This window comes from Clytia hemisphaerica, unplaced genomic scaffold (assembly GCF_902728285.1).
Source record: "Clytia hemisphaerica strain Z4C2 unplaced genomic scaffold, Clytia hemisphaerica genome assembly, whole genome shotgun sequence".
In the NCBI taxonomy this organism is placed as follows: Eukaryota; Metazoa; Cnidaria; class Hydrozoa; order Leptothecata; family Clytiidae; genus Clytia; species Clytia hemisphaerica.
Window position 1 is genome coordinate 1477670 of NW_027104433.1, and position 112788 is coordinate 1590457.

The following is a 112788-nucleotide window of genomic DNA, read 5'->3' on the forward strand; positions in this document are numbered from 1 at the left end:
ATTTAAGATGCAAACACTTGGTTTATAGTATAAAAATATCTGTCTGTTGACTGACTGAAAGAAAAACAACGATACATTAAAATCTAAAGCTGCTTTTATAGTATCTTTGATAATAACTCCTTCTCGCAGACCCGGTAAGGTTTTTTCAGCAAGTGGGGTAAAAATAACGGTAAAATGCGGGGGTTTATATTCTCATGTTTTTGATGACTGGTGATTTAAATACCAGTTTTTTCAAGTCAGAAAATTCAGCTAGGATGTAAAAAACACATATTCCACAGAGAAAATTTGTTTTTGATTATTTTCAGCGGGGAAAAAATTGAAGTATAATTTTCCACTAGAGACAATATTTTGGCAATTCTTCCAGTGAGAGGGGTCCCACCGGGTCTACGAGGCGGGAAGGTACCCCAGTCTCACAGCCCCGGTGGAACTTTTTTCCTTAGTGAAGATAAAAATTCCTATTGAAATCCAAATTGGGTTAGAGATTCTATTGTTCTAAGGTTAAAAAATCCAGCGGGAATGGTTTTGCAGTGCGATTTTTAAACATCGATTTTTCCATTGGGGCTGAAATTTCAGGATCTTCCCACCGGGTACGAAATTTTTGTCAAATTTTCCAGTGCAGGGCTGGGGTCCCAGCGGGTCTTGTGACACAGGGGTGTTTTTCCATTAATCCAATGTAATTTCCATTTTGTTTCCTTTGACGTTCTGACTCCTCTTTTTACTATAATTAAGTTTCATTTCAATCCTTGGCACGATTCCATGCATTTTCTGGTGATCAGAGAGACAGCAAAAGAGAGAGAGGAGGAACAATGAGGTCCTTAATGCGACCAAGCAATAAATATTTTTGTTTTTGCGTCATCAAGATGAATCGAGGAAAAACGAAATTTCACAAAAAGTATCCGAGTAGGAGTGTAAATCTACCTAAGTTAAGAGATCCAAATCTACTGATTTGTGCCCTCCTTCTTGGAGATTAATTTGGTCAATGTGGCTTTTGAATGATGGTAGCATGCCAGGTTATGTTGCAATCTTTTATTACTTTTGGAAGTTCTTTTTATGAAATGAATGACTTGATTTCTTCGGATAAGCAATAATTCATACCAGATTTGTTTTATTGTTTCTTAAACCACAAATAAAATTACCCAGTCCTTCAATTGATGTCTTAGTTTGAGCCTTTTCCTCAAATTTAATAAACTTGGGCTCAATCATGTTCAATCACCATGATATTGTAAACTAAAAAAGTTCCTTTCAATTCCACTTTTAAAGACTTTTATTTCTTCGGATAAGCATTAATTCATACCAGAGTTTTTCTTATTGTTTCTTAAACCACGAATAACCTTGTCTTTTCCTCTTCTATGTCTGTTCATCTACCTGTCTGTTTATCTGCCTGTCTTTCAATTAATGTCTTAATTTGAGCCTATACCTCAAGTTTAATAAATTTGTTAGGAATTATCTTCAATCACCATGATATTGTATTTTAAACACAAGTTCCTGATAATCCCAAGACTCCGTGCATAATTTGACCTGAAATAAAAATACAGTCAATTCTCTCTAATTCGAATCTCTATTATTCGAATATTTCTATAATTCGAAATTAAATATTGGTCCCCTCAGTTGAAAAGTGGTCTAATAACTCTCTGTAATTCGAATCTTTCTCTAATTCGAAGAATGGCCTCTAGAAGATCGAATTAGAGAGAGTCAACTGTACTATGAAATAATGTGCTTTTTATCCTGTACCAGGTAGCACATTCTTTTCGTTGCGCACCTTTTTTCGTTCACGTAAAGTGTAACTTTCTATGTTTCTGTCACGACACTGGCTAAACAGAACCACAAGATTGGTTTCGTTGATTTTCTTAACATGGGCGTTGTGGGCGTAAAATTGAAATTCGAAAAAACATGAGGTCAATATTTGCAATTTTTGGTTACCATGCTTATTCAATATCGTTTTCTGTACTTAATGACCCCGCAATGATATTGTTGAGTTGAGTCACTGATTAAGAAGCTATTAATTTCTTTGATTTTCAAGTTATAGAAATTTTCTCTACAATTTTCTCCGTGTACTTAGCACTTCATTTATGGAAAGTGTTTTATTGTATATTTTAAAAGTTAGTATCCTTCCCTTCAAACCAGGAAGAATTCAGCTGAAAATTTAACATTGAACAAACTGTACAAAAATCTAATGAAAGTAATACTTGTGTTTTAAAGCGAAGGAACAGACATTCATAAGTATTGAATCGAATAAATGTAACATCTCATAATCATTTTTTAAAAATTGTTCCTCTTTCTTTTATTTGGATGGGTATTTCGTTTTCCATAATATTATGGTCGAATTACAGATATTCTGATTTCAGGCCCTTACGAAAATAAATCAGAGGTAGTCAAAATTTCCAGCCTCGGATTAACTTTCGAATTTCTGTCAGCTATTTCGTTCGAATTTTCCCATCCTCTCTAAATTTGTCAACAAGGATCAGTTAGTGGACACTGTGACAGGGGTTTATTATAACCAATTATCGCGAGTCCTATAATCCCACCAAATAAATAGTCCACCAAATCTGGTATCAAAAACAACTGTTCGTTATTGGAATCAGTTCATCAGCAATGACTCGATTAATCACTGAATATTGGGCAGCTTTATTTTCATCCACTTTTATTCCGCTTTTTCTTTTATCTACACAATTATTTACAAAAGTGAATGGCATTGCATCGACACAAATAGATGGTTTTATATAAGAAACCATTCGCCGGAAATGAGATGACATTATGAAAATAGTTGTAAAGCAGTTTCATTTTCTCAAAACATCCCTGGAATAATCAGTACATAAAAGCTTTATAGGATATTACGTAAATTTAAAATAGAATCTCATTACAAAAATTACCCCATAATTACTTTGACCCCAATACATTAAAGGTTTTGTTTTTACATAAGTGTTCCCGTTTTATATCAGACACATATTTCATATTGGGACAGTGTCTTGCTTTGACCCCAACACATTAATGTTTTGTAAGTGAAACTAAATCTTTCATGTCTTCGTTTTAGCCTAAAACAGTCTATTTCACTTTGTCCAAGAAAAACAATTGAATAATAAACAATCCATGTGTCAGCTTCATATAATATTTTTATCCCTGATCTGATATAAGCATACACGCTTCTTTTTATGAGAATGGTTTCTTTTCAATTCATCATGAATATTCTTTACTTTTTGGGGAAAATCATTCTGAAATATTCCTATGGTATTCTTAGGTTTGGATCCAAACCTAGCCAAAATCTAGCATGTAATACATACCCTCAAGCAAATTTTTTTTAGCATTGCTGGGTAATAATTGGCAATTTACATGATGATAAGATGCTCTAAAAATGGTATTCTTAGGTTCAGTTCCAAATTCCCTGATGGTGGTATTCTTACCATATTCTTAATTTTTTGGCACATTTCATAATAAATATTCTTATAAAGTAAATTCTTATGAAAAAAGCGTGTTGTGGAAAAATCAAGCATTCAAAAATATGGTTTTCCTTTATTTTAGCTCTCGAAAAACTGTTTTCTTGTATAAAATTAGAATCGATATGTCATCATAAAGGTATACGTTGTATACAATATTCCCTGCTATGCGATATTTTACATGTCAATGAATGATTCCATTTATTTTGATATTGAATTCTATTCGCCTCTGACTTAATGTTTTAAGTCAGCCAGCACCTAACTTTAGGAAAGATTTCATACATATACTAGACGGAGAATTGTCGATCTTTTAGCTGCAATGTCTATCTTGCTTGATTTAAACTCTTTTTTAGCTTCAAAGCTTATCTTTATTTCAACTGAGAGCCGTTTATATCACAAGTTAAGACTATACTATCTTCATACCAAAGTACCCACATCATCCACTGGACACTGTTAAGTTGAAAGTAAACAGAATAGTCTGGCACCAGCTGTGTTGTATGAAATGGCGAATCAACTCAACACAAACAAATTTAGATTTAAAGTTAGGACGATACTTTTGGCACAAGGTGATCAAAGCGACAATGTAATTTGCCTAGATTGCCAACTGTTACTAGTCTGAAACCGGCTGTTATATAAATTTAAGAGTCAAAGCTATGCATAAACAAATTGCGAAATGTCCGGAAGTGATTAAACAACAAAAGAGAAAACACTTTACAATCACTCCTTTCTCTCCTCAATATGGTTTTTTAGTATCTACGCTCTATCTGAGCTATTGTTGATGTCATGATCTTTTTTTTGATTTCTTTAGTTTCTTAGCTCCACTTTCTCTTCATCTATGGCACTGGCGAGATTTTTCTGGCTTTTTTCAATGGTTTGACTGGCTGGAAAAGGTTTCTGATGAATTTGCAAGTGAATTTTTCATTTGTTATTCTCCTGTATCAAGTCACTTATCCGCGAAGCAAAATCATAAAATGGCGGGAAATACTTAAGTTTTGCGGATACGACGGAGGTTTAAAATCTATGGTGGTGATTTCAATTTATTGTTTTCCACAACAGCATTTGTATGTCATTAGTTTTGAATTCGGCTGCATTTTTTTCAGAATATTGAGGAGCTGAAGTTCTCGAATTTGATATCAACCGCTCCTTGAGTTCTTTAAGCGGAAAATTCCACTTCATTTTTGTTTTAGTTGGAACAAATTTATTCGACTTTTTTCACCTCAATTCAATTGTCATTTACTTAAAATTTTTGTTTTCTGCCTTGCTTTAAACTGTCTGGAGCTTCAAGTATAAATTCTACAAAGTATTCCCTCCTAATAAAAATTTAGATCAAATCACAGATGCCTATGTAAAGATGCCTGAATAATACTTTGATTAATAATTAGAAATTATTTTTCAATGTGATTATGATATGGATTATGACCCATTTCAATACTAAATATGAAAATTTCAAAAATTACTCTAAAATTTTTATTGTCAAGTGTTTGGTTGCTGTCAGAGCTAATTGATTTTATTGACATAAAGTCTTGGACATGTGTCCAAATCTATGCTAAACTCTCCACTAGATGTATATTCGAGCTTCAAATAAAAACAGGTCTTTAAACATCCAAAGTGTTCGTCTGTAAGTCACCCACTATTTCTATCGATTGATTACTCGTTTGTTTCAATATAAGCCATGTACAGTATCTTGAAAGTGAAATTTTTGATTATTATACAAGGAAATGTTTTTCTGTATTTTTGGGTCATGACAATGGTATTTTACATTATAACACCTCTGTCTCAGTGCCCCGGTGGAACCTTTTCCCTCAGTGGCGATGAACATTTCTATCGAAATCCCAATGGGGATAGAAAATATGTTGTTTCCAGCTCAAAAATTCCAGTGGGAATGGTTTTGGAGTCCAATTTTTTCCATTCAATTTTCAATGAGAATAGAATCATAGGGCAATTTCCCAATGGGGTTGAAAATATAGTGGGCGATTTTTTGGCCTATTTTTCCACCGGGGCGGGGGTCTGTGACACAGGGGTGTATTATACTTAATGACAGAGGAAATATTTCTAGAAAATGGCACGGTCAAAATTATCAATTACAAATGGAAAATATTAGAGCAATTCTGACAAATCTCTTGGTTGACTTTGGAAGAATAAAAGGAAACCTTCTAAAGGGCAGTTATTATCATTGAAGGAATTATATGGAAAAAAAAGAAGGCTTCGAAGTGCCTCTGTACTCATTTTCAAAAATTATTGGAATTATTTTTCCCTCTCAATTATTATTTCAACGGAATATAATGTCTTTATAAAAAATCATTTCAAACATTTCAAGCAAGAAAAACAAAAATTAGTTCTCATTTATTCAAAATCAAGCTCTGATAAGTCAAATACCAGAAAGGAACAAATACGTGTTTTTTAACATATTTATTATGAAACTGGCCAAAAACTAAAAATACGTTAAGGATATCAACATGATAAAATTTGGCAAATCAACCTAAAAATTGCCGTTTGCGGGGTTTTTATATCAGTAAAATACCAATTATCTCCAAGAAATGCTCAATTCTTCCATAATGCCATAGTTTTGGTCCAAGTATGTCGAATTTAGGTTGGATTTGGATCCCAGCCTAGGAATGCCTTAAGAATATTTCAGAGTGAAATTTCTCGAAAATACAAGAATATCCATGATGAAATGTAATCATACGATATATAAAGCTTTTCCACCATACTTATTCTCGTTTATTAGGTATTTAAGGTATGTTTGATGTAAGATTTCATTATCTACGTACAGAAATTGTTATATTTTGTTAATTTTGCCATGTCAAAAAAATGTTTCCTCTTTCGCAAAAAGAGAACTTTTTTACGATTTCTGTTAATTTATCACCTCCTCATATTTTGTCAATTTTAGGAATTAGAGCGGCGCTAAAAGTATTAACTGAATTTTTTTGTTTTGAAAGTACGTTGTTTAGGATGTTGTTTCGTAGAAAACAGTTTTCAATTTTTCACGAGGAAGTGAAAAATTGCCTTGTTAGCTATTTACGCCTTAAAACCTACGAAATGGTTTTTCTCAAATAACTTTTTATAGTTCTTTTGGTCTCAAATTTTGATCAGTGATTCACTGCAAAGTTAATAATGTTACCATTAGATCATTTGTACCTAAATATTTTGAAAACTGTACGTTAAAATCAAAATACATCTTACTTAAAACCTACATCATTACACCTTAAAATCTACAAACATTGACCCCTTACTCACAACTTACTGAATCTGTTAAATTGCAGTTAAGGTGCTGAAACGTTTTCAATTGATGAAAGCTGCTTGCTAGAAATCTATTTCCAAAACAATATTTGTATTTTTCAGGATTTCATGCCCATAATGCAATTGTTTGTTATCAAAAAGGGTCAACATTTTATTAACTTCATTTTTGACGTTAGGGTACCAATATTTTTCTAAATCTCCATCAAATTTGTGACATTTTGATCTTCAATATGACCATGTTTTGAGAAAGTCGATTTTCAGATTTTATTTGCCACTACCGTAAACGAGCTTTAAAATAGAAGTTTGAGGGTCTTACGATTTCTTTGGGGTATCACGGTATAATCATGGGGAAGAAAATGATTTTTTCATACCTACCATAAGTATAGGTAACTAAAAAATTGTTCAATCGATTGATCTTCCGTTTTCGGAGAAAAGCCACTTTGAAATTGCCTCAAGAATCTGCAATTTAGTAAATTCGACATTTTTTATTAAGCTCTTACATCCCTACAATTCAGGACCATGTATGTTCCTTAAAAGCCTTAAAGGTTTCCGAAAAAATGAAACTAGAAATTTTTATCAATGAGAAAATATCTTCAGGATATTTTTCATCCATTAATTTATATACACGTTTTTTCATAAGAACATCTAAAATTTTTGAAGCATTCGGATGTCTTAACTTTTTTAGTTTTAAGTCTAAAAATGTTCTTAACGTGTTCTTATTTTGACCATTTTGTGAATATTTTTGACCATTTTCCTAAGAAATAGGGCGTTTTTGAGTCCACAAAGCCTTAGCCTGGAGATCCATGCTATGATTTCTTATTCTATATACTGATGGCGAAATATATAGCATGGTATGGGCTGAGAGTTTAAATTTCCCGGCTCCTAATAACGGTTGAAAACATAGCCAATCAAATTTTGTTATTCTTTTACTGGTCACACTTTCTTAAAGAAAGCGCAATATCCGAAATTTGGTTTTTATTTTAGTAAGTGAGGACATCGCTAAATTCGAATTTCCCACTGTAAATTTTTTGAGGCAGAAATCTGCCTCACAGGTCATACCCGTCCTGTATACATCATATTATGAAAATACAGGACGGTTCTCCTGTCTAACAAAACCTTAAAATGTTCTTAACTTTTTCTTAACATTTTGACTTGCGAAGCCTTATGTTCTTATATAGTTTGTTCTTATAAAAAACGTGAATTCGGTTCAAGACAAAACAATTAAATTAGAGTGGAGACACTTCCAAAGACCGCTTGAGATAATTTATATCCGACAGATTCTCAACTATCGACTTCAATGATACTTCCTCGGTACCGCTTAAACCTTACATCCACAAGAACATAACCAACCAGATATTTACAAAATACTTGTCATCTTTACAGATTTTTATACTAAATTTGTTACTTTTTAAGTAAGGGTTCTATATGACCAAAAAAGGTTTACTGTAGTCTAAATTAGCAAAAAAAGTGAACGTCATAGCAGAATTGCGTCAAACCGCAAAAAGTGGAAACAGTTTTCGCGGTTCGTGTTGTCAGGTCAGTTTTGTAATTTCTTATTTTCATCACCGGTAGCTAATACTATCATACACGTTTTTTTATTTATTAGAACATCTAAAAATTTTGAAGCCTTCGGATGTTCTTAACTTTTTGACTTTTCCCATTTTTTATGTATTTTTGTCCATTTTCCTAAGAGATTTGCTGTTTTTAGAGTCCGCAAAGCCTTAACTTGTTCTGAATATTTTTGCTATCGAAGCCTTATGTTCTTATATAGTTTGTTCTTATAAAAAAGCGTGTATGTGACGTATCTTTGTCACTCAGGGCTACAAAAATTCGTTTTTTTTTGAAAGTTAGAAATTAGTGACAGTCCAAAAGATTATGTCTAATGGAAAAATAAAGAAAATACAGTTGACGCTCTCTAATTTGATCTTCAAGGGGAATTGGATTTTCATCGAATAAGGGAGCTTATCGAATAAGGGAGCGTCGTTTATGAGAGTTTCTTGTTGACGGGGACTTTAAATTTCATCGAATATGGGAGCCTATCGAATAGTAGAACGTCGAATTAGAGAGCATCAACTGTATTTTCAAATTACTAGTACATATTTTCGAACGCAGGTTTTACAACTCAAACGTTCACGGACATCACGTCTTAGACAACTTATGTTAGATAACCGCTGATATTGTTAAATTGTTAATAATATGTGATAGAACCACTTCAGATAGATTTTAACCTGGTCATTGATCTAAAATAAATGCGCCTACTGCTTAAAAAAAGATAATTCGAAATCATTGAAAATAAAGACAAACAAGCCCTCCTATGACGTAAAAGCCATTGACAGCTCTTGGCTTTTTTGTTTACGCAAATTAAGATGACTTCGTTTATGCTACACGAAATAATGTTTTGGAAAAAACGCCCTTTGCACTATGCAAATTTTTCCCAAAAAAGGAGGGGGCTGGAAGTACACCACTTTTTTTGGGGGACCTATGTACTTGGGGGGGGGGAGCTAAAATCTCATGACTTAACGTGGGGCTAAAATAATTCAGCTTAATAGTTGGCTTCAATTACTCAAATGGCTTCACCTGCGGCGCAATGTTTTTATAGAAAGTGTGCAAAATATTTTAGCTTAAACTTAGAACTGAACGCAATTTACATTGGAAAACCCTTTTTTACTGGATCAATCTTTTAAAAGTGTCTAGGGTCAAAAGTCTAACAGGCTAACAAAAAAATCATAAATCTTTGGGGGGACTTAAAACTCAGGGGGGATCTAATTTTTGCCTGGGAGCTAAATCCAGGCTGACGCTATGACGTATTTTCATAAATTATATAAGAACATAACATGGCATCGATGGCAAAAACGTTACGAAAAAGCTAATAACATTTTAAGGCTTAGACTTCGTGGACACCCAACTTCTTAGGAAATTGCGAAAAATGTCTCACAAAAATTGTGAAAATTAGAACATTTTAAAAATACTTTTAGAACATTTTAAATCTCAAAAGCTTAGAACATCCAAAGGCTTGGGTGCTCTTATAAAAAAGTGTATTGGACTTTGTGCACGCCCTAAGTTCATGCTACATTTAAAATAAGGACCGAATATGATGTTGGTCTAGTTAAAACCACCTAATACAATCAAATAAACATTAACCTAATGTTTATTTCGAGACATTCGGACAAGTATGTTCTCGGGCTGTCCAATGCACCAGTTTTCACGCAAAATGTGTTTATTTATTCATCAAATTAATGGGTGATTTTGAAATTAGATCCTTATGTTCTTAGATATTTTGGCACAGTTTTAAAGAAATGTTCTAGAATTTTTCTTTTGTACTTCGTCTCAAAACTTTTGACGACATTAAGACGCGCTTCCAAACCTAATGACACGGGCTGTCAATATCAAGAATTTTCATACGTAACTGTCACTATGTTCCCCTTTTACTGTATTGACTTGATATTTGTATTTATTTTTTTGTGCTAATTTACTTGGCATGCATGATGAAATTGTGTTTGCGTAAACGGGGTGAAAGAGTAAATAATTCTTACCCAACTAATTTTGGTACTAACTTTTTTCTTAGAATGTACTTTTTCACTGTATGAAAATTTTCAAAACAGGGGTTATATTTTTTTGGATCATCTTGAGGGATATTTACATCTTCATTTGTTGAATTTTCGAGTTTGCAAAAGTTTTTTTTCGAGTGTGAAATCTTAGTTTTTTGTTGTTCTTTATATTCTATTTTATCACGTTCAAATAAACATCTTCCGAATCTTAATTGGGAATCCATTTTGATCATGTTTCTTATAAAGAACCGGTTTAGGGATTTCTTGTAAGGAGTAAACAAAGTATAAGTTTTTTTATAAGAATATCCAAGATTTTTGAAGCCTTCAGATGTTCCTAACTTTTTGAGTTTTAAGCTTAAAAATATTCTTAACATGTTCTTTTTTTCGCCATTTCTTGAGCATGGTGTTTTAGAGTTAACAAATCCTTTAAATGTTCTTAACTTGCTATTAACATTTTGGCCAGTGAAGGCTTATGTTCTTATATAGTTTATTCTTATAAAAAAAACAACGTGTATCGAAAATAAAGTCTCAAAGATTTGTTTCGAACTTTCAAGGTAAACAAACAAACAACGAGGAGTAAGGTAAATATAAATACAAACTCACAGTATTTTTTGCATTTATTTTTGGTTGATTACACTGTATACAAAATTCTCCTAAAATGAAATTTAGTTTGGATCTTCATATGGTGTTAAAGCAAATAGCCTAGATGTGATGAATATGTGGTAGGCACTCACTGACCTTTCTATACTCTGGACCAATTTTCTCAATCCTGGCCAAGCAAAATCTTTGATCGGATTTTTTTTAAAGTGATACCCTAATGGCGGCACTACTCAATAGCGGTGTAAATGCATCGAGAGCGCTAGATCTACTTTCCCTCGAAAACTTTTGAAGATGTAGCGCCGGTAGACGTTGATTTTGAGCACTGCAATGGCTATTTTACGGGTACCAATTCAAATAAAACTTCGATCAAAGATGGGGGATATAGCTTGGTCCAGGGATATATAAAGGTCAGTGTGTCGGCACTAGGTAAAACTTGGTGAAAGGTGGTCTGCGATGTGAATACTAGGGTGCTTCCTTTGGTCAACTTCGGTAATCGGGAAGTACGTCTTTGAGTAGGATATCTACACTTTTAACGAATTAACACGAATTTGAAAAACAAAAACTGTATTGATAAAGTCCATGAAGTAAGGATGCTTTTTGGAAAACCTGAACTTTAAACACACCTTGTTTTAGAATGATGTTGGCTTTAGACTGTGATTTACATATTTCGCAAAACTACGAAATAGGCTTTTGGAGGATTCTTGGTGTCTATTTTTTCAAATTTCTATATTTCTATATTTCTATATTTCTATATGTCTGAACAATGTATCAATAGTCTTATTTAATAGATGTTGATAAAATGAGTGTTATTCTTAATGGATTGGGGATTTCAATTAGGTTGCAGTAAATCAAAATTATAGCCAAATTAGATTTTTCTAGAACAGAAAAAAACTCGCCGTTGAAAAACTTCGTTGGTAATTTTTGCGGAATTTAATTTCGCAAAACACGAAATATTCTTAGGATTCAAAAAGTTATCTCAAAAATCGGGCATTTTAGGGCAAAATTGACCATATTGTAAACAAAAAATCGGTCAACCACGAAATTGAATTCCGCAAAAATTTCTTCCCGCGAACGCTATTTTCCTTAGGTAATAATTTTGTAATTTTTTTCCGACTGCGAATATTTTTTGTAGACGTATTTTTTGCCGAGTAACTTTTAGGAGGAATATTAAGGTTGAGATGTGGAAATAAATTTTTTGATTGTTGCATTTATTTTCATTTTTGGACAACGTGAGTAGCGTTTAAAACTAAAATTTAAAGTATAAAGTATAAAAGTATTGAATTTTTAACAACAAAAAGTTTAAAATTTACTAAATTAAAAATCACTGGCTATAAAAATTCGTTGGTAAAAAAAAAATGCCACCAAACGATTGAAAAAATTCGTGCAAATGGCCTGAGTACGAAATTGAAATTCTGCCCTCACAGTGCAAAAAACTTTGATATTTTGTTGTTTTTGCGGCCCTTAATCATCATTATTCTTCGATCTGGGTTCGAGTGGACCTAGTGACCTTTAGACATCAGGGAAACTTGGAATGGTCGGAACGTGTCGAACGACGTGTGTACCATCAGGAAAAATGGAAGAAAGACAAGGCTGACGCTCTCTTATTCGACGTTTTACTATTATATGCTCTCCATTATTCGATAATATTGAAAGTCACCGTCAACAAGAAACTCCTATTAAAGACGCTATACTGTACTATTCGATACGCTCCCTTATTCGATGAAAATCCAATTCCCCTTGAAAATCAAATTAAAGAGTGGCACCTGGCGCAAGAATTCTATTAACGGTAGCATTCTTATGTCACGGTCTCTCTATTGTTTTATCATCATCAAAAAGACTTTACCGGAGTCTTTTTGATCTGATTACTCATTTTGAAATCTCAGTTTGTCTTTTATTTATCCCTGGAGAGTTAATAAATCTAAGGAAATTCCCTTTTCTGGGAAATTCCCTTTTTATACCACAAGTAGTTATTAAGCGCTCTTCATTACTCTACTCAAAGTATTCCAACAGTTATGTTGCTAAACGTGTACATTAGTAAAATAACATATGAAGAGCAGTATCTTCAGATATACGCTTTTTATAGGAAAAAACCAGTAAGTCATATGATTCTGGCTGGGCTTCCCTTAAATTTATATGAGTTTTTCAGCCTTAAATGTCAATATTAATCAAAATGGAAACATGTACTTCTCAGTAATGTCTGAAATCTGAGGTTCAGATTCTTCTTAATTTGTTCTTAGGTTTTGGCCAAATTTCAGCCTCGTATTCTTATGAAATTGTTCTTATAAAAAACGTGTAAGACAAGGCACGGATGTCACTCTAAGTAGACTGTAAATCACTCCCTTGACACATTTGTTAGCATTTGAAAGAATTTTGTCTCAGATGAGAGGTCACTCTTAACAAAAATTACTGTAGGGCTAAGATCATTCCTTTTGAACGCAAATTCAAATCTATGTGTTCGTTTTGCTGCGGTGGCACCTTAATGAAAGTTATGGCTAGTTTTATTTATTTATTTATAGAAGTGTATTTCTCAGGTAGAAGTGTATTTCTCAGGTCTATTGACCTCTATGAAATATAAACAATCTTACATCTTTACAATTTATAGATCTTATCATTCCATTCGTTTGTCAATTCTGTTATAGAGTCTTACAGTTAGGCACATGGGCCTCTAACCCACTCTTCTCACAATCATGTTGTTTCCGTCGTAAATTTCTTTAAATAGAGTTTAGTCCTAGGACTACCTCTCACTTTCCATATATGACTTTTGTCTTTTTCTTTCGATGTTTTTTTTTTGCTTTATAATGCCATTGTTTTATCATCTCACGTACTTTCCTTGAAAAATCGTCTGATACTCTGAAATTATCTTTATCTAGTTTGTGGGTTGATGCAAGTATTCTAATCCTATCTTCTTCACTCTCGAAAGTAACTTTTAATAGTCTCCATATGATTTCATCTTTACGAGCACCTATGCGTTCTACCTTGTTTATCGTCACATCGAAACCCATTTTTTGTTTCAGTATTCTTTCTATAAAATCTTTGTCACCAACTCGTTGCTCCTCTTCGTTTTCGTGCTTGTTTTCACCTAAATCATGCACAATGATGTTGCACTTGGTTGATTTGAGCCAACGCTCCTCTTCATTCACTGATTTGATGAAACTTTTTATGGTCATCTCTTGTTTTTGTTCTTTGGTGACTTCTGCATTTGATTGTTTTTTTGTTTCTGTGTTGTTGAGCTGTGTTTCAGATCGTTTGTTGTTCCGTTCTTTGTTGACGTCTTTTTTATTCATTGGCTTCTCGACTTTCCTTTCTACTAGAGAGGTTATTCTCTCGTTGAAACCTAATTTCAATCCATGATGTTCATCTTTATCTGCTTATTTCGTTGTGATGTTACTGCGAGCTTTTTGTCTGCTTGTTTTAATCCTCTTAAGTAAGAGTTGTTATTGTAACACAATTTCCACATTCGAAGCGCCGGCTTTTATATTGCAGACAAAGCTGAATCTGATAGGCCGTGAGCTCAGAGCAAGCAAAATGGACAAGTCTATCACATCTCTTACATTGTAAGGTGTCGTTATCTGCTATGATGGTGTTTGTTAAACAGTTATTGGGTGTGCAATATCCATAATTTTATTGAATTTCCTTGTTAGAATTTTCGTTGATTTCCGCCATATTGTTGCATTTTCAGGATCGTGGCTGCACAGAAAAAATTTGACTTATTTCTTTCATTGAATTTAAAAATAGAAAAACGATTTTTAATTGATAAAAAGAGAAAAACAAGCAAGAACACCTATCAACATTTATAAAAAAGGCATTTACGCTTGTCGCTCTCATGAAATGCGAGGCCAGGTACATTACGGCGTCGTAGCGCCGTGGCCCTTAGGGGAACGCGCGCGAGGATTAAAAGTAAAATGGTAGCTTACCTTGCACGATTTTTTCGACCAAATTGTGGAGCTATAGTTTGAACGAGTTGAGATATTTTACACAGAATCACTGATTTTCTTTAAAATGAAGACCCAGGTAATAAATATCCTTGATCTTTTAAAGCCATCTTCCTAATTATTTGAAATTAATTAATCAATTAATATTTATGGTGATTTTATGATAGCTGTAATAATTTTGAACCACAAATACCAGACTCTCCCACTTGATGATTACCGTGAGTATCACACATTCGAGCTGCGGTTAGTGTAAAACGCAGGTCACAGGTCACAGGTCACGGGTCACAGGTCAGTGTTGACAGGTCAGCTTTGATTACTGTAAAACACAAAGAAAATGTTTGAAAAACAGTTGTTAATGTCAATGATATAATTCCAAAGGTATTTTATTGATCTAGAACTATTTTAAAGCTAAAAATCTACCCACGTGTTTACCACGTGATTTTGCGTTTTATGCCGTGTATAACACGGACCTGTAATACTTGTATTATATATTACATCTATATCACACATGCAAAAAAGTTATCTTTTCAATGTTATATGCATGTTACGAATGTTATATAAAAGAATAAAGAAATATTCGAATATCGATCTCACCTTTGCCTTAAACAGCCCCTAACAGGAAAATAGCTATTTCACAATCACTAATGTCATATCTCATTTTATCTCCTGCATCACCTTGGGTATGATAACAAGAATTGATGAAAATAGCGTCAATGGGATTATATTTATAAAATGTTTTAATATTTTATCCCCTGCTTCGTATTTTTGATAAAATGACGTCACTATTTTCATCTCTCTAAAACAGCTCTCTTGGAGTATTTATTGTTTTCAAAACCTGTCAATCTATATCCACTTGCAGCGTCGGCATCCTATTACGCATGATAAATATTTTATTGTTAATTGGTGTACAAAACCTCATACTTTGAGATAACATCATTATTTACATAATTTAAGTGTCATTTGTTGTCAATTTTTGGGGTTGATGATTTGTCGTTTAAGTCTTCTAAATACCATATTTTGATATTACATTTCCATTACATATAATATTTTTAGGAACTTTTGTTATGAGTTGTATGTTATGGGTTGTATGTTACGAGTGCGTTACAGTTTTCCGGTCTGTAATTTGTATGACCTGTGACCTGTGACCCGTGACCCGTGACCTGTGACCTGTGACCTGTGTTTTACACTAACCGTTCGAGCTGTGAAGACAAAGTGTGTTTTTTAAACAATATCTCTTGTATTAAAACGCTCGCAAATTAGATATATTTCACGGTTTGGCTTAGATGAGGTTGCGGATCATGTTTGATTTGCTTTTTCAGACAAGTTCGTGGGGAAATGAATAGTGGAACGATTACCGTGAGATCGGGTAACTTGCATCAGTCAGTGAAAGCTAACATGCATAGCCCTCAAATGAAAGACTTGGCTGGTCATTAAAATACAAAGTTAAATAAAAACGAAAATGGTAGAGTAGAGCTGTGAGCGGAGCTGTGTAGTTGTATTTTAATGACCAGATAGGTCATTCATCTCACTGACATACCCTGAGATCGGGTGTAACTTGCATCAGTGGAGGCAAACATGGCATAGCCCTCAAATGACTGACCAATCGTATCTAAGCAGCAAAATTTCAAAACAAATTAACTACGCAGCTCCGCTTGCAGCTCTACTCTACCATTCTTGTTTTGATTTAATTTTGTATTTTAATGACCAGCTAGGTGATTCATTTGAGGGCTATGTATGTTAGCCTCTACTGATGGATGTTAGCCTCTACTGATCCAGACGATCTCAATCGAACGGAATCGACGATCGAACCAGTCGAACCAAATCGGAACGCAATCGACTGATTGAAATTCGATTGTCGAACGCAATCGAATCTCAATTGAATATTACCGCAATTTTCAGATTCAATTGATATTCGATTGATATTCGATTGCGTTCGATTACATTCGATTGCGTTCGATCGTTGATTCATTGACCCCCGGATTGTTCATCGCATAATTTCTACGGGAAATCGAAAGCAATTTCATTCGGCTTGTCTTGTGATGTTTGAGACCTTGGATGTTGTGTTGGGAAGCTGCAAGAATAAAGCCAGACGATCTCAATCGAACGGAGTTGACAATCGAACCAGTCGAACAACAATCGAACCAATCGAATATTACCCAGAATTTTGACGTTCAATTGAGATTCGATTGCGTTCGACAATCGAATTTCAATCAGTCGATTGCGTTCGATTTGGTTCGACTGGTTCGACTGGTTCGATTCCGTTCGATTGAGATCGTCTGGACTGATGCAAGTTACCCGATCTCACTGTATGGAACTTTGCGATAGCTTGCTAACTCAACTAGATTTTCCTTGCAATTGTACCTAACTGGCGTATGGGTCAAATCAGTGAGGGCAATTTTTCAGTCCCTTTTGATAACATTTTCATACTTTATGATGAAGACAAAAGACCCCCAGATACCAGGCTCTTTTAAACCACAAATTAGAAAACTTTATTCATCATTTTACACTCCTTCTCTTCGTAAAATCCGTAAAATTCGTAAATTCTCTTCTCCAGATTATCTTTTAAAGAAACAATTTTATTATGAAGCAAGATGGAACACACTCATTGGATTTTGAATTAAGCATAAGTTGTTGCGATAAACAGACTGTACCTTTAAAAGGTTGTTGAGTTCAGTCAAAACACAGATTTGATCTACAGCCTCACGCTTAACCTTGTCTTAATAGAATGAATACATATTATGACACACAAATTGAGTGTTTTATTCCCTAGGAATAGGGCTCATAGAAAATCTTCAAACATAGAAAAAGTTCATTCCATTTGGGATAAAAAAAGCTGGGCGACTTTATTCATTCATGCCAGCTGTTATCTAAAATATTAAAAGACTTACCATTTTTTGCAAGACTCAATCGTTCCTAAAAAACGCAGCAAAAAAGCCAAGAATGGATCACTATCACTGGAAGTAAATATTGTAACTTCTTCATCGCAAACTGTACTGTAGTGTGATAAGTTAGGAATCGAATCTAAAACATTTCCTCTCCAACTCCTCCAGGTCCAAAGCAAATTTTGAGTACTTGGATCGAGTGAAACATTTGCATCAGGGCTATGGGTGTCATTGGAAGTATTCACCCTCATCAAAGACTTAGACTTTCTCAAAGTCTTTGCCTTTATTTATTCTCCAAACCACAACAAAATATCCAGCCAAATATTTTTGTCTAGTACTAGCAGCACAGCAGAACTTCTGAATTTCAGCAACTGCACTCGAAAAAAAAACAGCTTTGCGGTAGCTATTCTTCTATTGATAGATCCTATATTTCAGATCAGACAGGATAGATATATAACAAAAAAACTTTAATCAATTTGATCATCACGTCTCTCTCACTTCATTTTTTCACTCGAAATTCTTTTCTTCTGCAATGCTTTGATTCGATTTCTGTGTTCTGGGTTTTAAAAATAAAGTTTGATTGACAATTTTCGAACGTTTTGCAATGCACCGCCTTCCGATTGGAAAACCTTACCTTGTCCTCAAAGGTTAATATTTTCTCTTTGAAAACTTGGCCTAGCTAATACTCAGGGTACCACTTGATAGGATACCGTCGTTTTGCGCACTAAGTTAAGACATGGCGCTAAAAGGGTTTTACTTACTTCTTTTTTTAGGTCCAGAAGTCTCTTTTGTTAGCTACATCATGACATCTTGAAAATGCAAATTATGTCCAACTCGATTTTTCATTTTCATAAAAGGATTTTCGAGTTAAAACCAACTATCTCGAAATTTCTACTCATGAAAAGTCGAGTTATAGTTAGCTATCGTTTTCTGCCAATCTTTTTCCAACATTGAATAGCAATTTAATACCGTGAGTACAAAGCTCTCGAGAGTAAATATTTTCTCTGAAGACGCTCTGGTATCCTAGCTCTGATAGCAATGTGATTGAGCGATACATGTGCGATAGCATATTCATTCATTGTGCGATAGCATATTCATTGTCCTTCTCAGGTTTAATTTCAGAGAGAAAGCTAAACTGTGGTGTTAACGGTACTACAATAATGGTTTTCAGATTTTGATAGAGTGAGCGAGATCAATCTGGCAAATCCCTCAAATTAAATCCCATATGGTTCTTTTTTTTTTGAACTTTCATGACGTCATAATTTACCTAACTCCAAAATTGCAATCTCAGAAAATGCTAACTCGAAGTTTTCTAACTCAACAATCCTAGGCCTGTTAAAAAAAATTGGTATCAAAAAAGTTGGTATCGATAAAAAAAGTTGATAATTGGAAAAAAAGAGTTGGTATTGAAAAAAAATTGGTATTTAAAACCCTTTTGGCGCGCCATCCACTGCCACTTTTCTACCAGAAAAAGATAACAATTCCAGATTGTTAAAAAATAAGCTTCAGAAAGTTAGGCTGTTTTGTAAGAAAGCGCAAGATTTTCTGTACCTTTAGAAGGGTTTTCCAAATTGAATGCAATTTTTTATGCCAGTTATCCTGAAAAATTTTTTTCGCATAGTCCTCATCTTTGAGTTTTTTATTTTATTTTCAACTACATTGAGTATAAAATGTTGAGTTAAAAAGATTATTTAGTAATCACCTGAAGTCAAAAATGAAATTTTCATACCTTCTTACACTTTATTTTCACTACCAACCAATCAAAAAAGCCAATAGGAAAAGCTTTTTGAGTACTTTTCATATCATGTAGGGTAAGGCTCTGCAGAGAGCCAGATTTCCATTTCCACCTAATGAAAAATAACTTTGGCTCAACGAGAAGGACCAACGTTTAGAATCACACTCAGAGATTAAAATCAACCAATCAAGTAAAGAAAATATCTTAAGGCTCAAAGTAGTAATGAAAAACTTTACGTCAAAGGAACTTCTTGTTTCAGGGGCAAAGCAACGTTCCCATAGTGTAGCTTATGTACATGTTTTTTTGTTTTTTGATCACCCTATAGGTCCTATAAATTGAAATTAAATTCTGTGGTTGACTTATCAGCTTTTCCGCCAATTAGGAATAGAGCCTGAATTTCAAAGGAAAATATGAGCTATTTTTGTCAAAACCATCCAAAGATGTCTATTTTTTTACTTCAATTGATGTCATACAATTGTTTTACTACCAAATGAAAAATATTTTTTGTTTGATTCAAAGGTTTTTGGACCATTTCTTCTCGGAATAGGAAGTAGCTTTTGTTTATTGATAAAAAACGTATACCAGTCATTCATTTGAAAGGAAGGAAATTTTAACTTCCATTCGTGGGAAATTATTTCATTGGTCGTATTTTCTCTGATTTATCTATTTTAATGACTGTCAGTTTTTGGTTTATTCATAGACTAATTTGATTTTGAAACAAATTAATGGATTTCTCTTAAGTTGATTGAGGCGTGATTTCTACCTTGTTTAAAGATCATTCTATTAGGCTTTTTTTGTTACTTAAAAGTTATTTTTGGATTGCTATCATTGTTTTATTTATCGATTGACAAGATATAAAAGCCTGTCTCTTTGAAATAATTTTAAGTAAATTCACTTACAATGATTATTTTCTAAGATCAATCAACTTCAAGAGCAAAATCCTACAGGAAGTTGAATTTTTTGTCATCAATTTTTTCTCCATTTGCCAAATTCTTTTAAATTTTTCACTATTTGATGATATCCCAAGCTTGAATATCTCGTAAATGAGCACAAAACAGCTTTTCTAAATCGAATTCGTTTAAAATTACAGCCTTTTCTGTTTACGCTAGATCAGGGGGGGGGGGGGGGTCAGTACTAAAATGTAAGACATACATGAGTACTAAAAGGATTTTCGCTAATTTTTGACATACCCCCACCTATTTTTCGAAAATGTTATTTTAGTACACATGTACTAAAATTATTTTGAGCAATTTAACATAGATACCACCCATTTTTTGCCCTTTTACGGCTTTAAATTTACCAAAATGGGGTCATTGTTACAAACCTAGTCGAATTTAGTGCATCAATCTGCAAAATAATATAATTTTTATTACTAAAACTGTGCTGCTGAACTGTACATAAAAATATTTTTAAAAAATATTTAAAAAATTGGAAAAATTCTGAAAGATTTCTGAAGATTTTTTCGAAAATTGTTAAAAAAATGCTCCATTTTGGCTGATTTTAGAACAAAATACTAAGATTTTTCAAAAATTTCTTTAAGGGACCACCCTTTTTGGTATTTTAGTACACATGGTACTAAAGTTATTTTTGAGCTTTTTTGCAGTACCACGTCACTAAATGTCATGATGTCTGAGATTTTAGTACCGACCCCCCCCCTGGCTAGATTATAATATTGGGAGAGAGGTTAGTTTATGTAATGTGGGCCTGGATTTTTTTTACATCTTAACCCTATTATTAACAAGCTTTTTGGGGGATTTATATCAAAGGGTGGGGTGTTTTCATCACCCTCCATAATTTTTGGTCTAGAGGTGCTATGGACTTGACTTATACGCTCTCTAGCATGATGATTGGAGCTCATAGTAAAAAATGATTTTCTTTGATGACATCATCATAATCACGTGATAGAGTCTGTCATAAAAAGTTTTGCCTAACCATATTTTTGTTGGTTTTAAATAACCAAAAAAGTTAACTTGTTACTGAAGAATCTTTCAAAAATGATGATGTCATTATTGACGACGTCATCATTTGAAAAAAGAATCAATGCCTAAAACCTGCCAAAATTTGAAATTAGCTATTTTTTTTTGCTAAGCTTTTCATATTTACAGAGTTTTACTTAATATCTACCTGTATACTGGATCTACTATAGTCGCAAAATCTGCTCTACATGCCATGTTTAATGAGATTAAATTAAAGTTCAAAAAGGTTTCAGAATACTTTAAAAAAAAAATTCAGTGAACCTTATGCAAAAGAATTCTAGGTTGGTGAAAAATAATCTGTTTTGTGTTCTTTAGAATAATTGTTACCGCCGATTATTTTTCAATAGAAACAAAACGACTTGGAATCTCCAGTGGTGTTGGTTACCAATAATGCAACCACTCGCCACACAACCAACCTTCGAACAGCGACAACAACAACAACGACAACTGTATTACAATGACCACAATGTGGAAAATAACATCCCAGCCAAACCACCACCCGATAAACTCTCATCAAACATCACCAGTCCTTCATCCACGTGTGCTTCTATTCAGCTAGATTATCCTTTTAGTTATAATATCAATAATAATAACAATAACGCTACAAATAATACACTACCAGTCTCATCAGTAGATCACAGACAGTACTTATACGATTTAGCTATCAACGTTGATAATTATAAACCCTCATCTGTGCAAGCAACTTCATTATTTAATACTTTATCGAATGCCAAGAGGAGCATCAATTTGAACGAAACAACGCAAAATGGTTTACATAATAAACAAAGAACGACATGTAACATTGAGAGATCGATAAATTATAATGGTGATACTTTTAATGATAAAATTTTACCAAGGAATCATAATATTCGGAATAATAAAAGCCCATCTGATAGTGACATTACCAAAAATGGGGTTCCGAACGGCCATCATGGACCTTTAAGACCTCTATCCTTAGATCTAACAGAAACGACACGTCAGATACTGCCGAGGCTATCACCGATTAGAGACTCAGACAATTTGAAGTCAGTTTTCAGTACGAAGCCCATGATATCGTCAAGTTTAAGTATGAATGGAAAGCAGCTTTCTTCTCTGCAAATGAGGCACCATAAAATGATCTTGAACAATGACACGACTAATGAAATCCGACAAGAGAGAGTAAGTGATTTTATTTTATGTTTCCATGTGCTCCGATTATGTCAATGCTTAGCCTTACCAAGCTCTTTTTCTCAGAAAAGAACGGGAATTATGGTTTGTTCCAGTTAGGTATCACTCTATGTCTGAGACATGTACATTTGTCTTTTATTTCCTCTATGGTAGTATTCTATTTTTAGTATGGAATACACCTTTTCGAACGTAGTCGCGCGGGCATTTTTTTGTCCGAAAAGGTGTATCTCCTTAAACTAAAGTAGCGTTTCTTTCGATTTCCAAAAGAGTACTCCTACGCACCTGTTTTTGGATGATTTATATCTAGCTTAGACGGCCGATATTCTGTTCGGCCTATTCTAATCGTAGGAAGTCATTACATCGACGTAGAAAAGAGACAACAGGCAGAACAAGTACTTGAGAAAATAAGGCTTCGAGCCATTGCGTTCTAATTAAATTGAGAGCGTCACGAGGTGAACACAAACACGCAAACTAATTTTTTTTAAAGATTGGAGAAATTTTCGAAAAATCCGAGAAAGCGTGGTAAACTTAAGATCAAAACGAAAATTCACTTACTCACATCGAGAATTTGTGAGATTTACGCATTTACTCAATCAAAAGTTGTTTTTTTACGTTCGCACTTAATTATTCTGATTTACGCATTTACTCAACTTTTATTCACACGTGCCGATCTTTAAAGTGTTGGCCACCCATCCCGTTGTTAATTATAAATTTTATCTTTTTTATTAAAAAATTGTTGTTATTCGTTTGAATTATTAATTAAAGTGAACACATTTTACAGATGAAATTTAACGTGATAGACCTTTTGCTACATTTTCTGTTGTTTCCGCTGTACTTGATATTATTACTTACTTTTGGTCAAAAAGGTCTTTTTTTAATAGCTTTTGGAGACTCTACGTGTCAAATTAGCAACAATTTTTTTCTAGGAATCGAGTTGTTTTTATTGAAGTGGCTTATTTTTTTGTTTTGTTTATTCTTCTTGATAATTTTTTTTTATTTTTGTTTTCATCCATCATTTGGACTAGCTGAGTGAGACAAATCATATAAGAAATTTTGGCTGAGTAAAAATAATCTAAGCCTTTGAATTTAGAAATTATGCTGGGTTTTAGTTATTTGTAATAATTTAAAAAACCTTTTTAAAGAAATTTTTAAGTACATTACAAAAAAACATTAAGCCTGAACATTTCGAAAGAATAACAATAGCCGAAACTTTGCCGAAATTTGCTGGTTCTTAGAAAAAGTGAGAAGTTCTTGTCTAAATACACTCTATTTTTTTATTATTTTTCAACTGGCCTTTTATAGTTGTAAATTTTTCATTTTGAAATTGTTTTCTATATTGAACCAATGAAATAAAACTCCCTGATAAAAACTTTAAATGACACTTCAAATGAATGCTTACACGGTTTCAGCGTCGATTTTTGAGTGGTTTGTTCAACGAATGATCAATTCTAATATACCTATCAACCCTTAGTGGCGCCGTCAACATGAGGTGCACAGAGAGAAAAACCTTCCTTACAAATTCATTTCCAGTTCCCTCAAATACAGACCGCGCCGCTAGGGGTGATACTGTAGGTGTATCGAACTGGCAGATGATTGTTTAGATATTGGTCAATCCAATATCAGTATTCTTTCTGTATCTTTTACGCAAAGTTTGACAGGTGTATAGAAGTTTTTTCATTTTGTAAAGTTATGTCACACAGTCTTCAAATTGGAATGTTTTCTTCCATAATAGCGGAGGTTGCATAACTTTGCCATAATCTGAAACCCCTTTATTCAAATAAATGCAACTGACGAAAAGGGGTACAAAAAACTGCAACTGATGGAAAGGGGTACAAAAAACATGAAAAAACATGCTTCTATAAGGACTCCCAAATTGCAAAAATCGAAAACTTACTTCCTCAAATGGTTTTAAATTCTTGAGATTTCGACCAAAATTTAATAATTTTTACTGAACACTAAGGGTCATAAACACGTAAACAATTGGACAAAATTTGAAATTCAGTTTCTCAAAGGATCGATTTATGAACTTGGACTGATCTGGGCATACCCATTTGGCAAATGATATGCGCGCTGAATCCACTCTCTTGAGTGCTTTTTGATGATGTAGCCACTGACCTTTATATACCCTTGACCTACCCTACCTAACTTTATATACCCTTGAAGTTTCTCAATCCAGGCCAAGAAAAATCTTTGATTGGAGTTTTTTGAAAAGTGGTACCTAATGTCAGCACTACTCAGGGATATATAAAGGTCAGTGGACATACCTGTCATCTCACCAAGCTTGTACTCCCCCTGTAATTTGGGCATATCCGGCCGTTCAATTGAAAATACAGTATCACTCTAAAGAACTGAAAAATTCAGGGTTACAGGAAGCTTGGGCATTAAATTCTTTTTAACGGTTTCTTTAAGTGGGAAACTTCTATGTTCAATGTCAATGATTTAACTATAACTAGGTATTAGAAGTAGAATTTGGATCGAGGTATTTAGTTAAAATTGTAATGGCTCGTATGCTCGTATTGACGATTTTTATTGATAATTTTTGGAAATAAACGTGGTTTCATTTTATATGAAGTATCGAGTATTGGGTTATGTAGAAAAAATTGTTTGTACCCACTATTTTAAGGAGATTTTTTTGGAAAGATTATTTTTGCAATTTTTCAGGGACCCAATCGGATTTTTTTTGCTTATTTTTTGGACCACCCTGGATTTTCGACCTCGCTTTACTGACCACCCTGGACTTTCAACCTCATTTTACTGATCACCCTGGATTTTTACACCCGAAAAACCAGACTGCCCTGGATTTTTTATTTTCTAGACCACCTGGACGTCACACCACCTCAACCAAAGGGGCTCAGACTATTGAAGTCCATTCGCTTTAAAGTGTACACCCTTTCTTACTACGATGTGGAAACCACTTCCAAGGAATAAGTCCGATCCCGCTGACATGGTTTCTACACGGTAGTAGTAAACAAGCAAATAGATTTTAATAGATTGTCGACCTTACTGGTACATGGACTATTTGGTCCAGTTTCTGTTCACATCTTACAAGCACGTCAGTCTTGTATTATCCTTTCTAGAGATCTGAAAACAATTCTGTTTTTTTTTAATCCTTTGCATCCTTTGCGGCATCTCTGGAAAGACTCGAGGGTCGGCTGACTAACATATTTTCATAATAAACTTTCGAAATATTTTGGATGAGCTGGAATAATAATTTTCATTTCTTTACATAAATATTTGCATGATCTATTCCGCTTATCTCTGTGCAAGATAGTTGAAGAACAATGATAGGCCATTGCTTGTTTTTCGTTTGGAATTTAAGCGCCACTAATCCTTCCTAGCTTTGCAATGTTTTCATTTTTGTTACTCCAATATATTTAAGGCTCTGAACACACATTGTAGCAGAAAAAGGCAGAAAACATATCTCCTCGGCACCCCCTCGTCCATTTCGTGGTGTAAACCATCCTTTAAAAATTAGTCCATATTGCTCTAAAGTTTGTAAAATAGAGATTTAGCGCTATATGGCTTTTAGTTATGATTTAAAGGGAGATTTAAGTCTCCGATAAGATTTTCTTTTCAAGTAACATCAGACCTTTTCCTTGAATACATAAATCTCTGATTATGTTTTCAATGGTCTTTCTCAAAGATTAAACTTTTTTACTAGTAATGTTAGACCATTTAAGGCAATCCTGCATAAATTTGCACAAACTCCTTACGAACAAAACCAACCAAAAGAAACCAATAATGATTTCGAATGAAACACTTGAATCCTGTGGAATGAGTTTCCAATGAGTTGCCCTAATGCAAATAGTGTGAAGTCTTTCGTCCATCTTGTAACGCCCCTTTCACAGTGACCTTGTTAAAAATAGTTTGGCTTTAGAGATAACTTGGAGTAGCTAATTGCTAAATGGGGTTCTTGCTTTTAATGAGCGGGACGGTATATATCCGGAATTATGGGTTGCTCCACTTAGTAAGTAAGTTTGCGACCGCAGTTAACCGAAGGCTCCCTTTTCGTATAGCTGTCTACCCGAAGGTAGGGGAGGGCGCCACTCCTTTCCCTGGATTTCTCCACTTACCCTTGATCCGTCTCTTTAGTTGCTGAGCATCAAGGTGAGAGGCATAAAGTACCATTTTTGTTCTAAGTACGGTCATGAAAAAATGAAATGAAAAAGATACTGAAATGATTGCCATTTTCGTTGGATAGGCTTAATGTTAGTTGGTTAGCCAAAAAGAGGTTTTCCAGTTTGACTAAAGTTGTGTAACTACTTCTACCATTATATAGTTTGATTTACGTAAGCGATCACACGTTTTCTACTTAAATTATGTGAAAAAAACTGAAGAAAAACCTCTGCAGCTCACTCTCAGTTTTAAAGGTTTTTACTGAGACCTTTTGGAGTCTCAATTAGCGATCCGTTATCGCAGCCCCTAAAAGGTTTCGTTGCAAATCAGACTCTAGGGTCTTGATTCAAATAAGACCCTTAAGTGGTGCCCATCAAGACCACGTTTGTGTTCTGAAAAAGACTTTTAAGGGTCTGGGTTTAGACACCCATGGGTCTTGTTTGAAACGAGACCTCCGTAATCACAACACCTAAAGGTCTCATTTGATATTTAAGACCAGTTAAGGTCTGCTTCTATTCCAGACCCAATGGTCTCATTTGAAATAAGACCCTTCAAAAAGTCCGTTATCGCAGCCCCTAAAGGTCTCCTTTGATATTTAAGACCAGTTAAGGTCTGCTTCTATTCCAGACCCAATGAGAGTGCTTGCATTGGTCCATTTTAAGAATAGCCTTTCTCGTAAGACGTTATAAATTGGGTGCTAAATCCTTTTTCCTGAATTGCCGTTTTTCGTCATATTTGAATTTACACTCTCGGCTGTAAAAATATCAAATGAGAAAAGACAATGACAATAAACCCTCTACGGTAATGAATTTTGAAATTAGCCGTAGATACTGGGTCTGTGTACAGACAACATGGAGACCTTTCCCCATTTTTCAATCTATGACGTCAGATTAATTGTCGCTTTGTCCAGAGAGAACAAGGCCTAATAAAGATTTTGAAATTCTTTTGTTTCTTTTCATCATTTATTTATAAAATTATTTCATTCGAATGCTATAAAAAGGGGTATCGTTACACATTTTAGCACTGTATATTTTGAGGGTATATCTGCAACTGTCCTTGGGTACTTATTGTTCGAGTGTGTCAAACTACGTGGGTGTTGTAGACTTTCAAAAATATTGAAATTCTTTTGTTTCTTTTCATCATTTATTTATTAAATTATTTCATTCGAATGCTATAAAAGGGGTATCGTTACACATGTTTTAGCATTGTATATTTTGAGGGTATATCTGCAACTGTATCCTTGCGTACTTATTGTTTTGAGTGTGTCAAACTACGTGGGTGTTGTAAATTCTAACTTTCGATGGTTGAACGAACTCTCAGACGTGTAGGGGATGTACGAGATTTCGGAATTGCTGTCCCACATTGTTTCGACGTTTATCTTACGTTATATGGACGTTGTGAACGTTAGATAAACGTCGAAAAAACGTTGTGTGGAAACTGGGTTATTCTTGCAAAAAAAACTATTCTGTATTTCAGAATCCTTTTTTTTGGTTCGGTATCGGAAAATGACAACCTCGTTCCCGTGTATACCAGGCTTTATTTACGTCACTGATGGGCGCCAGAGAATACACAGTTTGAATTGCGTAATTTTAAGGGTTCGGAAAAACAGACAATGCCGGTGTATTATCTAGCGCTATCAGTAAGTATCAAAAAACGAATAATATTGATTTTGGTTGTCAATTCATCATTGAAATTGGGTGCTTTTTTGCGAAGTTTGTAGTCCTTTTCTGTTCAGAAAGATTCGTTCTCGAGTTATTTATTTTTCTTCAACATTTTCGAATAACAAAGCTCGTTTTACCAGATTTGGTCAACTGAATGACTTTCCAGAGTTTACTGGTACGCTCACCGCACCTTTATGCCGAGTTTCTGTTATGTTAGAGTAAGGTGGGCTGGTTGGTGGACAGGGTTAGTTGCAAGACGAGCGAGTTTGAACCAAGAGAAAAACAAAAATACAAACTTTAAAGAAAAATCCATCAAAAGAGATTTTTTGAAAAAAATGTCCGGAATTGCTGGTAAGAAGCCTTTCAGCTCCTTTCCCAGCTGGCACACAACGTTGTTTCAACGTTTATTTAACGTTCACAACGTCCATATAACGTTAGATGAACGTTGAAACAACGTTGTGTGCCAGCTGGGGTTTGAAAGTGAGGTATTGGGTTATAATTGTCCATCAGCATTTTCAAATGAAAGTTTACACACCCATATATTAATGAATTCATAAATCCTCAGTTTTAGTCACATGACCATCGTACAACATAACATGAATAATAACCCAATTTGACTGGTTATGAAATAAAGTTTTATGGGTTTGTCACATCTGAATATGAGCAACAGGACGATCAGGAACATAGAAAGAAAAATGGTATCCTTCAATAATGACGTCAATAATTGCTTCATTGGAATGGTTTGTAATTATTGTTGCTTCACTTTTAAATTCCAATCACACTATTTTAAGCTTTTATTCATGATATGCACCACTGCAATGCCTTCACGAAATTATGCAACTTTTCGGAGTTTTTTTTCACCCAATACGTCACTTTTCCAACTGTTTAAGTGACGTATTGGGTGGAAAATTTTAAAAGTTCTCAGAAGACTCTCCAGTGGTGCATATCATGAATTTGGAAAGATTTTTACCACTTGTGTTGGGTAGGTCATATTTCCGTCCAGGAGGGATGCGTCCAAAAAGACCCTGAGAAATCATTTATTAGTCGCTCCGCTTTTTAACATTGTCCAGTAAAAACTTTAATTACGGGTTTATGCTGTTATATGGGTGTTTAAACATATTATTTGGAGAAAAGGGCGACCGTGGTGCAGTGGTAGAGCATTCGGCTACGGTTCGCAAGGTTGTGGGTTCAACCCCCAGCCCGGTCATACCAAAGATTCTCAAAATTGTACTTGATGCCTCTCTGCTTGATGCACAGCAATTAAGATAAGTATCAAGGGTAAGTCGAGCAATCCAGGGAGAAAGAGTGGCGCCCTCCCGTACCTTCACGTAGAAAGCTATCGAATGAGGAACCTTCGGGTTGCCTCCGACTGGGGTCGCAGACTTACTTATTTGGAGACAGAATAAGGGTTTTTGGAGTTTTTTACTTTCCGCGATCGATGTAATAAAAATCCGTCGATCTTACAGTGTTAGCAACTAAGTATTAATAGCGAGTTTATGTATTTGTACTTTCGAGGACGGTAAAGTGACTGAAGCAATTTGGAATAAACTGCAGTGCTGACCTGCAAAATAGAGGATGGCGGTAAAAGCACTGACAAATTAGAACCTTACCGTCTCCGTCGCAGAAGAACACACATACATAAACTCGGTAATATCGCCGGAAATGAAACAAAACTATCGAATTCGCCTTATAGGGAATTCAAAGTATCTTAAAAAAAAAACCAGTAAATTTTTGCTAAGGCTCAGCTTTCTTCTCATAAACTTACTCATTTTCTTCTTAAGAACAAGTAAAATTTTGCTGAGGCTTGTCTATTCTTATTTTCTAAACAATTTGAGCCTCAGAAGGGAAAAAGTGATACATAGACTTACTATTATATTACACTATCTTTAGATATTCGAACTTTCTTATTTTTTTTAATTATTACAGTCTTAGAATTGTTCTTAAACCATTCCTATTTTTTGACTCATCTTGAGCCTCATTATTCTTACGTACATTATACTGTGTATAACACAGAATTTACTTACACACTTATCCTTAACCTGATAACAGATGCGGAGTTTTCTTATCGCGACACGCTGAGTGAAATAAAATAATTTTTTGTATGCTTCCTTTCCCTAAAATGTATTGTATTTGAATTTGCTTTTGGGAGAACTTGACATTTCTCCCAACCTTCTCCCGACCCAATAGTTGTCGGCCATGACACCCTTCACGTTCGAGTTTGCACTCGGGCCCGTTCTTCTTAAATGAAATTCTACGCGGTCCACGACAGATGCGCGACTATATTCTTCAGATTGTATATTTTCGCCCACGTCTTTAGCTTTAGATAACCTGTTATCAGGTTATTTATCCCTCCCCAAATGATTTCTTTTTTTGGTGCAAGATGCAAGAAAGACGTGTTTCGTGATTTTGCCTGAGAACATTTTGGAGACGAAAAAGATTACTCGCCGCTTTAAGGGGATAATTTGTTTTTGCTGAAAAAAAGGGAAAACTAATCCCTTTCTAATAGGGATTGTTTCTAAACACGCGTTTTAGTCTTTCATATAAATTGTTATTGTTTTTATTGTTATTTTTTCTCGACTGAGGGAAAAAGTATTACTTTGTATAAGTTTTCCTTTTTGAAATTTCTTTCTATATTTTATGGCTTTTTCCCCCGTTGAATTGACATGCGTGCGCTGTTTTCTATATAAGTAAAAGGAAGAATTAAAAACAAAACAAAATGAAAAAACAAAAATGCATGACTGAAATAAATATTGTGCAAACGAAAAAGGAACCCCCAGGAAAGTGAGGTGATTGAATTTCAAGAGAGAACAATAACACAATAAAAAATAGAAAGGTTTATTTAACATCATGCACTGCGATATTTTCATTACTCTGTACCAGAGTGTAACTCACGTTTATCGCTTCGTATTACACTCGGTACGCACTGTCTGTTTGATAAGAAAATTCCTGTACGGGGGGGGGGGGGTTTGAAGGGGTTCGAAATACCGTTTTCCCGGCAAAATTTTTGCTGAATCCCGTAATCCCGAAAATTGAAAAAATAGTAACACCGTCACACCGGCTTGTACAGGGCAAAAATGTACCTGAATACCGTCACCGTCTGATTTTAAAATACCGTTTTCCCGTCTCTTTTTTCGTCAAATCCCGTAATACCGTACTAAAAAAGGGCCAATCCCGTCACACCGTAAAAGTACAACCCCCCCCCTGTACGGAGACCTCTGCCATCGCAAGTATGAATTATAAATAGCGACACTTCTCTCGTCGTCTCCACTCTCTCACCGAGGGGGGGGGGGGGTGCCGCCCGACTTTCAAACTTTGGACCCTTACCGGGACTAAAAAGGAGAAAAGAAAGGACAATTTTGAGAATTTTACGACCCTTAGCGGGACAAATTTGACCAATTTTGACCAAATTTCGATTTTTCAGGGGGTAAAAAGTTAAAATTTTCCTATTTTTCCAACCCTTAGTGGGACTGAAATTTGATTTTCTGATTTTTCCGACCCTTAGCGGGACTTTGGAAATCCAAAAAAGTTACCCTTAACGGCGGCACATACTGTACCCTCCATTTCATACACGTTTGGACTATACCATTTAATTACCCGCTCTTGTATTATAAGAACCAGTTTTTGGCAAAGCCTCAGATGGTCAGTTGTTCTTTTTTTCTTTCAAGGTTTTTAGATTGAATGTTCTTGATGCACTTTTCTTTTCGTTTTCTAATTGAGTATTCTTTACATGTTTTTTCATAATAACAAGTAAATTTTGGATCAGGCTGGGCTGTTTTTAATTTTTTTAAATTTTCAGGCTCATATGTTCTTATGATGTTCTTAATTAAATCTGTTAAATCTGTACTTTCTTAATAATTTCTGAAATCTGAGGCTGAAATTGTTCTTAATTTGATCTTAGGTTTTGACCAATTTTCAGCCTCGTGTTCTTATAAAGTTGTTCTTATAAAAAAAGTGTGTTGTAATTTTTCTTAAATCTAAGCCTCGCAGCTTTCTGGTCTTATAAAATTGCTCCTATTATAGAATTGTTCTTATAAGATTGCATTAAAGCAATATTTACTAAATGGAACTATGAAACTTAATACAGGTACTCATTTGTTTTTTATAAGAACATACTTTATAAGAGCATAAGGCTTCGATAGCCAAAATGTTAAGAATAAGTTAAGAACCTTTTAAGGCTTTGCGGACCCTAAAACACCCAATATCTTAGGAAAATGAGCAAATATACTCAAAAATGGTTCAAAAATTTTGGATGTTCTTAAAAAAAAAAATGTACCCGTTTGTTTTCTTCGCTCATTTTTCCTATTCATTGTTGACACTTCTCATTGAAAAACTCACATTACGTACTATATTTTCAAATTGTAATAATAAATCATTGAAAATTCTTCTCTGTGTACTGTATAGGTGTATATGGTTGTAGTTTTGTGTCTTGTGTTGGTTGTTCTTGGTGTGATATGTGTTTGGAAAAGAGTCTGGAAGATGTTTTGTTTTGGTGACCAAGAAAGGTTCTGGTGGACATGAAGATCAGAGACATTCAGCATGTACACCAGGACCTCTCTTGGACACTTGTCACCAGCGATGAGTTGGTTGTCTTATATTGCTAACAACAGTGTAATCGAACGTTTTTTTATAAGAAACTTTAACTTGGCTCTGAGCCTGGAGTTCCATATCGAGATCCTTATTTACTGCCAGAAGCAGCCGGCGGAGAGATTTTTTAGAAATTCGTGTTCTTATCTTCTAGGAGACCACATATATTGTGACTTTCAATTTTCTTATACAAATGATGTGTACTGATTTCTAGGAAACCTTTATTTCACTATTTGTCTCCCTAAACTTATGGCTACTTTATGGTCGGATGTGTTCTAAAATCTAGGAAAAACATTTTGGCAAGATATACTTGTAAGATATTTGTTTTTCCACGAAAGATGAGTTCTGAAACTTTCTACCGGCTACTTCCGTACTGCTAAGTTTGAATTTGCTAAGAACTAATTAGTATCAAAATTGACTACAGTAAAGAGAAGACGTTTACTGAATGATGTTTCGTCAACATTTTATCGTCTTTTGTTTAGGCTTTTGTAAGTGTGACTAAGTTCAAGTTTAACTCTTTACTTCTTAAGTTTTTTTCTTATTTGGCCCAGCGCGCAGCGGTATGTGCCTTTACTATATATATGGGTCTTTAAAACGCAACTGGTCGAAAAGATTTGACTTTGTCGGGGCCTATGCGCGTAATTATCAATTGACGCGTCCAGGCTAAAATCGAAATATCTGACTTTATATTGTGCGCATGCGCAAGAAAAAACCACATATAATTAATACCGGTAATGGTTAAATCTTTCTTTCTAAATTAGAATAAGGTACTTATCTCAAAAAAATTTACTCCTGTAAAATTTGTATTGCGACTCTGCAACGAAAAAATATGTTGACACTGCCAACACTGCTGGGCCTTTACGCCGCTTAGGCTTTCTTGTCTTAACTTGAGCAGCTCCTTAACAATCCTTATTTTTTGGACCATTTTCAGCCTCAAGTTCCTTATGAACGTGTTCCTTATAAAAAACGTTTACTTTCTGGCAAGCTTTCTCAGAGCAAGAACAAATTAAAAACGTATTTGTTACATTTAACAACATAGGTTCAGCCCTTATTTTTTTTTGGGGGGGGGGGTTAAGAAATATTTTGGCCTTTAAAGAGCCTGGGGGCTAAATTAACCAAAATATTTGGGGGGACCTAGATTGTTGGGGGGAGCCTAGATGATCTGACTGAGACTCTGGGGGCTGTTCAGCTAATTTCAAAAGATCTCTTATCTTACTCTAGCCTGGGAATCCAAGCGTTAAACTTTATTCACAGTCTAAGTTTATGATATTTTTGCTGCTTGTTTAACGCTTGGTGCAGGTAACTCGCCTGCAGGGAGATTTTTCCCTGCAATGCAGGTTGGCCAGCTCTCGGCGTATTACTTAGCAGTACTTTCGTGCGCATTTTGATATTTTCGATGCGCACGCATAATTTATGGAAAAAGCTGACTCTGCAGAAAAAAGGAAAACAAATGAAAATGAAAACTATGAGCTTGGATTCCCAGGCCAATCTTACTATTAAATCAAATCAAAAGATTTGTAAACATAAATACTAAAACAAGTAAAACTTAGTTTTCATTTATCAGTACTGTACTCGCATATATTTTTTTATTGACTTCTCTCTACGGGGGCGGGAGAACAATGTTTTTGTTTTAGATCTTGGGACCTGAAGTGTTAGCACAAGGCAATTTTTTGGGGGGAGCTAAATTGTTGGGGGGAGCTAGAAACCTGGCTGAAGCTATGAACAATAATGTATCTTTTCATTCTCACAAAAAACAGTATAATAGCATTTGATAAGGTCTAAAATATTGAGTTTAAAGTAGAATCTCTAACCTTTCCCAGGCAAGAAAAAATGAAGCCACTTATTTCCCATCCAGAACGCACCTAAAATGCGCCACAATCATGACGAGGGATTGTAACTAGTGGTTCCTTTGTTTTTGAGGACTGCATTTTTTTTAAACTAGCGATAGATTTTACTTTCAATCCGGCGTGTTTGTGTAAAAACCACGCGCGGGCGATCTAGATATATGAAATAAGTTGCTTCATTTTCCCACTCCCAGCCAGAAGTCTCGAGTCTAGCTGGAAGTCAATAGTCTAAAACTCATAAGATAAGGAACGGACTTAGAGCTCTCGAAAACTTTTTGAAAACCTTTGAAATTCTACTGTAGGTTTGGCATCTTAATACGACAGAAATAAATTCACAAAGACATACATTAACATGTATTAGGTGAGCAGTTAAAGTCATCAATATTGTTTTTTTTTTCTAAATATAAATGGCATACTGTAATACAGTCCAGGCAGTAGCGAGAATAATGATTCCAATGTTAAACTGTGGGACCCATTTAACCAACCAATAAATATATACAGTGATGACCTATTGTTATACTAACTATGTACATCCTAATTAAATATTGTTGTCGTATTTGAGCTGGACCCCGGGAAAAGAAAGCCTTTATAATATATGTTAACATACTTAAAAACACTCCTCTCTCACAGCCCCGTTGGAACTTTTTTCTTCAGTGGGGATAAAAATCCCTATCGAAATCCCAATGGGGATATAAATTTTATTTTTCCAAGGTTAAAAAATCCAGTGGGAATGGTTTTGGAGTGCGATTTTCAGACATTGATTTTTGCCAAATTTCCCAGTGGGGATGGAGTGGGTCTGTGACACAGGGGTGTTTGGTAACAGTTAGAATAAATGTTTAAAACGAATGCTGTCAAAAGTCTCGTTCCATAAGTCAAAAATAGATTTAATATGATAGAAATTTGGTCGAGAATAACCTTCTGGAAAAATCATTAATGTTGACCTTAGGAACGTCAACATTCACTCCTACAATACTGAACTGAGATCAGATTGATTATTGATTGATTATTGCTTTCGAGGGATTGGTGAAAAAAAAAACAATCTGACGAGTATGCAATCTCGATTTCTCGAGGTCCGTGCATCGCTAACAGTGGGCTGGGAACGACAACAAAGTAGCGAGACAAAGTTGAAATAGGGTGCCGTATCAGGAAAATTTAGTTTTTGACTACCCGGCGCACAACAAGATTCTTGTTGTAGAATTTTCCGTGAGACGACTATTTTCCTCAGATTGTTAATTTTCAAGGACCTTTCAGAGGTTGTTTCGTGCCCGTAAAAAAATCATTGCCAGCTGTTATCAGGTTATACAATATCTGCTTCCTATCAAATTTAGCAAAAGGAAACATTTTATGCTGAAATTTTGAATTTTATCTACTGTAGACTTTTTAATGAATACATCTGTGAGGCCTGAAAAATGTTCAGTTGAAGGGTGGACAAATTCTATCATATTTTTTATATTGTAGGTTAATTTAAAGTTCCTATTTGAGCAACATAAGATACCATCTTTAACAAAAATAAATAGAGAGGAAATATTGATACTATTTTTTTGTTAAAATCGACATTTTTCTAGCTGCATTTCTAAGACATGTAATAAATAGTATTACTAATAAAACCAAAACCCACAAGCAAAACAATAAGAAAAAGTTGACAAAAAACAGTACAAAAATGCCAGAATTAAAAAGGATTAAAATTGATATAAATCTATAAATTTTTCAACAAAACAGCAGAATAAAAAGTTTATAATAAACAATTACAAGTCGCGCATTCCTGACCTTTTTTTTTTACTGCAATGGAAATGAACTTGATTCTCCCTTTGTATTTTTACAATTGTGTTGCATTCTTTTTATTTACATGCTTTTGATTGCATTTGCATTTTTTATTGTCTTAACATTGATTTAATACCCCCGCTCATTTTTACACAATTTCTAACATTTTGATGCTATTTTATTTGTTATATGATTTCATTTGATGCAGTATTGAAACTCAAGAGCTTGGTTTTGTTTCTCGGCAAATTGTGTTTTTGGGTCAACGCCTTTTAAGTACTTGCATATACAGGGGGTCCCGAAAAAAAGTATCGAGTTCGATCATGATTCTGAGTAGAAGGTTGTAGAAAGTGTGTTTAACAAAATGTAAGAAAATACATACCAACAATATAATTGTTTTTACAACAGTCATTAAGATTAAAAATAATTAACTTTCTTTACAATTTTCACGACGTTAAAGTTATTGAGAATTGTTTTTTGTTAAAGCTATTCATAAAAAAATGTCTCATGACAATTAATATGACACAGAGAGAAACTTTGATAAACATTGCAAATTTAGTGAAACACACGCAAGAACTTTCTTTCTATAGAAGTGGTACGACTCGATACTTTTTTCGGGACACCCTGTACATACACACAGAGTGATTTAATACACCTATCAACCCTGACGTCACAAGAGGACTGGATTCGAGTTTGTATTGCCTGAAGGCCGGTCTCCACTTTCGCGCGACATGAGCGAAAACTTTTTGACGTTTTAGTAAGGTCATTGGTCGTTTGAAAAATGATTCAATTCCATTGGTCGAAAATGACGTAACGGATGGGAAAAGTAGAACTTCCTTCAACTTTTTTTTGTTCGCGCGAAACTTTTTTATAACGTAATCTTTTCTTCAGGCAAAAAAAGGCTAAGAAAAAACTGTTGTCCATGTCGCGTGAAAGTGGAGACCGGCCTTGAATGACATCAAAATGCAAGTGGTCAATGCAACGACTTCAAAGTTCTGACGTCGTTCAACCCTTGTAGACTTGAAACCAATCCTTTTTTCTACTGAAGGAGCAGTATTGGGGTAGATATTCAATGGAAGTATTAAAAATTCTAGTACTCGCGTATACACACAGAGTGTGATTCAACGTCGAACTCTAATCATACTTTTTTCCACTGACGGTCGTTTGAGGTTGATTTTTAATTGAGCCTAATTTTCTTATGATTTTTTTGTTATAAAAAAGAGTGTAGTTCAAAAATGAACTCCAGAAAATTAGCGAATCTCTTAATTCAAAACAAGTTATTTCCATATATTGTGAAGCAACCTTTATTATCGTTATCGTTTGGTTATCCTGGGAATAACAGTGAAAGGAAATACCCCTGGAAAAATTAGTGGAATCTTATTCTGGGAAGATGAATAATACCCGGACAGACAGAAGAATCCTAGTCTGGGAAGAGGAATCTTATCCAAATTGACGGTAGTCCGTGTATAGATTTCAATCATACCACAGCGTGAACGAGAAAGTTATTTTCTCTGTTTACTATCTTTCCTATATGTTTACAATATTAATATTAAAAAAAAAACATGGCAGGATTGTCGTACTTTAAATCAAAATGGGTATTTTTGTTTTATGGAGGAGTAAATGATTTGATTTGTTGCCTTGTCACACCCCTGTGTCACAGACCCACTAGGACCCAAGCCCCACTGGAAAATTTGGCAAATATTTCGTCCCCGGTGAGCAAATAACCTTTCAGCCCCATTGGGAAATTGACTTTGATTTCATCCCCGTTCGACATTCAATGCTTAAAAATTGCACTCCAAACCATCCCCACTGAATTTTTTAACCTTTGAACAATAGAATTTCTATCCCCATCGGGACTTCAAAAGGAATTTCTATCCCCGCTGAGGAAAAAAAATTCTCCGGGGCTGTGAGACAGGGGCGTCTTGTCCAACGCCATCATTTTTTAGGGATAACTATGTAATATTTACGGTGCTACATGATTATGTTCATTGAATTCGTCATGCTAAACTGACTTATTCTTAAACTATTTACTTAAGTTGGGTGTTCTCTAATGAGTTTAAATTGTATGTTATTTCAAAGCTTTTTCATATTCTTTTAGTTTTTTGTTGATTTTTTGTTGATTTTAACGTTAATCACCATAGCTGAATATCTATAATATTCTTTGTTTCAGTCACTCTTTGATAGCATGATGATGACTAGATCTGACAAAAATCTTATGGTACATAGTTGTTTTTATAAGAACAAAAAATATAAGAACATAAGGCTTCGATGGCCAAAATGTTTAGAACAAGTTCAGAACATTTTAAGGCTTTATGGACAAAAACAACCTATTTCTTAGGAAAATGGTCAAAATAAGAACATGCTAAGAACATTTTTAGGCTTAAAATCCAAAAAGTTAAGAACATCCGAAGGCTTCAAAAATGTTGGATGTTCTTATAAAAAAAACGTGTATTATACATAGTTGTTATTGTTTATCTCGGCTGTATGTTTCTGATCTCAAGCAAGCCGTTATCTTTTTTATAAAACAAAAATTGGTTATAAAGCTTTATATGAAATAAAAATTACAATATTATTATACAGTTTTAGTTTGTTTCTATTATGTCAAGGATGTTGTCCTTACAATAGAGGCGTAACGTAATCAAAAAAATGTAATATTAAAAAAAACCTCACATTTTTTGTTCACATATAGACAGTTACAGTAAATAATAACAAAAGGCCCCCTTTCCACACAATTTTTCTCCTTTTTTTTATACTTATATATTTTTTTATAATCAAATGTTTTGAGACAAGTTTTAATGGGATTTATCTACTGTTCAATGTAATAATAAATATGAAAATTGTTTTTTTTTCTTCATAAAGAAATTCGTCACTTACTCATAAATAGATGGCTATAGAAGGTTTTGGTTTGGGATCGGCTTTGACATGGCTACACCCACATCATAACGTCAAAACAACATTTCTATGTCACATCCCTGACAGGGACGTTCAATGGATTTCCAATCAGCTGTGATGGCTAAACGGCATTGTTTCACACTTTCTTACACCCCTATCTCACAGCCCTGGTGGAGCTTTTTTCCTCAGTGGGGATAATAATTTTTATTGAAGTCCCGATAGGGATAGCGATTCTATTGTTCCAAGGTTAAAAAATCCAGTGGGGATGGTTTTGGAGTGCAATTTTTGCAAAATGGATGAAATCAAAGTCAATTTCTCAGTGAGGCTGAAATTCAAGGATATTTTCCCACCGGGAAAGAAATCTTTGCTAAGTGTTCCAGTGGGGCTGGGGTCCCAGCGGGTCTGTGACACAGGGTGTTTTCTTTCTGTTTACTTAAAATGTGAGATTTGTTTTTTTTATGTTGTGTATGTATCCAAAGTATTTGTAACCAAAAACTGAGTCCCCAACCCTACCAAGAAGCACTATATTTTTTGCCAATTTAGATAAAAGGTTGAAATGACGAACATTACGAGCTGACCGACCTGAAATTCTCTTTCCTTTATGATTTTTACTTACTGTCAGGGAATTTCAATTCCATTGTTTTCAGTTTTGCCATCTGAGTGCAACGACTTTTGGACCCATTGAGTGACCTCGGATAGTAAGAGTGTTTGATGATCAACCAAAACCATTAAAAGACTAGGTCTTAACTGTAAAAAAGTTTCCCTATGTAAAACTGCTAGTGCCAGACTTATCGTTTGAAGAATCTCGCATAGGTGCATGATGCAAGTCATCGTTGGAGCATTGATTTCCAGGACTCAGTTACAATACAACTTTCAACCTTAAAAGCTACTACTATGGATTGCTACCAAGATTATGTGTTTAAAATCAATGCAACGACTTCAGATTGACGTCAATCCTACCCGACAAAATCTAACCCAGTTTTCTCACACTGTAAGGGTTGATAAGTGTATCGAAAGGATAACTCACTTTTAATCCATCGTGCCTCACAGTTTACTCTTTTTTTCTTATAAGAAAAAATTTATAAGTACAATGAGGCTCAAATTCGCCAATAAAAATGAACATTATAAGAACAACGCTGATCCTGGAATGGCTGAATCTGAAGTAAAATTATAAGGCTCAAAACCTAAATACTTCAATTCTGCCCTTCTTCTGAGCAAATTAGTAACAATTTAAGGCTCAAAGTGCTGAAAGTGAGAAAAAGTGAACCTCAATTATAAAGAAAAGTGTATCAACTGAACTTCAAGTAATCTTCAATCGATTGAAAAGGGTTTTCCCGCGCATAAAAAGGGACCAATCATTTTGCATTTAGTGTTGTCTCTTTTCATTGTGCCCTAATCCCTTAAAAGGATCAAAAAACAATAGAGCAAGAGGGTAAAAATATAAAAAGAAACAAGGGGTGTCGACTTGATATGTTTGATAGAATTAAATTTTATTAGCATGTAAACAAAAGTAAACCTCCGTTTCACAATAAAAGAAGGCTGCTGGGTACTTACTGCCAGCGGTGTTGTTACACAAAATGTATGAGAGAGAAAACAATTTAATTCCGATGAGTTATTTTTATTATTGTTGTTATATAGAACATTTTTTATAAAACCATGAACAAGTAAAACAAAAAACACTTCCCCCATTGAATTTATATGATATACAGATTAAATTCTTGTTTTAAGCTCAATTTTATAAACTTTTTTTTTTATAACATTTTGTTTCTCTAACAAAAACAACATTTTGTATAGAAAAATAACTGTATATATAATAAAAAAGATGGAAAACGCGTGTTGTGTATGCAGTTTTTTTTTAATATTAAAAAGCAGATGAATTTCATGCGAAACAAACACACGCGAAACAAAACAAAAAAAGGCGACGCGCGCAGGCTGATGTGTTACTACTTCTTCTTATTCTTTTTGAAGAAATGATTTCTGTTTCAATTTCTTCTCTATCACAAATATTTGGTGTGAAGAATTATTATTATGATATTAAACGTGTTTGTGGCCTTCACTTGTTTGATTGTTTATGATTGTTTTTGAATTTGTTTTCTTCGATTTATGTATATTACCCAGGGTACTGAATTTGTTTTTTTTAAATGACTTTTGCACCTTTTGAGGTGCTAAAAAGGGACCCGTTATGGCTCGCACATACCTGGCATCCATTTAGCTGCGCCTCCGGGGTTTATGGTAAATGTGCAAATATTTCTCGCAAATTCCCCTCGTCGCTCGATTCGGGTGTTTTTTTATTTAATGATTATACATAGAAATATTTTTCCCGAGGTTTATAGAGTTTTGCATTTTTTGTAAGGTTTACGCAGCTCTGTGAGAATTTATTAGCCAGGGAATATCAATTTAACTATTACCTTTATTTATAGGGAAAAAATTCATATTTACATATCTATTGCCCAATATATCAGTTTCTCCACTGTGATAAATTTTTAAATATTTTTCTTAGCAGGGATTGATTTTTTAGCTGATTTTTTTGGTTCGTGGTAAGGGCTCCTACTAGGCTGCCCTAGAGGTTTGAGATTCAGACTAGGGTCTCATCGGTTCTGGTTCACAAGGATTTTGTATTGGCGAATTAAATTTTTAACGAATACTGTATAATGCCAGTGCTGTAAACACAAATGATATTTTAGGGGGGGCCTAATATGTTTAGTATCTAAGGAGGGCCTACCATGGTTGGGGCCGGCGGGCCAGGAAAATTTTGGACTTTATACCCATCAAATTGGTTAAAACTGCCTCTCCGAAAGTCAATTTTCAGCAAAAGGCAAGTAGAAATCGCGTGCATATTAATATATTTTCAAATCATAAGACTATCTTACGAAATTTACACCTTTTTCAAAAAAAAAACACCATACTGAAAATCTGTTGGGAGGCCCAGGCCCCCCGTTGGCTGCGGCAATGAATGCGCTTATTAAAAACCAATCGAGCACTTAAAAAATGATACTGTACAGTTTCTCGAAAGCCCCATTTTTTAAAAGAAGTAAGACCTTAGGACTTTCTTAACATTTTGAGTTTTGAGCGTAATAATGTTCTTAACATTTTACCTTTTTGTGAGCATTCTTGTCTATTTTCTTAAGAAACTGGCCGTTTTAGAGTCCACAAATCCTTAAAATATTCTTAACTTGTTCTTAACATTTTGGCCATTGAAGTCTTATTTTCTTATTAAAAAACGTGTTTATTGCTTGACCCCTTGAATGTAATTTTTACTGAAATATTCTTCTAGGTCATAAGATGTTTTCACAATCGCATTTCGTATGATTGCTTTGGACAAAGAATGCATTTTTTTAAGTATCTCATAATGCAATATTCTTCTAGCTGTATTGTTTTAAAGTAATTCGACCGCACACCATTTGCATCTTTTTCTCCTTTTTTTGCTTCCTTTTGTTTATTTTCTATTTCATTATCTTCAAATAATCTCCATGGTCAGCTTTACCTAACTTAAAATCGCGATAAAATCGGAGAATTTGTTAGTGTAGAATTCATATTACTTTTTAGACATTTTCTCATTTTCAGACTTTTCTGACAATCGCCATAAGATTTTCTAAACTTGAAAACGTAAAAACCTTCGACATTTTGTCATTTTTAAAAATAGGGTAGAGGATCAGATTTTCTTCCACATTTTCCGCATCAAAAGTTTAAAAACGTTCGGAGGAAAAGGAATTACTAGTGGCTTTAAAGGTTTTATTTTCACATACCTTATCGGGGAAGAAAATGTCGGGGGAAAGTGACGAAAGTGATGAAATCTTTTCCCCGACGAAAAAAAACCCCGACTAAATAAAACTCCGACATTTTTTCTCCGATAAGGTAAATGTTCCCGTTTCATATCATACACATATTTCATATCAGGACAGTGTCTGCCTATTGTTATATTATGCTGATATAAGCAAAAAAATGTGTTTCTTTTCCCCTTTCTGGCCAATCTTGCTCCACATCCGTGTCAATCCAATGTGAAAAAGCTTGTGAATTAAAATTGATGAGTAAGCAAACGATATCACTCTTATTTGAAAACGAAACCTTTAAGAGTAATAGATGTTTTACACACCAAATTATGAATAGATAACACCTGGCATATTTATAGAAGAGTTTTACCGTTGTCATGTCCCATATGACCGTCAAAATGACCCTACATAAAGTTTACTGATGTATCACGGTGAGTTAGTCCATTGCTGAATACAGTTTGTTTGCTTTCGAACATGTTGTGTTACTTTCGTGTTCATTTGTCACGAGACTATCCTCGGCATTGTTTACTTTCTTTAACCGTTAGCCAATATTTTCTGTTTTTTCTTGTATTGTTGTATTGTTTACAATAGCTTCTTGCCGCGGAGTCATATTTCCCTCTTCCCCTTAATATTTGTACAATATTCTTCAATTTTGTTCAGTTTCTATTATATACAACAATTTTTTTTTGAAATTTTTGATGAGATGTTTACAGTAACGAAATGTTTTATTTTCTTTCTCCGTCTTTTTCTTCTTTCTTCTGTTTTGTTTTGTTTTATTTTCTTTTTCACAAATGATGATGATGGTGATGATGTGTTGTGCAGGTGTTTATATTAAATGTTTTTTTTTCACAATGTGAAACAGTTTTATTTTTGAGTTCTATCTTCACAATCTTTATTCTTTTTTATTTTTCTTAAATTTATTTTTTTGTTTTTATTATCTTTTTGTTATGTTTATCAAATAACGAAGTGTTTTCTTTCTTTCCCCTCTTTTTTCATCATCTCTTCCTATTTATATTTTTTCTTCTTTCTTTTTTTTTTGTTTTCTTTATTTTCTTTATTTTTTTATTTCTTCCTTATTTTCTTTTAAAGAAATATAACTGTATAACATGTATAACATTTTTTTTGTTTTCCTTCTCCTTTTTTCAATTTCATTTTAGCTGCTCAAGTGGTACTTATGTATGTCTCTGAAAAACTAATTTTTTATTCATTTTTTTCAGTTTTCCTTTAATTTTTATATTACTTCATAATACCGGAAGACAAATTTTATGTAACAGGTTGAACAGGTTTCTGCATGATTTCAATCATTTATTATTTATGTCTGTCTGAGATTCATCTGATGAGTTTTGGTGTCAATTATTCGATATAAAGGGCGATGAGGGTGTTAAATTAAAAGAGGAAGGGTGGTTTTAGAAGATTTTAAGGATTTCGTAATATCTTTATTATGGGTTTTTTTTGAAATTTTGCCATTCCAAAAGTTAAATTTAAAGGAAAACAACAAAGTCTTATTTTAAAATTGAACAAAAAGCTTTTCGATTAAAAATCATCTTCAGTGCTACAAGCGATGTTTAAATTTATTATGGGAATTTCTATGCAATTGGGAAACGGCTCAGAATACGTGCTAATCATTAGTTCTTGTCCATGTCATAGGCTTAGTAGATTCGAGTTATTGACCTGTGAAATCATAAAGGGGGTTCCCGGCTTTACGGTTGGCGGAGGAGCGAAATTTTTTTCGTATGTTCAATTCGGATCCTCATTTAGACGGTCTGACGGAAATTTTGGAATAAATTGACACAATTGCAAAGTCGGGTGAAACTCAAATCTGCCAAATTTCTGCTTCTTTCTTTCCGATGTCGGCCAAAAATTAGATTTTTTTTTCGTTAGAGGATGAGCAGAAGCCTGAAAACTAGTGCCCAACCCTCCGAGATTGAGTCATACTGTTCGCGTGCCTTATCGTGAAATTTTGTCAGCCTTGTCCTAACATGTAATACCTTTATGGTCCTTTGATCCATCTATAATTTAATTTACTGCATACAGTATGTGATTTTTGAGCATGTTTACATGAAATAAGTAACAACACGAAAAATGCAATCAAAAAAGCATGAATAAGTCGACAAAACGCCAGCCCTTGCTATGTGCTTAATCCAATTTTGATATTGTAATTTTATTTATAATTCTTTGTACTGTTTTTATTCATTGTTTACTATTACATCTTTCTCAACAAGAAAATTTACTTTTTATACAGTTTTGTATACGTGTGTATATGTGTATGTGTGTTTTCTGTTGAGATGAAAACAAAAAATTTCTGATTGATTGATGATTGTTGGTTAGTGTCGTCGTGGTGCTCTGATACTGTTCAAAATTCAATGGTCAAGTCCTTAAATTATTCTTATTTTGTTCTTATTTTTAGACAGAATATGAAGCCAGTTTGTTGTTGAGAGAGGGAAAGAGGGGAGAGAGTTATTCATCTTAATCAGAGGAGGTGGCCTTAAAATATACAAAAACATGATGTTAGAAAATCACCTCGGAAGATGACAAATAAAGTCTCTAACTTATATACAGTACAGGGTGATTCAAAATTTCACTTCTTTTCTTTTTCTTCATACATTAATAATCTTTTCAAAATTTTAAGTTATAAAATTCAAAATTCCATATTTAAAATGAATGTAAAAAAATTACGGCAGAAAGTCTAGGGTGCGGTTTTTTTTTGAATCACACTGTAGATGTAAAATAGAAAAATCTAGTATTCTAGACACATAAAACATTTATAGATTTTCTTAATTCACCACCAAGATCGAACCATTTTATGTTGATTCAAGTTTGATTTCATGCGTTCCAAGGTTCATTGCGTGATACAATAAAATTGCATCTTTTCTGCTAAGAGCCAAGTTAAGCTAAGCTTGTATCAAACTTAAACATCTTGGTCAAGGTTAAGCAAGACTATGATTCGTATATAATAGAAATAAAATTTGCCGGAAGATCACGCCAGCATGAGACACCGTGTAGCAATTGTAAGTTAGCTCTTCATTTTTTTTGGGGGGGGGGCGTACGGGGTGCGATGTCCGAAATACCAAATAATATTGCTAAAATTTCCGAGATTCTATAAAAAAATACTTGCAATTTCCATACCGATTTTTTGGGTATTTTTCCTCGTTTTGACTAATTTTTCATCAAATTTGATTTTTCATGTATAAATTCCGAAAAAGGGGGATAAAAACTTTAAAATACCGAAATTCCGAGGCAAAAAGTCATGGATTTCCGATACCGAAACAATTTCAGCATTCCAAAATATATACCAAAGGAATTTTGCCCAATTTATGAAATTCCGAAGAAAAAAGGGTCGATTTCCGCAATTCCGAAATATCGTACGCCCCCCCCCCCTTTTTGATGCTTCGCTCGAATTTATTTGACGATAGAGTCCGAAGGGCTAGATTAGAATCCCCTGTCACAAAATGCTCACCGCTATACTGACATTACTGGATTGACGGAAGGTGCCGGATATTGAACTTCAAATTAATTCACAAGAGAGCTAAATTTGACTCGCTAGCGAAATTTATGTCGAAAATCTCCAAAAAATCTATTTGTATTAGATTTTGGTGTTTTTTCACTCTCCAAAATCTCGCCTAAAAGAGGAAAATTGAAACTCTGTTAAACCAAAAGTTTAAACCGGGCGTCGCACTAGGCATACGCACCACATTGTATGTATCCGCAATTTGTCTTGAAATGGGTAATCTAAATAAATATTCTACTCTTAGGTGCCAAATAAACGGGGGGGTTCGAATAAATGGGGGGGTTGGAAAAAATTTTGAAATTAAATAAACGGGGGGGGACCTAATTACCGGGGGGGTTGGAAAATGGACCTCTAAAAACCCTAAAAAGGGTCAAAATATACCAAATTTAGGCTTTTTAGAGTAAAACAAGGAATTTTCCTTTTTGAAGCTAGGAATTTTTTCAATAATTAATAAACGGGGGGGTCCTAATAAGGTCCGGGGGGGTTGGAAAAAAATCGAAAAATTAACAAGCGGGGGGGCCCGTTTATTTGGCACCTAAGAGTACCCTTGCTTATTGTGCTCATTTAAAGCGACTTCTATACCATTGAACACCTCCTTCTCACAGACCCACTGGGACCCCTTCTGACTGGAAAAATTAGCCAAAATATCATCCCCGGTGGAAAATCCTCGCTACAAAATATTTACTATATTTTCCAACCGCACTGAATTTTCTGACTTGAAAACAAAAGAATTGAAATCTCCAGCCATAAAAAGCATGTGAATATCAATCCCCATCGACTTTCAGTCCGTTGTTTTTACTCCCACTGGCTGATAAAATCCTACCGGTCTGTGAGAAGGGTTGTCATTGAGTTTAAAGCTGTAGACTAGAGAAGAACAACCTTCAATCTTCTAATTTCTCAAGCAAGAAAAAATTGTGCTCTTATTTTTCAGTATTTAGAGTCTCATTCTCGGCCTCATTGTTCTTATCCTGTTCTTATATTATGATCTTAAAAATTGAGGTTTTTTAGGCTTGATATATTTTCTGCTTAATATTTTGAGCGTTTTAATGAAAAAGAGATTTGTTGCAGGAGCGGCGGGAGCGGGGAGAATGGGAGACTTCAGCCTCCCCACTTTAGAGCAAATGATTTTTTTCTCAAATTCCTGGCGAGTTTTATCTCATTTTGAGTATTTCAGCCTCCCCACTTTTACGGTTGTTCGGCTGGGTCTGTGTTGTCTATACACCTCTACGACATTTCCTGGGTCTCTGTATAACTTTTTTTGTTGTTTTTATGAAAAAAAATTTTTTATCGACTTAGCGCTCTTAATACAGACACACATAACAATTTTTGTGACCTTTTTGCTTGATAAAAAATTTGTTTTTACTCTCTTTTTAATCTTAAAGGTTTTGTTTTTAAATAAGAGTGGTATCGTATGGTTACTCATCAATTTAAATTTACAAGCTTTTTCACATTGGATTGACACGGATGTGGAGCAAGATTGGTCAGAAAGAGGAAAAGAAAAATATTTTTTTGTTTATATCAGCACAATATAACCGTAGCAACTGAGGGACAAGGGGAGGCTATGCCCCCCCCCCCCCCCCCAATAATTTTTCCAAAAATGGTTATTTTGCAAAATGCAAAGTTTTGTTTTGAGTGCATTTTCAAGCAATCTAGAGCTTAAATTTTCAAAATCCCCCCTCGGGCCAAACCATGGTTCGCCCTCGCGGTGTCACTAAACTTCAGTCCCCCCCCCCCAATAAGAAAATGCTTCATAACAATACCCTGTCCTGATATGAAATATAATATGAAACGGGAACACTTATATGTAAAAATGAAAGCTTTGATAAATGATTATATACACACAAATGCTCTAAACATTGCCACTACTTTGCTTATCTTTTATCATTATAGTGATGTATACCTAATCTCGGATATTTTTATGTTTATACTCGCCTTGTAGTAAAGAAGCTAAATTTTATTCAAAATAGGCTTCAGCTATTGTTTGTAGTGTATCTATCTTTTATAAGCACTTCGCTTTGATTGCATTCTTAAAAAATTGGAAGATTCAAATTCTTTATAAGCATATTGCTTGATTTCTTACAAACCTCATTTTCAAGATCGATAGTTTTTCCTATAAGTTATAACAATTATACCTGCCTACAAAATGATGTGACTTTTCTGTAAGAACTTGACGAACCTCTAGCTGTTCTTATGATTACTAGACTAAAAATTCAGACAGGGACAAAAGGGCTAAGGCCTAAGCTTTAGTTATTTTGTTTTGCATTGTGCTAATGATATACACGTTTTTTTATAAGAACATCCAAAATTTTTGAAGCCTTTGGATGTTCTTAACTTTTTGGGTTTTAAGCCTAAAAATGTTCTTAACACGCTCTTATTTTGACCATTTTGTGAATATTTTTTAGCATTCTCCTAAGAAATAGAGTGTTTTTGAGTCCACAAAGCCTTTGAGTGTTCTTAACTTGTTCTTAACATTTTGGCCAGGGAAGCCTTATGTTTTGATATAGTGTGTTCTTATAAAAAAAACGTGTAGTTCTAATAAAGATGGCAGGTTTTATCCAATTTAATCTTGTATATTTTGGTACAATTATTACACTTTTATAATGCGATGGTAATAATAAAAGGTTGACCTCTTTAGATAAGATGGGAAAGGTTTACTTATTTATTTTGAGTCAAAAGAAGATTGAGTTTGATTTAAAACAAATTTTCTTATCATTGAAACAAATCGCATTAGCTAAACGCTTTTTTTTGCTTTTTAGGGGGTGTATTTTTCAAATTGAGAGCATAGAGCTTGTTTAGAATAAATTGTTTAGTGTAAAGAATTTTTAAAGCTTGCTACACCATGATCACTAATTGGAGATTTTTTGGCAAAAAAAAAAGATTAGACAACGTTTCCTGGCCCATTGTCGTATGATGCACCCCTGTGTTACAGACCCGCTGGGACCCCAACCCCACTGGAAAATTTAGCAAAAAATTTGTCTGGCCGTCGGAGAAATACCCTTGAATTTCAGCCCCACTGGGAAATTTATTTTGATTTCATCCCCACTCGAAATTTGTTTAAAAACTGCGCTCCAAAACCATCCCCACTGGATATTTTATCCTTGGAACAATAGAATTTCTATCCCCATTGGGATTTCGATGGAAATTTTTATCCCAACTGAGGAAAAAAGTTTTATCGGGGCTGTAAGACAGGGGTGTTATGATGGAACGCCCTGACATATTTAAAGGTTTTATTTTTCCATAAGTGTTTCCGTTTCATATCAGACACATATTTCATATTAGGACAGTGTCTGCCTATTGTATTAATACTGCCTACATTTTTTCTTTTCCTCTTTCTGACCAATCTTGCTCCACACACGTGTCAATCCAATATGAAAAAGCTTCTGAATTAAAATTGATGAGTAAGCAAATGATATCACTCTTATTTAAAAACAAAACCTTTAATTTTATGGAAAAATTGAGATTTCTTTGTATTTTCGAGTATCTCATTTTTCTTGTAAAATTGTTCCTATAAAAAAGAGAGTAGATGAGAAGTGTTCTGTTTATACACCCCTGTGTCACAGACCCTTTCGGTGGGAAAATACACTGGAATTTCAGCCTCATTTGGAAATTGACTTTGATTTCATTCCTATTCGAAATTCAATTTTTAAAAATTGCACTCCAAAACCACTGAATTTTTCAACCTTGGAACAATAGAATTTCTATCCCCATTTTATCACCGGGCCTGTGAGACGGGTGTGTTGTTTATGGTCAATGACCTCAAAATTTACGTACCACTGGAAGCAACACCCAAAATTTTAGTGCTTATACACTTTTTTTATAAGAACGAAGTTTTTTTTATAAAAACATCCAAAATTTTTGAAGTTTTTAACTTTTTTAGGTTCTTAACCTTTTGAGTTTTAAGCATAAAATTGTTCTTAACATGTTCTTATTTGCATCCTTTTTTGAGCATTTTTGCCCATTTTCCTAAGAACTAGGGTGTTTCGGAGTCTGCAAAGCCTTAAAATGTTCTTAACTTACTCTTAATATTTTGGCCATCGGAGTCTTATGTTCTTGTATAGTTTGTTCTTTTATAAAAAAACGTGTATGGCTTTGAAGAACATTCCAAGAAAAAGATTAGGGCTTTGCAAACTATAAAACTATAAAACGACAAAATTAGCCACAAAGTGGTGAAAATAAGAATATTCTAAGAAAAATTTTAGGCTTTAAATTCAAAAGTTCAGAACATCAAGAAGACTTAGGAATATATAGAATCGTATCGTAGATTATTGGTCAAACTTTTGAATGACCAATTTTTTGAGCAAGGTCATCATTTTACTCAGTTGTTGTCTTTTTTTGCTTCCTATAAGAACAAAAGATTATTCACTCTATTCTTACATAGGCCATTTCACAGTCGCAAAGCGTAATGGGTAATCAGGACCACTGCGCGCTAATAACGACTTACTATTGGTCCAAAGTTTTGAAAAAAATTGAAGATTTTTGCTTCTAGCCAACGGGAAGCCGTAATGGAGGCGCAATCAGTCCTGATTACCCATGATCCATTTCGACCGTGAAATGGCCTATTAAACCTTTCTGTACACCATTTTTTGTAAGAAACAATATCCACTTCAACTTCACAAAAAGATCTATCACTGATTTCTAATATTTTTGCTCCTGCTTTCTCTTGGCTCCTCAAGCTCTTAACTTATTGTTGTCATACATTTGTTTAGATCTGATGCCTTCTCTTTTCTATTCTACTAAATTCTTATTTTTTAGATATATCCAGCAGTTTGCAGGAAAGAAAAGCTAAACTAATGTTCTTATAAATTGATCTATTTCAAAAAGAAGAATTATAATTTTCCCAGCATGTATTCCTCTTCATGTAAAAAACATTGCAACTCATATTTGTATACAAAAACTTTCACATATCAAATAAAACAAATCTCGCATTCAATCTACAATAGAACATCTTATGGACGTTGAAAAAACATCTTGGATCTCTCCTGGACGTCTTTTGGACGTACAAGATGATCGATTTCTGTTTACCAATGTCTTGTTTTCTTGTTTATGCATCTTTTCGGTTTTCTTTCTTTACAACGCTTGTATTTTATTTTTACTCATTTTGAGCATTTTTACAGGGCGCATTTGCTATTAGACGTGTTTTTTCTTCATTTGGCTTCATTTTAGAAAGCTGCTTTGTTTTTGTTGGTTTGTATAGTTTCATCTTTTTTGATCAGTTTATTTTTTGATGGAGATAGTTTGGTTCAATCTTTGATTTTTTTCAGCCGAAATATTTCTTCTCTAGCTCTTGTCCTAGCTATATAATTTTAAAGTTTCGGATGCTCTGGAAAATATTAATAGGGGTGTGTATTGGGTTGGTTTTTTTGACCTTTTTTGGCATTAAACTGGTCTGTGGAGGACTGGTTCGGAGTTTTGCATTTCCATTTGTCATTTTGGGGTTATTTTTTCTTTTCATGCATGATAAAGATGTAATTTTCTTCAAAATTAGAAATTTATGAGCTACATACGAGATTTAGTTAGAAGTTCAGTGAACCTGGCTGTTTTTAACTATTGAGTTTCATATTTAACAGGGTTTTTTTCCAGTATCAGGAGACCTTGATTTCATATTTTGACTTTTTGGCGTGTTATAATATACCTTTAGAATTTAGCTCGATTTCGTGATGACTTGACATGAAAACTTTATGTTTTTGTTTTTTCCTCATTGATGATGAAGAGAGCATTCAATATTTTTCGCAGCATTTCTCATTCAGAGAAGAGCTTGTTTGTTATTATTTTTCAAATCAAAAAAGCATACACTTTTTATTTATATTCATAAACCGAGCGATGAGACGGATTGAATTAAACTCAAAAGAAGATTTTTCACAACATCAAAACAACAACATTGATATCTAAATTCTTCTTTTTTTCGGCAAGAGTGAGATCAGAAGAAATTCGAAGGTAAATTTTTAGGAGTTTTTCCGCCGCGAATGTTCATTTTGCTTTTTAAAAGGTAAAACTCGAATCTTTGAGATAAACGATTTTTTCTTATAAGAACATTCAAAAATCTTGAAGCCTTCGGATGTTCTTAACTTTTTCAGTTTTAAGCCTGAAAATGTTTTTAAACATGCTCTTATTTCGACCATTTTGTGAATATTTTTTACCATTTTCCTAAGAAATAGCCTCGGCCAGCGAAGCCTTATGTTCTGATATAGTTTGTTCTCGTAAAAAATGTGTATGTATCCTCTTTCTTAATGCCAAGATAAAAAGTTATTATAATCTTTTTTGTACATAAAACGCATTTGTTTGTTCTTCTTCATTTTCGAGAAAAGGCCGAAAAAATGTACATTGTTTAAAAATGTGTGCAGGTCGGTTGACCTTTTCATAAATAATTCGTGTTTTTCGTACCAACCTTGTTTACCATTTTGTTTTTTGTTTGCACTGCTGTTTGAAAGAATGCAAGTGTTCTTTGTAATGCGTGAGTTTTGTTTTCAAAATAATTCTGTATTCTTGTAAACAAACACCCAAAACAATGCACCCAGAGCATTTTGATGCAACCGGCGGAAATCGCCCCGATAAGGGTCCGAGGATTACCAAACTTTTGGCTTTCCAATCGATTTATAACAAAAAATTTCCTATTTTCAAAAGTTGGGCGGCTACCACCCGTCAACCGGCAAACATTGTACCCCCAGCCTAAGGTTTTTTCAAGACTACATGTCATTATCCCTGAGTGTTTTTTCACCGGGGCTTTCTCGACCAGACACTGTGTGAGGAACAGAGATCTATAGTAAGTTTGATTAAGACACTTCTGTCTCACAGCCCCGGTGGAACTTTTTTCCTCAGTTGGGATAAAAATTCCAATTGAAATCCCAATGGGAATAGAAATGCTATTGTTCAAAAATTAAAATATCCAGTGGGGATAGTCTTGGAGTAAATTTTTAAACATTTAATTTCGAGTGGGGATGAAATATAAGTCAATTCCCCAGTGGGGCTAAAATTCCAGAGTATTTTCCTACCGGAGACGAAATGTCTGCCATATTTTCCAGTGGGGTTGGAGTCCCAGCGGGTCTGTGACACACAGGGGTGTATTAAGGGGAATGGAGGGGGGGGAGGTCAAGGGCATAGAATGTTCTACTGGCTACTTTCTCATTACACTCTTTTTTATAGGAACAAGTAAAACACTTTTTTGTTACTTTGAGCCAAAATTATGCCATTCCAGACTGAGGAGTCTGTTAAATGACGCGCCTTACGCGCCTACGCGCCTGAATTTCGACGCGCCTTTAAGTTTTGACGCGCCTTCTTACGCGCCTTATTATCGATGTGCCCTAAATTTTTGACGCGCCTTACTTACTTGCCTTATTACCGATTATTTTGGCCCAGTGTAAGCAACCTTTCTTCCTCGTGCTCGTATGTCCCCTGCTTTGTTATAAGAATTTTTCAAATTTAATTATAAGAATATAGTTGTCTCAATTCATTTAATAAAACTTTCTAAAAACTTTTTAAGATTCCTATAGAAAAAAAGAGAAATGTAACTATTTACAGTGAACTTTTCTTTTTTTACCAAAAAATAAGGTAGTGTGCATCCAGGGTGTAATTTTTGGACCTACCCCGGTGGGGTGGAGGTCCTATAAATTAACCCGTGTTCGTTAGTTAGTTAGTTCGTTCGTTCGTTAGTTACCAACTTTTCTCGAGATTGGCTCATTCAATTTTTCTGATTTTTTGCACAAAGGTGCATTACTATAAACCCTCGAATGTGACGGAGCCCGATTTTCGAAAAAAAAATTTTTCCGGCCGGTAGAACCGGAAATGTCCCGAAAAAAGCGGTTTTTTGAGATTTTCTCGAGATTTTATCATTAGTTTTTTGCGATTTTTTGCACATAGATGCACATTAGTACTGCCGAAAGGTGTCAAAACCGTTTTGTAAAAAAAATATTTTTCGGTCTGTTGAACCGGAAATGTGCCGGAAATCGCGTTTTTCACATTTCCGTCACATTTTTTCAATTATTAATTGTTTCTTTACAGAAAAATGTTCTTTATGATCCGCCCAAAATTACTCGTTCATTTCCAAAAATCATCCTTTGAATCCGGACCTCCTTAAAAATCGCCGGCACAGCCTAAACGGCGTAAAACGGTTTTCCTTCATTTTTCAACTTCTACTCGACAGATTTCATGATTTTTTGCACAATGATGTAAAATGGCAATGCCCAAAATGTGACAGAGCCCAATTTTCGAAAAGAAATTTTTCCGGCCGCTAAACCGGAAATGTCCCGAAAAAGCGTTTTTTTTGAGATTTTCTCGAGATTTTCTCATTAGTTCTTTGCGATTTTTTGCACATAGATGCACATTAGTACTGCCGGAAAAGGGTGTCGAAAACCGTTTGTCGAAAAAAAATTTTTTCCGGTCTGTAGAACCGGAAATGTGCCGGAATCGTTTTTTTCACATTTCGTCACATTTTTCAACTTACTTAATGTCTTTTTTGACTACCCCCTCCCCATCCTCCACCCCGACACTCCTAAATCTGTGATGAAATAATGAAAACTGAAAACTAAAGTTTTTTTTATTCAGTTTTAATTTCTCTGAATATTGATTAAAGTGTCGATATTATTTTCTTTCCCCGTTAACATCGAGCGTTTTAATTGCTTTCTCCGTTCAATAGAATTAAAACGAAATTTAACATTATCATTACTTCAGTAAATTCTAATTATTCGTTTTATAAATAGGTAGGTCAAAATTACTGTTTAATTTAATTTTTGGTTTCACCTGGCTTTCGATTTTCATACCGAATTAGGATGCAGACAGTGCGTACCACGCGATTTTTAAATTTTACAATTTCATATTACATCCTAAGCAAAAATAGCAAGGATAATATTTTCCTTTTCCTTTTTCCGGAAATAATATTTTCTATCTAACTAGTCATTTTAGATATTTTCTGATCGATCACCTTTTTAATAGGGCACCTGAGAGTAAATTCACGTGAAAAAAGCTGAAATTGCCGTGAATTAATCAATGGCGATACTATAATCCCAAGTACACCACAATCGATTCATTTTAAACTTTAACTATTATAAATGCCCCATAGCCCTGATTTATGATTTTAAGGAATGTACTTTTAGCCTGGTAATCGCCCTACCGTTACACCCTTTTTTTTATAAGATAACGTTATAAGCACAATAGCTAAAATTTGAAAAATACAGGATAATCAATTAGTATGAACTCGCAAGAAAATAACACACTGAGAATTCAAAGAAATGAAATATTATAAACATGTGTCATTGAGCTATTAATAATTTTTACGAAGTGCTTTGAAAATTGAAACGATAAAGACAATAAAATCATTCTGTTCAGAAATGCTAAAAAATTTGGATTAGAAATCAGAAAAATGAAATGAACCACGTTGTTTGTCGTCTTTTTTTCTGATAATTTTTGCAGAACATTCGCCTTTCATGTGGGGGGGGGGGGGCAATAAAAATCACGTCAAAATTTACAAAAATTTAAGGTAGTAATACTGTAAGGCACGTCAAAAATTTAGGGCGCGTTGATAATAAGGCGCGTAAGAGGGCGCGTGGGCGCGTAAGGTGCGTGGGCGCGTCAACAAATGGAAGGCGCGTGGGCGCGTAAGGCGCGTCATTTAACAGACTCCAGAATGAGGGTTGTTCCATAAATTGTTCTTATTTTCAGCATTTTTAAGCCTCATTGTTCTTATAGAAATAACAAAGTCAATGAAGTAGCATAGTCGGGTTTTCTTATTCTCTCATTCTTAATGAAGTTAATTTTTTATCTGTCTGTTCTTATAAAAATGTTCTAACAAAAAAAGAGAGTGTATGATATATTTCCATTCCATTCTTAATTTTTCGAACCAGCTCGAACGCATTTTTTGGGGGATTTTGATCTAAATTCTTAGGTTTGTCAATTTTTCAGAGCCTATACATATTTACACGTATTGTTCACTTACCCAAGGTTGTTTCTCGATTCACCTTCCCTGTTCACCCTGGGAATCAAATGGCCCTCCCCCTCTAAATTTATCAAAGTAAATGTCTAGACATACCCCTTCTTATTTCGTTTGTGTCAAAAAACGTATGATTTGTTTGACGTGCCAAACGATTTGAATTTTGTTTATATATTTCAATTTTCAATTTAGGTTCGTATTGTGTTTGTGAAAATACACTGTAGGTCTGTTTTGGTAATCATAAATATTTACTCTTAATCGATGGTGTCTGACTTTGTAACTTTTTTGTATATTTGTAATCAAAAAACTAGTAATAATATTAGGAAATCAATCACAATCATTTGAAGAACTGAGAGTTGTTTTATTTTTTTCCATGTTACATTATTTGTTCAAGTAGAACACAGTTATTGCAAAGCGTCCATTTAAGATCCTTTCCTTTCGATCTTATAACCGCATTTTATTGTGAAATTGAAGAAGATTTTTATTCTTCATTACTGAAATTGAAGGAAGAAAAGAAGAGAAGAGTATTTTTGTTGCTGTTGATGCCGTTTTTGGTGACATCCGAATGACCAACTTTTGCTCTTCGAGATTACTAAATCATCTGATTTCACCAGTACGTTTTTTAAACTTTTTTTACGTTTTCGTGTTTTGTGTTACATCCCTGTGTCAGAGACGGGCTGTGGGAAATTTGGCCAAAATTTCGTCCACGGTGGGAAAAATACCCTACAATTTCAACACCACCGGAAAATTGACTTTGATTTCATCCGCATTCGAGATTCAATCCAAAACCATCGCCATTAGATATTTCAATCTTGGAGCAATATTCACATTGGGATTTCGATATAAACCGGGGCTGTGAGACAGACGTGTTGTGTTATACAGTGTTTTTTATGTAACAGCAAACTTCAGGCACTGCGGAAGTGGGAGGCTAAGGAGACTTCAGCCTCGCCACTTTTGAGCAAATGAGATTTTTTTCTCGAATTTGTAGCGAATTTTATCTCATTTTGTGCCTTCAGCCTCCCCATTTTTACGGTTTTTCCGCCTGACCTGAACTTTAAGTACATTTAGTCTCTAGGCAAACAAAATATTAGTAAAGTACGAACATTATAGTTTGTTTTTTAAAAAACATGTATGCTTGAAATCTTTGTCACCCCAATGCTTAGCAAGATTGTATTGTGATAAAATGAAGTTTACAGTCACCAAATGGGACATATTTTTTTACATATGGCCTCATTTTGACCAAAAAATTGAGACATGTCAGTCAACTTATTTCGCAATGGCTACCAAATACAGCTTGTATGTTCTGACATCACACAGTACCCAACGACACTGAATCGCATCCTATCATAATTTATTCATTGAAATTTTGCAACTGTTTTCTTCATTCCTGTTTTTTCGCAAATATGTTTTCAAAGTCTTTCAATTCAAAGCATTTTGTTTTTTTGATGAGATGTCGCTGTGATAGTTTTTAATTTTCAATATTTTGTTTTTGAAATTTGACCTGCACGTAGTGTTTCTTCATCTTTTTTTTTTTGTTTACGTTTTTCAATACTTTTTTAAACAGTTTCATTTTTAGACAATGCGTATTCTGATTTCTAATACTACTAGACACCCCTTAGTAACAAAAAAATGAAAGTGAAAAAAGATCTTCAAGTAGTCCGATTCACTCGATACACTCATGTTCTTATGAATAAATTTTCGATAACTTTTTGTTTATAAGAACTAGAAAAGGACGTTAAGAGTGTTCTTATATTTTGATTGGTTTTTTACAATTTAGCTGTAGTTTTCTTCTTCTTTTCAAATTCTTGCGCTTTTATTGACAAGGCCATTTCGAGCTTGGTAGTAAAAAAAGTAGAGAGAATTTCAAGACTTACCGTGAATTTTTTGTGCAATGCATCATGGGTAATCATTCGGGGAGAATTCGGAAAGTCGATATCGTCTATTGCTAAACTGGTCTTGTTTTGAAAATAAATTTCATTTAATTAATATTTTTTGATATTTTCGTAATTTTGGGTCCCTTTCAGAGAGTCAATTCCAATTTATTGTTTAACCCCGGGGTTAAACTCCCTCCCACAGGGTTTAAAAGTGCCTGCCGAGAATGTCAAAAAAATCGTACTAGTTCTTATGAAAAATTTAATATTTGTTTGTTTTTACTTTTCCAGTTAAAATCTTTCTTTTCATTTTCATTTTTCACACCAAAGTGTTAAAATAAATAATAAACATTCACCATGTAAATAAAATAACCATCATAAACAAACAACTTTCACAATACTGTCAAAAAAAAACCTTTTTTCGCGGGCATTCTTACTTATTTAACAAAATATTTATCCCTTTGTGTTCTTACTTTATTCTTCATTTTCTTTCTTTTTGACTGAAAGATAGAAGAAAAAGACTTTTAGGAAAACACAAACAACAAACATTGACTGATAAGTTGTATAAGATGCCGCAGACATTGTTTTTTCTTTTGAGCCACTCTATCTTCTTTCAACTTTATTTTTTGTTGTTTTCCTTCATTTATTTATCGTTTTTTTTCGAAAAAATAGATCGAAAACAAACAACTTCTTTGTTAGAAGAAAGTTACTTTTCTAGATTTGTTCTTTTATTTTCATGATTTTTTGTTGTTTTTCGTATGATATTTCTTCAGAAATCTTTTGAAGGTGGTGTAACATTTGTTAGATTTTATGCGAGAGAGGGGACGCAGAAAATTTTAGGCGGTTGCGCCATTGAACGAAGAGTTTAACATTTAACACAGTTAAAATATGTAAGAATTTATTCTGTTGTTCTTTCTATGTTTTTCTCACTGCTTTATTTAACTCTTTTTTTTATCAGAAACAGTAATTTTAGTTATGGGCCTATTTGTGGTCAAAAAGGTGTTTAATTTTGCATAAATTGATGCAGATTGTGGGGAAATTCTCTCTTTTCCATCAGTTTTTCACCACAAATAGGCCAATAAATTTTGATCTAGAGAAGTTGGGACTTTGGTGTAATACTCTTTTTTGCTCAGTTTGAAGAGCTTTATCATGTGATATAGGTTTTTTTTTAATTTGAAGACCCCCCAAAAATTATGAAATTCCAGGCCTTGCAATTTTGCCTGGAAACGCAAAAAATCGCCAATTAGTCGTTACTTGCACGATAATATCGTGGAAACTTTTTTGATTTGTAATCTACACATACTAATTCGCGAGTTTCCGTTGTTTTTTTTTTTGGAATCTAAAAGATGTATCACGAAATGAAACGTTTTTCGACCTCAGCCGCGCGACTATTTCGAGGGTAACTAAGAGTATACTTGGTTTTATTTGATGATTTCATCAAAAACTTATAACCTGAGAACCACTTAATCAAATTTAAAAAGTTATGCACCAAATTTTAACGTTGCCTTTTCTCTTTTCGAATACATTTATTCGTCGAACCCTTATGTTTTTTTCTGGGTCACTCGGTATATCACAAATTGGGCTAAAACAGTGATCATTTGCTTGTATTTTGTACATAATCGAAAAAATCATAATCATAATCTTTTATTGTGGACTTTTTGGTTCTCGAAATTGTTTACAAAACTTTTTTAAACCGTACATCATGTGCCCAAGTTCAGGAGTTGCCATAAAGCTATTATGGTAATAACCGGGAGGGCACATTGCTATACATTGTAAAATTTATTTAAATGAAGCTATTGAAAAGCTTTTGCCATACACGTTTTTTTTTTTATAAGAACGTCAACAATTTTCGAAGCCTTCGGATTTTCTTAGTTTTTTGGATTTGAAGCCTAAAAATGTTCTTAAAATGTTCTTATTTTCAGCATTTTTTGAGCATTTTGATGTAATTTCTTCATAAAATGCATGTTTTTAAGTCTCCAAAGCCTTAGAATGTTCTTAGAATGTTCTTAAATTTTTGGGCCTCGAAGCCTTATGTTCTTATATAGTTTGTTCTTATAAAAAAAAACGTGTATATAGTTTTCGTACCTGTTCGTACGTCATAAAGCATACAGGGGGTCATGCAGTTGGTTTTGAGAAAAGATTTTTGGGAATTTTCATTATGCAGGAAATCGGCTAGGTGTATCGCGTGTTTATTTGATTCATTGGGTTCTAATCACGTTGCGAAGAATTGAAAAGAATATACTGCTTTGAGATGTTTTTTGGTCTTAATTATCGAAAAGTAAGTAAAGGATATTTATGAAGAATTCCGTAAAATTTGTAATACAGTACTCTCTTTACTTGAGTTTTCTTAACTCAAACCTCTTTAACTCAAATCTCTCCTTACAAGCTTTTCTCGATTTTCTCATTTTTTCAGTTAACAATGCCTTATAAACGTTACTCTATATATTCCAAATTTTCTTAACTCGAACAGATTTGTGTTTCCCGTGCAGATTCGAGTTACATATATAGAGACTCAAGTGTAGTATAATGTAAAAACTTTTTCGCAGGAAGAAACTTAAAATGAGCTCAAATTAGCAAATTCGTTTCGCGAGAACTGACTTTCGCTGATAAAGATTTTCAAGAAATCGCAATTCGTCGACTTTTGATTGTCTTTAAAGATTGAAAATCGAATTTTTTCATATCCATCGAGCTGAATACAGTCAAAAAATTATTTCTTTATTTACTTTGGCTTTGGGGGAATCTTCAATATCAAGAGAGTTTTCGTTGTGGCCTGCTGACGGCTGACGTCACATGGAGAAGGAGTGTGTTTTTGTGTCCCTCCTCTATGGAGAAACTTTTAAAATTCGTGTGTTGCCCTCACACCGGTGTTTTGTTTGTGTTTAGATGTTTATTGTTTACCTCGTGTCTTAAAATCAACAAAAGAAAACCTTCTTTTTATTTATTTCTTAATCAACAAACAACGTTAACATCAACAAATAATCAAAGCGCGTTTTTATGCTTTTGATCATTTCTTTGTATGGCTTGATATATATGATGGTACGTAGTTGTTTTTGTTTTTCTTTGAAGAGGTTTTTCCGAAATACTTATATCTTCTTCATCTTCTTCTTAGTCTCTGTTTAAACTGTTACAACTAGTCATAGCTTTCACTAAATGCCCCCACATAAAGATTATGTCATGCACTTATAAAGCTTTAATGCTTTAAAGATTAAAACATTAAAAAATAATCAGGAATAATTGATTGATTGATTTAATTATTGATTGATTGATTGATTGATTGATTGATTGATTGATTGATTGATTGATTGATTGATTGATTGATTGATTGATTGATTGATTGATTGAGGCATTTGCTTGAAAAAAAATTATATTCCATTAACAAAAATATTTGAAGAATTCGCAGCTTGATAATTTAATAAAATTTAAGGAAAAGGTGGAAAAGCTTCTCAAAAATATACTTCAAAAATTATGGTATCATTAGCTTACAGGTTTTCACATCTCCTGTTTGTTTTTTTCTCCTTAGTTTCTTTCTTACAACAATATATATCGTGATTATTATTCACTAAATAGACCTTTTCTGATAATGCCGCAGACATTTGCCTACATAGATTGTAGGCAAATATATAGTGGTGAATAAATCAACAAGGTAACCAATCAGAAATAGCTTTTTTTTTCATTGGCTGCTATATTTCAACAATTCTCTATTGCAACTTTGCCTAATAAACAATAGTCAAGAGGATACTGCGTATGAAATTTATAAAAAAGTTCTGCGCCATCTTAAATAGGGTGAAGTAGAAACCAATCCTATTTAAGGCGTACGCTGTGATTGCACTTTTCAAACAAAATCTTCTATTTTATTGGTCAAAAGAAAAAAAAAAAGGAATGCCATTGTGGTCCATTCAGACGTACAGTCGAGAAAAGTTGAAATGCGCCTAAATTTTTTTTCGATCTTTTCTCCAAGCAGCGCAGACAATGAAGAGACGTGCCTTCAGGAAGCTAGACTTTTTGAGTTTATAGCTATATATATTTTCGCTTTATGGTGTTTCTGTATGACTGTCTGTGTACCTAGTCTAACCACCGTTAAATGCCTTCGGGAAGGTCCATCCTAACTTGGAAAGCCAGAATTGGCGCTATTTGACCAAACCACTGGAGCGTAAGTTATTTAGGCTATCACAACTGCATGAAAAAGTTGAATGTGCGCATGTAAAGTTAAACGAATGTAAACAAACTTTTTGCAGGTTTTTGAAATAGATTTACCACACTGAAAAAACAGTGAAAAAACTCTAAGTGAGGTAAATCTATTTTGAAGACCAAAAGAAAAAGTTTGTTTACATTGATTGACATTCAACATTCATTCAACCACTTTTGGATTCAACTTTACATATGCATACATTCAACTTTTTTGTACTTTGCCGGTATCTTGTTTTACTAAAGTTAAGAAGGACTTTCTCGAGTTACGACCATATGATGGTATTTAAAGCTCGAGAAGCTCTATAAACAATAAAGGTAGTTATTAATAAAATAAAAGACAAAGATAAATTAGAGTTTGAACAAAAATATCAAAATGTACATTTGAAAACTTGAGCAAATTTCTTTAAAGATTCCGGAAAAAGAATTGAAATCATTGATGAAGTGAACTTCTGACTAAATTACAGTAGTTAGTATTCAGTTTCAAAGACAAGAAATAAAATTTGACATACAAAACACTTTTTCCAGTCAATGAATCAGCTCATCATCATAACCAGTCTGCCATTTTGTTTGTTTTGATTTGCACAAGCAATATTGTAATTCGTGTTATATCATACAATGTTATGATTTGCATTTATAACACTCGCTTCAGCTTTTCAAAGCTAAATCAAAACTAAAATTGTAATATGTAATAATGGTAATAGCATATAACGTAATATGAAAATATGTATACTACTGTCCCGGAAAAAAACCGAACATTTACGGAAGAGACTAACTACGGGGATGCTTGGGCGACAAAACAAACAAACACGCGCAACAAAATTTCGAGATTCCAGTCCAATATCTATGCGTGAAACTATGAGTGCCTCCTCGTCGCTACGCTCCTGCGGGGGCAATGATCCATTTTGTACACACCCCTGTTTCATTAACTCGGTGACCTGACGAAAAAAACCTCTTCTGTTGTTTTTAATAGCAAGTTTATGTATTTGAGATAAATCGAAGGAGACTGTATAAAGTTAGCAAATGTAAAATACCGTCATCTGTTTTAAAGTGAACAAAGGCGATATAGAGCCGTACACTAGTTAAATCTACTTTGTTTTCCGTCGACTTTACTTACCGCTGTCCTCGATATCCTCGCCAATCACAGGAATTTTGCAGTTCGATTGTGTTCAGGTGTTTTAGGATGATTTTTATTTTCGTGGACAAGTAAAAACCTTAACAAGATAATTGTACTGGGCTTTTGTTTACTTTCAATTCAAGACGAAATTCTCTTTGAGCGAGGCTTATGACCAATTTTCTTATAAATAATTATCTGACGGGTGTTTTATTTTTGTTATTATTTTTATTTTTATTTTCTTAATTGTTCCCAATTTACTCGACTTAATATTGGCTTTTATAAGAACTGAGTTTTTATTGTTTCATCATATATTTTTTTTACAAAACAGTCACTGCAATAGTTTGATAGAATATTCGAAAGATAGAGAATTTGATATTGGAAAAGTCCTATTTTTTTATAAGTACGTTACTAAAAAGATGCATCTTTCTATGATAAAATGTCCTTACAAAGAATTGTTATTTTCTTATAAAAAAATTCACCATTAAAACAAGAACAAGTTAAAAACATTTTAAGGCTTGGGGAACACCCAAATTCATAGAAAAATTAAAAAATATACCAGAAAATGGTGAAAATAAGAACATGTTAAGAACATTTTTAGGCTTAAAACTCAAAAAGTTAAGAACATCCCAAGGCTTCAAAAATGTTGAGTGTTCTTATAAAAAAGCGTGTAGCAACACACGTTTTTCAAGGCGATAAATATCGCAATTCCCAAAAGGCTGAATAATTTAATTACAACCCATCATTCTATTGTGCATCGAGTTTTCCTATTCGAAAATTTTGTTTACTTCTTTTGAATTTTGTTGTCATTAAAAGTAAGCTTTAATATTTGTGTTGAAAGACACAGTATAGATTATATCTTGGCGAAAAGAGAAACTGGGTTGTTTTTTTGCATAATCGAAGAAAAAAAACGATTTTTGTTGTTTATTTAGCAATAAAAAGAAGGTATGTAAAACACCAGTAACTATTTTCTTTCCTATACGTTTTTATTTATGAAGCACCTATTGCAGGTTGCTCTGTTGTTGAAAACTTCCTGAAGGCTAACCTTTGTGATTTCAAGCAGCACGATAGTAGAAAAACAAAAGGAAAACCTGCAAGAAGTTTACGCCTTCAGATGACCCTTCAATTATTGTTACATTAAAATAAACATCTGGCAAACAGTATGTGTTGGTGAAACACAAAAAAACATTTTTTTTATGATTTGTAAAAAAAAAACTCTGTTTCTCAAAGTAAATATGTGTGTTGAAGTCAGTTGGGCGCTTTATGTTCGCTTTTCCTCTTTCAATCTCTTTCATTCATTGTGTTAGGATTTTTCAAAGAAACAGTAGTAGTAACCCTTGTTGCAGTATCCGTGTGGCAGGGTTGGTGTGAGTTTTGTTATCAGGTTTTCGTGGAAGCAACGTTTATGATGACCAAACTATAAGGATAGGTAATTTGTCTCAAGATTTTTAAATTTTTTATTTCTATACCTTCAACTAATCGGCGGCGTTGACAGAGGTTCGCCACTAAAATGCGACAAATCCTCCATGAGACTCCTAGACTGGAGTCGTTTATAATTTGTGTAATACAGTAGTATAAGCATTATATGATAATACGATTATTGTTACGGGATTTAGTTTGTATAAAACTAAAATTTGCTCCCTCCATTACTTTTTTCTACTATGTCTAAATTAGTCGTCTAGCTTACTCCCGTTAAATTCAATCCTGGTTTACATACCGCCTTTCCTTATCATTAGGAGTTTTTGCCTAATTTACTTGTTCTATCTTTCGAGTGACCTTACTAATGTAACATTTTTAAAACCGATTCTAAATTCTACTTTTAATTGGCTTTTCTTAGGCGTATTCTTACATTTTGAGGAAGGCTTCTTTTTTTCCGTACTTTATAGGCCTTTGACAACAAGGCGTTCTAATACTTCGATTCTTAAGCTCAGAACAGCAAACTAAGGTTGTCTCATATTGAAAGTGTTTTGTTCAGAGTAAACATCCTATCGGAATTTAAATTCCCTGTGTTTAGCTCCTTGCATAAAATATTAGATTTAACTTTTTTTTTACTGTTTTGATCTAAAAGCTGCAAAGCCGTTTGGAGATTTAAAGTCACTTGGTACTGTTGAATATAGACCTTTAGGAATGACATATGTCGATAGTATTTTTACCCGAATTAAAGAGCTTGATTTCTAAAAAAATACCTAGGCCTAGTTATTGAAAAAATGATCACTGCCTAAATTTTAGCGTTCGTCATTTATTGGATATTCTTATAAAAAGAAGTTGACGGCCTAAGGGAAGCAATAGCAGTGAAACTATGTATTATGACGCGGTCTCAATTTCAAAACAAACAAATAGAGATGTTTATGAAAGCTTTTCCAAACGAGACCTTTTCACCTTCCAAGACATGTCAATGAAATCTTACTGTTTTCAAATTGAAACCAGCACCTTATGTTGATTCGCTACATGGTTTCTATTAACTAGAAAGAGAAATTGTAAATGCAGCGCTGAGGGAAATAATCTGTGACCTTGCCTCGAGTTTTTGGTAACACGTATGGCTCGTGCTTTTCAACCATCTACCCTGGCACTTTTCTAGCACCCTTGGGATATCCTTATTGCCCTCTTGTTAGTTAGCCTTTTTAAAAGAACCGCTAAAAATTTTTCAAATTTTGACATTTTAAGAGCTTTTAAACCTCAAACTTTTCCAGGCTCAGACCTCAATGTTCTTCTTAAATTGTTCTTATCTTTTTGTCCGTTCTCATAAAAAAGGGTATCTGGTAGATCATTCAGAATTTTTAATTCTAAATGTCAGCGTGAGAACCGGGTCATTCATTCGTATGAAACGTGGTTTCTACACAGGAACTGGATACGGCCTTTAGTGGTGAGAGTTCGTGTTTTTAGAAATACAATTTTCACTGTTTATGGGTAAATAAATAAAAATAGAGTAAAAAAAGATGTCATTAACTGAAAAAAGTTTTTCTTATATCACCTTACACTGAGCTCTTTCTTTCATTCATAAGAACAAATTGTCTGTTCTGATTATTCCAGATACTTATTTTGAACTCAGCTTATAAGTTCTTTTGTATTGAAAATGATGTTCCAAAGACTGGCGCAACCCGATTCTAGAAATTGTTCCGAAGAATAATCGAAAGTTAATAAGATAAGTGCCTTTGAATGAAAATCGGTTCTTCAGTTTTTTTTGAGAATTCTTATAAAATAATTTAAGAAATTTTGAAAAAGATTTTTTTTGTACAACATTGTTAGTGTTTATAAGGTCACATTGTAAAATCAACATTATCATGCTTTAAAGAAAATAAAAATGGTGACGATGATGGGCAATGATATAAAAATGTTTATCATAAATTATAAATTTTTCTCTCGAATGCAACGTAATGTTTCTGATCTTGGATTCGTTCATTTAAGATTCTATTAATCTAGCTAACTTTTCTTTCAATTTTCGTCATTTTTGGCCTGGTCACGAAGTTTTAATCTTCTTTTGTTTCGACATAGCTCTGATGGTTCTTTTTTTCCAACCTTTTAATAGTTAAATATCTTTCTTTTAAATGCCACAGGCGTTTTTCTGTCGTGCTTGGAAAATATTTCCAAAAGTAATTGGTTGGGTGAGTATGATAAAAAATTGGCGTGTAGACGCTTCTTATTAAGTACCTGAATGTTACAGTCAATGTTTCAAGGTAGATTATGGATGATGAATTCCTGCCTCATCTTTTCATCGAGGACCAACCCTTCCATTAGTTCGAATTATAGGAAAGATTCGAGAGAAGTTCTGACAAGAGAAGACTGCCTGTATAGTACAGTTTACTCTCGCTAATTTGAATTCGAACTGGGAATCTTATTTATTCGAATTATAGAAATTATTTTAAGAGGGTTTCTCCTTGACGGATACTGTAAAAAGCTCGATTTATAGAAAGATCTACTAAATATAGAAGTTCGAACTAGAGAAGGCTGACCGAAAAAATGGGTAAAAGATATCTTTCAAAAAATGATGTTGTTGATGATAGGTTATAATAATGATGACAAAGTTTATGAAATTTTATTTGTTTGTTTTCTCGTCAATAATAAAAACGAACTTGTGTCAAAATAAGAAAATTACAGTACGGTTTTGTTGTTGTGATGTAGTTCAAAAAAACTCATAAGCCTCTTAGTGTGTGTGTTTACATGTCTATTTGATGAAGGGCTTAAAGTCAATCCTTTTTTTGTGTTTCTATTGGTCATAAAAAACCACAATTGTGGTTTTGGATTATGGAGATTTATTGATTTGTTGTTTTTGAATCGTACCAGGAATAATGATGGTTTTGTAAGACCCTCCTCTTGAAATAATGACTTGTTTGCGTTTTGATTTTTAACCATGTTTGCAAGTGATGTAAGGTTTTAAGTGTGTGTTGCTGGATCTAGACAGCTAAATCTTCTTGCAACCACTTTTTTTAACTTATGTACTATGTGTGCCAGTTGCCAGTTGTTTTCATATAAAGTCACTAAATTTGTTTCGACGTTTGAAAATTTAGTAGCCCCATCTGCTTGTCTTCATATCAAGACACTCGCCGTTTGAAAATAGCGAGTTTATATACTTGCGTATTCGAGGACGGTAAAGTGACTGAAGCGATTTGGAAAAACCCGCACTTCTGACTCGCAAAATCAAGGACGGTAAAAGTGCTGATTTACCGTCGTCCTCGGCTGGTCAGGATCTAGTCAAATCAGAACCTTATCGTCTCCGTCGTAGAAAAACACACATAAATAAACTCGATACATTCCTCTTACTATTACTTGCTTCACTTATACGAAACAGGAACTAAAATGCTCTTCCTGCGCTTTTTTCTTTGGAATTCGTAGAAAATGTTTCAAGTTCTTGACGCCTCTTCTGAAAGAAATAAATATACTTGCACTGTTGACTATAAAAAGCCACAATTAAGATTAATTTGACTGGATTATGATTGGAATTTAACTTTGATTTTGATAATTCAACCATTCTTTTAAATTCATCCTAATTCCTCTTCCAACAGAATAGTAATGAAAATTGATAGAAACACAGATTTCTTAGAATTATCAACGAAAAACGTTACGGCAGACGAGGACCCAGAGAGCGGCGCCATTTTGAAAAAGGCGTCATTTATGGACCTAGAAAATTCATCACCCATTAATACAAACAACGGTGAACCACCACACAAGAAAGGGCGGAACAACATCCTAAATAACAACGAGGTTTTAACGCCCGTTGAAACCACCCAACACGCCCCAAATTACCGTGTTGACATGAAATTGAAAAGTCCGAGCCCGACTGAGGATGATTATATAAAATCAGATAAAGTGCACACGCATCACGGTCGTGTTACGCACTATTATCGCGATGAACCGAAACATGACATGCTTCTCGCTGTCAAGGTAACTGCAACGGCAAAATTCATTCAAAATACACCTATTGACATTTTTGCTTAAAAGCTTCGTGAATTTAGGGTTGGGTTCGAGTTTGCCATGCTCGATTGTCGTCAGATGCTTGAATATCTGCATTAACATTCTCGCAGATACTAATATTTGACTGTCATCTAAACCTCGTAAACCCGATTAACGATCCCTTGTTCTCGAAGTACTGCAGGTTTATTTGAAAGAAAATTCCGGCGAACGATCTTCTAAAAGTCCCTAACTTATTCTAGACGTTTATCTTTTTTTCTCGTACGGTAACACATAGTTTGGTTTTTACTCGCTAGTAGCAAACCCTGTGCGACAAGTTACACTTTTCTGTAACCCGAAATTGTCTGCTTCATATTGATTTTAATAATTTATTTTTTTTATTCAGCCTTATAAGGAGATGGTGACAACGGACCAATCAAGATCGAATTCACCGGCCCATCATCATAGATCGATGTATGTATTATTAAGCATCTGACTTGGAAAGTTACCCTCGGGCTTTGTTTTTTAAGATTTTGCCTTCCTTTACCCTTTAGCTTTTTTGACTGTGCTAAATTTCCACCAAAACTTTCATTTTTCTCATCTCACGTTCAATTACTTAATCTTACCATTGCATAACAACCCCGGGGGGGGGTGCTTAGGCAAATGGAGGGCACGGTATGTGCCGCCCTTAAGGGTACCTTTTTTGGACTTCCAAAGTCCCGCTAAGGGTCGGAAAAATCAGGAAATCTAATTTCAGTCCCACTAAGGGTCGGAAAATTGGAGAATTTCAACTTTTTACCCCCTGAAAGATCAAAATTTGGTCAAATTTGGTCAAATTAATCCCGCTAAGGGTCGTGAAATTCCCAAAATTTTCCTTTGTTTTCTCCTTTTTAGTCCCGGTAAGGGTCTAAAGTTCGAAAGTCAGCTCGCAACCCTAGTACCCCCCGGGATAACAACTCTCTTTGTACTGGTTAGAACAAGCATATCATGTCAATGTCGATATATTTTTTATGATGGTGTGTAGGTGTAACTTCTTTACCCCTGCGTGAGCCTTTTGATGTTTACTGATAGCGACATATAATTTTCTCTGGTGTCCATGAGTAACATGGAGTCTAGGATAAAGGGACAAGCTGGAGTTTTTACAAGCTCTTTCTTGATTTGGTTGGTCGTTAGCCTGTAATAAAACAATTTTGTTACTTTTTCTAAAGAACGAGTCATCTCTATTATCTTAAATGACCAATTAGTGAAGTACAAAAACTATATCTTATAAAAACTCCAGAACATCTCAGGATAAACGGGGACGAGGTTGTGTTTAGGTAGCAGGTAGACCCTTTCTACAAAAAAAAACAGGCAAATAACTGATTCTTCTATTGGTTTATTTTAGTGGCGAGAGGCGTGGTGAAAAAAGAATGGATGAGCACGCCAGTAAGTTACATTCCATACAAGTACTTGGTTCTTGCTATTGCACGCCAATTATCTATACAAAACCTAGAGATAACAAAAGTAAAAAAGTGAATACTTTGTATAATTTACTAACTCCCACTCTCAGAGTAAGACCTATAGATGCTTATTGTCCATGTAAAGTGTATTTTTTCTATTTTATACTACCGTTGACGCTCTCTTATTCGACGTTGTACTATTCGATAGGCTCCCTTATTCGATGAAATTTAAATTCTCCGTCAATAAGAAACTCTCATAAACGACGTTCTACTATTCGATAAGCTCCCTTATTCGATGAAAATCCGATTCCCCTTGAAGATCGAATTAGAGAGCGTCAACTGTATATCCTAACTTATTTTCACTTTTCTAGTCATTACGCGCTTGTTTGCCGATGGTCGTTGTCTATGGCCTTCTTGTAATACCTCGTGTATGGATAAACACGATTTTGTAAGGTAAGCAAATCTAAAGAACGATAACAATTATTAATGAAAGTTTTTTGTTTCCTTTTCTATGAATTAGGAATTGTATCATCTTTTATCATATTAACACTATATTTTTCTGGATACTCATCTAACACAATCAAATTCCATAGGGTAATCACTTTTTTTGTCATGTTTTCGCCTTTAATTTTGAATGAGATTCTATTTGGTAACTTAAAAAATGGTTACTAACGATTGAGTTAATCGAAATTCAGTACTCATCCACACCTGAAAATTGCAGTTGTTATTATCCATTGGAACTTGATTTTTACCAAATTTTCCCATGTTGACAGTCGTTACATGGAATTAAACGAAATAAAGAGATTTTTACAACCGATGAACGTTTTCCTTTACGATTTAGACACTTAGATACAACCCATGCAATGGACGAAAAAGCAGCAGCTCAGGCTAGAGTTCAGAAATATGCCGTCGAAGAGTTGGAGGAAAGGGTAAGATGTTTTTAGTTTATCATCTTAGTATCTTAGACCATAAAAGGTTTCATGTTTACAACTTTTTGTCTTATGCTTAACTTGAAACTTCATTCAATTGGAGATGTTTTCTCCAATTGAGTATGTATTGATTGCTTTTACTTTCCAAAAGAGGACTCAGGGTAATGTAGAATAGATTTTATAAAGGCTTTTTTCATTCTTCCTTTTTAGTTATCATATGAACGTTCAAGGCTGTCAGCCATGTTGGCACATTTGGAATACGCTTCTGATAAAGGGTACGTTCTGCACAAGTCGGCTCATTCGGCTTCTCCACCACCTCGATCAGGATCCGGACACCATCACCCAGTCAGTAACGGAGGTGTGGTCTACCTACCCTACCCGCCACCGCCACACCATATCCACGCCATCCCCACCCACGTACCCGATGATCGTGTCAGTTCACCTCATCACCGTGAAAGAGAAAGAGAGCGTGAGAGAGAACCACGATCTCCACCTCAATCGAACTCGCCACGAAAACATTCTCACCATAAACCAGCCCCTGGCGGTCATTACCACTTACCGGCTCCACACTATTACCCAGTCCATCCAGCTTATCCAATCGGACGGCCCGTAGCTTTAAAACGCGAATCGCCTGGAGACGAAAAAAGCCCTAAAGATGAGAGATACCCACCGCCCGGATTGATTGCCGCCCACCCAGAGGAATTAATACATCGACCAGCTATTGAGGCATCAGCACACCCACCAGGTCCACCATTGACGCCCAAACAAGAAGGCGGATACCACCCTGTAAGGCGTCGTGGTGAGGCGGCAGCTATGGTTGACATTGGGCATGGTAAGGAAGACATAGGTTATCGTGAGTTGACGTTCTTCTCTTCTAATTTTTAACTCAGACCCCTTTTTTTAGAAGTTTCGTAAAATGAGGTTTTTCAAATTTTTTATATAAAACGATTCTCAAGTTTAAATTTTTTTTACAAAGTCACAGTGACTCTATTTCGAGTTTTGTATTCTATTTGCAAGTTCGATTTTAATTAGTCTCGTTATGCCGTAACATTTCAGTATCATTTAGAATTATGACCCTCTTCAATTCGTTCAAATACTAAAGATTAACTTTTTCCCCCTTTTTTCACTATCCAGAACTTCGCACAAAGGGTAATCTATACCAAGACCCAAACATCAGGCCACCTTACACGTATGCCTCACTTATTCGACAAGGTGTTTTAGACTCACCTAATGGAGAATTGACTTTAAACGAAATTTACAACTGGTTTATCAAAAACTTCGCTTTCTTCAGAAAGAACACTAGCACTTGGAAGGTTGGTTTGAGTATTCATTTTTACGGTACAGGGAAGGAGGAACTATCTTTTAAGGTTCAGAGATAAAATTTGCATGCTAAGAAATGGAGAAAATCTACAGTAGCCTCTCGCGTATTCGAACTCCTATAATTCGAATCCTTCTACCATTCAAACTAATTCTCAGCTCCCACCAAGGGAAACCCTCATAAACACTTTCTCTAGTTAGTGAATCTCTCTGTAATCTGAACAAAGAATTAATTGGGCTCTTAACTGTAAGATTTTTCATGGTATCATATATTTGACCGTATTATAAAAATTCTATTGTATAGAATGCCGTTCGACACAACTTATCGCTACACAAATGTTTTGTTCGAAAAGAAAATCACAAAGGAGCTGTATGGACGGTCGATGATGTTGAATTCTTCAGGAGAAGAATGACAAAACCAGGACTGTAAGTTCAATTTGAAATCAATAACGAACCAGGGGGTTCAGGGTTTCTTTTTAAACTTGTCACGTTTGTCCAAAAATTGTTTAAGGAAGGGAAGCTTGTTTGTAAGCCGATTCACCACCAAAGACAACTTAAAATAATTTTTCAAAATTCATTCTGATTCAGACCACGAAGAGAATATTACGCGCCCGAAGAACGCCCCAATTCTCCACCCGAAAGTGGTGGTGAATATGTGACGGATCTTCCATCTATGGCCATGTCAAGAAAGGAAGATTCAGAAGAAGATAATTCACCGCCACCTCCGCCCACGCAACAACATCACGCTCACGAAGAAAACGGTGAACAGTAAGTACAACCTGTAATTTGTCACACGCTTTTGCATTAGAAGTTTGCGAAACTTGAGCCTTTTGAGTTCACAATTTTTTCGATCTTACTTTCCAACCAGTTCTACAATTGTTTGCAATGGTTTATGCCTAGTCCTTTAGTATTCTTGAAACTTGACAGATCAAAATCTTGACAGGGGTCTATGAAATTAGCTCGTTTTATAGATTTTATTTCAAACATTCCGTCTTCGATAATGCTATTTATACCCATAATGCATCGTATAGAGAAAATAAGAACTGCAGTGGATTGTAGATTTCGTTTCAATAATACATCACAGAATTTACTAGATTAAAGCACGTGTTGAAATGATTGTTTCTCGTTTTTGTTTACAGAGAAAATTCGATGGCAATCAAAGAAGAACGAGAAGAATACCTCCAGCATGCGTAAGTCTACTTTGACCTTCCTTTTTATATATCAGAAATCCACCATTATGGATTAAAGCAACCGATTCGAAGAGATGATTGGTTAAGCGAATCGAATGTCTTCCATAATAGTGGGGGTTAAGGGTTAGGGTTTACTGAAAACCACTACACGTTTTTTTTTTTATTAGAACCTAGTTTACAAGAACATATAGGCTGAAATTCGTCGAAAAATTAAGAACATCTTAAGAACATGCCCAGCCTCCGTTTGGAAAAAAATGACAAGAAACTACAATTTCTTCCTCTTTTTAAGCAGTTTTTAACCGAATTTAGGGGTGGATCTTCAAAAGTCGAGTGTCAAATATTGTCTAAATTTTGCTAAATTTAAGTGCTCTTTATTTTGTATCATATTGTCGATTTACAGTAGTCTGAAAAATTAATAACGCATTTAAGAACATTTTAGGCTGAAAATTGCTAAAAAAATAAGCACATCAGAGCTCGAACCGGTGATGGATTCCGGTCAAAGACAATCCTATTATTAAGAATTTTCTGTAGACTGGTTGCTGTAGAAATCTTTTCAATAATACTGTGTAATTATAGATTCTGAGCGGGACTACTTCCTGAAAATCAACATTTTGAGAGCAGTGGCGTTGTGGGAAAATTTTTCTGGAGGGGCCAAAGTCAATTTTTTTTAAATGGCGCCCCCCCCCCTCCAATTTTTCAAAGTGGTGTCCCCACCCATCATTTTCTAAACTTTTACCAAATTCATTTGCCTAGGCATAATGAGGAAGGAAATATTTAGTGGAGAAAAGTAGATTTATCTTTGATGAATGGAAAAGGGAAAAACAGGCCCCACCATGGTTGGGGCCGACTAGAAAATATTTTTAAATCAACTGCCAAGATACCCTAAATCACTAAATAAAAATAGACAAATTTTACACTTGCTAGAGTGAAATGAAACTTAAAGAAACAATGTGTTATGCGAGCGAAGCGAGCGAAAAAATAGATGTTTTATGATTTCAATATTGTTGTCAGCAGATTGGTCTTGGGACGCAGTTAGCTTTACATTTAATAATGCTATATTGTACACAAAAAAAACTTGTAAATTAGCTAGATATCAAAAAAGTTACCACTTAACTGTATTGCGAGCGAAGCGAGCGAAAAAAATTGCAATTATATTTAAAAATTATCTCAGTAAAATTGGTCCTGGGCGCAATTTAAGGCGCATAAAGTATGATTTTTAAGATTGGGGCGTTTAAAAAAATCTCTTTTGGCGCCCCTTGCTCTTCGGCGCCCCTTCAAAAAAGCTCCGCTGGGGGGGCCATGGCCCCCCCGGCCCCCCCTGCCACAACGCCACTGTTTGAGAGGTATTAATCTCGGGATATTTCCCAGATTTCAGGATTTTTCCTCTTTGTAACCCTCAGAGGGCGACTGAAATTAATACTATTATTCTTTTTTTTTTCTTTACAGAGATACAGTGATGGTGACATCTTGAGAGTTTCAACAGTGTTGCAGTAACAATTATGGAGACTGACAGTTGGAGTTGGTAGTACTTGACAATGAATTCAACTTCGAGACCCCTTTTTTGGAAGTTCGTTACTTAAATTTAGTACTAGCCCATGTTGTATGTTATTTTCTAATAATATTTATTTTATGGACTTTAGAGGATATAAATTTATCTCCTCGAATTTCTCGACAATCTCTCGAACTTGAAAACTATTTTCTTTTTAGCATAGAACTTTTTTAAGTGGGGCAAAAATTTCTGTAGAACCTGTAGAAATCTCAATTTTCAAGAGATACCTTTTTTTGTTACAGTAATCCTCCTTTTAAAAACCTTTGTTTAGTATATTTTGTTTTAATTATTGTTTATTATTCTATTCGATTGAATTTGATCCTTGGTATGTTCATCATTAGGCTCTATCTATACTTTATTTTTTTTCGCGGTTGTTTGTGTATTTACTGATATTTATTCTTGTTGTTTTATTGAAACCATTTTTTGTTTATTTGTCTTTTGTAGATTTTATTATTATTGAGTTTTTTTCATGAACAGGGACAGTTCTTCAACCGATTTGAGATTAGGATACTTTCCTTGATCTTGATGGTCCAAAAATCGTCCTGATTTCTAGGAAATTTTCATTTATTTTTGTAGTTTTTTTGTATAAAATGTTTGTGTCTTTAGCCTCGTTCGAGAAAAGATTTCAAGTTTTCAAGTTCTGAATTTATGATATTTTCAAGACAATTAATTTATTTTCTGAAAAAGCTAATTTTTGATATTTGAGGTGTTTCTATACGTCAATTTCTTGTCACAAAGAGATTTTATCTCAATCTAAGTAGCCTCTAAGGACCTTGTACATGAGAGATTGAGATGTTTATATAAAATGGTGTCCTTGATAACACCTGCTCATATTAATATTTATAGGGTTGATTTCTCTGTTTTAGTATAATATTTTAAAAGTAAAAAGGTTTTCTAAAAACCGAAATCAAGATATCTGGAAAAGTATCGCGTCAATTCAATAGAATAATCACGATACAGTTTTTAACTATTACGCGATGTTTTTCCATAGTTACGCCATTCTGGAAGCGCGCAATTTTGTACATAGATAGTAAGTAAGAAAAGAAGCTCATTTTTTGGCTCGCTGTTTATTATTTTGAAAAAAAGAAGAAAGTTTTAACCATTGCTAAAATATATTATATGATAAAATTGAATAATACCAAAGCATTTTTCAATTGCTTCATCCATCATTTCCCATGAGATACTGACAATTGTTTAGTCAGGAATTGATTTAAGCGGGAACTAATCTCGCGATCTTCCTAATAATTGAGAACAATTGGTTGGTTAGAAATTCAGAGAAAGTCAAACTAAAGCCAAATAAATTTTTTTCTAAATTTCCAACACTAATTCTTTTTGTTATTTTGATCATACTATAACGGATTCGTGCTTATGCTTCCTGTGGTTTTGCAGAGGTCTATGATTCAGGCTAGGTATTCCGTCTTACCAACTCCCGTTATTAGAATTTACTAATACGTTGCCGATGAACACAAGAGAATCTATGGCGCCTGGGCGTTTGCTAGAATAGGAGCTGCATAGGAGAACAAGCAAAATATGGCGAAAAGCTGCTGATTAACAGTGTTTTCAGCCCTTGCCGCCGACAAAATTTAATCAGTAAGCATAAAAAAGCAGAGCATTAATGGACTGGGTAAATTAAGGGACTAGGCTCAAGCTTAAGACTCATCATACCTACAGCTTAGTTCAGTTCGGCAAATTGCATAGATCCGCAACGTTGCGGTTTTTCGCAGCGTTTCCCCAGGGTTGCGCTGCTATTTTACGCAACGCTTCCAATTGAAGCTTGTGATTTTAAAAATTATGAGCGCCTACCAATTTTCTTCTAAACCAAGCAACAACAAACTCTCAAAACGAAATCAACTCAAATGAAAAACTTTCAATACACAAATCCACACATATTTTTTTTCTCAAGAATTATTTTGAGCAGGAAAAAATTATAATTGCAATATTGACACTTTTCTTTTGTTTGGAGTTAGTGCACAAAGCGTTTCTAGACGACTAGAATTGTTCCATTCATTACTTTTTGCTTTATTTCTACTATGTACAAATTAGTCGTCTAGCTTGCTAGACTAAACACCTATACGCGATTTCACGTATTGCCGTTGCAGTTGCCGTTGATTCCTCTCTTACGGAACGAGATTCCTCTCCGATCGGACGAGATTCCTCTCTATCTTATCTGGTACTCGATGTAGAAATTTTCTTCCGACACGCTAAAGCTCTGAAGGTCGGGAAAATTTTAACATCTGGAACCTTTGGGTTACCATTTTTCATTTTTCTGTAAGGTTTCTCAGGCAGCAGAGATTTTCATGCTCGGGTGCAACCGATAGTCAAGCAAAAAGTGTAAGGACAGCTAGACACGACTGTGATGTGGTACATCAAACGATGACTACTATAGGTCTCCGATGATGATATTGGCCCGCTCCTTCAGAGCTTTAGCGTGGGCGGCCGCCAATACACCATCGGAATATCAGATAACTCTCTATCAAACGAGATTCCTCTCTATCAAACGAGATTCCTCTCTATCAAACGAGATTCCTCTCTATCAAACGAGATTCCTCTCTATCAAACGAGATTCCTCTCTATCAAACGAGATTCCTCTCTTACGGAACGAGATTCCTCTCTACACCAAACGAGATTCCTCGCGAGATTCCTCTCTATCAAACGAGATTCCTCTCTATCAAACGAGATTCCTCTCTTACGGAACGAGATTCCTCTCTACACCAAACGAGATTCCTCGCGAGATTCCTCTCTATCAAACGAGATTCCTCTCTATCAAACGAGATTCCTCTCTATCAAACTAGATTCCTCTCTATCAAACGAGATTCCTCTCTTATGGAACGAGATTCCTCTTTACACCAAACGAGATTCAGGAGCAGCCACCGGCGGATTTTTCCAAATATCTGTTCTTTTTTTCCAGGAGAAGAAATTTTATGAATAAATCTAGGAAACATATCCTAAAAGAACACCTAGGAAAAATCCAGGAACAGCCTAGAAAATATCTGTTCAGAAAATCCAGGAGGACACATTTAAGAAAACTACATCTAATATTCCGGGAATTTTCCAGCAATGTTATGAAGAACACATCAAATTTCCTGGAGACATCTTTTTGTTCCAATAGTATAACCACCTTATCTCTAGAGAACAGCTATTATTTTCCAGGAGCGTCAAATTTCTGATAGAACAGATATACATTTTCCAGGAATCCATTTTTTTTCCGGAACAGATAAGTTTTTCCAGGAGTATCCTGGGCAAAGAACAGATAGTATTTTCCAACCCTCCAAGAGAAAAAGACCTCAAGAACAGATATTTTGTATTTTCTAGCCGGTGGCTGCTCTTGGAGATTCCTCTCTGTATCAAACGAGATTCCTCTCTATCAAACGAGATTCCTCTCTTACCGATCGATATTCTCTTTGTTGAGCTTTCTGGGCCACCGTAAAAACTTGAAAGCGAAACTCCAAACGCAGCGCATGCAGCTTGCTCACTGAAGTACGTGTTTTTGATTGGTTGAAAAATCCATAATGGTAGCATATTTTGTTGCGCATGCGTGAAAAATAAACCAATCAAGTCTCTAATCAATAAACAAGATGGTAGACTTGTAACAAACTAAAATGCCCATGTTGGATTTTATTACAAACAATTTTCCATTGCTTTATTTAGTACAAACAGTTACGATGCAAACTTTTGTAAGTTTTTCTTAAACTTTTTGTTGATTTTCGATTGTTTTTCAGCACTGTCTTCTTATATTTTTGAAAACGAAAGTGTTCCAAGTTTTTCTCGCGGGAAATCGCTAAGATGTAAACAAATATGGCCGAAAAATGTGATCATTTTTACACTTTTTGGAAAAGAAAGAAAATTTACATCCTACTCTAACAGGCGCTCCACTCTAACACTTTGCCAACTTTGGTAATCTTGGACACGTTCTGATTACTGTATATTTGTTTTGTTAAAGTGTGATTTTCAGGTATTTTGATTTGGTTATCCTGTCATATTTCTTTCTGCAATGCAAAAGACCCTCTCTCTACAGGAAAGATCTAGTTTCAATCACCAATTCCGCCCTTCTCCTCTTTTTCTCTATTTCCTGTCTCTAACTCTGTTTTTTCTGATTTCTGGACTTACTTTTTTCTGCATTTGACTATTTGAAGCTATTTTGCTGATTCTGAAACTATACTCCCACACCTCGGTTCGAACCACCAAATGCAAGCAACCTTGGTTTCCTAACCCGACGCCTTACCACTTGAGCTATCGTCGCACAGCAGAATTACGCAATTCATAACATATTATACCAAACTGGCAAAAGACGGGGGTAATGTTATTATAATATGGGTGAAAGTACCCCTTTTTAAACCTGACTGAAATTCGAGCCGTTACTAGCAACCCTGCGGGGCCAAAGGCGCCGAGTATGCACCCGGCACAGTGACAAGCCGTTACTAGCAACCCTGACCCTAACTGATAATCGAATCCTGACCCCCGGAAAATTACCACGGACTAGAAAGAACGAAAAAAATTGAAGGGGCGGAATTGCTGATTGAAACTAGTTTTCACCCTCTCTACAATAGTCAATACCCACACAGCCCACCACAAGGTAGCCAAGGTTCTAAGCTAATAGAACTAATAGTTGTCATTATGATTGCAAGAGAAAATACTAGAATCTGATCGGATGCGATAAAACAAGCCGCAACGAGAGTTGTTTGCAATCAGGTGTTTGTATATGTGATAAGATAAGTGTAGTTAAAAACTCGTTGAACGGAGGTTAGACATCACGTTTGACACTCTGGCTGACCACAAGGGTTCTTTAGCTAGATCTTTTGTGTAGAATGCAATGCCATTTTGAATAATTGACATCTTCAGCATCAAACATAACAATATAAACACACAAAAACAAAATTAGAAAACATGTCATTTTACTTACTGTAATATTTTTTATCCTTTTTTGACGTTGCGTTGGAGTCATTTATATGGAGTCAGTGTGGAGTTCAAATTCAACACGACATGATGGTGTCAAGGTTGTATTTGATAGTTGTTTCAAACTTGAAAAAGTCCCGAACTGACCCGCACATGTTTTGGCCAGGTTTTTGAAGGTGAAAATCCAAATTTTTTTTTGTGGCCTAAACTTGACCAAAACATCAATCAATGTTCTGACCAACAAGAATTTTTTGTTTTTTTGGCTTGAAAATATGTTCGGGGTATATATATTACAGCCATACCGTGGGTCGTTATTTTATTTTTGTAGTTGTGACACTTCAAAACATTATGAAAAGGGGTGTGTAGGGGTTATCTGGCTCTATCAGTATAGACTTAAACTCGTATATCAAGATTACGGAATTTCTAATACAGGCCGATTTTACTTTCGTTTAAAGTGGTTTCATTTTCGATTTCAAGCCAACATCTTAGCAACGGGGTGCTCGCCCATACGCCATACCATAGTTACAGGGGTTTGTGCAAAAAACTAAACATAGAAAATTTTCCAAATCTCCCATTTCGATTTTTAAAGCAATGAAAAATGAAACTTTTCTATGTTTTACTTTTTTGCACCTATTCTTCAAAATGAAAATATTTAAGATTTAAGTTCTTCTTTTATTCAATGATTTTTTACGGCACTTTGTTGACAATCTAACTCTCGCATCAAATTCCCGCTTTCTTCAGTAAATTGAAGATGAGACAAAACCTAAGCCACAGATCACGGATTGAAACAAATATATGAAGGGTGGGATTTTACAGTCGTCCGTCGTGCAAGGTGCAAGGCACTGAGAGGCCACAGGTGCCAAAAAGAAGGGCCATTTGAAATGCAGCAACCTCATTGGTGGAAATTTGATAAAGAGCTGCGAAGAGACCACTTTCGTTTTTGTTGCAGATTTCTATAAAAACTTTTCTCAGGGATTACTTGTCAATGTACATGTACACATTAGTTGTGTCAACTTGTCAGCATTGTATTGTTGTAAAGGAAAAGATAAAAGAGGTAAGACTAGCCTAGTTTCTAATCCTGATATAGGAGTTTAAGTTTAGACTGTCTATTGCTAAGTTCAGTTTATAGTAGAAAAGAGTCAGAGCCAGGTTTTCTTAACCTGAGATCAGATCATAATTGTTTTCTACCCACCACACTAAAGCTCTACAGAGATGGGTGAAAACAAAACAATCTGACGAATAAGCTATCTCAAATTTGTGAGGACCACGCTTGTCTAATAAGGCTGGAGATGCGAACAAAGTTGCGTGAAGTTTAAAAAAATAGTGCCTTCAGAGGTTTACCATGCCTGTAAGAAAAATATGCAGCTGTTATCAGGTTACATTTTTTGCCTTTTGAAATTGGTTCATCATGACTGCAACATGTATAACTCTAAAAATTCCTGTAAATAATAAGATTTTTAATAAAACTCAATCAAGTCCTAAAAACACCTTTTCCTTTAGCTAAAGAACCCAAACATTTCACCAATGTTTACAAAATAACTCAATATTTATCACTTTTCTACAGTATAGAAATTAAAAAAAAAATATTTGACAGTTTTGTGCATTTTCAGAAAATGATTATTCATTTTAGCCTAACTTTTGATCTTGTGTATATACCAAATTAAATGAATGACCCATCAAAATAAGTTTACTAGGGTTCAATACCATCAATCTCTGTATATAAATTGAGGTATCAATGCAACGACTTTAGAACATTTGATGCACTTAACTCTTCATTTAATTGAAATTTGAAACCATTTTTCTTATGAGGAATTATAATGACGTATTTTTTTTTATTTTTGAATAGTTTTTTATAAAAATTAATAAAATTTACTTTTTCTTTTGCCAGGATGATGTCAGATCCATCTGAAATTGAACAACCTCTGGTGCAGAGAAAATTCAACAGAGCATTCAAACCGATTTTTCATTGAAGCTTCAAAGTTGACAACATTTTGAAATGGATAGGTACAGTGGTGGACCTCCAGAATGCTGGTCAATTTTACATTTACTTTCTTTTCTTCTGATTTATATAAAACCTAACCAGACCTAACATTGAAAAGACTTTTGGTTCTTATCATTAAAAACATGTTCTTACAATTACTTGACCTACTTGGTACTTTAAAATAGTGATTTTCATCATATTTTTGGATTTTTTTCAGATTTTTTTCGTGATTTCTCAAAAGTTTTTATAATTTTTCAAAAAACACTTGAATTCTTTTGATTTTAACAACATTTTCTGAGTTCATTTATTTTAGCATTCATTCAAATGTCTTTAATGTTTGCTTGATTCATAAAGCAGTATTGTTTAAAAGTATCACTTTTTGCAAAAATGAATGTTATATGTTGCAAAAATCAGCACTTTTGAGAAAAATGGTCAAGACAAGACAAAAATTTCTCCTGAGAAAGCCAAAGCTGGGTGGTCTCTATGACAAAATGTCACCAAAAATGTACTAAAATATCACTGACTCTAAAATGGGGTGGTGGTATGCCAAAAATTCTCGAAAACCCTTTTAGTACTCATATTATGTCTTAGATTTTAGTACTGACCCCCCCCCCTGATTGACCCACTGCTCAATTTTTTCATTTTTTCCATGATCTTTTAGCTCAAATCTAACTTCAATCCAAATCAAGAAGGAGGACCTCGGTTATGATGAATACAATGATGCAAACATCAAGTTGGAACCAAATGAAGAAAGACCATCAGACAATACCAGTATCCAAGCAGACGAAGCTGCCTTGATTGCTCAATCTTTGTTCATGATGAACAACAATGACCAACAACAGAATGAAAATCAAGCAGAGGAAAAATCCGAAAATCTGCATCAACAAACCTCAGACAATAATCAAAATCAAGCTAAATTCACCAATGACCAGTATGAATCTCAGCAACAGATTCAGAATCAATGCAATAATGACCAGCCAGAAATCAAATCCTCAAATACTGGCTACCACTATCCACAACAGATGTTCGACAGCAGTCAATATGAAGTGAAGAAGGAGGAAGAAGAGGAGGATTTGCCAAGTGATGCCAGTTCTGATGATGATGATGCTGACCTTGCTCGTAGAATGAAACTGAAATCTAAATTTGCTTCAAGCCCTGTCAAAAATACAGCTGATAGTGTAAGCTGCACTTTTTTCTATTAAGTCTAATCGCATAATCCAAAAATCCCTTCCTTGAAATTCTTTAGGTAAAAAAGTTTAATCTTGTTTTTTGACGTAAATCTGTTAAAGGTGAGTCAATGTTGTATAGAGACTTTAAAATTTCATCAAACCTTTAGCAACAAACTGATTTTTCAAAACCTGCTTCAACATTATTTTGTAGAGGATTATTAGGTTGTAGAGGATTTTGTAGCATCTAATGGTATTTTTGTCTCGATTCTCCGTCCGATATATTTTGTAGAGGTCAATAGACTTGTGAAATACAATTCTATGAATTTTCAACTTAGTAATTAAGCTAGAATCTGATAATATCTGTACACATACAGGCTCCAAAATTCAGAAGTTTTGAGAAGTTAAAAACTCGGCTCCTGGGTGTTTCTTTCATTTTTCAAAAATTATGATTTTAGGGGCCTGGGGGTGAATTTTTCGCCCTAACAAGGCTAAAACTTTGGCACAGTCTCCAGACGTTAAAAGAAGTCCAATTTACCTGAAATTTAGCACACTTGCTCCTTGGGTGAATATCTGGGAATGTTCTATTCATTTTCAAGTATTTTGATTTTTGGGACCTGGGACGAGTTTTTGCACCTAAAAAACAAAGTTAGGACATCGTTAGGTGATTAGACTTCGAACACCCTCAGATTTTGTTGATCAAACTTAGCTTATCAATTTTACAACTGGGCCTTCGAATGATGCAAATAATACTAGAGTTGAGCCCAGTGCGGTTTGTAGTGTTGTAGATTTAATTACTCACTTCTCTTTTCTCTTCAGAAACGCCAAAAGTTAGACGCAGAGCAAGTAGAATCATCATCACCACCACAAATAGCGGCATTATTGACAGATTTCAGTTGCCCTGTTGGAGACATTGAAGAGAAGAGCACCTCTGGCACGACATCTGTTGTTGGAGATTCTGATGTTGAAGAAATTGAAGGAGAATCAGACGAGGATGATGATGAGCAACTTGATAACGATAGTGATTCTGATTTCGTTCCTGAGAGTCCGTCATCTGGCAGGTAGGTGATTTTTGAATAATTTCTTTCGTTCGTTCGTTCGTTCGTTCGTTCGTACTTTTGAGAGTACTTTTGAGAGTACTTTTGAAAGTACCTAGCAGTATTGGACTTTTGGTTTTTTTTTAATAGTGATTTTAAACGTCCTCTAATGTCGAAGAGATTGGAACCGAAAATAATATAGACGATGGCCAATATGAAATTATTATTCTCATAAAGCTAAAATAACCTCTTGAAACTTAGATAACATTCACATATAAGCCAAACATCCCCTTTCCATAAATCGGGACGAGATGGAGTTTTTACAAGCTCTTATTTGATTTGGTTGGTCGTTAACCAGTAATAAAACAATTTTGTTACTTTTTCTAAAGAACGTGTTGTTTTTATTCGTTTAAATGACCAATTATTAAAGTTATTAAAGTATCTTATAGAAACTCCATCTCATCTGCATAAATCAAGCATTCTCCTCCCACCCTTTATTTTACTTGAAAGTTTCGTTCATTTCTAGTGATTCAGACATCAGTGATGACGGTGACTACAAACCGAACACGAGGAATCAAAGAACCAGAAATCAACCACAAACAACAAAACCGACCTGGTCAAACCCTCAAATCAAAGTCAGCCAAGGTAAACCCATACGACTAAATGTTAGAATGTCTGTTCGTCTGAAAACTTGTGCTGAGATTACAATTTTTTTATTGGTTGAATGAATATCTTGGTGTTTTATTGATTTTGATTTTCGGGCCCTTTGAATAAGCTTTTCGCCCCCTTGGAATAAGCTTTTCGTACCCAACGAGACCTTTACCTACAGCTATTGGGGTCTTTAAAAATGATTTGAAGATATTGAAGCTGAGCCTCGTTTAGTGTAGCGTGCATAATTGACTACTTGTAAAAATATATTGTAATTTATTATATCATCTATTTTCAGGTCAAATTAAGAATCCTCCTGTGATCACTAGTACAAGAAATCAAACTGCTTCTTCATCATCACCAGTAACCTATCGAGTCTTAAATACACCAATCGGTCTATCACAACTGAAGCTTGGTCCTTCGCAAGTTGTTAAATTTGGCACTCAAAAGGACGTGGTCAATTCTGGTACTAGTTCAACTGCTGGAAGTAATGTTGAATCTTCGGTAAGACTTCGAGAGTCAAGTCCATATTGCTTATTAGCTCTAAGTAATAAGCTTAACTAAGGCTCCAGTACAGCGCTGTAAGCTTACAGCGTAAGCCCGGACGACTCTGGAGGCCTAAAAACCAATTTTCTGGCAAAACTGCTGTTTCTATAAACTTTTTTAAGTTCTCGTCATTAAGTATCCCCATAAAAAACAGAGTTTCGTTCCGCCTCACTCTGATAAGTATTAGACAGGAGTTATAATAGCACTTGAGCAATAATGCTAGTCAATCTTGATCGAAAGAGTGGATTTTCCTTCAGGAATATGCGATTCTTATCATTCTGTCTTGCTAAATTACCATATCTACATAGACACTCTCTTCTTGCAGGCGAGTCAGAAGACAATTCCTTCTTCATCAAAGATTACAAATGCTTCAGTGATAATAACAAGCACCTCATTGAAGATGACAAATTCCTTATTGGCAAATGGTTTATTGAAGGTGAAGAAATCCAGTGTGATTATGGAGAATGCTATTATTAGAAGATTGTTGATGAAAAACTCTTCTGCGGTAATGGCTCACATGAAACCTTCCATTTCAACAGCTACCGCTCCTGTAAAAAAAGTCATCCAGGTACCATTGAGTCCTGTTTTTCACTCTTTGTTCATCGTTATTATGATGGCTTATCCTTTCTATCCACTATTATGGAAAAGCAACCCCTTTTATAAGAGCCTCCCCTAGCAAACATTCAATTCACGCATTCACGCAATGTTTTTTCGCGATTCACGCAATTTTTGTTCACTGAAAGCTTTCCAATTCACGCATTCACGCAATTTTTTTTAATTTTCATGCATTAAGCCTATTCACACATTCACGCAAACTGCTGGGGGGCCCTTATAAGGATTTTGTTTGAACCAGTCTATCATAGTAGTCTGACGATTGCGGTCGGAGGCGACCCTAGGGCTTATCCTTTGATAGCTATATACCTAAGGTAGGGGTACCCAGAACACCTTCCGCACCGTTTCACTACGGATCGCTTTCACAGTAAAACTTATTTATATGTTTGTACATTTCTGAAAAAGACAATAATTGCTACCATGGTAATTCGATATGCTTTTTATGATACTTTTTAATGCGACCATTCTTTAGGTATCGTGAACATTTCATTTTTAATTCTTTCCGATGAAAGGAAAAATTGATTCATTTAAATCATTTTCATTTTAGCCGATCATCATTCGAGCTGCTCCACCAAATACAGTGACTACATCAACACTTGGCGTAAAACTGGTGCACAACACAACCAATAACACTGTGGCTTCGCAACTCCAGCAACACAAACAGCAACCTCCCAAACCATCTCAGCCTCAAGTCAAACTGAAAACAACACTAAGCACCCCTCAATTGCCAGCATATGCCAACAAATACGTTCCAATCATGCCACGTGTAGCAACGACCACTCTCGCTACGCCCTCTCTCGCTACACCCTCTCTCGCTACACCCTCTCTCGCTACGCCCTCTCTCGCTACGCCCTCCAATACGATGTTACCGCCTGAAAAACACCGACTTCCCACCATCATGCCATGCGCACCAGCACCTCTCGCGACAACCTCCGGTAGACTTTCGTCACATAAGACCCATACTACTTCTACTACCGTATCCAGCACCGCTGCTGTGATGGAAGCCTTTCAAAAAGAAGCCATTGACGTTGCCAAGAAAGCCCAAGAATCGGTGGAAATGCTTTTGGATAAACCCAAAGTCGCTGAACATCTGAACGACTATCTGGCGGTTCTTAAAGGTAAGTTAGAAAAAATGGATGAAAACAAATTTAGTAGACCGACCTTCTAAGTTCCTTGAGACTACTTACTTTAAAGAGAAGGGAAAAGCTGACTGACTTTCAGTAGTCGAAAGTTTCAAATAAGTGGCTTTAGGTACATCCATTAAGTTGGAATTGTGCATTTAAAGATAACCCTTAAAGTAGTCTTTCGGTGATCCTTCTTCACCTATGTTTACGAGGCTAGGTTCAGTCCAACAGTATAGTTTTATTTGCTTGTTTATTTTCACAGTACAAGACTCGCAGCCCGTCAAAGGAAAGAACACTATCAAACTTGAGCCCGCTTCACCCTTACAATTAATACAAAGTATCCAGGAGTTAACCGTGCCCAGTGCTTCTCTGCTTGTTTTGATCCTAAAAAATGCACTAACAGCACCTATCCTCTCCTCTATTCCTGAAAGGAATTTTACCCACCGCTATTTAAATGGGTTACTTGCTAAAGTGAATATATGTTGCAAAGTGATTGTGAAATCAATGGATCCAGCCACACCGGAGATTTTAAGCGTCTTCAAGAATAAAGCATCGTGGTGGATGGCAATCATTGCTAACCTGACACCTGAAACTAAATATAAACTCCAGTCTGGCAATATCGGTCGACCACCAGGGATTGTCGATTTACCAAGAGATATTGAAACAGTTTTAGAAAACTTTATTCAAAGGAAACCAGTAGCCTTACCTGCAATTCAATATGCTTTAAGAAATTTAACAATCGTCTCAATGACACTCGAATGTCATTTCCGTGGGCTACCACCAGAGGTACACAACCAGTTGAATGAACTCTTCCTTAAAATCCTTAAAATACAGGCTATGGAGTCTGTAGGCTTAATGAAGGTTACAAGTAGTTCTGGAACCCAAAGGTTAACAACTCAATCACCGAAGAGCCTTCATCCTGCCAATAAAATCCCGATAACCCGTGAACAACAACAAAAACAACAATCCATCCAACCATCAAAGATCATACAAACTTATGAACCACCGGCACCAAAACAAAGCATCTTCGTAAAGCTTTCCAGTATGGAGATCTCATTACTAAGCAGAATTCTTCAGGATTCAATAACAGCTACTACTCCTTCACCTGATTTTGAGATGGACGTGATAAAACTTCTGGCAGCGCTTACAAAAATGAACACTCCTACCGCAGTCTTACCGAAGACGTCAAAACCACAAGTTTTATTGATATTCTCTTCAAAAGCTGGTCATATAAATGCTGTCGTTGATAATGTGAGCGATGAAATCAAATACTCGTTAAAGTGTAGTAAAATTGGTTCACCAGCCCAACTGTTTAACCTGCCTACAGATGTCAGGGGTGTTTTGGAACCTTTTATAATGAGCAATCAGGTAGTAAGGGGACGTCCTATTATGTCAGCACTATCGAAACTAACTGTTATTTCAATACCATCGGCCATCAAAGCTGTCGAATCAAATGTATTGTTTTTGATGTCAGATGTTGCTGAATTCTTGAGATGGGTTATTGCTCAAAAACTTCCAACTTCTCAGCCCAAGGATCAAACTCAACCTGGCCAAAATGTATCAATCGATCTTCCTGGACCTCTTCATCAAAAACTCTCCAAAGATTCCAGTAAGGAAACTGTAACCACCACAAATTCATCTTCAGCGAAACCAAACTTAGGTCATTTAATTGATTTCCAGCAATTTGCAATGATGAATTCTGGACCATCGATGACGGCTCAAGTAACATCGTCACTTGAAAACTTGGCAGCAATGACTTATTCGCAACCATCCAAATTCGACTTAGGAAGTCAACCTTCGACAATGATTACATCTCAAACAGTCTCTCTGAACGCAGTCACTACTACATCCAGCTCACAGAACCAACCTACATGTTTCAAGTCTCAAGATTCGATCACATCTCTCAATCATCAACGCGTACGAACTATCTTGCCCAAACCGACAAATACGTCCCAAACAACAACGGCTATTCCCAACATCTCTATTCTTCAAAATCCAAGCAGCTTGTCAGAGCCTTCTGTCACAACCAAACAATCACCAAAAACATCAAAACCAATAGCGGGTCTTCCCAATGCTGCTCCAAATAAAGCCAATACGCATTCTATTACAGATGCACTTGATCAAACCAACATTTTATTTGGGTATAATCTCATTGAAATCATTGACGGTCTGCAGAAAAAGGGTGTTGTCCAGATACGAGATAGAGACTACCAATTACTAGAAAAAGTGAAAAGAGTTCACCCCACCTGGAAGCTGACGGTCAAGCCTGCTCCCTGGGATGAACACGTGACGCTGGTATTTCACAATGATTTGTACAAATCTAACAACATTAAAACTGGTCTACACGGAGCTGAATTGATTGAAGCAATTAAAAAAGGACATTTTGTTAAAATACAAGATAATGTTGATATTCCAACGCTGGATGCACACCGTACGCAAGATCCTTCATTTTATTTTGTGGTCGAAACTTCACCCTGGAATCAAGGATCATCGATTGTTAGTGGAAAGCGTTCGTTATACGCTATGAAAACACCAACACCAGTACAAGACAAAGCCTCCTGTAGCGTCACTGAGGATGAACCGCCAAGTCCTCCAGCGCAAGTCATCGACCTTACATCTGATGCTCCTGGGGAAGATAAACCCACCGGACCAACAACAACTTCAGACCAACAACGAAAAGTCTTCTCTAAAACATCCAAGTTTTCTATTCAACCTTCCCCAAGTGTAGATGCTCAATCATACAAACTTGGAGGAACAACCATTCTCCTTCAGGGTGATGATTCAGAACAATTACCAACACTGGCAGCTGAACCTTTGACCGTCACATCCTCAAATCCATCGCAAACGTCAATATCCAATAAACCATCTACCAAAAAATCATGGTCATTCAACATTATTGACATTGGCAAAGACCTGGAATCAGAATACAATTCACCAAACAAACCACTGGTTATTGGCAACGTAACTTCAACACCAACAACAGAATCAGAATCTCTAGAAAATGAATTCATAGAAACTATCCATTCAGATTCACCGGGTGATTCACCAGGACGACCTAAAGATCTCAATGTTGATCAATATTCGACAGAACCACCACAGCCAACCAATCCACAATCGCTATCTTCAACAGGTTTGGTAACAACAATAGATTCTTCGACGATAACTACATGGTCCACTATGGAAATCAATAAACCAATTGGTGAACTGAACTCACCAAACGTATCAGTCAATCCTGTATCTTCAAACGATTCCGATAAGGTCAATTCAGTGAGAATAAAGTTCCCAGACATGCCTGTACACACTGCTGTATCTTATTCACAATCCGATGCACCAAACCAACCATTAATCATTGGCAACATAATGTCGCCTCCAGAAACACCAACGATAGATACGGTACAATCTTTAGATGACGAAGTTATAGAAACCATCAATTTAGATTCTCCATCGCCAGAGAACTCCCCAAAACCACCTACAGACTGCGCAGCTCAACAATCGACGCCAATCACCACCAGCTCCGGTCAGAACGATCAGCAATCACCTAATCCATCTGATGACCCGATGTCGCTGAAGATTGCAGAATTAACAAGTCTTCTTCAGGTTAGTGGTAAACTCCCTGTCATTTCCTTTCCGCTTAATTCTTTTCAGGTAAATAATCAAGACAAATCAACCCAAATTTAGAAAGTTTTCCAAACTTTCTCACCATTTTTCTATGACAATAAAAATTTGCAATGAAACATTTATTTTGTTAAATTTAAAATTTTCCAATGTTCCGTGCTATACATTTCCCCCTCCTTTCGATTTCAAGTTTGGAAAGATATTTTATTCTAATAGATTGCCGAGTCTCTCTAGTAGAAAGTTATTGTTTCTAAGTTTGCTGATTTGCGTTCTTTTACAGCATCATGGCTATAATAAGCTGGGGCCTTTAAGGTGGCTTTCACCTGGTTTTAGCCTGACACCAGTGAGACTTTCTGATAAAAAAACTTTTGATCTATTCAGATGCAGACCAATTCAGAAAAAGGTGATTTGATTTCGAAGATGGACGAGCTGGCAAATTTGTTAAGACAGCGTCAAAAAGTTGGCCATCACACTACAAAAGGTAAGTTTTCATACCACTGATCTTTAACTACTTGACTGGATCGGGTTTTAGATATAAAAGGAAGCGTGTCCAGTTTAAGAGCTGACTAGTCCGCCATCTTGTTGTCAATTCTGGTCGTCAACAGCGCGATTCGAATATTTTGAGATTTAACATTGTTTGACTTGGGCCGAAAACTGCCTAAAAATTGTTTTTTTCGGAAAATTATTTACGACCGTAAAAATTATTTTTTTTTTCATTTGCTTGGGTAATTTCCCTTCTGTCATTTGTAGAGAAAATGAGCATTTCTCGCGATTGGCTCGGGTTTTTTTCTGATTTTTCAGTTCGCAATTTTCTTATTACATTAGCCTTCAGGTAGGTTCATTTAGCATGTAGCTTGTTCCCACTCTTTTAGTCTCGACAGCAAAAGGTTTTGTTCACTGAGTATACATACGGAATATAAAATCGCGAGAATTTACATAGCAAAGCTTAAATGAAAAGCAAATCATTAGTTTCCATTTGTTCATGCTCTTCAAACTTTTTTGACTTTCTATTAGGGAGCAACTCATCAACAGTCCAAGCCATTCCATCGAGTCCCCAACAACAACTAACATCAAACACAAGCATTAATATCGTATCTCAATTACCACCAACTCAGGCAACCACCAGCACTCTTGACAGTTTATTTGCTGCAGTTGTTCAAATCCCATGTTCTGATGCACCAACAACCTCGATAGAAGGCTCCGCCAACACTAACACCAATGAACCAACTATCATCAAAATCCCAATACCATCATCCAACCTTTCTCAAAACCTTCAACAGGAACCAGTACAGGCTCGCAAACAAACAATCTCTAACAATGCACCGTCAAAGCTGAATCCTCAAGACACTAAAAATGTTGACCATCTAATGGCTAAAGGATTCCCTAAGGTGGTTGCTCAACTCATAACAGCCGAAGCAAAGAGAAACAAAAAGCTTAATCAACCGCTAACCTCAGCTCCACCACAAACCTGTACTTCTACCCGTCCTAAATCGATATCCACTTGTGCTAAAGCAGTTCCTTTGAACTTTCAGGCACCAACGAAGACAGGCGCGGCTGCTGTTCCCGATTTCAAGGGCATTGTCATTGTAACATTGCAATCAGGTACGAATAAAGCTATATTCAACACACTCCTGAACTTGAACATGTTTTATTTTTTCATCTTTATATTTGAACTGTTGCGTAACTTTCGACTGACCATAGGCCTGGCCCTAAGGTCAAGTTTTTCAGACATTTTTGTTCTAACTATCAAGCTACCCTTTCGGAAAAGCCAAGAAAGATTTCGATCCTCACAGCCAATTAACCTTGTATCAGTTCCTAAAGGAATAATCTCTATGGTTTTTCTACTCAAATATCTATTTTACCCACCACTTAATGTAGAACCTTAGGTGGTGAATTTTTGCGAGCAGATATCTTTGCGAGACAATTTTTTTTCAAAAATAATTTCGATCTCTTTTTCAACTAATTTCCTTTATTTTCCTAGAGGTTTTGCCAAAAAACCTAGGGCTTTTAGTGAAATTCCCGATTTTAAAATTTCGTGAGGATTGAATCTCGTAGATTTTCGTAAACTAACAATTCGTGAAGTATAATCCTCGCGTAAATTGATCCACTTACATAGGTACCAGGTATAACTTTTTTGAGATGAAAACTAGACAGCACTACCAGAAACAAGTAAAAGTGGCGTAATTAAAATTTGCATTTATGATTTTATTTTTTCTGAATAGGTGTACCTAATGTCGGAACAACTACACAAACAACAGCAAACCTTCGCACAAATCCAACTCAAGCCTATTCAGTCACCCAATCCTCGTTAAGAACTATACCGAACAACAATAACGTAAAACATTTACTTCTTCAAAACCACCTACCGCCCACTACAACCACCATGACAAATATGACGCCCATCATCCAACAACCATCCAAATTCATCTCTGTTTCTAAGAACTGTACTGGTGGTGGTTCACAGCTCATGAGTTGCGTCATTAGTAACAACAAAGTCGTACTTGTGCCTGTTCAAACCAACACATCCGCAAACAATCAGCCAAGAGCTCTTGTCTCTATCCCGATACCCAGTACTAACACATCAACGCGTCAACACCAAACTATCCAACTCGATCCCAACCGATCAAATATCCTTTCTTCGGCAAACCAAAATAACAATGTACCAATTACTATCAAACTTACTAGTTCAACTCCATCCATATCAACGCCGGTCTCAAAAACCAATATCATCAAATCAGTACTCATAGCGAAAACTTCAGGAAGTAACACACCAGTACCTGCTACTCAAACCTTGCAGTCAATCCTCAATAAGGTCAACCTACCTCCCATTGTCAAAACTTCTAAAGGCTATATTATTGTCTCACAAAATCAAACAACAAGGGGAAATCCTAAACCATTCCTCATGAATAATCCAATGCAACAAAATACGCTTTTTCTTCCCTCCAACAATGAGAAAATACCAATCCCAAGACTCTCTGTACCGAAGATTGTCTACTCCATGCCTTCGCTTACCTCATCTTCTCTCGCGTACAGATCATTGTTGCCTATCAATACTCAGACGAATACAGTTGATTCGAAATCCTACGCAAAACAAGATGATTTGATACGATCCCTACTTGACGTACACCAACCGAAAATCTGGTGGAAGCATAAAGACAAACTGAAAGGGAACATTATGAGTTCTCAAAAACCTAAACCAACAATCATTCCAAACTTAACTAATCCTGAATTCCTGACCAATCTCGGCTTAGAACAATGTGTTAAAGAACTTCAAAGTGAATATTTCCATATTTCGAAATCATTGAAAGTGGACAAGAAACGGAACGAAAGCCAACAGACCCTACCTACACGAAAAAGACGACCAAAGCAGAAAGATCCAGACTACATCGATCTTGACAAAAACGAAGCGATGTTCGATGAACAAGAACACAACTATACGATACCATCTGCCAGTGGCTCATCTGCGCCGTCTGAACACAACTATATCAAACCAGTCCCGAAAAACAACAACAAGGAAAGCTCTGTTGAAACTATATCGATTGATGACTTTCAAAATTCAAATAACAGACCGGAGCGTAGGAGACGTTCTAGGCGGCAAAGCAACAACTCGGATAACGAAATCAATGAGATTTTGAGGTCTGTGAAAAGACTTGGAAGACAATCGCACAAGGATGACATCGCTAATGATTTACAAAATTCGATTTGTATAAAAATTCCTCAGGATCGCTCAAATGCGGACGGAAATTCCTCCCACGGTCAAAACGAATCGAGAACAAGACGTTCTAATCGTTTAAAACGGAATAGTTCTGCAACTGAAGCAACACAAACAAACTGTTCAAATTCCAAGGAAGCTGAAGTTGCCAGCGATGATGTCGAAACAGATACTGGAGATGAAGAAACGACGCCCTCGTCCAATCCTTCCATTTTGGATGGCTTAGCAAGAATTGTTTTCCAACATAACCAAAAACGCGACCAAAAACGCAGGGAGCGCAAGAAGCAAACACGAGAAATAGTTGATTCGTCAGGTATAATAACACATATTTGAGATACTTTTCTGACCTTACTATCTTCGTTAATTATTCTCAAAGACTTTGAAATTTAATTGATTAGTATTGGGTATAGAGGAAGTGCTTAAAAATAAGTCGAGTATCGAATAATGCTTTATCATCATGGCCTTTCTGGGATCTTAAACCAAGCCTATCCCATAGTTTTGTTTTGTACCGCAAGCTTTTGACGCAGGCCAATTCGAACTTATGTCCATCCAAATACAAAGCCTTGAGCAACCTGACCTTAGAATTAATCTAAAAACACCCAGAAGAAAAGAGTTTTTTCTTCGTATAAGGATTTATTTTCCTGAAACTGAAAAATCAGAGCTAAATTTTCAACATTACATTTCGTTTTAAACCGACAGGTATAGACAAGCAAGCGAACTCTGCTCCTAAAGGTGAAAATGACCCGCCAGCCTTGGATGAAGAACTACATCGTACTTATAATCTCCACATTGATAAAATCAAGGTTGAATCTCTTCCCAGCCAATCAGTAGAAAATGAGCAGAACGTTCAAAGTCATATACCTTCTAACACTGACATTTCAAGCGCTGAAAATATTGGCGAAACAAACTTAAACTCTACCTCAAACAGTATAAGAAGTTTAACAGATTTAGTTGTCAACATTGATAGGATAGACAATGTCCTTGTTTCGAATAATGACCAAAACATCCTTTCGAAAACACAATTTACTGAAAGGAAATCTCCGTCACTTTCGGTGACTGGTCTATTACCAAAGATACAGAAAAGGAAATCTCCGAAAATTCCGGTGACTGAACTCTTACCAAAGCTACCGAAAAGATCACAAGAGATCGTTTCCGTAAAACTCGATTTCACTTCGCCCAAGACACGTCTTATAAACATCGCCAAAAGAACCACAGTTGAAAAGGAGGTTAAAGAAGCTAGTGAAAAAGCTACCCACTTGGATTATAAAGGAGTTCTCAATAACCATGGCGAGAAGATCTCGATCACTAGAGAGAAAGACGTTAATGACACACATCAGCAGCAACAGACAAGTGAAAGTATCGATGGGAATGCTTTGATCAACAAAACCTCCACCATGGGAAACGAGATGCTTTCTACAAAGCAAAGGAATGAAGATCAATCAGGCCCAAGTGCAAGAGATACTATAAAAGTTAACAGTGATAATGGTTCCACAACTGAGCATGATTCTTCTACACTGAAAAACAACGAACGTACCGCCGTTGAAGATACTATGAGTTATTTGAAGGAAAGCGTTATCAGATCTGATGAAGGAATGTCTGAAAATGATACTAAACAGATTTGTACTGAAAGTGAATCATTCTCAAAGAAGTCTATGTTTACGATTGGAAAAGTGGAATGTGACCCATCGCCCGAACATTCAAGTGAATGTGACCAGGCTAGTCTAAAATCAAAGGTTCGAGAAGAAGGCGTGGCCACACTCGCTCATCTGAAACGTAAAATTGAAAACATTGATCTTAAGGAAGAAATTACAGCTTCTTCAAAAAAGTTGAGAGGTAATCCGAATCATAACCCGGTTGTAATGGTCGAAAAACTAAATTTGGATCGTATTTCGAATCGGGTTAATATTGTTGAAGGAGAAAGTGACGAATCATTGGACTCGAATGATTTGAGTATCGATGTTAATGTTGAAGAGGTTGTGTGATGGATTATTTCTAATGATTTTTCTGCCTTAACATATACAGTTTGTACATGAGAAAATATGCTAAAAGATGGTTGTGATCTTTGGAAAATAAGATAACAGGGGTTATGATTTAAAAAGTTATTTCTTTTAAAACTATACGTAGCCAAATTCTTCCTACACTTGGTCGAAAAATCAGTCGAGTTAAGCAAGCAAGAGTCGTTTTCAGGTCGAGAGACCAGATGAAAATCTTTGTTTCATTTCACTAAGTCATTATTTTTTTCTGCATTGGTAGGTCCGGATTTAGGAGCTTAGACCCCGCTTGAATTTATCTTAAAAGCGACAAGTCCTCTTATTCAGATATGGTTTTTAGACGGTTAAACAGTAAAAATTTTGTAAACATTTTGATCTACTTTTTGTGTTGTATATTTTGAGCCTTTTGAGTTTTGCAAATTTTAGTTAGTGATATGTATGTTACTGTTGTAAGTATTCTAGGTGGCAGCTCAGGAGTAAGCCTTGGTTTGAACATGGACGCATCATATATTTTACGAAAAAATGAAAAGTATTTTTTATAACTTTATTAAGGAAAAATATCATATATCATATTTATTTTTAGAGATTTTTTTTGAAAAATATGTTACCGACTGTTAGTACATTTCAAAAATTTGTATATGGAATGCCTTGTTTCTCTCCTGTCACACCAATGTCAATTGAAGAAATACATGGTCAGGAAAACCTACCCATGCGTTTCGCTCACGTGACCAAAACAAAATGAACTTCAACCTTTTAGCCGGGACTTCCTGACCAGGTAGGTAATTCAATTGACATTGGTCACACTTAGGTATTCATGATATGCACCACTGGAGAGTCTTCTGAGAATTTTCAAAAAGTTCAACCAAATACGTCACTTAAACAATAGAAAAAGTGACGTATTCATGATAAGCACCACTGTAGAGTCTTCTGAGAACTTTTAAAAATTTCCACCCAATACGTCACTTAAACAGGCATACAGGAAAACTGGGAGCCGGGAGGCGGGAGGCTGAACCGGGAGTCGGGAGTCGGGAGGCTGAAATCGAAAGTGGGAGGCGGGAGGCGGGAGGCTGAAAACGAAAGTGGGAGGCGGGAGGCTGAAAACGAAAGTGGGAGGCGGGAGGCTGAAATTGAAAGTGGGAGGCGGAAAACGAATAGACGAAAGGCCGAAAGCGAGAACTAAGTTGCAAAGATAAAGAAAATCTTGTGAAGATAAACAAAGACAATGGTTTAAAAAGCACTCTCACGAGTTCCGTATCGTTTGGTAGTATACGCTTTTTCAATTATAATAAGGAACCTTACGGAGCCTGGAGTATGTAATTGATCTAAACAGTTAGCCTAGCCCATGAGGTCAGTTCACCCGTATATGCAGTAGTGTTTTTTATAATGATTTTTAAATTGCAAAATTTTGTATTGGCTCGATAGTACATTGCTAGCGTGCCGGACTCAGAATCAATATCAAGAGACTTTGGTAGTAGTTCGAGCCGGGGTCAAATTTTCAGTTTTGCAAAAAAATTCCAAGTCGCAAGGCGTTCCAAGCATTTAGCTACATTTCACTCTTGGTGTTTTCAAGTTAGTCTTTAATTATTGGAAATATGAATTAAAAAGGAAAATACTTTCATTTGTCTTTTTTTCTACGCTCAATGTCAATTTTCAGGATAGGACTCGAGGTTTGTTTACATCAGAGGAAACCCCGTTCTATTTAATTGTTTAAAAAATTCCATGACACAGCATTCGAAAAAGTAGAATAATTGGGCTTTCCACAAGTATATTACTTTTTGGTCAGCCCGCTGAGCTCTCAAATCGGCTCTTTCCATCATCCGTTTTCGTTCAAAAACACTGAACATTCGTCCAATTTGCTCAGTCGGTAGAGCAACAGTTTCAAAGCTAGATAGTCCAGGGTTCGATTCCCCCATGTGTATTTTTTTTCTTTTCTAAACGCATCTATCCACAGGGATCAAAAATATTTCAGACCTAATCAAATAAATTGATTTTTCAAGCACTCCCTGGCTTTATAACGGTCCTCAAGTCTTGAGGTACCGACCATAATTTTCTGAGCTTGAAAACGCCTTCAAAAAGATAAAAACAGAATGTTAAACAGTACTAGGTACTAGGTTTGCGAGGTGACGAGGTGGTGACAGGTATGTCCAAAGCAAAAATCGAAAATCGCCCCTTTGAGAGATAAAATTTTGATGATTTTGGGACCCTTTGAGAGACGTTTTCCTAAATTTAGTTTAAAAGTCTTTACTAGTCGGACAAGGTCCTCCGCCTACTTTGAAGTGTTAAAAATTGGTTGGCTAGTCAGACAGGCTAATAACGTTTTTTCTGAAACAAATATTCTTTTGACACTTTTTGTCGGACAAAATCGGTTTCGGAAAAACTGGAGCAAGCTTCTATTGCCTATCGGAATTTTTAGCTGTTGGACTAGAACATCGGATGCATGACTTTTTGAAGACTCCCCCCAGTTTGTGAAATCATCATTCTGACCAGTCTTCCAAGAGAAAAATAAATAAAATCTGTATTTTCAATTAAATAAGACAGGGTATGATTTTTTGCATAGGAAATTGATTTTCTGTGTGTTTCTCAAGGGAATAATAATCTTCTTTTTCAAAAAGAAAAATTCAACTAATGATTGCTCAAGGAATTTCAGTTATTTTGTATTTTTTTGCAAGGGAAATACCTTTTCTTTCAAAAGAAAATCAATAAAGTGCTGTGATTTTCCTTGGACAATACGACACAAATGATTTCCTTTGGAAATTAGCTATAGCAATTGACTTCCCTTGGAAAGTATGTAATGGATTAATTTTCCTTGAAAAATACGTGAAAATTGATTTTCCTTGGAAAGAACGGAACAAAGGATTTTCCTTGGAAAATACGCAAGAACTAATTTTCCTCAGAAAATACGGACCAGTGATTTTCCTTGGAAAATACGGTCTAGTGATCTTCCTTGGAAAATACGCAATAACTAATTTTCCTTGGATAATACGCGATAACTAATTTTCCTTGGATAATACGCAACAACTGATTTTCCTTGGATAATACGCAATAACTAATTTTCCTTGGATAATACGCAATAACTTATTTTCCTTGGATAATACGCGATAACTAATTTTTCTTGGATAATACGCGATAACTAATTTTCCTTGGATAATACGCAATAACTAATTTTTCTTGGATAATACGCAATAACTAATTTTCCTTGAATAATACGCGATAACTAATTTTCCTTGGAAAATACGCAACAACTAATTTTCCTCAGAAAATATGGACCAGTGATTTTCCTTGGAAAATACGGTCTAGTGATCTTCCTTGGAAAATACGCGATAACTAGTTTTCCTTGGAAAATACGCGATAACTAATTTTCCTTGGAAAATACGGGACAACTAGTTTTCCTTGAATTAATTATCTTAATCTTCTTATCTTCTAATCTTTCTTATAATTTCGGGCTGACCTTCCAGCACAGCTGGTTTATTTATAAATATAACGAGATTGCTCACGGAAATATCTAACCCGGGCCTGTCAATCATTTTCTAGACCTGTCAATCACTTTTTTGGCAGCATATTCAGTCAGTTTTGCTTTTCTTTTCACTTGTGGTTCTGAAAAAAGTGTTTATAAGATAATAAAAAAAGATGAAAGCCGATTTTTTTGCATTTTTTTTAGTTGAAAGTTTTGGAACATTGGATTTTCAAGAGAAGGGAAAGTCATAACTCTTGACTCTTGACTCTCCACCCGCCAACCAACCTGATCCATTTTGAAATACTATACTTGAATCAAACTACATTGAGCTGAGGTGACACTCCCGGGGGGGTGGGGGTTTACCAATTGACAGTATGTGCGGCAAAAAAATTGGCATTTAGAATCGCACCCTTATAGTGCAGAAAAAAATTTATACCCTTACAATGCATTTTTTCAAATTTTAAACTCTTTTAGAGCAAAAAAAATCAAGATTTTCGAGCAATCAAGATTTTTTGAGCAATAATTTTTCCCATAGATTTGCTTAAATTTCCACCCTTACAGTGCATTTCTGATAAATTGGAAAACATACCCTTAACCGTCGCAGATACCCGTCGACTGCCCCCTCCCCCCAATTTGTTTCTTAAAATTTTAACAAAAAGTTTCAAAAATATCAACAAGAGCTCATAAAACCAGAAAAAGTTTGATCAATGTTGACAAAACAGACAAAATAACACAATGTTCGTCGCACCGTATAGGATTCGAACTCTCTAAAACCACTACAGTTGAGATGCCATTTCATCGACTTATCCACTCGGCCACGCAGGCGTTATCAAGTGTTAAACCTTTATTTTACTATGACTTGTATAATTTTACCCTGTCAAGGTATTGACTTCTTAAAGAAATGATTTTAGATTATTTCCAACATGCAAGAGCCGATTGCACTAAATATATATAACACTCGAAAACTATCTTGTTATATTTTTTTGTAATTAAATCTTGCATCAGCAGTTTCGAAAAAAAGCTTGCTATATTTTTATGTAAAATTATTTTTATAAAGAGAAACGCTTCCTAGGAAAACACTTGGTTTCAATAAACATACTATTTGAAATAGTTTTTTTGATGGATTGTGTGCGTTTATAAAAAATAAATGATCTGATTTTTCTTAGCTCTTTGTTACATATCCCTTGACCAAAAACGTTTGTGCGTGGCCTCATAAATGAGCCTCTCACTTTTGTTTTCAGCCTCCCGCCTCCCACTTTTGTTTTCATCCTCCCGCCTCTTACTTTCAATTTTAGCATCCCGCCTCCCACTTTCGTTTTCAGCCTCCCGCCTCCCACTTTCGATTTTAGATTCCCGCCTCCCACTTTCATTTTCAGCCTCCCGCCTCCCACTTTCGATTTTAGCCTCCCGCCTCCCACTTTCGTTTTCAGCCTCCCGCCTCCCGCCTCCCGCCTCCCACTTTCGATTTCAGCCTCCCGGCTCCCGGCTCCCGGTTCAGCCTCCCGCCTCCCGGCTCCCAGTTTTCCTGTATGCCCTTAAACAATAGAAAAGTGACGAATTGGGTGGAACAAAATCAGAAAAGTTGCATAATTTCGTGAAGTCATTGCAGTGGTGCATATCATGTTTTGGGTTGAACTTTTTAAACATTCTTGGAAGACTATCCCCAGTGTTGCATATCATGACTAAGTAACACTGTCCCAGTGTTTCATATCATGACTAAGCAACACTGTCCCGGTGTTGCAAATCATGAATAAGCAACACTGTCCAACGCGATATGGACGTTATATAGACGTTTAAACAAACTTTGTCATATGCTGGGGATGAAGGGGCGGTCCCGGGGCGGTGGCTACAATGATTTATCATAGCCCGAAGTTCTAGATCCACGGCCTTTATCGAAAGTGAAGCAAGTTTTGGTAGGATTTCCTACCAAAGAAATCACGTGACAACAAGTAATTTCACTGGTTTGAGAGATGTGAAATAGCGTTTGCCGCCTACTTTTTTTTATCTCGCGCTCCGAAAACAATTAAAATGCTAGATCCTACCCATCGGAACGAAATTGCTTCACTTTTTTTGCTGGAGAAAGCTTAAAGTCTAGCCCTTCTTCTAGCCCTCCTAGCTTACAGATCTGGGTGGCTATCCTTATAAATTTTCGCAATTAGGAAAAAACTCTAAAGAAAAGTTATATTTTCCTTAGCCGATTTTTTTCGCCATCATCTGACTAAGTCAATAGTGGACTCTCCCTAATTCGAATGCTTTTTTAATCGAATCTTTCTTTATTCAAACTCTTTCAAATAAGGTGCAAAAAATGATTGTCAACAACAACCAGAAGGAGCCTTATAACAAAAATTCAAAACTTCATTTTTTGTTATACTTAAAGTTTCAAGCGTACAATCATCAGCTAGTTTTAATAGCTGATGATTGTGGTCGTGTTCAGACCAAGGTTTAAAGCAATTAGGTCTACATGTTTCTTTTATATTCCTTTTGTATCTAACGGCACGCTCCTCGTTAGTTAAACCAAAGTTTAAAAAGGAATCACCCTCTGGTTTAAAAAAAAAGTTTTTACGATTTCGTTACAGTTTTTTGAATAGACGAAATCAGAATTCGCAAGTGAAAAGCATGCTCCTTTTGTAAAGGAAGAAAAAAGAACGTGAAATTTATGACTTAGAGACGCTCGGAGCATCTCTAGCAGTAATGGCTTAAACGGACACGAATTAGTGTTTTGCAGAGAGATTCCCTGAATTTTTTTTTGTTTCAAAATCTCAAGAGAGAAGATGACATAATTTCAAGTTAGGAAAGGAGATTCCTCGAGATCGCCAATCGATGATAACAAAAGAAAAGTGATTATAATTGAATTCCCATATCAACAAAGTACTACTTAAACCTTAAACTTAAACCTTTAGCTCTGAACACGACCTGTATTATTTCTCAGTTCTCGCTAATTGGAAATCGCCATAAAACACACTATCATTCGAATGTCTCTGCTATTTGAAAAAAACTCGAATTAATGATACATCATTTCAAATTGATGCACTACATCAAATATGGGTTATTTCCCTTGGCAACATAATTAGCCTTACAATTAACACATTTTTGTGGTTTTATTAAATGATTTACAACAAAAGATTAGAACGTCGACTTTTAATGACGCATTTGATGTTGCATCGATTAAAAGTATGGCCCGGAAACCTACAATAATATCGTACAATATCCGAGAGTCTTTATACTCTGTCCGAAATCCTTCAGATAATTTACCAGGTAGTATCTGTACTTTAAAAACGATGAAGTTGATATCTATTTCTCGTCCAAGGCAGGGTGCTTTAGCGCATGTTTTCAGGTTTAATTTTTTCTGGCCTGATAAACTAACGTTGGAAGGTTCGTAAGGTGAGGTCAATTATTAATTTTGGTACAAGAATTTTATATTTTTTAGAAAATCGGCATTAGGGAGCGACCATATTTTGCACCCCTCATGTTAAAAAAAATTCGAACCCCCCCCCCCAACCAAGCCAAAGTCTTTCGCACTCCTCCCCCTCAAAAAAATCTTAACCACGCCTTCCCAAAAAAGGAATCCCTAAGCCTACGCACTAAAATATAAGAATGAATTCTTAAAATAAAGACAAATTTCAAAGTAAATCCTTTTTTGATACATGCATACAATGGCAAAAAGTATGGGGTATTGTCATCGGTCGACAAGCTGAAAAGTTTTACGTAAATCCCCTTGTTGCCTTTTTTGTTGTATTCTTTGGTCAATGATGGTCTATTACGGTTTTGTTGTCAAAAATATTTTTTTTTTGTCTCCCGGGGTTTTTGCCGAGAAAACGAAAGTTGTTTGGAAGGGTTACTTTTATACCTCAAAAAGTAAACAACCACCATAGCTTTTTTTTTTGCTTGAAAATAATATATTTTTTCTTGAAAATATTAATATGATAAATTATGATAAGACATCCTATTTACATGAGCTAAAACTTAGAAATAGTATATAGGTTCGAATTTATTGCCCCGCAGGGGCTTTTGTTGCTTCACGTAGCGGACCTGCTCGCCAGAAAAATATTCATGTTCATGATTCAGATTCATGTTCATGTTGTTTCTTCCGTTCTTCCGATTCTGAGCGGGCCGCGCGCGGTTAAAAAATGTTCGCGCGCGATATCTCTTTTGCTGCTACTTGTATTGATTTCCTAGCTATGCACGGACAGAGAAGGTAGCTTCCCGTCTGCACTGCCTCCAGTCCACACAGCTAAACAGCTAAAAGCTTTCACAAACAACAAACAGCACACAATTTTATTTTTGCTTTGGTTAATATCTTTTTAACGTAGTTGCTCAACTGGATTTACTTGAGGGACATTGTTTGCTACTGAATGAATAACTATCAAACTACTGATATTAGATCAAACCTTATTACAATTGTCAGAATGGACGATGGACATCTTCAATGACAGTTTGTTACACACACCACAGACAGAGTGTTATGCGCTGCTCTAACGAAACCTGCTGATATTATAAAGGCATAGACAAAAGGGAAAATTGACCGTTAATTCATATTGTTTACCTATATGATGATTTCATTTTGAAGGAAATTAAATTGAAATTTTTGGTGGCCGTGGAAAGACAAAACCCAGAGTACCCTATAATTATATGGATATTGCATGCCCCGAAAGTAATTTTTCAAAGAGTAAGCATTGCGCCAAACGTGCCAAAAACTGGTACCAACATCGAGTTTCTTACAAAAGGTTTAGTGAGTGAGACATGCCAATGAAAATATACTATGACTAACATGAACTGATTCATTCTCGTGGACATTTGAGCACAGTGTTACAGCAAAAAAGAAGGTTGTGCATGGGAAGCAAGCGAGCAGAAAAATGTAAACAGAAGCGGAAAAAAAAAGCCGAAAAAACAATGGATTATGAAGTATTTGATGCTATTTTGTGAATAATTCTTTACGCCAATATTGAGCTTAAAAAGCAACTTTTGAAAATGCTGTTTATGTCACTGTGTCAGAACGGGTTACTTCGATATGTAATGTACGCCGAAGATTTTCAGCCTCATATTATGAACAGACTCGAACACTCTCTCTACTAATACCCCCACGGCACATTTGTACCGTATTGATGTTGAACGCAGGAGTATACTTTGCTCAAATCAAATCTGAACAAACTTTTTGACTTTTTAGAACCAGACGTCCAATAAAATACAAACACAAATGTTGTACCTACATGTGAAGTGAAAAGTTTTTAACCATGTTGACGGGTGGTTGCAACAGGACACGGTATCTGAAAATTCCCCTGGCACTTTTGAGAGCAACTATCAAATTCATATCTTTAGTAACCAGAAGAAATTTTATTCAAACTGAAACTTTTTGCAGAAAACGTATAAAGATTGTTAAAGTTTTTCAGATAATTGTCAGTAACCTTTGATACAAATAAATTATATCTACAGTATGCCACCAGTCAAAGTTACTTACTTTTTAAATTTCAAATCAACTGACTGAAATTATATTCAATTTCATTTTCAAATTCACCTTTTAATCTGCATTATGTATATTCTTTATGAAAGGGAAGCACTTTCAGTTTCACAGTACACATTCTTATGTTTGGGTTTTCAAAAGGGATTTTTATTAGATTTTATCTTGTGATTGAAGAAAATCAACTTTGATATCATTCTAGTTCTTATATGTTGCGAAACCTGTAATGGTTTTAATTTAAGTCACTTTGCATCAGAAAGGGTAGATTAAACATGTTTATTTTGGATTGACACTTTCGTTATGTATGGATCTTACTGAGAAAATTTTAACCGCATCGGCTCACGTGCTTCTTAACTTTAACAGCTCTAGTAACATTGAGCACTTTTTGAAGACTCATTTCACCAATTTTATAGTCTGATTATGATTCCCTTGCTCTCTCATGACTAAGTTCCTCTGGGCAATATCTGCTTCGGCGGGGATTCATAGCGACAGCTAATTGCTAGTAGTAATTGTCAAGTTTCAAAAGACAGGGCTTTTTCTTGAGTGGACTTTCAAAGGTTGAGTTCAACATGGTTTTTGAGCTAAAAATCATGGAAAGGGGATTATTCTTTTAAATTAAATAACACTAGTACCAAAATTTGCCTTTTCATGTTTGTTGGAATGATAAAAGGCCTACATCACTTTTCCCAACTTTTTGGAATGCCCCGCCCACCTCTTGTTTTCGGAGAGAGTTATATCGGATCACCCAAAGTTACCTTCATTTTTTTATTTTTCATTTTTTTATTTTTTTATCCACGGATCGCTGATAGTCACCTTTCCGGGGGTTTGTTGTTTGGAATTGATTAACTACAGTTAGGTAGGGTCAGGAATTTGGATTGACACTTTCGTTATGTATGGATCTTACTGAGAAAATTTTAACCGCATCGGCTCACGTGCTTCTTAACTTTAAACAGCTCTAGTAACATTGAGCACTTTTTATGAAGACTCATTTCACCAATTTATAGTCTGATTATGATTCCCTTGCTCTCTTCATGACTAAGTTCCTCTGGGCTAATATCTGCTATCGGCGGGGCATTCATAGCGACAGCTAATTGCTAGTAGTAATTGTCAAGTTTCAAAAGACAGGGCTTTTTCTTGAGTGGACTTTCAAAGGTTGAGTTCAACATGGTTTTTGAGCTAAAAATCATGGAAAGGGGATTATTCTTTTAAATTAAATAACACTAGTACCAAAATTTGCCTTTTCATGTTTGTTGGAATGATAAAAGGCCTACATCACTTTTCCCAACTTTTTGGAATGCCCCGCCCACCTCTTGTTTTCGGAGAGAGTTATATCGGATCACCCAAAGTTACCTTCATTTTTTTATTTTTCATTTTTTTATTTTTTTATCCACGGATCGCTGATAGTCACCTTTCCGGGGGTTTTGTTGTTTGGAATTGATTAACTAACAGTTAGGTAGGGTCAGGGTTGCTAGTAACGGCTTGTCACTGTGCCGGGTGCATACTCGGCGCCTTGGGCCCCGCAGGGTTGCTAGTAACGGCTCGAATTTCAGTCAGGTTAAAAAAGGGGTACTTTTACCCATATTATAATAACATTACCCCCGTCTTTTGCCAGTTCGGTATAATATGTTATGAATTGCATGGTTTTGCTGTGCGGTGATGGCTCGATGGATAGAGCGCTGGCTTCCGATGCTGAAGGTCTTTCTTTGGTGGTGGTTCGAATCCCACTCGGTGCGAATAATAGGTTGGTCGAAATTGATGGACAAACGATTGACAGGTATGAAAACTCAGTCCGAAACGAGAGTCTCAGAAACTCAGAAACTCAGACAGTCAGAAAAGAGAAAGACAGGATCAGAGATAAGAAAATAAAATAAAAACATGAAGGTACTTTGGGTGATCCGATGTAACTCTTTCCCTTGTTTTCCTACCATGTTCGAAATTTCGGGATGTTCCGCAAGACGGGCCACCTGGATTTACCGAGACATGAAAACAGTGTTATTGAATCGCGTCACAAAGTCTTTTGTCTTTCTTTTTGTTTTGGCGTGACGTTTTCTTTTTCTAATGTTGTACATTTTAAAAGAAAAATGTTGCAACATTCGAATCGTATTTTTAATGAGCCAATCAGATTGCAGTATTGCAGACGATTTTTCCACGCGAGCTGTTATCAATTTGTTATGCAAGGTAACTGCTACAAGGTTTGGTCAAGTAGCAGAATTATTTCATGTTGAATTCAGTTAGGTTTGATTGTGATTGGAATAGGTTGTGGAAATGGAATAACATTTTTCTTTACAAATCTTTGAAATTCGACTATTTTTAACATTGTAGTAAGCCTAGAATGCTAGAATCGGTCATTACACGTTTTTTTTTTTATTAGAACACCTAAAATTTGGCTGAGCCTGGATGTGCTTATTTTTTTAGCAATTTTCAGCATAAAATGTTCTTAAATGCGTTCTTAATTTTTCGGACTACTTTAAATAGACAACATCATGCAAAATAAAGAGCACTTAAAGTTGGTAAAATTTGGACACTATTTGACTCTCGATTTTAGAAAATCCATCCCTAAGTTTGGTTAAAACTGCTTGAAAAGAGGAAAAATTGTAGTTTCTTGTCATTTTTTTCCAATCTGAGGCTGGGCATGTTCTTACGATGTTCTTAATTTTTCGACGAATTTCAGCCTAAATGTTCTTATAAACTGGGTTCTAATAAAGAAAAAAACGTGTATTGATCCAGTGTATTGTTTTCTCGTTTTTGTTTTCATCTTTAAGGCATGGTTAGCTGGAAAAAAGTGATCTGTTCTAAGGAATAAATTTAAAACATTTTTCTACGTTGAAAATGTAAATATGTTCTTGATTATTTTAGTGCCAGAGGGTGTGAGTTTAAAATTAGCACTCTGGAAATTGGGGATCTGTTCTAAACGCCTCCTCCTCACAGACCCGGCAAGAATTTTTCAATATTTTCATATTTTTTATCATTGGGGATTTCAATTCTTTTGTTTTCAAGTCAGAAAAATCAGTAGGGGTGGAAAAATGGTAGATATTTTACAGTGAGGATTGGTTCATTTGATAATTTCAGTGGGGACAAAAATTGGCGGATAATTTTCCACTAGGGACAATATCTTGACCAATTTTTCAAGTGGGAAGGCGTGCGTCTGTGAGAAGAAGGTGTTTCTAAAAACCGAAAATCCTTCCGCTTGCTACCCTGATTTTGAGCTGTGCTTTTCACGGTTTCCGCTTGCTGCTTCTGAAGGTGTCTCTTGACCCTTGCGTAGAATTCGGATAAGGGTCAAATAAAAATTTGACGAGATTTTGATTTGTTTTTGGCTTGTTTTTGATTTATAAAAAACAAGTGTCCGCTTTGCACTTTACTCGTATCATTTTTTTGCAAGAGGAAGATACAAAGATATTTTTAATAATGATGCTTACACATCACATGAAGAGCTTACCGAACGGCACAAAGCCATCCATTATAAAGTGATTTTGATTTTATTGAGCTATGATTTTTACCTCTTTTATCGACAACCCGCGGCAGGGTTTAACCACGTAAAAGTGCAAAGGTTGCCTTTTAGATGAAAGTAAACTTGCATACCTACAGTATATCTTAGGTGGAAATCGGAAAATCGAAAATTCAAAAGGCTTGATCTTGATAAGAACAATGTTCTTAAAGATTTAGGTCATCGTAAAAATCTAGGATTCAAAAAGTTTCCACAGAGGAAACATGGGGTAATACACGTATTTTTTTTATTAGAACACCTAAAATTTGGCTGAGCCTGGATGTGCTTATTTTTTTAGCAATTTTCAGCCTAAAATGTTCTTAAATGCGTTCTTAATTTTTCAGACTACTCTAAATCGACAATATTATGCAAAATAAAGAGCACTTAAAATTGGTAAAATTTGGACAATATTTGACTCTCGATTTTAGAAAATTCATCCCTAAGTTCAGTTAAAACTGCTTGAAAAGAGGAAGAAATTGTAGTTTCTTGTCATTTTTTTCCAAACTGAGGCTGGGTATGTTCTTACGATGCTCTTAATTTTTCGACGAATTTCAGCCTCAACGTTCTTATAAACTGGGTTCTAATAAAAAAAAAAACGTGTAACATATAGAAGCTTACAGTTCACGTTCCGTTTCTTTTCTATCCACGTGCGATTAAAACCAAGATGCTTCAGTGACGTCAAAAGATTTTCTTGAAGAAAAAAACATTCGAACATTCGAATACGAACGTGGGGGTTTCCCTTTTTTCGAAAACATAGCAGATAGCGACACGCAAAAAAATTAAATAGACAATGTGGTGGAGCACTAAAATTCTTCAAACATTTGCATGAGAAGATCTAACATTCCAATTATTGCTGAGATAAAAGATGTTTTTGAAAACTTGATAATTTTTCGTAGGTTTACCGAGTTAGAGACTTTTTTGAACAGCGAATCAAGTTATCTTTAGGGTGTCATATTCAATCGGTCGACGTTTTTCCTGATTCAACGCAAATGCCTCAGAGAAGAAAATACAATCCAAATATTTATTCATGACATGTTCTTAAAGGGCGAGCGAGGTCATCTTCAGAAAACAATTTACACAATAAAAATTTCATTTTACTTATGATTTGGCCTTTGACTAAAAAATCTAAAGTGCCGGAAATTGAAGCAAAGCTTTGATAAAAAATTTCTCCCACGAAATTTTAATGAAATGTCAAGAACTTTGCGTATTTGATTGGTCGCGATCAATAATGGAGATAACAAAAAAGACAAAAACATAAGATTGACAAAGTCAACAATTACGTTATCTCCTTAATATACCGCCACTCATGCTCATTGCACGTTCGAGGCAAGATGTGGAAATGGCTGATAAGGATTTTGATAAACAATTTTTTTTAGGAAATGTCTTATTGTGCAATGTTTGGATCGAGGTATGATGGAATGTTTGCCATGTTTTGATGAAGATATGTTCCTTTTTTTTAAAGGCATTATTTATTATATTATTATGTCCCCTTGTTTTTATTATAAAGTTCGTTTCTCCTATAAATATTAAATAAGATTCAGGAACACTAAAATGAATTATGCATGACACTTTTGAAAAGAGATTGAAGTATTTTTCGACCTGTTTGCCACTTTTTGTTGAGGCTTGTTTTTGCCTTTTGTTGATGATTTTATCAGTGCAATTTTGAAATTTCACTCCTCTTTGCTCTTCTGATGCAATTTTTTTGTATATCATAGCTAGAAAAAGCAAAATAAGGTCGGTCCTGTGGTTGGTAAATAATACTTAGTTGGTGAAAACGTACTGGCTTATCCACTGACTTGCATTACTGGCTGTATATATTAGTTCTATTAATTGTGTATTGATAGCGGTCTTTTGCTTTGATAATCAGCAGTCATAATGTGATTCGGCTGTTTCACTCTTGTTATTCTGGTCTTGATGAGAAAAGTGGGAGTGTCATAATACCAACCATGATATCACAGTCGAGGATTATGCTCTAAATAAGAGAACGTCTCCTTTTTACCAGACGTCCGCGCTCGATAGGATCGATCATCGGAACGGCTCGGTGACGGATCGGTATGTGATTGATGGATTACTTAACGATCCGGATAGGAGATCGATGGAAGATTCAGCCATTAAAAAGTCTTGAGTATCGATCCTTCAGTCAGGCGCATCCTGGCAAATAGACCTTTTTTCAAAGAGGACGTCCTGTTGAATAATTATGTAGTCCAGCCATAAAAACAATGATAGAGCCATGCATAATTACTGTATCATGCATATTGTAATAATTATTATGCATGGTTTTATCATTGTTTTTCTGCTGGACTACATAATTATTCAACAGGGTGGCCTCTTTGAAAAAAGGTCTATGAACGGGGTATTTTTCACTTGCGATTGGTGGCAAATGCAAGGGGTTGAAAACAAAAGTGATGTAATACCGTGAGAGGTCCTAAATCCGACACCACTGCCTAAATCCGTTGGGGTCTTTCAAAGATACAAACTAAAATAAAAACAAACCTTTCGCTGTGACGCAACGAAGATACCAAAGTGTCAACTAAACTAAGAGATTTGATACACTGAACCAATTGAACCAAATAACAATAATTGCTTCTTATAACAAAACATATTTTTTTATTGCAATGTGCACAACGTCATAAATGACAACAGTAGTAACAGCATCATAAAAAGTAATGAAATGTTTTGATTTTCCAAAGCACACGAAAATATAAAAGAGGTCTGTGCACGAGCGTGCTCATTTTGAAACGTTACGTAATCAAGCCTGGTTTTTATTACTTTACACTGGCACTTGGCTTGATTGCGGGCCTTCCGTAAATAAACATCCGGACTTATGGGTGGTAAAGAGGGCGTTGATATTTGCCGCCTCATTGATTCGATGTTTGTTATTCAAATTAAGTGCTACCGCATCCGCCCTTTTTTCAACTTTGCGCCATTTTTGCAATTTAGTCTGTTTGTTTCTTGATGGAAACCAGCCCAAGTTGTTTCGTATTTTCCCCGCACAAGTCACTTTATTACAAAACTGTTATCGTTTTAAACATGAGCAACTGATCCAGAATAAAAGGTAATTATTTTTACAACACACACTTTTTAATTACATTAATTGACATTGCAGCTATCTTGTTAGATGTTTTGTTTCGAGAGTTCTAGCAATAGTTTATCGTTCAACTTGGAGAGGGAATGTTTGTAAACATAGAATTTTTTTTCATAACAGTTATTTGGGGGGTCGGAATTAGGCAGTGGTGTCGGCTTTAGGACCTCTCACGGTAGCACTAAATACCCAACGCAATTGAACCGGGTTGGAAATATTTTGCTTCAATTTGAAGAACTGCATAGATGAATTTTTTTTTCCATGGGTCAATTTTGTCTTTGAAGATTGAAGAAACTTTTAACGAAAAAATAAAGTTCCCGGTTTTCTTCCTTTTTTCCCGTTTTCAGTTTGAAGTTCATTTTTATTCATTTTCACGCTTTTAGCCTGAGACGTCCTATCTCATTTGCACTGGGTGACGAATACCCCATGCAAATGCTCACCCC

The 112788-nt window shown here is 35.2% G+C and overlaps 2 protein-coding genes across 8 annotated transcripts; both read left to right on the plus strand.

Moving 5' to 3' along the window:
• The first annotated feature begins 14761 nt into the window (after positions 1–14761).
• LOC136820704 (forkhead box protein P4-like) lies at positions 14762–76678 on the plus strand. Of its 6 annotated transcripts, none has more exons than XM_067076916.1 (12): positions 14762–14830; positions 21692–22502; positions 69525–69592; positions 70503–70543; positions 70929–71010; positions 71399–71486; positions 71697–72339; positions 72621–72799; positions 73108–73229; positions 73392–73571; positions 73943–73993; positions 75440–76678. In XM_067076916.1, the coding sequence occupies exons 2-12, from the start codon at positions 21735–21737 to the stop codon at positions 75462–75464; spliced, it is 2247 nt and encodes a 748-aa protein (XP_066933017.1). In that variant the 5' UTR covers positions 14762–14830; positions 21692–21734; the 3' UTR covers positions 75465–76678. The 6 variants fall into 6 exon arrangements, with proteins under 6 accessions (XP_066933017.1, XP_066933018.1, XP_066933020.1 ...); XM_067076917.1 differs by having other exon boundaries at positions 14763–14830; positions 71697–72318; XM_067076919.1 differs by lacking the exons at positions 14762–14830; positions 21692–22502 and adding an exon at positions 56934–57176.
• A 2425-nt stretch (positions 76679–79103) lies between these two features.
• On the plus strand, positions 79104–97504 carry LOC136820700 (mucin-17-like). 2 transcript variants are annotated; one of them, XM_067076906.1, is made up of 13 exons: positions 79104–79216; positions 82324–82439; positions 83078–83594; positions 84402–84643; positions 85146–85264; positions 85566–85771; positions 86139–86381; positions 86973–87543; positions 87812–91146; positions 91546–91645; positions 92179–92766; positions 93387–95189; positions 95576–97504. In XM_067076906.1, exons 2-13 carry the CDS (start codon positions 82432–82434, stop codon positions 96856–96858), a joined length of 9015 nt encoding a protein of 3004 aa, XP_066933007.1. In that variant the 5' UTR covers positions 79104–79216; positions 82324–82431; the 3' UTR covers positions 96859–97504. The 2 variants fall into 2 exon arrangements, with proteins under 2 accessions (XP_066933007.1, XP_066933008.1); XM_067076907.1 differs by lacking the exon at positions 79104–79216 and adding an exon at positions 79311–79494.
• The last annotated feature ends 15284 nt before the right edge of the window (positions 97505–112788 follow it).

What these genes read in the sequence shown, in the direction of transcription:
- LOC136820700 (XM_067076906.1), top strand. An exon ending in TCAAAAATACAGCTGATAGT is followed by an intron (nt 83,595 to 84,401) that starts GTAAGCTGCACT and finishes TTTTCTCTTCAG; the next exon opens with AAACGCCAAAAGTTAGACGC. An exon ending in CTGTAAAAAAAGTCATCCAG is followed by an intron (nt 86,382 to 86,972) that starts GTACCATTGAGT and finishes TTTTCATTTTAG; the next exon opens with CCGATCATCATTCGAGCTGC.
- LOC136820704 (XM_067076916.1), top strand. Translation starts at nt 21,735, where the DNA reads ATGCAACCACTCGCCACACAACCAACCTTCGAACAGCGACAACAACAA. An exon ending in ATGAAATCCGACAAGAGAGA is followed by an intron (nt 22,503 to 69,524) that starts GTAAGTGATTTT and finishes TTTTTTATTCAG; the next exon opens with CCTTATAAGGAGATGGTGAC. An exon ending in GATAAACACGATTTTGTAAG is followed by an intron (nt 71,011 to 71,398) that starts GTAAGCAAATCT and finishes TTTACGATTTAG; the next exon opens with ACACTTAGATACAACCCATG.